This window comes from Ailuropoda melanoleuca, chromosome 5 (assembly GCF_002007445.2).
Source record: "Ailuropoda melanoleuca isolate Jingjing chromosome 5, ASM200744v2, whole genome shotgun sequence".
NCBI lineage: Eukaryota > Metazoa > Chordata > Mammalia > Carnivora > Ursidae > Ailuropoda > Ailuropoda melanoleuca.
The window spans coordinates 54,971,524-55,092,123 of NC_048222.1; the positions used below are offsets into that span (position 1 = coordinate 54,971,524).

Sequence of the window (120,600 nt, forward strand, 5' to 3'; positions counted from 1 at the left end):
GGGGGGGGGGGGGGGGGGGGGAGCGCCTCACACCCAGCCCTTCTCGGAGGCAGGACTAAGAAGTATAATCTGCAAGGGTACTGGCTGGGAAGAGAGGAGGTCTGGGTCTTTACCTCTGTCACTCATTAGCTGGGAGACCTTGGGTACATAGTTTAACCTCTAGGATACACCAACATTTGTCACTCTGTCGGCAAAAATATAGTGCCTTTTAGTGAGAGGAAAGTGTTGTGCACATAATGTGACGTTGCGAGAGCATTAGCATATATTCCTCTTTGCCCTTCCCTGAGCCTGGCAGGGTAGGGTTGGATCTGGAAGGTTTTTAAAAAAAGCTAAGTCTTCCTCAGCTGAGTCTGGGCTGCACATCAGGTCAGATTTACGGGGCGAACAGAGGCTTAGTGCACCTAGGCACAAAGGAAACTATTTTTCTTAGTGTCGGGAGAAACTAAGATTTGCTTTGTCTCGGAGGCTACAACTAGGTTTATCAAGCCTGGTCATAGTCACTAACCTGTAGCCTGGCACTTGGCCTGTTGGACACCAGGGTACCTGAAGTTCAGAGACCTACAAAGGTCAGGCAGGTAATGATGAGGGAATAATAATCAGGGGTGCCGGCCCTCTTCGAAAGGATTAACAGACTGTGGCCACAAGGGAATGTGAGTCCAGTGTGGCTAGATCTTCTGAGTTTTTCTCCAGAGAGGCCTGAAACCTGGACTTTTCAAGATTGAGGTATTCAAAATTTTAAATGCTGGCAGCGAAAGCAAATTTAAAGCACAGTGTAAACCAAAATGAGACAGGTTAGCAGGGTGAGTGGGTTAAAGATGGAAACTTCAGTTAAGGCAGGGAAATAGGACAGAAGGCAGTCTTGTGCCCTGCTTCCTGTGAAGAGCCACCTCCTCCAGGCTGCCTGGCTCCTGCCTCAGCTTCTCCCTTTCCGTCACTCCTCCCTCCTGCCTGTGGAGATTTCTTCTCTCTGTGGAAGGTGGAGGGGAGAAGCCTCGCTCCTATAAGCTGCGCTTTCCCCAGAGCCATTAGTGTGGCCAGTCCTTGCCTACCCCAACAGGGCCTGGATTTTGAAACTCGAAAACCAGGAAAATGTTTTTTCCCCTCCATGTTCTGCTTCCCTGAAGCAATGAAAAATCCTCACCCGACTTAATAAGGAGGGGGCATACAGAGTGATCAGGTAACACTAGCTAGCCTGCCCCCACCCCAGCGGCTAGACCGAAGGGAGGAACATCCTGCACACAATCTCAAGAGGCCCAAATGGGGATGGTGTGCTTGGGAAGTTAGGACTAGTTTGGTACAGCTGGGTGCAGTGTAGGGCACGTGGCAGGGGAGGAGACTGGAAAGGCAGATGAAATCGGACTCAATATTTAAAAAAAAGTTTTTCATTGGCTCAGGTGTCTGATTACTTATGCTACTTCTGTAGAGTTATTCTGTAAAGTTAGTGACTAATCCTTCATCCCGTTGGATGTAATTTATCATCTGTGCACTTTGAAATGACATAAAGGGCTTCTGAAACCATGATGTGGAAACCATGCCTGTCATAATTTGGGCGGTCTTGACCTCTGCAATGTGCCCCAAGCTGCTACGGGTTGCACTGAGGGCATTAGGTAATGCCAGACTTGACTGAGCTGTGTGCCACAGCTGTCACTAAACTTTGCTATTTCTGGAACTGCTACTGTTTTCTGCCTGCCCTCCTCCCACTCCAGCTCCCATTCCCCCGTTCCTCGGGCTCCACCAACTCCTCCTCTTCCCCAGCGATCTTTCCAGCTCTGTTTCTGCACCACACTCAGCCTGACCCCTTGAGGACCCTGTTTTCCCATCTGTCCACTCAAGTAGAGGATGTGTTTTCAATCATCAGTCTCCCAGTGTCACTGTTGGGAGGTGGGGTTGGAGTCTTCCGGAGTGCTGCCTCTGGACCCTTATTCCCTTTTTCCTTCTAAAGAGCTGAAACCTGCTTGAGGTTCACAGCGTCTACCCACTCATCCTGTCTCCCCTAGTCATGGAAGCCTCGTCTTCCTCTCTATGCCATCATCCAAAGCAGCTAAATGTCCTTGTGGCTGCTAGAAGTAAGAACACCCTGGCTGCAGTGGCGCGTGACACTCGCACCTTCTGTGACTGTCTGCAGCTAAATGTCCTTGTGGCTGCTAGAAGTAAGAACACCCTGGCTGCAGTGGCGCGTGACACTTGCACCTTCTGTGACTGTCTGCCTCCACCTTAGCCACTCCCACGGGCACAGCTGGGATCTTGGCGTCATCCCAATCTGCACCTCCTCTGAAATCTCATTTTCTTGCCACCTCTTCCAGCTCGTTTGCTCAAGTGCCCTCACTGAGAGATCTCCATACCAGTGGTCCCTCCACTTTCTCTGTCCGTGACCCCTCTTTCTGTCTTTACTTCCTTTATACGCACCTTACAGGCAATAGTTCTTCCCAGAATGCCCTAAACAGATTACTGAACGCATCATGCTCCTTCCAAAAGTCCTTGCCCAGCAAAGACCTGAAGAACTATTCATGCTTGTGCTGAGCAGATGAGCCTTACTGAAGAAAATTACCTGCCTGCACATTTTGGCATGGCTCTCACTTCATGTTCTCCAGCCTTGTTTGGGCCCTCGGCACTGGCCAGCAGTATTGCTGTGCTTTTCTAGAAACTCTCAAGCCACATTCACAATCATGATTTCATTTCCTCTTCTCAGAGCTTCATGCTTCCAACCCGTTTATTCCCAGAGAAGAGGCCTGGCAGAGAACACCCTGGCCAGTTGTGTTTGCACCTGTGCTCTCTTCGTGCCTGTATGACAGCAGAGCGTGGGTCTCTCCTCCAGCCCCTCCACAGGTGTCCTGATATCGTCCCCTCCTGCCTAAGAGAAGGTTCTACTCCATCCTGATCTTCAGGCCCTTCTCCCGCCCAAATCTTCAACCTCTGCCTCACACCTGGATTTCACTTAAATATATGCTAAATCCTCTATTACAAATAAAGCCCAAGCAAATAAAACTTCTCTTAACTGAATATATCCCCCGAGCTCTCACCTAATCTGTCTACTCTGCATCCATAGCCAAGCTTTTTAAGAGTCATGCACGGGTATTGCCTCCACTCTGTCTCCTCTTCTCCTTTCCAGCCTGGCTTCCTACCTCACCACTTGGCAGAAAGTGCTCTTGCTGGGGTCCCAATAGCTTCTTTGCTTTATCAATATAAACTTTCTGTCTTCATCTGACTTGACCTCCCAGCAGCATCCAATACAAGTTGACCATATTCTCCTTCTTGAAACACTCTCTCCTCTTGTCTTTGGTGATAAAATGCTATTTCCAGGGCGCCTGGGTGGCTCAGTAGTTAAGCGTCTGCCTTAGGCTCAGGGCGTGATCCCGGCGTTCTGGGATCGAGTCCCACATCAGGCTCCTCTGCTGGGAGCCTGCTTCTTCCTCTCCCACTCCCCCTGCTTGTGTTGCCTCTCTCGCTGGCTGTCTCTCTGTGTCAAATAAATAAAATCTTTTAAAAAAATGCTATTTCTTCCTTATGCCTTCCAACTATTCTCTTTTAGGATCGTTTGCCTGTTCCTGAATTCCTGAATTCTTCGGGAGCTTCTCTCATTCACAGCACAGTGTCCCTAGGCAATTTCAGCTTCTCCCAAGGCCTTGAATACCATCTCTAACCTGGTTTAATCTTTCCTGAGTCCTCACCTTTTCTATCACAGAACTGTAATTAAGTACTTACTTGAGTGATTATCTATAGTTTGTTTGTTTCCCTTACTAGAACTGTAAGCTCCCTAAGGGTGGGCAATGTCTTCTTTGTTCACCACTGGTATAATCCACTCAGGGCCAGCTCAGTGACTGAGTTTCCCTGCTGGCTGCTACTTGATGGGTGCCCCCCCTCCCCCGCTCTGCCTGCCAAAAGAGGAAGCAAACATCTGCCTTCCTGGGATTGTCTAATAGTTAGAACTTGTCACCGCAGTCTGTTCTCCAGATTCAGTGTACAACTATCTTTTCTTTACTGTAGAACAGGAAGTCCGTATGTGTTCTTTTGCCAAACGTGGGGATATTTTGTATTAATAAAAGTAAACCTGGCACCCAGGAGTGGGGGAGGTCTTCAAGTTTTTAAGCAGAGCAGTGACACGGTGAGCTCTGCATTTTGTACAGCTGTCAGCAGGAAGGAGGAAGAATTGGTGGAAGGAGAGAAGAGGGGCAGGGGCATTTGTGTGACTCTGTTTCAAGGGAGGGCTGGCCAGAGCCTTAGCTCACAAGAGACATTGAGAATAGAGAGGAAAGGGAGAGGCGAGACTTGCAGAGATAAAATAGCAATTGAATACGGAAGTGGGGTGGCAGTGAGAGATCAGAATCAGGGGACTCTAGAATTCCGCCCATCACCCACTTCAGTGGGCCCTCACAGCCATGCTGTTCGCTCTCCCTGGTAGGACCTGCCCTGCACTTCCCTCCTTGGAATCCTATTGTTCCATCGTGATCTCTATGAAGCGCTCCTTGGTTACTCCAGGGAGCATGACTCCCTCTCATTACCACAGCACTTTGTTCAAATGGTCAATGTTATTGTTGGTTGTATATAACACAAGTGCTCTTGTGGTTGACTGTATCAAGGCATTGCGCATCTGCGATGAACTAGCTTGTTCAAACTGGAACACTTGCCAAAAAAAAAAAATTTAGAGAAGCATATTTACTATCTTTATTTCCTTGATCTATAATTAACCAAAAATATCTCTTTTCTTATATCAGACAAAGTTTTGGAAGGGTATGTTAATAATGCTAATTACTCATTTCTTTGACAAGATTTATATAAAGGTCTTGGCTGATCCTGGCCCTCTCCTTACTTTGGTTTCATAGTCAACAGCTTCTTAATTCCAGAATAGCCTAAGACACAATCTCTGAGCTTCTAAATGAGGCTTGTATCCTGAAGACCCATGGTAATTGCTCTCCAGCTCAGCTGGTTCAAATTAACCTCTTTGTGAGCCATCTGTGTGTGCTTTAGCAATGTAGCAAAGGGGCCAGACATCCCTAGTCACACTGGATGCATATTATAATGCAAATGGTTTAACTCATATATGCTTTGGGTTGATTTACAGACTTCCTCATAGTTAAAGCTTCTCCTAAAATTTCCCAACATTCACCAAGGCTTCAGCAGCCCTTTAGGACCAATGCCTTCCATGAAAATGCTCAAAATACACCTGAGTTCGTGTCCTACACCATTGCCAAGAGCACTCTGCCATCTAGTTCCAGCAGAATCCTAATGATTCCATAAGACCAGAAAGACTGCCTCCTCGAGAGACAGTTCCCGATTCCCATCTCCTTCCTCTGATCAGAGTCAATCCCTTTGCTGCTCCACCGTCATAATTTGCATACTCCTTTCCTGTGGAGTTGATCACAGAAAACCTTGCTATTTTTATTTGTATTCATGTCTTTCTCTCTAGCTGTATCAAAAGCTCCTTAACGGCACAGACGGTATTCTTTTAGTGTCCTCCCTACCTGCCCCCCCACACCCACCCATACTGAAACCTTAATACCATGCCTTGCACTTAATTGGAGTTCAGGATTCTAGAAAAGTCAACAAATGAGTCATAAACATAATTTGGGTCATTTTTCCCGCAAAATCCATCACCTGTCTTTGCCCACATTGAAAGTCCTCAGCCTCTTCTCTGCCCACTCCCACTGGCTTCCTATAGTTTCTCCCCATCTGTCTGGCATTTCCCTCTACCTCTAGAGAGCTTTCCAATCTGCTCCCTCTTTTGACTCATTTTTAAAACTTTAATAGGGCTAGTTTCAGGGTTTAGCAGTCTTCCATTTGGAAAACCGTCCTACCACTCCTGGTTTCTCCAGCCCTAAGAACACTGCCCCCCATCTCCCTACCCACGGCAACTCTGCAAGAAAGCCTTATGAAGTCTCCCTTGGCAAAGGAGCTGGTTTTCTTAGAACCAAAAGAAGCTGTATGCCGTGTCCAATTTACCCCTAAAATCTCCCTTGAAACTGAAGAACACAATGTGGTCTTACTCTGGGTAATTTCCTTATACCATCTTTTCTTGCCCGTGGCCAAAATGTTTCCAGCTATCTCCAGTTACTTCTCAACTTAAGCATCTGCCAGAATTTGATCCTTGTGCAACACATTCACCATTATTTTTGATGCAATTTCTTCCCTTTCTTTCTCTTTCTTTCTTTCTTTCTTTCTTTCTTTCTTTCTTTCTTTCTTTCTTTCTTTCTTTCTTTCTTTCTTTTTCTTTCTTCGTGATTACTTGATTATTTGATGGATGTCACAGGGGATAGTAACACTAAGTCTTAACTTTACCTAGCACTATTCTCTGAGTGCTTTTACTACTGACTCACTGTCTCCTCTAGTGATCACATCATCCTCTGGACGATGAGAGGGCAGGGATTACAGATGTACAATCTGGGGCTAGGAGAGAAATTTTGTGATTTTCCCAAACTGCCGCAGCTTGTAAATCATGGTAGGGGTTGAGGGTGGGGGGTTACTTAAACCCACAGCTTCCTAAGACTTTCTCACTTTCTCAAGCTTTTGTCAAATTTGTCGTCAGCAGCATTTGCTGCAGCCCACTTTGGTTCCTTGTACTTTCAGTCATCTACTTAAGCTGGATGACCCCCCCCCAGTTTTTTGGATTTGAACTCTTCTAATTGGATAAATCAGATTTACATTTTAAAAGAAAACCATTCTTATAGTCCTCTTGGTTTTTGTAAATTTTTGTAACAGTTTCAACAGGCCCTACCTTAGAATTCTAGGCAGCCAACACATAGATACATACTGAGCACCTCTTTCTTAGAACTCCTGCTGGACATAAAGAGGATGGCGTAGGGTGGGACGGGGCGGGGGGATGGGGTGGGGAAGAAGTGCGGGGGCCAGGAGGAGCTAGAATCCAGTCCAAGCTCCACTGCAGGGGAGCCTTTTCCAAAGTTTTTGTCCCAGATGTGGATCTTTCTAAGTCATACAAGTGTGTTGTATAGGCTGATGGGGGTCCTGCTGGGAGGTGACTGGGGAGAGAGGCATGATAGTTTACAATCTAACCTGAGAGTCAAGCCACATGCTTAAAAGCACCTGGGTTACACAGGAATAAAGACATGTTAGAAATGTCATGGAAGAAGTCCACCAACTGCTGACCCTGGTCGTGGGCAATAAAGGAGAACACAGGTGAGAGAGGTGACTGGGAGATCTGAAAAGCTTTGTGGGGTAGAGGCAGTGATTTAGAAAGCACACAATCCTAGGTAAAAGGAGGAGAACATCATCCCATCCCTTGGCAGGGCTCTAGAGTCCTACCTAGTGCCTGCTTAAGGAGCCTGTGGTCCTTTGGAAATAGGTAGGATAGGTAATGTTAGCTACCAGTATAGAGCAGAGGAGAGAGAAGAAAGCAAGAAGCAGTAGAGAGAATCAAAGTATGCTTCTGAGCCACGCTGCTTGGATCTGAGTCCCTTTCTACCACTCAGTAGTTCGGTGACCTTGGGCAAGCTGCTGCTAGTTTCTAGGCTTCATATTAGTGCCTATCTTCCAGAGTTGGTATAGGATTAAGTGAGAATACTACCTAAGTGCTACCAACAGCCTGGCGCACAGTAAGTGCTCAATAAGTGTTAGCTATTGTGATTACGTTTACTGACAGATACACATATGCAGGCACAAAATACCTGTTGTGATCCACAAGCAGGATTAGGACGCACAGATTGAGAGTTATCGTCTAAAAGATACCACGAAAGGGAAAGCAGGCTTGATCTTCGTGTTGCTGCTGTTTTTATATGGTTTAGCACACTGGGATAGTATTTGGAAGAAAATATTGCAGTGAAAATGGTGCTGTTTAAGACTGACTTCAGTGCCCTGGGCTCAAGCACCGGAGCACAGTGTCTAAGAAGCCAGGGCCTGTTTGGATTTCCTCACACTCTGGCATGGAGGCAAAGCTCCTGTTGGCCACCAACCCAAGAGCCAACATTCCTTTGAGCTCTGCACCCTTCGCAGAGGTGTTTGTGGTTCAGACCCCGGAGGTCGTGGGAGACCAGTTCATTGGCAAAGGAAATTTCCAGAGTGGCTCTCCTCATCCTCACAGAACCACCACCTGCTCTGCCCTTCCGGGGATGGAAGACCACAAAGAAGCCTGCTATTCCGTCCAGCCCTGAATTCTACACTGCGTGAAACCTGGACTATTGGGCAAGTTACTTCATCTCTCTAAGCCACATATGTAAACTGGATATAAGAGTAAAATCTTTATGGGACTGGTTGTGAGGCTTAGATGTAGTAGGGTAAAGCTTGGTGTTCAATAAAAGGTAGCCATTATAATTACTAAAAGCTGCAGTCACTGTAGTGTGATGCTGTAAGCAGAAAGGGGGTGGCTGCTTCTGAAAGCACACTGGAGAATCACATATAATTAAGGTGATTATAAAATTTATTATCTAAACTGGAGCACTTTTGAGAGTAAAGGGAATACTAGTAATAATGGTGCAGGGACAATAGGCATAATTGGGACTGTTTTGGGCAAACCAGTCCATGAGTCTCTATCTACCGTCTACCCCTCGTCTCCAACGCCAAGCTATCTGACTATACATCTTTTCTCAAATCATAGTTCTTAGTTGAATATTTTTCTTCTTCTTGATATGTTTGTCTTTTTATGGGTACTTATTTTACCATTAAGCTTGTCTATCATTTATTGGAGAATGAATATGTGTTAGGCATTGTACTAGGTGCTTTAAGTAAACGAGCTATAAAATCCTCACCAACCGCTAGACAAGGTAGGTACTACCTCCCTTACAAAGCTATGGAATCCGAGGCTCAGGGAGGTTAAGTAACTTGCCCAACCAAGGTTACAGGTCTATTAAATGGTAATATTGTGGATTTACCACATAGGCCAAAGCCAGGCCTTTACTGGATCAGAATTTTTAGAGGTGAGCCCAGAATGATTTATGCAGGGCTGTCATGCCCACCCCTCAACTGCTTCACTTATGGGGTGAATGCCAAGGTGAATATCTTCCTCTCCTATAAGGGCCAATTTCCAAATCCTCAGGTCAGACAACTGGGCTAAATAACCGGTGGCTGCTGCCTTGATTTTCACAGAAATGGGAGCTTCATAAATATAGGTTATTGAACCTGCTCCTGGATTCTTTATAGATGAAATCTTGTGTAGTTTTCATTCATAAGACCTAAAGATTGTACAGCTAATCTGGCAGCAGATTTTATCTTTATTTTTTCCATTTTAAGATTCCTAGGGTGGGGGCAGGGGATGGAGAGCATTATCTCTAGGCCCAGTGCTTTTATTGATAAGCTGCACAGAAACACTTCTTTCATGCCTCCTTTGGATTCCGCCATGGTGATACAGATAAACTGCCTTACTCAGTAAGAGTCTGTTGGTGGAAAATATTAACTCTGAATGTCTGGTTCCAGGTGAGCAAAGTTAGGGCTCCCATAAATCGAGGGAATAATACTCAGGATTCGGCTGAACTATTTGGGCCACTTTATCATTTCTGGGGCGATAATTTTCAGGAGGATGGTTCCCACCATGTGAGGAAAGGACTGTTTCCTGTAGCATGGGCAGGGGTATGGAAAGCGCTCTTTGGCAAACACCTTACTTATCCATCATTACAGAGCCTGTCACCTTCAGGGTGCTTTTCCAGAAGTATTCTCCACCTACATCATGTCCCAGCAAGGGGGAATTTTCCTCTGTACCCCTTGGCTGATTTCTTAGGACCCCTATCAGCAGCTTCCATATAGAACTTGGGATCAATAGCAGGCAATTCACAACTTTTGTCTCAGCTAAACTTGAGCCTCAGGGACTGTTTCCATCCGTGGGGTTAAAGGCTTCCAAAGTTTCCTGAAGAGTGGAAACACCAGAAAGCCTCCCTCCCCATTCACTTGTAAGCATAACAAACTGAAAATGAAACTTCTTCTCAAAATACTCTGTTGAGTAAAGATTCCTTTGAGTTACTTTAACTGGGTTTTTATGGGAGACAGGGATCCCTCATTGTGCCCCAGGTCATTAGTGACTTTAATGAGAAATGGTGGAAATCTATTCAGGCGAGTGCACCTGCACATGGGGCCAGTCCTCCCTTCACTCCCCCGACGAGTCAGGAAACCATGAAAGAGCTTACAGCCCAGCTGTTCCAGAAATCCTCAGCACAAATAATGTCTGCCCCCAATTACTGGAATAGTGCCTGCATAATTTGGAAAGAAGTTTTCCTACTTTTGGTAAGAGCACTGTCTTCTAAAGCATCAGAGCCTTTGTACACACTGTTTCCTCTCCCTGGAATAAGTCATCCCTTTGTCATTCCTTCTTCTGGAAAATACTGTCTTTCAGATTGAGCTTGCGTGGGCACCTGACCACATGCTCCCTCCAATAAATCTTGTCTCAACTTTATGCTTACTAGTTCAAGGCCTGCCTTCACTACTAGGTCATGAGCTCTAGGGACGGGGCCTGTCAACCATGTTCCTCAGGTGCCCATCACCGGCATGGAACCTAGAACAGAAGGCCCTTGATGAAGGAGTGGACTCTTTGGGAGAATGTGTCTGGTTCACTGGCTGTGGCATTTCAGAGCCTTGCAGGGATCCCTGGAATGCTTACCTGAGGGTGTTTCTCTCTTTCAAGGGACACTAGATTATTCATTTCTGCTTTGCTCCTAGACTCCAAGAGAGTTAGATGGAGCCTCAGGCAAAATCATGCTTGCCATCTGTACTCTATCACAGTTTACGTAGATATGTCATTCAAGTTATCTCAAGGCTCTATTATCTCCATTTTACTGGGAAAGAAACTGAAGGCTCAGATGGGTTTAGTAACTTGCCTCAAGTCACACAGTATGGGGCTATAAAGTAAATTTTCCCCCACATATAATGTCATAAAAACTAACAAAGCTGATTATGTCTTAATTCCAAGTTCCAACTGGTCACAGATCATTCAAGGCCTTGTGCAAACTGCTACTATCACTTGTGAAGGATTCACCCATTGCCTTTTTCCAAGTTTGGCCTGCCTTCTAGAAATGTTGATTATTTTATTAGAATTTTCATGCCTGGACAAAATGCCCTGTGTTCTCTATTCCATCCACTTTTGGAGAGGCCATTTTTATGTGTTTGGATTTCTGCTTGCTGCTTTTACCTCCATGTCTAACCTTTATTTGCTCTTCTGGGTCTCCCAAGTATATCTCTCTTCATTCTTTATCCCCTGCTGCCTCTTCTGTTTACCATATGCAACTCTGGACCCTCCGTAGGTGAAGTCTAGAGCACCTCTGACATCCACAATGCTGTCTTATTGTCACAGGGTCTGGCCATAGAGCCACGGGACTGATGAGTTAACTGTTACATCAGACATTACAGGCCCAAAAAGATGACACTCTTATGCAGCTTACTCACTCATTTCAATGATAGAAGCCAAAAACATTGCCAGAGCCCCTTCTTTGGGTTCGCTTTCAGAAGTCTGTGGCACTTGACTTCTAATATCCTCAGTCGTCAACTGGTTCAAGATGGTGGATGAAGCACATGTGACAGCCTGACTTTGTGACCCCAAATCTCTGGAATTGATAGAAAAGATATTTTTAAAATCTACAACTGAACTCAAACAAGAAGGGAGGCCTCCTTGGGCCAGAAATTCTGAAAGTACAAAAACTGATGGGATCAACTTGATAGAGGAAACAAATAAAAATACACACAGAAAAGTATCCCTATGAAGGCAATACAAAACTGAATGGGGCGCATACGTGGAGAGAGTAGGTTTATGAGAGCAGGAGGAAACGAAGGGCAACAAGAAGATTGAGAAACTAGCTTCAGGAGTTCCTATAGATCTCCCATCCCCTTATCAAGCAGCAGCTGAGGTAGGGACTCTTTCTAAAGAAGCTATTGGCACAGAGGGTTGGAATTGGAGATGCAGAGTGCACCCAAGCCCAGAAGCCTAACTCTAGATATTCTGACTAGTGGCATGTTCCACCCCTTTCTCACTCTTCCTATAAACAAACTGGAATACAAACTGCACCAGAACATCCTGTCTCTTCTCTTCCTCTCCCAAAAGGTGGACAAACAGAGGCAGCTGGATGACTAGTGGGGAATTTCAGCCACAAAAATGAGCACATAATTAAGACTCTCCAAAATCTGATGAATGCCAACACCATGGGAGGAAGTCACAAACTGTAAACAGAAGAGTTTGCACCTGAGAAAACAGACTTACTGATCAATCAAAACAGGTCCCTATAATACATTGAATTAATAACAGCCTCAGAGACCTCAGCAGATACTGCCATCCATAAAGAAATTAATGTATAATGGCCAGTAATAGTTTGATTTTTGAAATGAAAATCTGAATGGATGGACTGAAAAGCCAAATAACAGTTGAAGAGCTGGGAGATGCAATCAAGGAATTATCTCAGAATATAGCACAAAGAAAAGAGATGGGAAATATGAAAAGAGCAGGTAAGAAACATGAAGAATGGATCCTTAAGACTCAATATTTGTCTAACTGGTGTTCTAGGAAGCAAAAATAGAATGGGGGAGAGACAACATCCAAAGAAATATTAGCCAAGAATTCCCCAGGATTGAAGGGGAACTGCCCGAATTCTCAGCAGTATAAAAAAGCCACATACAGATATCTCAATGGGCCAATTCTTCTCTCACCAATGATAGACTTAATTTGGGAAGCAGTAAAAGGTCCTTTGAAGCCAAGCATGGTGGAACAAATGGATGATCAAACCCAGCACTTGTTGACAATGAGACGTAAGTGAAATTAGTTGTGAATTTAAAATATTTTTGCAAAGCTCACAAATTAGCTCTGAGGGTGCCTGCCTCTAGTATTAGCACCCGCACAGGCAGTTTAGCTAGTAGAATTTTCTATTTCTTCAAACCTTCTTCTAGTCTCCAAGCATAGGAGTACATGAACAAACTAGAAGCCAGGGGGTCGACTAAGAGAATCATGCCTCTCCCGTATCCTCCCTCATCAACCCCACCCCTGCTTCGAGCTCGACCAGTAGATAGTAATGCCTCCAGACATGGATCCAGCTTCTTCAGTCTCATTATCCCCAACCACCTTACTCATTCCTGCATCCAAGCATGTAGAAAACCCTGTCCTCCTCTTACCGTTAAAACTCCAACCACATTTCAAGGCCCAGGGCAAGTCTCACTGTTCATGCGAAGCCTTCTATGGCCACATCTCTGTGGTAATATCTTTTTGTACTTGTCAACAGTGTCATGCTTATTCTACTAGACTGCAGGCTCCCATAGAGCTGAGAGAATGCCAAACATTTCTTTTGTGCCCTCCAAAAAACCACTCCAGGCACCTGTTACAATGAAAATATCCCTAGGAGGGAGAACAAGTTGAAAGATTAGCCCCTGGAGACCAATTATTTTGGTGAGATGATTTCTTATGACTGAGGAGAAGAAAGTGGGTGGATACAAAATGTGGGCAAATGATACAGAAAAGGAAGTCTGGGTGAGGAAGGGCAGTGGAGGCAAACATCAATTATTCTGCAACTCTGCAATTCTGTTCAGGCCACCTCAGCCTCTCTCCCTTAGCCCCCAATTACTCCGTGGCAAAAGGGTCATAGAATCACTGACCTCCAGACCACCCACCAATGGGGCTTACAGTGCCCAAGGGAGGTGTAGTGACCTGCCCCAAAGCACAGATTTCTTCGGTGACCCCCAGAGCACTACTCCAGTCCAGAGACTGCTCCTTGCAGCTATTCCCAGGACTATCCCTTATGGGGATGTTCTTGCTGGAGACTGAAGACAAATAACATTTTTTGAACTCGTACTATGTGGTAGATATGCTGATAAGCAACATGCTTTATCTCTTTCCTTTCTTATAGTTACCATATGAAGAAACACGATTTTTCCCATTCTTCTGATGAAGAAACTGAGGCAGAGCTGTAGCAGTGAACATACACAGTGATGGGAGTCCATCTAAACACAGGAAAGCTAATGGCATGGGGAGGGATGCAGGAGCAGCTTTGAGTTTCCCCTGTCAATTCTTTTCTCATTCTCTTAACCTGCAATGCCTTTCCTTCAATTTGATACCTTGAAAATAATGCTCCTCCTCCAAGGTCTGCTCATTAAACCATAGCCAACCTTCCCACGATAATCAGTTTCTCTTGTCTTCCCAAGGATGCCCCTGGTTAAACTTGTAATTTGACTTATATGAATAGTAATACAGGTGGGTCTGTCTTGTCCAAATTAGCTCCTTGAGGGCAAGGACCTCATTTTGTTCATTGCTATATTCCTAGAGCCTAGAACAGTGCCTAGGGTGTTGTAGATACTAAATTTGGGGAGTGAACACAGTAGTCTGCATGTGTGTATGTTTTCCCATGAGATGGGACCTTCCATGGCAGAAGTACAGAGATCCTATGAGTCTTGATGCCTACCAAGGGTTAAAGTATAGCCATAGACCGTGTCAGTGAGAGATGGGCCACAGATGAGATTTCAGGGTTATCAGACATTCTCCCATTAAATTTTTCTCACCAATTCCATTGGCTGCTTAATCTACCACCTTATCATCAAGGCTTCACCTGTAGATTTAGGGTCCAGGTGAAATGTAAAATTCCCAAAGGAAATTTCATTCACTTACAATTTGAAAATCACACTCTGCTGGTCAGTGAAGGTGGTGTTTGATGTGCAAAGAGCCTCTAGGATATTGGGAAACTGAGGTGGAAGTTTGAGAAAGGAACTGGCCCCAGAGATTGTTAATTTGTAGTCTGTGGATGGGTCTCAGGGGATCCAGAACCCAGAACTATACTCAAAAGCATTGCACGTTGATTCCTGGGTGTGTTTCCCAGAGTGCAGTTCCACAAGTACTTTCATTAGGTTCTCAGAATGGGCCTGGGGCTCTAAGGAAAATGAGAAGAGCTATAACACTCCAGCTTCCCTGACATCCCAGTTTTGCTCTGGACACCTGGGCCTATAGGCACCACTGGCTGGCCTAAGGCAATGGTACACAAGGAAAAAAAATAAAGGAAAATGAAGAGAAGGACAGGAGGGGAAGCTAAGATAAAGTGTAAGAATGCTGGGCATCAGACACAGAACTAAAAAAGGTCATATGGCCTAATCCCTGTGTTTTGGAGCTAAGGAAAGGAGGTCCAGAGGGGTTAAGTAATGTGAGCACTTGGGGTCAGCCAGTGTGGCTCCCTTGTCAGAGACTGACCCTGCTCTAGGCCATCTCTGTGGCCTCACAATTTGCTCACTTAACAACAGATAAGCTCACAAGGAAAGGCCAGCTGCTGTTATCTGACTGTTTGGGTGGTGGCTGTGGGTTACTGCATTGCTGAAACTTGGCATGTGCCATCACAGATATGATATGGAAAACATTCCCTTGGGGATGTGTGAGTACCTCATGCTTTGACAACTCCAGGCCCCAAAAGTTTAATCTGCTAACCATTCACGTCACTGACGTTTACTGAGCACTAACTAGGTGCAAGGCACTCATGTAGCCTCCATAGGAGCCACAGAGAGGAGAAAGATGTGACTGTTAGCTCTGGAGGAACTGATGCTGTGGTGATGACAAAAGACATCCCACTGCAGAGGCAGCTGGGTGTTCTATACAGGAGGCAGCTTTGTTATTGCCCTTACAAGAGCTTATCACATCCAAGTAGGTGAGCTAAAGCAAGGCCACTTGGGACCTCGGTGTAGTAAATCTTGGACACCAAGGCTGAGGTAGGGATCTGGATCTTGCCACAAGAAAGAGGTTCTCTTTCTGGGCCTCTCCAGCTGGTGGCATCAGGGCTACTCTAGGCAGTCCCACTTGGGGACCTGGTATAGTTGTTCCCAGAGTCCTGAAGTCCCACAACTCCATGTGCCACAGAGAGTTTGAGCCTGAGGAACACAAGCCAACATCACTGGTGCTGGCCTCTGGAGGTTTCACTTTAACCCTCGTCTCCATGTCCTAAGGTAGAGAGAGAATTGGCTTCCTCAGCCCAGGCTCAGGGAGGCTTGGGGAACAAACGAGCTCACAGGGCTGGTTAGCCATTGAGACTTGAAGTCAGGCCCCACCCCAAATCCTGCTCCTGTGATACTGTCACTTCTGCTTTTTCCCTCTTCAGGTTAAAAGCCAAGATTAGGCTGAAAAATTCCATTACATGTTCTCTCAGAAGCTAGACAACATGTTAGGTCTCATAAAACTGAATTGAAAAGTGAAGTGGGAGGAAACCTCTTAGAGAAATGGCTGCTGCTGTGAGAATGATACCCAGCCTGGACCCTTCTGCCCCCTCCATGAGACAGGTCCTAGTGAGAAAAGTATGGGTTGATGTAAGGCAACCCCTGTGCAAGAGGGTCTGTGGGCTCCATGGTGGGCCTCTGGTTCCACAATACCCACACCTTGTCTAGTGGCCTGAAAGGCTTTGAATGATCAAGATCTAGAAGGCTTTGCCTGGGGCTCTCTGCTGACTATGCTTTAAAACAATTTGTCTTGGGAGAGGATATCAGATCCAGCCATTGGGAAGACAACGGATTAAGTATTTGAGGGACAAGAGGGCACCCTCACAGGGGCAAAGATGAAAGCTAAGGTAACAGAGCAGCCAGGCCTACTGGTAGTTGGCCAATACGCTATTGCAAAGAAAGGAGCATTTCCACAAATGTGCACTGAAGTCACAGGACCTTAAAGATGAGGAAGAAAGCCCCAATTCTGCCTGATGCCCAAGAGCTTTGGATCTGCATGTTCATGGGAAATGTGGGTCTTGGCAGCTGTACATTTACTAGAGAGGGAAACTTGCCTTTCCTGCACTGTCAGTAGTCTTCCCTTTGTGGTTAGAATGCCAGTGGCTGAGGTCTTGCCAGTGGTCCCTAAGGAGGAGTCCAGGCCAACCACACAATGTTTATCCCTCCAGGTGTCCCTTGTTGGTTCCTATTATCTCTCCTGCTCCAGAACAAGAAATTCCCAGAGACTCACTTGGAAGTTTCCTGGGAAGAATGACTAGAACCTGCAGTGTCATGACCCCAGTAGGAGGGCATCATGGAAATCAGATCATAGAATATGCACTCGGGTGAACTTTTCCCACTTTTAAGGGACCACTGATAAGTGGATCTTTACTTCCCTGGACCTCATGTGGTTGGTTCATTTTTCAAGGGAGAAAATTGTATTATTGGAAGATCTCAGAGTTTTTTTCCAGCTGTGTTTCCTTGATGTAGCAGTTCATGGGTAGCTCTGCTTGTCAACCTAGAGACCTGTAGTTCTCACACCAGGCCCTGGTTTAACAGCACCTTCCTTGGAACTTGCCTTATGCCTCTCATGTCTGAATGTAGTACCTTCCTCAGACAAGGTCCTTAATAAATGTTTAATAAAACCATCCATGGCTCTTGAGTTATAGAGTGACTTGGCAGTCAAAAGCAAGAGTGTCCCGAACTTATGTCATGGAAAGGAGGAGGGGTGTATATATATATATATACCGGGTAAGAGAAGGCTCAGAGATGGGAGAGGAGGAAGCAAACCTTTCCTGGTAGGCCGATGGGGCAGAACCAGCCAAGCTGGGGAGATATGTGGGAGGCAAGAGGAAGAGCCCCAGGTAGGATGTCGTTGGGTCAGTGAGGAGTCAGAATGTTAGTGCAGAGAGCCAAGAAATAAGTCTGAATGAGGATGAATTTGGAAGCCTTGCAATCAACTAGAAGCAAGGAAAGGCTTAGCAAGGAATTGATGTCATGAAAACTGAACTGAAAAACAGCCCTGGCAACAGTGCGCAGGACAGACTGAAAGGAAAGGTCTGAGAAGAAGGGTCTTGGGAGGTTGCAATGGGGAGTAAAATCTGAACGAATGTGGGAACTGCAAACCCAGGCAACAGGCTTGCAGTGAGCATATACAAAGTCCAGGATACTGTTCTGGGAGTAGGATATAATCGTGAAGGAGAGAGACACAGATCTTTGGCCTTGGAGAACTCACCTTCTAGAAGGAGAGGTAACAAAAGGAGGGAGAGAACTTTAAAGAATGAATGCCTCATTTTATTCTGTAAGGGACTTACAGGGAGAACCAAGGTAGCTGGGTCACATTTCTCTGCAAGTGGGGACGTGAAGGAGGGACAGACCAGGTGTAGTGAAGAGAAGGAAAGGAAGGGCAGGATGGGCACCTGGCCCTCAGACCCAGGGTGGCTGGGTCCTCTGGACAGCTTCCCACATACTGCAAGGCAGGATTTGGTAAGATCTGGCCAGGCTGGGTGGCACTCCTGCAAGGCTTTCCTGCTTCCCCACCCTGCAGAGAGTCAAGGCTGTACCAGGACATCTGGGAGCCCCTCCTGGCATTGCAGGGCCTGGAGTGTATCCTGAACTCAGGGCACCAGGACACCCAGGATCTGCAGAGTCCCCAGCAGCCTTTGTCCTGCACTGGGGACTTTGGGTGTAGGACTGGCATTTCCTCATGCTGAGGTTGTGGGGCAGTAAGTGAAGGTGTTAGGAACCTGTGGTTCCACACAGCACAGGAACACAGATCTGGTTCCTCTTTGGTACCAGGACCCATGTGGGATGCCCACTGAGTGAAAAGTAGAGACTGCTCGGCAAACAAATGCCTGGAGCCCCAAAAATTTGCAATGACATTTGAAGGAACATGGCACTTGAGGGCCACGCATATGTGTATGTATGTTTGGGGGCGTGGGGGGTATTCCTGGCACAGAGGACATATAAGCATCCCTTATGAAGTTCTAGGACCTTCCTACATTCCTATACCACCACTCAAAGGCTTCTGTTCAACCAACCTATCTGTGCAGCACATTAGAATGTTCTAATGAACAGGAAAACCAACATGCAAGAAGGAAAGAATTTGAAAGGACTTTTCCAGCTGTGGTATTCGGAGGTCTGAAAAGCTTACTCCTTTAAAGGAAGTCATTCCTAATAGCTTAGAGATGAACATAAATAACTTAGGATTGAAAAGTTCCTGAATGTTATCATATGGTTTCACTCATTTATGGAACATAAGAAGTGGCAGGAAGATCAGGAGGAGAAGGAAGGGAAGAATGAAGGGGGGGGTAAACAGAAGGGGGAATGAACCATGAGAGACTATGGACTCTGGGAAACAAACTGAGGGCTTGGGGGGGGGCGGGGACTGTGATAGGCCGGTGATGGGTATTAAGGAGGGCACATATTGCATGGAGCACTGGGTGTTATACGCAAGTAATGAATCATGGAACTTTACATCAAAAACTAAGGATGTACTGTATGGTGACTAACATAGCATAATAAAAATTATTATAAAAAAAAAAGTTTCTGGGCCACCTGGATGGCTCAGTCAGTTAAGCGTCTGACTCTTGATCTCAGCTCAGTCTCAGGGTTGTGAGTTCAAGCCCCATGCTGGGCTCCACACTGAGTGTGAAGTCCACATTAAAAAAAACAGGAACACAAACAAACAAAAAGTTCCTGAATGTAGAGACCAAATAAATCCCATAATAGGCACCAAGATGGCATGATTGAGAGCATGGGGTCTGCACTGGGTGTTGTATTAAGTGATGAATCACTAGGTTCTATACCTGCAACTAATGTACGTTGTATGTTAACCTAACTGGAATTTAAATAAAAACTTGAAAAACCAAAAGAGCATGGGGTCCAGAGACAGACTACATGGACTCTAATCCCAGCTCTGCAGCAAACAAGCTGGGTGCCCTACTTACCACACTTCTGTTTCCTCATCAGTAAAATGGGGATCATCTTACTTAGCTCAGGGTGGTTGTGAGGGTGAATGAGTTAGAATTTGTAAAGGACTTGGAACAATGTCTGACACATAGGAAATGCTCTGTAAGAGTTAAAAAAAAATCTCACACTCTGGGCATGTTTAGGACATACTTTTGAGAAACATGAGGAACCAGGCTTCTAAGCCCTATTAAACATTTAGACATACAGGCAGTCTTCGCTTTACACAGTAGCACAAGACCATAACAATGACCATAAAAAGTGAAACTGTGTCAAAATCGAGAGACAAGTGCTCCCAGGTGGCTCAGTTGGCTAAGGCTAAGAGTCTGCCTTTGGCTCAGGTTGTGATCCCAGGGTCCTGGGCTCGAGCCTCAGGCTCCCTGCTCATTGAGGAGTCTGCTTCTCTCTCTCCCTCTGCACCCCAACCCGGCTTGTGCTCGCCTGCTCTCACTCTTTCTCAAATAAAATAAAACCTTAAAAAGAAAATTGAGAGGAAAAAATACAAGTGTTCCATGACCTTTAAAATTTATGTCGAAACATTAAAAACTCTTAGACTACAGGATTTAAGTGTATATGGAAACGAAAAAAAGAGTGAGATCCATATCATAATACACTGTAAACATCAGAAACACTGCAATTCTTAAAAGTGTTTTGTTTGTTTGTAAAAAAAAAATGAGAGTATTTGAATATCTCTTGCTGCCGTCTCCTCTTTGTATAACTTATGATAAGGATGGAGCATCTTTTCTATGCCTTGGTGAATCATCATACTCCGTTATCAATTTGCGTAAGCTTCCACCTTGTTATTCTTTGTGATTTCAATGCTGCGAAATATCTCTGAGAATTTCTTTTTTTTTTTAATTTTATTTTTTCTTAAAAAAATTTTTTTTCCTGAGAGTTTCTTTAATGTAAAGTTTTCTGCCTGGATCACTTCCTCTGCTGCATCTTCTCCTTTTTGTCTGAATCACCTTCTTCACTTACACTTTTTTAAAAGATTTTATTTATTTGAGAGAAAGCATGAGCAAGGGGGAGGAGCAGAGGGACAGAGAGAGAGGCAGGTTCCCCACTGAGCAGGGAGCCCAATGTGGGATTTGATCTCAGGACCCTGGGATCATGACCTGAGCCAAAGGCAGACACTTAACTGACTGAGCCACTGAGACTCTGCTTCACTTACACTTTTAACATTGGGTTCAGGTTTCGTCAGTAACAACAGAAACCTTGAGGGTCCTGGCTGTCATAAAGTCACAGGGAGCTTATTCACAATGATGTAAAAAATTCCACAATGGAAATTCAATACCTAAAATTCAACCTGTTCAGAGCAGCTACTCATTAACAAAGGAACTGGACGGTAACAGACACATTGCTGACTTTTCGGCCTCATCTTATATATATTTTAGAAAAACCAAACTGCCCAACATATATGCAGGCATTTTCAACGCCTTGCACTTAACTGTTTATAATTATTTAAATGGTGCAATAGAATGAATCAATAATATGAATCAAGCAACTGAATAAATTCAACTATATTACGAAATTTCTCTAATTGCCAGAAATGGGTTTTTAACTGGATATTTAAGATCTCATATAGATCAGGGGAGAAATGTAATCACATACTCTTTAAGAATCTGATGGAAGTTCTTTTCCCTTTCCTTTCAGGTGAGCAGATACAACACATTATGCAGCACTTCAGGGAGTTCACGGAGTATCCGAAATCCATTTAGAAGCTCTGGTTAGGGATCTAGAACTATTCCTAGATAAGATCCTGACAAAATCTGTTTCAGAGGCATTACAAGTCCTTCGAACTCAGGTCGCTTTCCAAGGGAGGGTAATCCTCGGAGCAGTCTTCCGGCACCAGGACCACACTGAATGGTCGCTCTTGCCTTGCTATGCAAGTTTATTCAGTCTAGGTCTCTTCAACAAACCACCGTCCCTGAAACTCTCCTCTGTAAGTATTGATCTTAGAAAACCTTACTGAAAAGACAGACTCAACACGACATTGTTGAGAAACACAGCAGAACCAGCAAATGAAACTGAAAACTGTCTTGCACAAGAGGTTAGCTGCTGTGGGCAAGGCATGAGTGGCACCTGAGCCTATCGCTGGCAGCATTCTACTCTTTCTGTCCTTTCTTTCCTTCTTCCTTCCCCATTCCTCCTCTTTCTCCTCTCCCTTGATTCTCCCTCTCTCATTCTTCTCTCCTACTACCTCTGACACTGGCCCCCATGCACACTGCTTCATCTAGCTTGTGGTACAAGAGATTTTAAGCCTTATTAATGCCAATAGAGAAAGATGGTCCTGAGTGAGTCACACTGAATTCAACACAGAACCCAGTAGGAGGCTTTGAGGATCCCTCAACAATGCCCAAGCAATTCTTCTTGCTAGAGAAGCTTACTCTTGGGGAGTAATTTTGAGCAAGGAAGGGGGTTAGGGATTACTTTTTCAAAAATTGATTTGGCGTCAAGAGAAAAAGATTGCCTGAGCAATGTCTGCTGATGAAGTCCAGAATGGCTCCACCTCTGGAATGAGCTTCATTTTCTTGTATTTTGGTAAGAAATTTGATTCTCAATTGGGAATTCAGCCACTCTACCCACTCAAGGGCAAGATGATAAGGTTCTATCAAACCAAGAGTCTAAACGAACGTGAGACTCTACCAAGGTCAGAAATGCTGCACTTCAAGCCAAAAGATCTCCTTTGGTCTGCTTGTTTTGACTTGTAACCACAAGTTTGTCTTGTCTAGGTGTCCAATCACATTATAAAACAAATGCTGACTTCTGCATTACAGCATCCTCTGAAGCAACGGGACTCCTGGATGTACCCTTCGGAGGATTTTCTAATTTTTTTTTTTTTGGCTCCTCTGATTTCCACAGGACTTTAAGTTGTTTCTCCTGAGATCAAGGAACAAAAGATGGTTTTGAAAATGCTGAACCCAATGCATTATAACATCACCAGCATGGTGCCCGAAGTCATGCCTGTGGCCACCATGCCGATCCTGCTGCTCACCGGCTTTCTTCTCTTGGTTTGGAATTATGAAGACACGTCCTCAATACCAGGTAAGTCAGTCATTTAGTTCTGTAAGGGGATGGCGTTCAGTCCACAAGGGTAAAGAAAATTTTGCAAAAGGGCAAAGAGCAAACATGGGGAAATGGCTGAAGCCCATGGCAGTGTTAGCAAATAAAAACTCAGGTGAAAAATTTTATGCCAATTATCTGCACGTTTCAAATGAAAGCATTTCAAAAAATATCTTAGATAATCCCTTCCAGTCTGTGCTTTGCTTTAGGAAAGTAGACCTGGCACAAGTATCCTTCAAAGTAAGTTTGAAAAAAAAAAAAAAGAAAAGAAAAAAGTAAGTTTGAGATGGGCTGAAGCAAGGTAAACCAGGCATTTTTTTTTATTACTATTCAAATTCATTCCAATGTTGCTCTGAAGGTAAAAATGTCTCTGGAATGCCTTCTTCTTTTTTTTTTTTAAGGTTTTATTTTTAAGTGATCTCTACATCCAATGTGGTGCTTGAGTTCACAATCCTGAGATCAAGAGTCACGTGCTCCACCGACTGAGCCAACCGGGCACACCCGGAATGCCTTCTATACTCCTCTCCTCCTCCCTCCTGCTTTGCATCATCCATGTGCTCTGCCCTCTTCCTTTCTTGAGCTTATTTCCTCTCTTCATCCCACTGTTCATTTTCTCTTATTCTTGGGGGTAGGTGTGATGGTGGTGCCACCATAAGGGCTGGCTGGGACCTGGGAAGTGGAAGAAAAATGGGGACCGCTATGGTTCCCTTGGAACATCAGACCCTGATAGAATCTTCAACAAGGTCTGTGGATTAATCAAAAGTAGAGTACCATATAATTATCCAGATAATTCCAATAGAAACCCCTACCACTACTCCACACTATCAGATTAATTCAGAATTATCAGAAATATCCAATGATTTCTTTTGTTTTTAGTGAAAATTCTTCATGGCAGGCATCTATCCACATTCCCATGAGATACCCAATAAGGCTTTACTTCAAGAGCACAGTCACCATGCACTTCCAAGTGCAGTGGGCCTCATCATAGAGTGATGTAGGGTAGGAATGTGAAGCTGGTGCAAAGTGCCCTGTGTCTAGATTCTTCAAAAAATTTCCAGAGACCTCTCTGTCCTGTCTATCTGATTCAGCCTGGTATTTTAGGTTGCTTTAATGTCCACATAAGCAGAGCGCTCGGTTAATGTTGTCCTCTACTCCCCGAGGGGTCTGAGGGAAGACCCTTCCATGGCCTTTAACTTGAGTTCCTTCCCACTACAGCCCCTTCCTCCCTGGATTTCTTCTCCCACAGTGGGCTCCCAGGTCAGGATCCATGAATGGTGGGTGAGGTGAAGAGTATTTTTTAATAAGTCCCCCCAGATGTTTATGTTGCAAGTGTTAGAAGAAGTCCCTTGGACCTTTGAAAAAGGAGATCAGCCTACGGGAGGGCAAGCACAAGAACTGGCAGCCCTGAAGCTTTGGATCAGGAGCCTAGATCACTCTGTCCACCACTCCTGCACTGGGGACATCATGCTATCATACACTAATAGTACTGTGGTTCTCAGCCATGTCTGGAGCAGGGCCTGCACGTTGATATTAAAAAAAAAAAAAAAAAATCTGGGGCGCCTGGGGGGTTCAGTCGGTTGAGGGTCTGACTCTTGATTTTGGCTCAGTTCATGATCCCAGGGCTGTGGAATTGAGCCCACCTAGCCCTCACTGGGCACCGTGCTAAGCTTGGAGCCTGCTTAGGATTCTCTCTCTCCCTCTGCACCGCCCCCCCACCCAAATAAAAAATAAAATAAAACAGAAAATAAAAAAATCTTCCCAGGTGATTTTTCATTAGCAGCCAGGACTGACAGCCATAGATATGAGCCAAATCCCTTCACTTAATGGAAGGGGAAACTGAGCCCCAGAGAGGTGAACTGCCTTACCCGAGCAAACCCTTATGACAAATATAGGAAACCGTGGAGTTCAAACCCTTCCTTTTACAGGTGAGGGGTTCAAACCCAGAGAAAGGAAATGCCTTGTCAGCACCTCAGCTTGAAGGGAAGTGGGAGTGGGGGGCAGGGGGGGCAACCAGGAATTCCTAAATCCCAGGTTGGTGATCATCTTGCTAGCCAGGTAGCTTCTCATTCCATGCTTTCCCTTTGAAAATGTGAGCTCTGGTCAGAACCCCCTTGTGGCACAGACTAATGTCCCATGGTGCCCAGTTGGGGCAGTTAAGGTGAGAAAATTGGCTTTGTTGGGGGGGTTCCTCCTGACCAATACTTCTGAACTCCTTTTGCCAGTTTCCTCAAATCACTGTTTCTCTGGGTTCTTGGTTTTACAGGTTTGGGGGAAGCTCAGGGTCAGGGAATGCCAAGGGGAGTTAAAAAGGTGTAATGATTTAAAAGTCCTTAAGTTAGTTACAATTTACGAAGCAGCTTCACATTCTTTTCTCTTGTGATCTTCGAGCACCCTGGCGAGGTAGATGTGTTTATGCCTATTTTGCAAATGAAGAAACGGAGCTTAAGGAGGGTTGATGGTGCACAGCTAGTAAGTGATGAAACTGGGACTCAGAGCTAAGTCTCTTAAGCCATCCTCAACCTTGCACATGTGTTCACTCCCCCAGAGCCTCTCTCTGCCCTGAGCACCACGTCCCCAGAGGGGGGCACTGGGAAAAGGACATGGCAGCACATTCCCCTTTCTCCCATTAAAAAAACGACTTCACAGAAAAGTGCACAAATAAATATGTCATCACAGTACAGGACAAGAAACAGGATGTTAGCAGCATCCCAGAAACTTCTCGTGTGCCTTTTCAATCATACCCCTCTCTCGCTTCCAGAGGTAAACATTCTTCTATTTTTGTGATAATCACTCCCTTGCTTTTTATAGTTTTGCCACCTAATTTCATATCCCTGAACAATACAGATTAATTTTGCCTGGTTTTAATTGTTTTAGCAATTGGGTCCTACAGTACTTCTTCTCTATTGCTTCTTTTGCTCGATGTTGTGTTTGTAAGCTTCATCCATGTGGTGACTCGCTGCTATAGCTCATACGGCATGCAGGAGCACGAACATTTCGTGGTTTAATTACTGACGCTACTGTTGGTGGACGTCTGGGTGTCTCCAGGTTGGGACTATTGTGAACAGTGCTGCTATGAGCCTTCCTGTGCACAGGTTTCTCTAGGGTGTACACCTAGCATGGAATGCAATGGCTTCTTGATTAGGCCAGTGGGTGAGAGGTCCCAGCTGTTGGCTTCCGGGAGGCTGTTTCTGCAAAAATGCAGTGTAGTATCCGTGGCTCCTCTTAGGGTGTGGAAGAGGCTCCCGTGACCACTGCAGTCCTAGATCAGCATTCCCAAATCTGAGAGGCAGAGAGCAGCTTAATGCAGATGCAACCAGAGTATTCCCAAATATCCTAGTTTCTCCCCTCCTAGGACATGCTTTTCTCAGCTGGAGGGTATAAGATATACATGAAAATGAAAGGATCACATTGTGTTATAATATTTCAATACTGTACTTTCTCCCCCCATGCTCTCCTTTCCTGCCCAGGACTCTGATGGGAACCTAGTTATGCTTATCACTCCATCTCCAGTCTCTGACTCATAGCTAGTGTCTAAACCTAGTAAGATCTCAGTAAGTGTTTGTTGGATGAATTAAGCTGACACATGATTGATCACTAGGGACCCCAGACTTGGATCCTCTTCCATTTAGAACACTCAGGTTTTCAACCTGAGCAAAGTTCATCACCATTTCCCTTTTTCAGTGGATAGAGATCTGCACTGACATATTTTAAACTTGAATGGTGGTTCCCCAATATTTAGACTTTCTACATGGCAGCAAACTGTTAGATAAAAAATGAAGAGTGAAGCCTTTCATTTGTATGTCTTCACTCCTCATAGGCCTAACATATTAAGTAAGGTAAACGTTTGTTGAATGAGTCTATTTCCAAATAGCTGGATGTCTGACCTCCCATGGACTAAATGTACATGAAACAACAATATTTTTCCATTTTATCAAAATGTAAATACAACCTGAAATACTCTAAATGAGGATGATATTTAAAACTTCATCCTTTATATTATACACACATATCTAATGACTTTAAAAAATTCACCAGGAAACATTTATTAGGCATCTACAACGTCTTAAGCTGTAAATACCCAACAAAGTAGTTTGTTATTACGTACATTTTAATTGATTAGAGATCTGTATAGCTGATGACCTTTTAAGGAAATACATATTGAAATTTGCTCGTTTTAATCTTTTAAAGAACTTAATGAAATTATTTAATATAAAGTCAGTCATCTACTTACAATACAATGTTAGCAGAACAATCAGAAGATTAAGAAGAATCCTTTGAAAATGTCTTGGTTCTATAGATATTACCAAAGACCTTCAAGTTAAAGATTTTATTTATTTGTCAGAGAGAGAGAGTGAGCACAAGCAGGGGAAGTGGCAGGCAGAGGGAGAAGAAGACTCCCCACCAAGTGAGGGGCCCGATGCTGAACTCGATCCCAGGATCTGGAATCATGACCTGAGCCGAAGGCAGACATTCAACGACTAAGCCACCAAGGTGTCCCAAAAGAACTTCATTTTAAAGGAAAAAACCTGACAGTCTTATTCCCATTAATCCAGCTATTACAAAGGACTAACCTTATTTGCCGAATTTGGGACTTAACATCCAATTTAAATGATTTAAGCAAAAGCTTAGATTATCTAGATTTATTTACACGGTGCTTGCCCCTGGAGTGAGAACACTGTTTCAAACAGTTGTGTATGTTGGCTTCCTATTTTACTACTGGAATGGAATTAAAGGAGAAAGGTTTGATGTAAAAAAGCTACTACGTCACAGGAAAACTCCTAAAACCATTCCAAGAAGTTTTTGTCTAACCTTTCCCCACCACCAGTAAAATCAAGCTACCAGGTTTGTCCTCTGGTCTAAGCAAGAGCAAATTCCTCCGTTTTTTTATCTAAGTAAGGATATGAGCGGTCACTGCTGTAGAGTAAAACCACATCACTGGATCCAAATTCTAGTCCAGACACTGATCGGACTCATTGCCTAATTCCTCAATGCTTAGCTGTATTTTTTTTTTTTTTTTTTTTTTTTTTNTTTTTTTTGCCTAATGAGATTTACCTTAGGATTCTTCTCTTAAACTGTGTCTTTTGAAGGAAAAAAAAATGATATTCTTTGTTTGGACATTATCTTTGTAGACCATGTCTCTCAGTTAAAAAGATTATACCAAAACTACAACCTGATTTAAATCTGCCCATTCCATCAGCTGGGGCACACAAACCAAAAGTTTTCAGACAAAACCAGGCAGCCAAACAGATCTGTCAGCTTGTCCCATGTCCTGGTTTCCATGCTTGTAACTAGATGGACTGAGTTGTTGTATTTAAAACTCACCGACACTGTTTAACATGGCAAGAAAATAGCAGACACAGACCCTGGTTTGTTCAGACTGAAATGATTGAGACCAAATGGAACTACTGTGGTATAGACACGGAACTACTGTTTTTTTCATGTTAAGCTTGTTCGGTTTTTTTTTCGTGATTCACAGGTATACATCCGGTATATCTATCTAAAAGACCTGTTAGATAGAAAAGAACACAAACAGCAATAAGATAAAGCAGTTGCTCTTTTTTGGTGTTTGCTAAAATGCTGACTGTGGTCTGATGACTCTCCTAGGTCCTGGCTATTGTATGGGGATTGGGCCCCTCATTTCCCACTGCAGGTTCCTGTGGATGGGCATTGGCAGTGCCTGCAACTACTACAACAAGATGTATGGAGAATTCATCAGAGTCTGGATATGTGGGGAGGAAACGCTCATTATTAGCAAGTGAGTCTGTTAATAATCGGAGACAGATTTTTTTTTTTTAAACCAAGGCTGTGTTTTTTTCTATCAAGTAACAAACAAACTCATTTTGAAATCTTGATGCTTTTGTTGCTAAGGCTGTGTTTTTACTACTCAAACGAAGGTGAGCAATTCCCAGGTAAAAATCTAACCCTGCAGACAAGTGGAGTAATTGGGTTTTGCCTAAACCCAGAGGTACACAGAAAAGGAAACTCTGGAAAGCTGGGAAACTATTTGAAATTTCTCTGAGCAGTGAATGGAAACTTAGAATCCAAAGGATTTGGGTTTGACAAAACATACTTTAGGGAGAGGCATTATCTTTCCTGCTTTCCTAAGATTTTGGTCTTATTTCTATAAGCAAACAGTTAAAACAAAACAAAACAAAATACCTGAGAGAAAGTAATCTGCACCAATTTGCTAATGTGCAGGCTCCTAGCCCCTCTAGAAGGGTAAACGGTAGAAAAAGATGCCATTCCTATGCTCCTATTCTATTTATGACTGTGGGCAGGTGTCTCAGCTGAGTGATCTTAAATAAACCAGGAGTATTGCCTGTTCGAAACAATGATTTGTTTGTTACATTTTCTGGATAAGGGACGCCAGGGTGGCTCAGTCATTGGGCGTCTGCCTTTGGCTCGGGGCGTGATCCCAGGGTCCTGGGATCGAGCCCCACATCAGGCTCCCTGCTCTGCTGGGAGCCTGCTTCTTCCTCTCCTACTCCTCCTGCTTGTGTTCCCTCCTTGCCTGCTGTCTCACTCTCTGTCAAATAAATAAATAAATAAATAAAATCTTTGTAAAAAAACCAAAACGGTAGAAAAAGATGCCATTCCTATGCTCCTATTCTATTTATGACTGTGGGCAGGTGTCTCAGCTGAGTGATCTTTAATAAACCAGGAGTATTGCCTGTTCAAAACAATGATTTGTTACATTTTCTGGATAAGTTTAGCAGATTGAATTCATCCAGGATTAATCAAACAGGCATCGACTATAGAGAACTAGCTTTGTGAAATACTAGTTTTCTTATTTATTGATCATAGAAAATGGAGAATTTCAAAGAGAGCACATTTCACTAGACTTTCAGCTGTCTTTACTGGATATTTAACAATGTTATATGCCAACACTGTGTCATTAATGAGTTTTTATATTACCTGACAGGGCTCTACCCACAAACAAAGACCAACGAGGATTTTACTGATGCGTTAGAATTTTTTGTCCAGATACATGGACTATTACCCAGAGGCAAATGAAGCATTTCTAGAAACTACACTGATTTCTTTCAAGCCAAGATTACACACATCATTTCATAAAATATCATGGTAATCTCAAAGCCCAATTCTTTGAACCAAATAACTGATAGAAGGGAGTGGGGGACCAATAATTACCCTTGGATTTTACTTCTCTTGGGCTACTCTGGTCAGCCAGATTTAGGTGAACTTGATAAGTACTCATTTTATTTTATTTTTTAAAGATTTTATTTATTTATTTGACACAGAGAGAGAGAGACAGCCAGTGAGAGAGGGAACACAAGGGGGGAGTGGGAGAGGAAGAAGCAGGCTCCCAGCAGAGGAGCCTGATGTGGGGCTCGATCCCAGGACTCCGGGATCACGCGCTGAGCCGAAGGCAGACGCTTAACGACTGAGCCACCCAGGTGGCCCGATAAGTACTCATTTTAAAAATCAATACTTTACTCACTCTGGCAATGGTCTACAGTCTCAAAATGTCCTGGGACTGATGACACAAGGGCTTGGGGGCTTGGGACATTCGCCCCTGTTCTTTTAACCACCCGCATAGCAGCATGGCGAGTTGCCTTCCAGCCCTCCCCAGCAGACAGGGGAAGTGACCCGCAGGATGGTTATCCAAAAGGATCTCCACCTACAGTTCAGGATCTAAAGCGGAGGTTCTCACCCTGGCTGCACATTAAAGTCACCCATGGAGCTTTTAAAAACCCCAATGCCCCAGCCACACCCCAGCTTTCAGAATCTCTGGGGGTGGGACCCAGGCATCAGGTGTGTGCAGAGCTCCCCAAATAATGCCAATATGCTGCAGAGCCTGAGACAGGAGAGCAGGTAAGCAGCTTCTGGCACCAGGGGGCTTTGCCTTGGGGTGAGGGGAGCAGCTAAGCAGGGTTGGAGTGCTTTTGTCTATCATTTTACCCTTCAGTCTCGCTCAAGTGATAGTAGTATAAGACAAGAACCCGAGTGAAGAATGGGACAAAGGACCCGAGGACCAGAACAGATACTACATACATGGATCCCCGAATCCAATCCTGGAAGCCCAAAGCCGTTTGTGAAGTAGGATCCTTGTGACAGTGCAGGGTGGCATCTGACCACTGTGCTGTCTGCATTAAGAAAGTGACCTCAGCGACCCGGACCAATTCAGGTGCTGATTCATGCTCAAGAGGAGCACACAACCCATCCTGCCCTTCCCCCAGCTCTCCCAGTTCTCTCCTTGTCCTGTCCTCACAGGCTTTTCACTGGTTGGAGTCTTTGTGTTCTCCTTAATTGCCTCCGAGCCTGCTCAATTTTGTTGTTAAGGGCTGAGCTCCCTGAGGGAATAGGACATGTTTGTCCCCATCTCTTTCCCTTGCCTGCTCTTCAGGTCCCTTCCAGAACTACCCGTGCCTCTTGAAAATACCCCATTGGACCTCAGAAAGCTTTTTATGTTTAGTTGAATAGTTTGCCAGGTTTTTTTCTTTTGAAAAGTTTGAGATCTGTAGTCATTACAACTGAGTAGAGATTATGGTCCAACTTTTCCTACCAGCATAGTCCCAAAGTTGGGGCAGCGGGAAAGGCGTTTGCAGAATTTCATGGGGAGATTCAGGCCCGAGTGCTGCCAGGATGTTGTCTGAGCAGCTCGGAGTTCTGGGGGAAAGTTCATCTTGTCCTTGGTAGATAAAGTATGCACAGTTCCCCATCAGGTGAGCTCTGAATTAAAGAGGGTCTACAGATGCTATGCATGACACTGTATGTTGTGTGTCTCTATTAGTTTTTGTAATGAATACCAAAAAAAAAAAAAAGAAAGAAAAGAATATGGGTAGCGTCCATAAAGGGGAGTTAGCAATTAACATGCTAATTAGGGTTATATTTGCAAACTTGTTAGTAATTAACATACTAATTAGGATTATATTTGTATATTTGTCTTAATCATGTGTACATTTATAGGGAATGCACTCATGTATTCTTTCAACATACATTTATTGAGAATTTACTATATACTAAGCACTGGATGATTCTATCATATAATCATTATTGGCTCTCCCTTCATTCATTAAAAAAACATTTATTGAGGACTTAACTATGTACCCTGGGTATCGTGAGCAAATCAGCCAAATATCCCTACCCTCATGGAGAAATATATTATTGTATTGTTAATATACCAACAATAGAGGAGTAAAACATATAGTACATGAGTAGGGTGACCAACTGTCTTGGTATTCCTGGGACTAGGGGGTTTCCCAGGATGTGGTACTTTTAATGCTAAAACTGGGACAGTCCCACCATGATGGTTGGTCACACTACCATCAGGTGGATATGAGCTATATAGGAAACTAAAGTGGGGAGGGCCAGTTGCAAGGATGGAAGTGCAACTATAAATAGGCAGTTGAGGCAGGCCTAGTTGAGAAGATAGTATTTGAATAAAGACCTAAAGGAAGTGAGGGAATGAGTCATGCAGAGATGTAGAGGAAAAGCATTCCAGACGAAAGGAAGAGCAAGTACAAAGGCACTGATGTGGGAGCCTGTCTGAAATGTTCAAGGAACACTAAAGATACCAGTGTGGCTACAGGAAGAATAGTGGAGATGACATTAGAGAGGTATTAGGATACCCAATCATGTTGGACTATGTCGGCCATTGTAACAACTCTGAATTTTACCCTGCATGAGATGAGAAGCCTTTGAAGAGTTTGAGGAGAAGAGTGACATATCTGACTCCTTCCTGTTTCAGCACATTCCCGGCTTCTCTACCCACACTCTACCCCATTCTACCTACGTTCTTTGAGAATAGGTGCTAAAGGGACAAGGGTGAGTGCACAGAGAGCAGTCAGGCAAGAGATGATGGCTTGTCCACGTGAGAGCAGTAGAGGTTGTAAGATGAGAGGTGAAATTCTAGGTATATATTGAACACAAAGCCAGTAAGGTGCTAAGAGATTTGATGTTGGGTGTAAGAATCAAGGTGATAGCATAGTTTTTGCCTTGCATACCTAGAAAAATGAAGGTATCATTACCTCAGATAAGTGGAGCAAGTTTGGGATGCGGAGAAATCAGGATTCCATTTGGGATATTTTGACTTGACATGCCTAGTAGACAGCTGAGTGGGATGTTGTGAAGGAAGGTCTGAGTCTTTAGACAACCGCACCACCACCACCACCATAGTCAGAAACTAGAAAAGGAGGCTGATAAGGACAGCCAAATAAGGGAGAACAAGAAGAGTGTGGCAGTCTGAAAGCCAGGTGATGAGTACATATCAGGGAGGATGGAATTGTCAACCATGCCAGACAGTGCCTGGTGAACGAGAGATTTGACTGTTGCATTTAGCAACAGGGAGGTCATGGGTGATCTCGAAAAGAGCAGTTTCAATAGAGTGGTGAAGGCAAAAGTCTGACTATAGTATAGAATAAGGGGAGAAAATTGTAGGCAGCAGGTGTAGAGAACTGTTCCAAAGGAGTTTGTCGTAAAGGCAGCAGAGAAATGGAACAAAGAAATAGAAAGGGATGTATGGTCCAAGGAGTCTTGGTTAAGTTAGGAGAAATTACAACATGTGTGTTGAGATGGCAGTGGAGAATTACAGAGCAAAATTGTTGATGGAAGAGAAAGTGGTGTGCCAGGTGAGAGGTAAAGGGGGTCCAGGTGACAAGTGGAATTGGTCTTGCACAGGGACTTGGAAGTTCATCCACAGTAAGTTTGGGTAGCTTGAATATATGAGCACGGATCCCAATAGTTGGAGCCTGCAGAGATTCTAGCTGCTTCTTTATCCTCAGTAAAATAGGGAATAAAGTCTTTAGCTGAGACTGAGGAAGTAGAATATTTAAAGAGAGAGAATGCTGGATATAATAGTCACCTAGAACAGTGAGAGTGAATGGACTTGGGGAAATGTAGAATTATCAGCTGCACTAAGGGCCCACTTGAATTTAACTGGGACCTGTGTGTGTGTGTGTGTGTGTGTGTGTGTGTGTGTACGAACATGTGCATGTGTGGTTTTTTTCCCCAGCCGCATTCAGCTGCCAGGGGCAAGCAGAGAGTAAGCTAAGAGTTGAATTTAGCCAGAGGTGAGGTTTTACCAGGCAACTGTGACAAAGCAAGGAGAGGGTCAAGGGAGTTGAGAATGCATGAAAGAGAATGATTTTAACGACTGACAATAAAATGTTTTTTTTCTAACTTTCTATTAAGAAAATGTTCAAAGGAACAGGAAAGTTGAAAGAGCAGTCCTCCCATTCCCTGCACCACATGACACTGACCTTTTGAAGAGACCAGGTCAGTTGTCTTATAGGATGTTCCACATTTCCGAATTTCTCTCATTACATTATGGTGTCACTTAACATATTCCTCTATTCTCTGTATTTCTTACAAACTGAAAATTACGTCTGAAGGCTCAGTTTTCATTCGGTTAAACTCACTTGTCATGATACTTCCTTGGTAGTACTAGGCATTTCATATTGCATCACATCAAGAAACAAAGAAAGGTTGTTCCACTATTAGGGATGTTAAATGTGATCATTGGGTTACAGGCAGATCTCTCTGTTATAAAGATTGTTTTTCTCTTGCAGTGACTCCGGTATTTAAGCTGGGTAAGTGAGGTAAGTGAGGATATCAGAGGGGCAAAGGACAGGGGAAAGGCAATGGGATCAATGGACCATAAGGCTCAGGCACAAAACAGGTCTATACAGGCAAGTGATTTTAAATGTTTGGTACCAATTATTCCATTAGTTTATCCTCCATATTTCTAGTACTCATCACTCTTGAACCTGGCCACAGATATGAGTCATTTTTTTTTGAAGATTGTATTTTTAAAAATTTTTTTATTCTTCTGAAGATTTTATTTTTAAGTAACCTCTACACACAACATGGGTCTTGAACTCACAACCCCAAGGTCAAGAGTCCCATGCTCCACCAACTGAGCCAGCCAGGTGCCCCAGTGTGAGTCCTTTAAATTCAGAACTGAAGGTGGCTTCCTCCTCACTACCTAAGAGCTTACTCTGGCTACTTTCCATTTTGAATAGACAATAGGTTTGCCATCTTTGGCAATGCCTTTTGACTTCAGTCATGTTTAAAGAAGAATAATGAAGGGGAATGGGGGATACTGGCTTCCAGTTATGGAATGAATAAGTCACAAGGATGAAAGGTACAGTATAAGGAATACAGTCAGTGTTATTATAATAGCACTGTATGGTGACAGATAGCCCTATACTTGTGGTGAGCACAGCATAATGTATAAACTGGTTGAACGACCATATTGTACACCTGAAACTAATGTAACACTGTGTCAACTATACTCAAGAAAGAAAGAAAGAGAGAGAGAAAGAAAGAGAAAGAAGAAAGAAAGAAAGAAAGAAAGAAAGAAAGAAAGAAAGAAAGAAAGAAAGAAAAGAATAAAGGGAAAGGAAAGGGAAAAAAAAGAAAAGAAAAAAGAATAACGACCCCAGTTACCATACAATTTACACTACCCACTATTCCTTCTGAGCTTGGGGACTCCCTTGGTCTCTCTTGAGTGGTAAGAAATCTTTACTGTCCCAGTTAGTATAACATTTCCCTTAACTGGTATTATAGGCTGGCCCACAAGGCTGGAGTTAAGTTCTCTACTGTGTTCCTGAATGCCCTGAGAGCTCGGGGCTGGAATCCCTGTTCTTTACCAACTTTCTAATTTTCACTTTCTCGATTTACTCTGGTTAGATAAAGCCAACCTACTTTTGATCAAAGACTTGGTTTTAAATTGCTCACCTGCCGCTGGTCACTCTTCTCCTGCAGGGTGTATCACTTCCGTCTTTGTCCCTTGCCAAGTCCAAGCCTCCGACTCAAAAATCGCTGAGATGTTGGCGCCCCCTAAAGAACACATTTATGTTTGAAGTTCGCTCTTTATTAACTAATACACATTTAGTTGGGTTTAAGTCTGGGGTCTTTTGTTCTCTTTTTAAAATTGATTAGTAATTCCTCAAAGTTAATGGGCAGGCTAATGTGGTTAATGCAGTATATAAAATCTCTAGGAGAACAGAAAAAAATAGTGTTTTGCTTTGCCTCTGAGCACTTAAAATTTTTAGATATGAATCTGTGAATAAAGAATGTACAAATTACTTTCTGCTGTCATTATAGACTAAGGCAGGGGAAGGTAAGAGAAGCTAAAGTGCTGAAGTCTATTAATAAGCTTTTCGGTCCTCTTACAGCATAATTTTTCTATACAGGACAAAATTTTAGCTATTTGTCAGTCAAATTAATTCCCTGGAATACAAACAAAAGCATCTGGATTTTTGTTTTTATTTTTGTTGCTAGGGAGAGAAAAGCTTGTCCAAAACTCAGGGATCATTTGATGAATATTATCTGGAATTGAGTCAAGAGAATAGCTGAATTAATGGAGAGTATTTTGATTTGAAAATAAGATTTTTTTTCTGAAAGAAATTAGTACATAATTTATTCATATAATAATTCTGTTTTCATTTCTTGACACTGCCATTATTTTAGTGTCTTTCTTTTAAAATTTAAATACGACTATGGAACCATCATAAATGTGAGGGTTTGGCTAATGTTTAGCCTGCAGCCTAATCTCAGCCAGAGCACAGCTCCTTTGGCCCGATGTCTTCTTTGGGAATGTGTTTTCACAGGCATTAACTGAACAACCTCGCTAAGGCAAAGTCATCCATTTAGGAACCAAGTATCAACTTTAAGAGGTGCGTATACTATAATGGCCACTCCCCATCTCTAACGGTTACATGTTCAGAAACGCCACATGGTGGGAGGATTTGCAGCTGAGAAACAAAATTTCAGTGGAGAAGTGGAGAGGAAGAACCAAAGTTGCAATGAACACGTGAAAACTTGTATAAATATTGAGTTCACCAAAATAAAAAAAATTACAGCATCTAAAATATAACATGGATGGTATTTTATGTATTTTGAATTTGCACATTTAAAGCACCATGCTGTTACTTTCTCTTTTTTTCCCCCTCTATCCCTCCCACACCAGAAAAATGCCTAGATTCTCACTGTTTTGCAGTATCAGAGAGATGTTTATAAATATATTTTGCTTTCTTGCAATAATGTGCCTAATTTCTTCCTAATCCTCTGCTCAAATGTTTAGTCCCTTTCTAATTTTATGATCTCTGCCTCTGAATTCTACTCTGGTCTCAGAGACATGGAGTAATTTATAATCCTCAGGTGAAACAAAAGCTTTGGGGGCTCTATTTTAACTTACCTGGCAGACCTGAGTAGTTTAGTTCTAAAGCCCCAAGGTCAAGGGTTATGTCACTTGAAGTTTGCCTACAATTCCCACCAGAGCGTATACAGGTAGACAACAATTATACACGGCTGGGCTCTGGCACTATTAACATGGCTAAAAGTCAAATTCCTGACAGTTTACCCTGCCTCCCCTTTCTTTAAACCTCCCCTGGCTGCATGCCGAAAACTTCTCCTCCTCCTCTGCTAACCACTCTGCCCCTCTTTTTAATTCCCAAACCCTGCTCCCTTTTTCTCCCTATCTCCAAGAAAAATGGCAATCCATTTGAATATACTTGAGTGGAAATTTTTCGAAGTTGCTAAAAATATATATGGAGAGAAGTAAATCTGCTGATGCTTACAGTTTACCAAGGGGAATTTGCATTTGGCCATGTTGTCCACATGTAAACTGGGACATCAGCCTTGTGATCTGAAGAGCCTGTTATCATGCACATCAGAGGAGTCTGGGTAATGTATGTACTTGGAACATGCTTTGTTAACATAGGGAGGCCAAGGACAATACATGAGACTTTGTGAGCACAGACTCTGTGGTCCTCTGTGTATTTTGTGTTCCTAGCATCTACTCAGCAGCACAGGGATGTTGGAGGGTCCCAAGCCTCCAAGGGTCCCCAGCCTTCTGTATAGAAGGTCTGGGCCTTGGAAGGAAGTAGCTGATGTGTGACCTCCCTTTCCTCACTCATTCAACCACGACCATGCACCCCTGTGGGTGAGGATTTTGGGGTCTGGCTGGCTGCTGCCCCTTCTGCACTGTTTTGTCTGCCTCTTATCCTCACTCTACTAACTTTCTTCCATATCCTTTAGATACTCTTATTTGATTTTTCCAAGTTGTGTTTATGTCTGGTCTACACCTACAATATGATATTGGCATTTATGAAAATAATAGACATATAAGCACTACATGTCCTGTTTATTATCTTCTCCATCTTTCAATAAACACTGTCCTGTCTGTCTTCATGTAGTGTTCATCTCTCTCAGCTTACGAAGGGTTAGCCACATAGCTTATAAGCACATGCCATCTTGGAGTTCCGGTTTTCTGACCCATGAGGTCCATGGCCTCAGTCGTCACTCAGCCCTCGTCCAGCTAACCTGCTTCCGTCTGGGCCCTGCATGAACGTATTTTCCAGCCAAAGCCCATGCCACAAGAAATGCAGTCACCTGTGGCATTTCTTAATTTTTCTCTTGGCAAGTGAAAAATGAATTCATTCCATCTACCCCATAATTCTCAACTTCATAAATTCCCTGCAGACTTCTTTTGCTGAGCACTGAGGCAGGAGTCCTCTCTCTCCCAGCTCTTTACAGCATTCAACTCAGCTCTCCTCCCCCACCCTCCCCGTGCTGCTTGCACCCACCCTCCAATAAAGCCACCTACCATTTATCCTGAAGAGAATAATTATCACTTTGTCCTTTATCCTTTTGATTATTATTTAAATTACCCATTTATCCTTCTAATGCCATAGGCTAACTTTTTTTTTTTAATGATTTTCTATTATATTATGTTAGTCACCATACAGTACATCCCCGGCTTCCAATGTAAAGCTCGATGATTCATTAGTTGCATATAACACCCAGGTGCACCATGCAATAAGTGCCCTCCTTACTACCCATCACCGGTCTACCCCATTCCTCCACCCCCCTCTCCCCTCTGAGGCCCCCAGTTTGTTTCTCATAGTCCATAGTCTCTCATGTTTCATTCCCCCTTCTGATTACCCCCCCTTTCTTTATCCCTTTCTTCCCCTACCGATCATAGTTCTTATGTTCCATAGATGAGAGAAATCATATGATAGTTGTCTTTCTCTGCTTGACTTATTTCACTTAGCATTATCTCCTCCAGTGCCGTCCATGTTGCAGCAAATGTTGAGAATTCGTTCTTCCTGAGAGCTGAGTAATATTCCATTGTATATATGGACCACAACTTCTTAATCCAGTCATCTGTTGAAGGGCATCTCGGCTCCTTCCACGATTTAGCTATTGTGGACATTGCTGCTATGAACATTGGGGTGCATATGGCCCTTCTCTTTACTACGTCTGTATCTTTGGGGTAAACACCCAGTAGTGCAATGGCTGGTTCATAGGGTAGCTCAATTTTTAACTTTTTAAGGGACCTCCACACTGTTTTCCAGAGTGGCTGTACCAACTTGCATTCCCTTTTAAGCAGTCTTAACATCTTCTCAACAAAGCAAGTCAGTCTCCCCCTACAGAAGAATTCTGTACCGCTGTCCTAAGAAGGTAATACTCCCCTCACATGTACAGGCTCCTAAAACTTCTTCGGCTAGAATTTTATAACATTTTGTAACTCTCAGTGCCTCATCAAGTCCAAATCACTCCCATGGAATGTGGGGGGCAGGAAGCAGCTACTAGAGGAGGAAATAGGTGGGGAGAGGAGAGATGGAGGAGCTTCCTCCTCCTCCCTAGTTCCTCCCAGGCCTTAAAAGCTGGGCATGGAGAGGGATGGAGGCAAAACAGTGAGTAGGAGCTGAGAAGTTCAAGGAAGCCCGTTGGCAGGGTCCCAGTGTTGCTACCTCAAGGGCTATCTAATGGCTCACCATGTCCTATATCCTGAGAGAACTCTGTGACCCTGGAGACCTTGATGAGTCAGGATGGAATGCAGGGCCTCAAGATAGCAGCTGTTACCACCACAGAGAGCCTTCCAGGCCCAGCCCAGCCAGCTAAGCCCAGAGCCAGGAATGCCCAGGAGATGCCCTCCAAACCCAGAAGGATATCCACTGGAGGGGCCAGGCCTGATGAGAGATTCTGAGGATTGGTGGTAAAAGGCAGAACTGCTGGTTCCAAATGGAAAAAGACTTGGGCAATTCCAGGAACTCAGGATTCTGAGACTCACTCCTGCAGGGGGTGGCAGCATCTGGACTGGGGCTGGAGGCTTTTGGGACCCTCTGGTGGTGTGAAGCGCTCAGCTTCTCAAAGCCTTGCAGCTCTGACCCCAGTAGTGGGCAGTATTTTGGAGACTTGGAGTTAGGGGGAAAAAACGAAATAAGGAATGTGTTCTGTGTGTGTGTGTGTGTGCGTGCGCGCGTGTGTGCGCGCACATGTGCTATCTTTGGTGATGCTCAAGCAGGGAGTCAGTAGGTAGGAATATTTCAACTGGAGAGGGATATTCTTATGCTAACAAATGCTTATTCAATATGAATCCTAGAACATCTTGCATTTATTTTTTCTAAGATTTATTTATTTTTTTAGAGAGAGGGAGAGAGAGGGAGAGTGGGGGGAGGGGTAGAGGGAGAGGGAGAGAATTTCCAGCAGACTCCCCACTGAGCATGGAGGCCGACCCTGGGCTTAATTTCAGGACCTCAAGATCGCGACCTGAGCCAAAACCAAGAGTTGGACGCTTAACCGACCGGCACCCCTCGAATGCCTTGCATTTCGATCAACATGCATTTGCTAAGAGAGCCACCTGGTAGTCAAAATCATCACCATGAATTCTCCTGACCCTTAAAAACTAATGCCAAGGTTTGCTGTCTCTGCAGGTCCTCCAGTATGTTCCACATAATGAAGCACAGTCACTACAGCTCCCGATTCGGCAGCAAACTTGGACTACAGTGCATTGGCATGCATGAAAACGGCATCATATTCAACAACAATCCAACACTCTGGAAAGCCGTTCGACCTTTCTTCACCAAAGGTAATCAGGCGCTGGCGACATTCTGCTCTTTTGTCTATAAATGAGCCCCCTTTCCTGGAATTCAGTCTGCTGCTTCACTTATTTTGAAATAACAAGATATGGTAGGCACTGTTCTAACTCCTTGATATTTTAATCCCACAGCAACCCCATGTGGTAAATGCTCTCATCACCTACATTTTACACATAAGAAAACTGAAGCTTAAATAAATAGGTTCAGTAACTTACCCAAGGTCCCCAAATTAGTAAATGGTGGCCCAGAAGACAATGTCACTGCCTACATTTTTAACCACCACAAACTCCATTCTTCCTGTTGGTGCACAAAGCAATTCCGTGGATGTGAAGAAGAGAGAGAGCTCTGTACTTAGGATCAAGAATTTAGTGTGTCGGTCACATGTTTGATTTAAACATAGTCAAACAATGTGTTTGCTGAATCATTGACTGACATCCCAGATGTTTTAACAGAAAGCAATTTGCAAATAAAATTAGAGAATTTTAGAACTAGGAAGAACTGTATACGTCATCTCATCCAGTCTCTGAATTTTATAGTTGGGGAAATGCAGTCCTAGAGAGGTTGTGATTTTTGCTGAGGCAACATAGCAAACAATAGATGAGCAGAGAGCTGGTCCCAAGGCTCCTTATCTAGTGATTTCCCCCTTTGCTGTATTTTGCTGGAAATGAAGCGGCTGGGGAATACACATGACCAGTCTTTGACATCAACATCAAGGAAGATAATTATGTCCTGGAAACATTGTCAGTGATAGAATCTGAAGCTAGATGGGTCTTAGGTCTGACTGTGCAATATTCTTCCTTCTAGCCAGCCTCTGTAGTGAACCTGGATGCCTCCCATGTGGCTACTGAGACTGGGAGAAGCTATGCCTGTCCCAGCTGAGCACTGATTCCCTCTACAGAATTGCCCATCACCAAGACTGGGTACAACTCTATTGGAGACTCCACTTTTGTGGACTCTATTTGTCTCCTATTGCTGTTGTAACAAATTGCCATAAACTTAGTGACTTCAAACAATACATCAATTATCTTATAGTTCTACAGGTCCAAAATTTGACATGGGTCTCAACAGGCTAACATCAAGGTGTTGGCTGGGCCATCTTTCTTTCTGGGGTCTCCAGAGGAGAATCTGTTTGTTTTTTCCAGCCTCAGAGGCCACCTGCATCCCTTGGCCTATAGCCCCTTCCTCTGTCTTCGAAGCTAGCAACAGTCACTTTCTAACTCTGACATCAGCTGGGAAATATTCTTTGTTTTCAAGGACTCAGGTAATTAGGTTGGGGCCAACCAGATAATCCACAGTAATCTTCCCATCTCAAGGTCCTTAATTTGAATCATATGTGCCAAATCCTTTTTACCATGTAAGGTAACATATTAATAGGTTCCAGGGACTAGGACCTGGACAGCTTTAGGGGACTATTATTCTGCCTACCACTCGTGTTGGGGCAGATCAATCTTCTCATGCCTTAGAAAACTGCAGAAAGGGTATAGGACTCAGGATTATAGGTTTGGGTTCAAGTCTTAGTTCTGCCACTTTACTAGCTATATGAACTAGGACAAGTCACTCAGCCTCTCTGAGCTTTGGTATTCCTTCTCCACAAAAGGTGATAAAGACAACCGAACATTAATTCTAGGGTTATTATGAAGACTACATGAAATAATGCTGTAAGATCCTATAGAAATGTGTTTTTTTGTTTGTTTTTGTTGAAGTATAGTTGACATACAGTATTACATTAGTTTTAGGTGTACAACTTAGTGATTCAACAATTATACATGTTATGAAATGCTCCCCACAATAAGCGTAGTCACCATCTGTCACAACACAAAGATGTGACAATATTATTGACTATATTTCTTATGCTGTACATTATATCCCCATGACTTATTTATTTTATAACTGGAAGTTTGTACCTCTTAATCCCCTTCACCTGTTTCACCCGTCCCACCACCCTCTCCCTTCTAGCAACCACCAGTTTGTTTTTTGGATTTATGAGTCTATTTCTTTTCATTTGTTTGTTCATTGGTTTTGTTCTTTAGATTCCACATATAAGTGAAGTCATGTGCTATTCATTCATCTTTTTCTGTCTGACTTATTTCACTTAACATAATACCCTCTAGGTCCATCCACGTTGTTGCAAATGAAATGTAAGTTTTATTTTACTTTGCTGTTTGGCCCAGGCACATTAGGAACATGTGAACTGGTATTTAGGAGCAGTTAACTCTCCCATAATCAAAAGAATTTTTAAATTTTTAGATTAATAGAATTTTCTAAACTCATTCATTTGTTTAACCAACTACTGTGTTCTCCTCATTGAGCTAGGTACCCAGAATGCAATGATAGTCAAGACATGGTCCCTGCCCTCAAGGAATTTATAATAGGGGGAGGGGCAGAGTGGCAGATCAATACGTCACCAAATATCATCCTAGGTGATGTTATGCAAGAGGTGTGTACAGAGTGCTACAAGGCACAGAAAAAATGGGCCATCTAAAGTATCCTGAGGGGTCATGGGAGGCTTTTTGAGGAGTGGATGCTTATGATAAGTTTTGAAAGAAGGTAAAACTACCTACATTAAGAAAGTTGGACAAAGATGCATTCCACAGAAGGAAAGAACAGGATACTCCAAGACAGAGAAGGGTAGTCAACACTGTATGTCCAGGGAACTAACTGCAAGTAGGCCCTTGTGCCTGCCATGGATACATGTAGGCATGAGGCCAAGGGGAAAGCACTGAACTGAGTTTATCTCAAAAGCTACAGTAAATCATTCAAGATTTTAAGCAAAATGACATGAACATATTTGTGTTTTAGAAAAATTCCTCTGGTAGAAGAATGAATGATTCATTGACAGAAGGCATGACTGTGAGCAGTGAGAACAGTTAGGACTGCAGTGATACAGGGTGGGTGGAAGGGAAGTCATCAGTGTAAGAGATGTTAAAAGATTGGAATCTGGGGCGCCTGGGTGGTGCAGTCAGTTAAGTGTCTGACTTTTGGTTTAGGCTCAGGTCATGATCTCAGGTCATTATATCGAGCCCCGAGTCAAGCTCAGCTCTCAGCACAGAATCTGCTTAACATTCTCTTTCCCTCTGTCCTTCCCTCCCCCCACTAACTCTCTCTCTAAAATAAATAAATAAATCTTTTTTTAAAAAAGAGTAAAACCTATGGCACTTGAAATCAATAAAAAAAATCTTTGTCACTTTTTTAAGATAAGCCCTATATATAGAAGATCAGATTTTCTAATAAAAACATTACAAATCTACTCAGATTAAATACCAAAAAAAGAGGTCTAAAAAAAAATAGAGAGGTCTAATTGCTTATTAAAAGTTCCCTGTTGTGTCTGATATTTTTAGTAATCAATGAGAGTCCCAAGCATTTCCCTTTTTTTTTTTTAAGATTTATTTATTTGAGATACAGAAAACATGAGTGAGAGGCAGAGGCAGAGGGAGAAGTAGACTCCCTGCTGAGCAAGGAGCCTGATGTAGGGCTCCATCCCAGGACCCTGGCCATCATGCCCTGAGCTGAAGGCAGACACTTAACCAACCGAGTGAGCCAGCCAGGTGCTCCCCCAGCATTTCTTGAATTTCCTTTTAGAGTTATGTTCCTCATTAGTTTTCCTGATATAGCAGAAATGTTGGGGTACTTTTTGGTATCTAAAGTACTAATATTAATGAAGGCATTGATTCCCTGGGCGTATCTATGGAGAAATAGTGAAGTACAGCCTAGGCAATGGCCCATCCCGGAGAAAGGAAGGCAGAGGGGCAAGAAATAGCCTGTGTTTCCTAAAACTGCCAAGAGAATTGTCCATAGTGAAGAAATTACGCTGATTTCTTGCTCACTTTTTTTTTTAACCTGGATAAGATTCAGTACTTTTTCACACATTTTAAAAATTAAAATTATATCTACATCATACCACTGCCTATAAGCGATGATATTAAATTTTGCTTATATGTTTGAAATGTGGCTTCCAGCTCTTGGACATAGAGGCAAGTCATACATCTGTCTGGGACAAAACCACCAGGGATATTCGAAGCCAACCCTTTTGCACAAAGGGCTGAGTTATTAAGGAATCATTTGGTCCCACCTGTGAATGTGATAGTCACCCAGGAAACAACAGCCTGGTCTTTCATATGGGCCAGGTATTTCCTAAAGTCAGAAATTATGCTACCAACCGAACCTTCCTTTTTATATATAAGTAGAAATCTTAAGAATCCAGAAGCGCTCACCAGGCTTCCTTTCTTATTTGCAAAGTCTGCCTTTAGGGGTTTCTGTTGTGCAACTGTTTTCTTTGTTGTTGTTGTTGTTTTTAAAGAAAGAATTATGGCTACAAATTTCCCCATGATTTTTCATTCTATTTCAAGAACTCTGACTTTAACAGTAAGTCTGAATAACAAAAGACATAAATTGGAGAGATGACTCTTAAAAAAAGCTTTAAAAAATAGAACAAAGAAAGGAGAGCCTTAAGAGTTAAACTCTGGATAGATCGCCTACCACCACAACCCACTAGCTGCCCAGATGATCTAGAGCAAAGCCAGTTCACTCTACCCGTCTTTACTCATTTATTCACCCATCCTTCCATTCGTTCATTCTTCTATTTGACAAATACGATTTGAAGGCCACCATGTACTGTGGACTTGAAGGACAGTGCTAATAGGAGGTTGTCACTGCCCTTCAAGAATTCCCAGCCAGTGGGGAAGACTGGCATGCAAACAAAAAATTGTTTAGTTGTCACAACCTTGGTTAATTAAGACAAATCTAGAAGTAGTTTGAAGAGAAGCCAAAATCAAGAGAAGAACACTTTTGGTAATTTGTTAAGACTAGCATTTTCAACCACATAAACCACAATTAAACAGGAAGCACTTTAGATCAATAGTTAAGGTCCAGTCTGAGTAGTTCGATAGCAATACCTTGCCACCTGCTGAAACATAAAATAAATAAATATCTCCCTGGCCAAATCCAAACCTTCTTTAGAGAAATATATATACAATAAATACCACTGATGTGTGATTCATGACTACAAGTACTAAATGTTTCATTTGCAGTCTCACAAATGATTTGCCACACATGAAGAAGAGTTTAATTTTGAATTTGCTTAAAATAAGATTTTTATTCATTTATTCATTCATTCATTCACTTTTTCCGTAAAGGTGATGCATGTTTGTAGAAAATTAGAAGAATGCAGAAAAGTATAAAAAAGAACATGAAAACTTCTGCCAAGTTACTGAATAAAAAATCGTGTACAGTTAAACTCCAACCAGAAAAGGCCAAAATAACCTGATTGTGCGTGCCCCTGAGTTCATGTGACTTACTCTCTGATGTGTTCCCCTCAGCTTTGTCTGGTCCTGGCCTTGTGCGCATGGTGACAGTTTGTGTTGGATCCATCATAACACATCTGGACAGGCTGGAGGAGGTCAGCAACGAACTGGGTTACATCGACGTGCTGACCCTTATGCGGCGCATCATGCTGGACACCTCGAACATTCTCTTCCTGGGGATCCCCTTGGACGGTACTAGAGAGCTGACGTTCTGCCCTTTATTGAACAGGGGATGAAGGGGATAACGGACTCAAGGGAAGATAATGCTGTTTTTGTACATTGCTCTTGTTCAAACATCTCTAAGTATTCTTATGGGTTTTTTTTTTCCTAGTGTGTTTGCCTTGTTTATTTATAAGATAGGAGTTTCTGTAAGTAGGAGCCATCTCCTCTTTTATAACTCTCCTCATTGCTCTGGGAAATATGATTCTACCCACAGTCAAAACTTGACAAACGTGATCAATTAATTTGGACATGAATATACCCTACCCCCAATCAAAATGATATATTTAACCAATTCCAACCGTTCTTGTGGGCGCATGCACACACACACACACACGCACACAGATATACATACATACATATATACATAAATATACATATACACTCCTCCCTCAAAGCTACTAAGCACGAAAACTTTGTCCATACGATGATAATGGTGCTGGTGCTGCTACTGCTGGAAATGATGAAAATAGCTACCATTAATTTAGTATCTACTATTTAAAAAGTTGCTTTACATATAGTTTGTCATTTAGCATTATAACAACTCTGGCAAAAATGTCCCACACAAAAAGCTACTCCCTTCACTATACTACAGAAACAAATATTACAACACATACATGCAACTCTATCACCATCAAAAAATAAACATTAATCAGTTGGGTTAATTCCATGCTGCTTTTGTCCAGCTTAATGTAATTTTCCCTGAATTCTAGCATGTTCACTGACTCATGCATTCATTCAAAAAATATTTGCTTATTGCCTATTTTATGCGAGGCACTGTTCTAGGTTCTGGGGATCGAGCAGTGAACAAGACAGATAAAGTCCTTGCCTTCAAAGAGGTCACATCCCAGTGGCAATATAAACAGCAAACAAGTAAATATCTAATAATACATCAGGCAATACTAAGTGCCCTGAAGAATAAATGAAGCAGGTCAAGGGGATAGAAAGTGAAGAAGAAGGTGCCACAGGGGGGAGTGGGTGTGGCTATCCCAGACAATGTTGTCAGGAAAGGCCTGTGCAGGGAGGACACCTGGACATCAGCCTAAATGAAGTGAGACCAGGAGCAACATCCAGGTCTGAGGGAAGAACATTTCAGGCATGAGAACAGGGCCTCATTTTAACACTGGCCCAAAGCAGACGAGCTGTAATACTGCTGCCTCATTGGCCACATTTGGAAGAATGGATAAGCTATAAGCCCTCCTTTCTCCTCTCCAGCTCTGCTTACCTCCTGTTCCCTGCTCTTTACTTACTTCCTACAAGAGTCATAGAAACCTCATCTGACTGCCCTTTGGATGGGAGCCCCATTCAACTCTGCGTATTTTAAGTCACACCCCTTGCCCCATCCCCTTCAGACAGGAACTCTTAATCCCAGCTGGCCTGTCCTACATGCAGCTCTCCGAAGGTCAGGCAAGTCCATATTTTATGAGTCCCTGCTTCATGGTTCCCCGCTGGCCTCGGTTCTTAGGAAGGATGAAGTAAATGGAATTGTAATCTCTCTGTTAATTTAGGGATACAGGCTGTGATGCTAAGAACCTGTAAAACCCCAGGCAGAGTTATGTAGATCCCCCTTCTCCACACCCGGTCCTGGTTAAACTCTCGATTTGCCTGAGGGAGTCAGTGCAACTAGAGGAAAGAACATTGCTCTGAGGTCAGATAGAGCTGGGCTCCAGCCCAAGGGCCTGCCTGCCACAAAGGCTGTATGGTGGTGTTAGGCAAGCTTCCCAGTTTCTATGAACTGCAGTTTCTTCATCTGAAAAAGTGATGACACTCTATCAGCCCCCTAGCAAGATTGTAAGGATTAAATGAGGTCTCTTTTGTAAAGCGCTTTGCATGGTGACTAGTATTTAGCAGTTGAAAAGAAATGCCTATTCCCTCTCTTTTTGTACAATGTGAAAAAAACAGAGGTTTTCTTTCCCCAAACATGCAATTTAATTAAAGGACATTCATTAGGAGCTGACTATGCATGAGGCTCAGGACAAGGCATTAGGGATACTAAGATGAATTCTATACTCTGGACCAAAATGTAACCAGGAAAGTGGCATGGCTTTCTGCCCTCCCAGGCGCCAGAATTGAGGCCGATAACAGCCATAATTACTGGTGTCCCTCTTATTTCCCATCGTCCAAAAAAACAGGACTGAGTTGGACACTCAGTCAAAGAGGGGCATGTGAGATTCTAGGCTGTGTCTTTAACACAAACTTGAAAAGCGGTAAATCTCTGGTTAACTTGGTTGATTTAGATGTCAAGCAGAATAAATTAACGTTGATTTGTCTAGTGGCATTCATATGGCTAAAACACCCACTGAAGCCCAGGCTGGTAAGAAACTCTATACAGGGGCTCTTCTCAGAGTACCCTTCTTGGGCTCACATTTTGGCTCAACTACTCTGCTCTTTTGTTTGTTTTGTTTTTCCAGAAAGTGCCATCGTGGTTAAAATCCAGGGTTATTTTGATGCATGGCAAGCTCTCCTTCTCAAACCAGACATCTTCTTTAAGATTTCTTGGCTATACAAAAAGTATGAAAAGTCTGTGTAAGTAACACAAGTTTGGAAAACTTATCAGTGAGATTGGATTGACTTTGGGTTGTGTCTTTGCTGTTGTTGGCCTCTTCGGCTAGCTTTCTGCTCTTCAGAACCCACAGGGGAGCTATGGATTAAGACACTGATGAAACATTGTACAGCAATTTGGCTGCACGTGGTGGCCAGAATGAAGAGTAAGGGAGGCCTTCGGCCCGGGCAGCTTTTCAGCAAGGGGGCCAAGTGGGTGGTCTGCGAGCCCCATGTCTGGAATTAGGACACTGCAGTGTAGTTTGAGTTGAAGAGAAGGGTTGGTTAAACCTATCATTATTATCTGTAAAAATTCTCTTTTCATATCTGGAAAATGGAAACACAAAATCATTTTATAGTTGTGTTGCTTCTGAATGAATTTAACATAATTCAACTTGTAGGAATTAACAGCAGTCTCAAAAGAATTTTTTCACGATGAATATAATGGACTTCAATAAAATGTGTGATTTCCTTTTTTTTAGTCATATATATTAGTCTTTGGGGGATCCTGAAACTGTCATTAAATGGCTTTGCTTTGGTTATAGGTGAGTCTAGACAAAAATTGGACAAATGCCCAACGGCCTATAGGCTAAAAAAAAGGTTTCTAGAATGTAAGTAGTCAGCCACTAAACACTGCCCCCCAACCACCAGTGAAAAGCCCATGGGATTTAGAAGCAGACAGACCTGGTTTGTATCTTGTCTCTACTGCTTAGTAACTAAATGTCCTTGAGAAGTTATTTAAAGTAAAATATAATCTACCTTCAAGAATAAAAGTATAGATTAATGAGATCCTATACGTAGGGCAATTAACACAGAGGATGGCACATAGAAGGCACTAAAGATATTAGTTTCCTCCTTCCCTCTGTTCATATCTTCTTCCAGATGTCCCTGATGATCTTAAATTCTCCATCTCTAAAAGTTTCCAAACTTGTCTGAAGACCTAACTTTATCTTGTTTGTGTATTTTGAAATTTAATAATGTTAGTCTTCACAAGGAAGCCAACTTGATGTTGCTTATATATTCTCATGTGGTTGGTGAGTATTAGGTAGGTGATTTGGACACTTGGGTCTTTATACATTTCATTGAGTTTCCACCAGAGCTTACTGTGGCTTGAATTGATGAGATAAAGGATTCATCTCTTCCCTATGTTCAAATTTGGCAGTGGTCTGAAGGGGCTCATTTTATAGTTTCTGGTCATTTGTTTAGCTTTGGTTTTGGCCAGCAAGCCCATTAAAATTTATTGCATGAAACTATATAATGGTTTCTCTTAGGTTTCTACAGAAATTAGCTCTGTAACATTCCCCCTCTATATAATATTTGCCAATGGTTAGTACATTAATCTATATCTCCTATGTCCTAGAGCAGTAAAGACCTAGAGAAATCTTTGAATTTCCTCTCCCATCCATGCCCATTGCAATAATGCCATTCTTTTTAAATTGAGGTATAATTGACATAAAACAGTATATTACTTTCAGGTATACAAACAACATCATGACTCAGTATTTGTATATATTGTGAAATGATCACCATTATATCTAGTTACAAAACTTTTTTCTTGTTATGAAAACTTTTTTCTCTTAGCAACTTTTAAATCTGCAATATGGTATTGTTAACTATAGTCGCCGTGTTGTACATCATGTCTCCACGATTTATTTTATAACTAGAAGTTTGTACCTTTCGACTCCCTTCAGCCATTTTGCCTACACTTACCCGCCCCCCCCCACCTCTGGCAGCCACCAATCTGTTCTCTATGAGCTAGAGTTTTTTTTGTTTTGTTTTAAGATTCCACATATAAATGAGATCATATACTAATTGTCTTTCTCTGTCACACCAATACTTTTTAGAAATATACTGATGGAAAGGATTCTGGGACATCTATTCCCATCACTATTTATTCAATTTTATACTTCTGCCTATCTTAATAACCAATATTACAGCAGTATTGTTTTCTACTTTTTATTCTGGCAAGTTTAAGGCTTTTTAGCCACAGAATACCTTAAACAGGTGTTTGTGGCCTGGACTGATAACTGAGACAACCTTGTTTGGGTGCAAAATATGCTCAGAGTTCCAAACCACAGACTCACAGATATATTCTTACAATACATGTTTGTAAGTCAGAGATTTCCTATTCCCTGAAAACTGTCACTGAACTCAATTCTCCCAGTTTTTAAGGGTGTATAAATTCAGATGCATATATTTACATAGGACCAGCTTCTAATCTGAGTAAGAAGGATCCCAACGGGCATTCACAGACCCCCCAATTCTGCCCAGGGAAGAAGATGTTCAGAAGTGGTTGCAGTTCCATCAAGGAATTCTTCATGAATTTATAGTCTTAGGGCATTTAGGGGCCATTGCTCAGGTAGGAATGCTATGAGCATTCACAGCCCACCAACTGAGTGAATATCTGTCCCTTGTATGTAAGAGTTTCAACAAATATTTGCTGAATAAATGGACTGGTAGATGAATGAATGAATGTGAATATATCCTTCGTGTATTTCTGGAGGTATGTATGTATCTATAGGCACACTTACAGAGATACGCAAAAGATGGCATCCTCATTTTGAATGACACAATTACTCTACTAGCCTGAGGAATACCTCTTCAAATGTTTAACACCTTCCTTGAGATGCCCAAAAGAAACTTTAAAAAGTGGGATGAATCTTAAAGAATCTTCCCTTAATTTTCCTGCCCAGCTGGAGTAAACACAGAGGCTATTTATGTCAATATCATCAACAGGGCGTAGAAGTGACCATGTCAACAAAAATTTGAAAGAAAGATTTATTATACATTTAATGTAATGCAGAACACTATTCCCTGAGATTGGGGAACAATACACTTACACGTGAATGCGTACACTTTAAGACAAAGGCAAGAATAGCAGAATCTAGATCTTAAGATGGACTTATTGTCTGTTAAGTCTGAGCCCTTCACTTTAAAAGAGATTTAAGAGACGTAAAGTAGGTTATGTAGAGAACAATCTGAACTAGAACCTGACTCTCTTTCCAAGGTGCTTTTCCCTCTACCACACTGTCAAAATGCATATACTTTACTCGTGCGGTTAGTCAGTCAATAAGTATCCACTTCATGTTTACTATGTGGCAGAAACTGCAAGGTATGAGAATAAATATCAAGAGGATTACTTGATCCCTTGTGTTCAGTTTCTAGAATAGGAAATCTCAAACTCAATTTTTTCCAGAGTTGAGCAAACAGAAATGGGCTGGGTGGTTATGAGTCAACAGGAAGTGAAGGTGCCTGGAGCAAACATACCCCAATAAATACCTTCACTGGTTTTTGGTTTTGTTTTTCAATTTAGACACTGTACCAGACATTTCAAAAATCAGAAAACACAGTTGGATTTACCATTTTGGTACCAGCTTTTAACCCTTAACTAGAGGTTACAGTTTTGCTTCCAGTACCTTCATTTTGCTACCAGTACCTAGAAATCTTAGCTAAATTTGGTTCCTTAACATGAAGTGTAATGAATACATAATTTAAGGATTTTGGGGAAGAATTAAGTTTAAATTCAGTTATTTGTGAGTGCTGAAGACTTCAATTAAAGCAGATAATTTTACTTAAATGGGGCTAATGAATTTGTTTTTCTAGATGTCTTAACTGACTACAGATAGATTATATTTTCACTTAGAAAAAAAATTTTTTTTAGCAAGGATTTGAAAGATGCCATGGAAATTCTGATAGAAGAGAAAAGACACAGGATTTCCACAGCAGAGAAACTGGAAGACCATATGGATTTTGCCACCGAGTTAATTTTTGCCGAGGTACTGACCTGGGTTAACCATAATTCCCATGCGATATGTGTACTTGACTGTGTCAGGTTGTGTAAAGATCCCCTCTTGTAATTGTTGCATACTTCTGCTTTTAAGTATCTGCACTGGTACTTCTGTAATGGCACCCCAAAGAGCCCACTTATTAGACATTCTGGTAAGACTGACCTTTTAAGATTGAAACTACTGTGTCTGCACAATACAAAATCGAAAATGGGGGAGCCCAGAGACAGTAAATACATATAAAATTGGTTAAATTTTTCCCCTTTCAGCTGAAGACTATTATGAAAAATGTCCAAAGTCGATTACAGAGGTGTAATATTTATGACTTCATTTCATTGATGTTTTTGATCCCGACTCTCCCTTTCCCTCCTTTTTGGAAGCTTTGATTCACTTTTCCAATTTTTCGCCCTTCTCCCAATTGTTCAGAAACGTGGTGACCTGACAAAAGAGAATGTGAACCAGTGCATATTGGAAATGCTGATCGCAGCACCAGACACCATGTCTGTCTCTGTGTTCTTTATGCTATTTCTCATTGCAAAGCACCCTAAGGTTGAAGAGGCAATAATGAAGGAGATCCAGACTGTTATTGGTAAGAACTGATCAACTAATAATAGAACTTAGAAAACAATTCCTTCTGAATGTCAGCTTTTTATGTCCTAAGAATCTGATTTCAAACAAAATCTTTATTATAATCCACCCAGAGAACAATAAAGGTAGTCATTTTGCCACACTTGGTTATGCCAGATAGGTTGCAAAGTTAGTTCTGTTCTGTGGGGGTTTTTTTCATTATAAAAACAATGCATGCTTACTGAAGGAAATTAAATAACACAAAGATGTATAAAGCCAAAAGTGACATGCCCTGACCCCTTCCACTCTCCTCACCAGCCTCATTTGCATTTCCCAGGGGGAACCACTGTTAATACTTTGCCATTTATTCTTTAAGGTCTTTCTTAATGTGCACATAAATGTTCTGCCTACCTTATGGGGCCAAATGCTTTTGTGGGTCCACCCAGGGAACCGGCTATCATCTACAGCAGTGTTTCTGGGTTTCAAGCAGTCTGTCCACAAATGAACTTCCAGTCAGTGGCAGAAGGACAAGGGGAGGATGACAGCAAAGGCAGGAGAGCGATCAGTTTCCCTCTCCCCCCAAATCCAGTGATGCTGGACCCTTTTTCCCCCTGCCCTCTCCTCCTCCACCAGGTCCCTGCTCAGCTCTTCCTGACACAATGTTTTCCCTGCTCTGGCTTTGCCTAAGCATCATTCTGCCCACTGCTGCTGATGCTGCTGCCCCCTTCCATACAAACACTGTCACATTAGGAAGAAATCAGAATTGCTTTCTGGGGAAAAAAACCAGAATTCCTTATTTGGAATGTCCTTCACACGGATAATTTTTTTTTTTTTTAAGGGAGAGAGACAGTGAACACCAGTATCATGTGCATGGGGTGGGTGGGTTGGTGGGAAGGGGCAGAGGGAGAGGGAGAGAGAAACAGAGCTGCTCAGGACCCTGGGCTGATTTTGATTCTGCAAAAGTGGTAACCCATTCGAGAATGCTCCAATGAAGGGCTTGATCTCACAGCCCTGAGATCACGACCTGAGCTGAAATCAAGTCAGAAGCTTAACTGACTAAGCCACCCAGGGGCCCCCACATAGATAATCTTTTCAGGAGCACATTTCTGACATGTGAAGAGACATCAGTAATGATACAGACTTTTCTCTCTTGACCTTATACAATCCCTGTGAAATGGCTTATTTGGTTGTAGAGAGGCACCATCTTTTTAAAGCCATTGGAGTGCTACTTGAAATAGTTGACAGGAAGGGGAAATTTCATAAAAGGGTTAAATATGTGAGAGAATGGTTCCACAGATGAGTTGCTGTAGGTGGGAAATTGCCTGGGAAAATAGATCACAGGAAGCCAGAATGACATTCAAGCCTCAAATTCTAGAATGGTTTCTCATGTACCCCCTGTCAGGTTCTGAGTTCTGGGTCAGGTGCAGGGGCACATCAGTGAATAAGCCAGAGCTATTCCTAGACTTGTGGGCTCACAGGCTGGCAGGAGAAAGAGAACTTAACAAGCAAGCCCAGTGGAGTGAAGAGAGAGCCATAGAATGATGGAGTTCAGGCAACAAGGGGAAAATTGCTCTTGAAACCATGAGCCTTTAATACAATTTCCTTGAGAGGTGAAAAGTGTTTGTGCCCCATGATGTCCCCCTGACACTTCAACAAACCTCTGCAAAGATGGAAAATAGCTGAACCAGTTGTACATGTGTTCATGCTCCCTCTAGATACACACACATAGTAATTACTTCCTAGGGAATGCCTCTGGTTACCTTCTTTGTCATCTTCCCTTCCACCATCCCACCCCAGGTAAATGCACCACACTAGACCCTTGAGTGTACAAAGAGCAGCATGCAAGCGGCAGGGCTGTTAGAGTTCTCTGACCAAATGAGACCTTTTCTGAATGGTGCAGTTGTACAGGAGACAGAGATCCCTCAGGACCCTGGGCTGATTTTGATTCTGCAAAAGTGGTCACCCATTCGAGGATGCTCTGAAGCTTTGCCAATTCTGGGAGTAATCCAAGCCTCTCTGACCAGTCAATCCCCAGCACCCCTGGAGTTTAGCTGAGGCACCTATTTTGCTGTGGTAAGGAAAGAGGTTCTTGCCACTCTACCGCAAAAGGTTGTTCTTGATGAGATGGAAGGAGGGACTATCAGTGATGTGTTCCAGGCAGATGACTGCAGAGGTAACCAGAGGAGAAAATTTCATTGAAAGGGATTTAATTCACCATCTCACTTTGACTAGAGAAGGAGTGGATGTCCCCTAGAATTTAGAGGAAGAGACAAAATTCAAAGACCTCAGAGGCCAGGCAGATAAAGTTTGAAGCAGACTGTGTAGGTCTACAAAAAACGGCAGGTGGATACGCTCTAAAGGGCTCATTGGCTACTCAAGTTCACCCCATCATTGCCATGTAGGGATGTAGGTGCAGGGTCACCAGGTTTTCTGATTTTTTTTTTTTTAGAAATCCAGGCTTTTCCACAAAATCTCCCAGGTTTTATAGTAATTGGCTTCAAATCTGAATTTTTACAAAACATGCTGTGAACCAAATGACATATTTGGCCCAGGTTGTTGGTTTGCATTAGAATTCTAGAAAGAAAAAAAAAGTTGTTTTATCCAGGAGTTGACTGTTCTGTGGAAACTATGGGAGTTTTAATGCCCATCACGTATTGAAACTGTCATTACCTCCTTGTCCTATTTATCTGTTCCCACAGGTGAAAGAGATATAAGGATTGATGATATGCAAAAATTAAAAGTGGTGGAAAACTTTATCTACGAGAGCATGCGGTACCAGCCTGTTGTGAACTTGGTCATGCGCAAAGCCTTACAGGATGATGTCATCGATGGCTACCCAGTGAAAAAGGGGACTAACATTATCCTGAATATTGGAAGAATGCATAGACTCGAGTTTTTCCCCAAGCCCAATGAATTTACTCTTGAAAACTTTGCAAAGAATGTAAGAGCCCTTCCTTAAAACCAAGCGTGCCACTCTTAAAAATGTCAACTGTTAAATCCTCTCTGGTTCTGTGTTTTCACCATGTACATTTCATTCTATTTACTTGTTCCCCTCTATTACCTCACCAGAAACACATGTTTCCCCTAGCTTAGAACATGACTACCATATTCATCGTCAAGCCAAGGATGCTGGGCCTCCAGCTCTGAGAAGTATCCACATGGTGGCCACACAATGGGTCAAAATGTGAAAAATCCAGGCCCTTAATTTGGCTACAGTGAGGCAAATGTTGTTTAACCCAACCAACCTGCTTTTCCATTTCAACTTGTCACTTTGTAATCACGTAGATTCAGCTCTAGCAACCATCTCCGCAAAGGAAAATCCAGTTGTGCCTCAGATGGAAATCAAACAAGACCAAAAGATTTAGTTTCACAGTCTGCCTTTGGTTCACCAAACAGCCCCATGAACACCAGTTCCATTCTAAATAGAATTCAGTAATTAGAAGAGCTCCAGCTTTTTCTATCATTGAAATATACTGTAGATTCTGTTTCCATTATGTCAAATTTTAGGCAGCGATGTTTACATTTTCCAGATATTTCCCTCACTGTCCTCTTTTTCCATTGCATATGATGTAGAAACATGATCTTAATTAATCCAGTTCTCTAATTCATTCTGTTTCTATGTGAGCAACCCATGCTATGACAGCTGGTCAACAAAAATTATTGAACACCTACAATGTGCCAGGTACTATGTAAGTACAAATGGTAACAAGACAGTCAGATGTGGTCCCCATTAATTTTCTGCATAACTAAAAATATTTGTATGCTTGGCACTAATAGGTCAGGAGTCAACATCTTTGCACAAAAACAATCTTTGCCTTGGTGACATGCAGAAGAGTAGCAAAGCTGTGGCCATCCCACAGACCTAGTTAAGTATGCTAACATTGGCTGGAACAAGATGATGTGCATTGATTTACCCCAGCAAATTTATGTGAAAAGCCAAAGTGAGGACTGTCCAAGCTGGGCATATATCACAGGGAGTGAATCACATTGGATGAAGGAAAGAACTTATTTGTGTTACAGTCACTCATCTCAGTGAGGGAACAGTATGGTTTGGACCCTGTAACAACGTTCTGACCGTTCAGTGGTTTCAGGGTGAATCAAACAGAGACTGCATGACTCTGGCTAACTGTCTGATCATTTTCATAGGTTCCTTACAGGTATTTTCAGCCATTTGGTTTTGGGCCCCGTAGCTGTGCAGGAAAGTACATCGCCATGGTGATGATGAAAGTCGTCCTGGTTACACTTCTGAGACGATTCCACGTGCAGACATTGCAAGGAAATTGTGTTGAAAGTTTACAGAAAAAATATGGCTTGTCCTTACACCCAGATGAGACTAGCAACTTGCTGGAAATGGTTTTTACCCCAAGAGATTCAGAAAAGTGCCTCAAACACTAAAGAAGGTTGGTCCGTACCTACTCTGGAGATTTCTCATCAGTAGTTCACATGGAAGCCGTCCGTCTTTACCAGGTAGTGTCATCCTCACAGTGAACATTTGGTGGCCGGTGCCATTTTATAGGCATACCTTGTATGGACTGTCAGCAAGTCAGGAGACATTGGTCATCTGTTTTTGTCCAAACCAGAGAACCAGACTTCCAGAGAAAATAGAGACCAAGAGTTTGCAGGGAAAATGGTCAATCCCACAAAACATGCTTTGGAAAAGACAGGCCATCAGCAAAACTTATGTCCTCCTTCCCACAAAATCTCCACTGCCCTGCCCCAAGAGCATTTTAATGTCTGGGGCAGAAGCATTCAAGTCCATTAGAAAGGCCAGCCTGATGTCTGGGTACTTAGGGCCAAACATACCTGCTAATGTGAATAAAAGTGTTTTGATTTAGTTTTCAGTGGTAGGCTCCACAACATTCATATTCTTTGGAGAAGTGCTTACAAATTCAACATATGACTTTTCCTATGAATTATTCAATTAACTCCTGATTATCCACAGGAGACGTGCCTGTGGCCAAAGTTAAACAGAGGACCATTCTTTCCCAGTCTCTCAATGTATGCCTCAGCCATCACCTCCACTACAACAGATACAGATTCGGGAATATAAAGTAACTTAGTAATAGCCTGAGTAAAATATAATCAGGACTGAGTAAAATATAATCTGGTGTAGGAAAAAAAAATCACACAATGCATTTCAAATTCAAATAAAAATTCTTCATGTTTGCACATTGCTTAGCTCCACTAGTGCTAACCAAGTGATAACTTTAAATAATGGAATCTATTAACTCTTACAATGGCCCCAATAATTTGAGGGAGGAGAACTCCTCAACATCTACATCTAATTCCACAACCCAGTGGGTTCAAACCCATTCCATCCTCTTTCTCCCTCAACAGATTCCCCCCTCCTTCTTTCTGTGATCCCGAAGTCAACAGCAACAGATCAGTAGAGAATGTGGTCAGGGTAGAGGCCCTGCAATCATCTTTTATCCTACCTCGGATTTAATAGTTACCTTAGAGATTGAACAGCTATCGAGTTTATTGAATCATTATACATAGCCATGGATAAAATGCACACCTTGTAAATTAGTTCTTTAAAGAGAATCAAGTATGGGGCGCCTGGGTGGCTCAGTCAGTTAAGCGTCTGACTCCCGGTTTCAGCTCAGGTCATGATCTCAGGGTCGTGAGATCAAGCGCCATGTCGGGCTCCGTGCTGGGTGTGGAGCCTGCTTAAGATTCTCTCTCCCTCTCCCTCTGCCCCTCCCACACCCCCCTCTCATGCACTCTCTCTCTAAAATAAATAAATAAATAAATAATAAAAAATTTTTAAAAATGAAGAGAATCAAGTAGATGAGTTAATTTTCCAAACACCACTCCACTTGTGTTATACAGCCAATGATTGTATCTACTGAATGCCGTTTAAAAATTAAAAACTTAAACTCATTTATAAGTAAGTAAATGTTTGCAGTTGGGTCAACTTCCATCTCAACATTTGAATATTCTTTTCATCCTATTATTTGATAATAGGACAACAGCTGAATATAAAATGAGAGTGTAAGCACCTTGAGAGCAGGAGATCTTTTCTTTCTTTTCTATATTTACTTTGGAGGAAGGAGAGCACTGAACAGACACTCTTGCTCATAGATAATCTAATTGGCCCCAGAATCCAAGTAAAGGGGAGGCAGGTATTCTCAGAATTCAAGGATAGGTATTAGTAAAGAAAGAAATATTTGAATTTGGAACTATATGGATCATCTATATGGTCTAAACATACACAGAAATATGCCTGTGTACCTGGATATATCCATAGTCAGGTCTCGACAATCATCCAAATAATTCAGACCCCAGAAAGAAAGACCAGGATTTTAGATTAAATGTATCCAAGTTAATTCACTTGATGACTATAAACACACACTTTACTTTGCCTCTGGCTGGAAAACAGACTTCAGATCAGTATACTTCGCCCATCCAGTTCCCTTGGAACATCTACTGTATTTTGTATGCATATATGTAGTCAAGACCTATGTCTACACAAAGTCAGATGGAAGCTAATGTAGTTATATAGAGACATTGTAGATATAAAAATATGCTGGAGAAAATCTAGGGATGGGGTGGGGGGCAGGGAAAGGATAGGAAGAGGGGAAGTGCTGGTTTGAATGATCCAAGCAAACTCCCAGAATCAAATTATCTGGGCAGTCATTCAACTTTTCACTCTGCTTGAACAAACCCCATATGTTTGTACAGGTTTTGCCTAAGGACTTTGGAATATTATTGACTTTTCATTAGGCTGATCAACATATATTTGAAAATCCTGTTTTCTCTTCAGAATTTTGCCTCATTGTTATGTACTTAATTATCACCTTGAATGTGCTGTGGATTCAGTTTTTATCAGTTTTCAAAGAAATTGTCAGTGAAATGCATGCATTATAAGGGCTCTATTATTCTGAAATCGTGAGGACAACTGTGCCCTCCTATCTTCAGACGTACTGGACATCCCCCTCTGCCTTCATCAACATAACTTTTTCCTCTTCCAAGGAGAAAATAATCCCATACAGAACATCCCACCTATTAAGAAATGTCAGTTGGAAGTTGTCACTTTTATTTCTAAATAGCTTCTTTGGCTACTCATGGAGCTAATATTCCCATAAGTGTGTGGCACTGGACTACTTGAAAGAATACTAGCTGAACCCTCCTCAATCTCCTGTATCAGCTGGGCTCTGTGACCGAACCTTTCACCCATACTTGCAGAAGGATTTGCTCAATTACATTCTGTCAAAGTAATGAATGACATGGAATTGTGGTACTTGAGTTGGACTTAGCACAAGAAAAGCAAAGTCAAAGGCTGAACTCTCCTGGGCTTAACAGATAGGGCTTGCCCGAGTGAACTCCCTCATTTCTTTTCTGCAGTTTTTTGCAGATGTTGGCCTATGTCTAGAGAGCCAATGTTGGCCTATGTCTAGAGAGCCAATGGCCATACTCTGTTTCCACCAGGTCAACCAAACAAACAGAATGCATTCACACAAGTCAACCTGGTCACCAAGCCCAGCCCATTAGGTATACTCTGCCTTTCCTCTTCTATCAAGAAAGCATTTTAAAGCATAAAACAAATGGGAATCATTATTAGAATATAATTATAAAAATTATTATAAGAATAACCTTGAATCCACTCGTATTATAACCAAATGCAAACGTTTCACAAACTTCAGTATTTTAATTTACAGTAGTCCCACTTTATCCATGGTTTCACTCTGTGCAGATTCAGTGACCCATGGTCAACAGCAGTCACAGAGAGAATGATCCTTCAGACATACTATCAGGAGGTCAGCAGTAGCCTAACACTATGTCACAGTGCTTGCATCGCTCGTCTCAATTCTGCTCACCATGTAGGCACTTAATCATCTCACATCATCGCAAGAAGGGTTAGTACAGTACAATAAGATCTTTTGAGAAAGAGTGAGACCATGTTCACATAACTTTTATTATAGTCTATTGTTACAATTGTTCTATTTTATTACTAGCTATCGTTGTTAATCTCTTACTGTGCTTAATTTATAAATTAAACTTTACCATAGGGATGTCTGTACAGGAAGAAAACAGTACGTATAGGGTTTGGTACTATCTGTGGTTTCAGGCATCCACTGTGGGTCTTGGAATGTATCCCCCATGGATGAGGTGGACTAACTGTGTTAGTAAAATATTTCTTGCGATGAAGATCTGAGATTACAAGACCTGGAGGTTGAGCCTGTGGCCCAGGTGGTTTTTTAAGTTCCTTTCAGCTCTATGATTCCATAAATAAGGAGGCAGTGAAGCCTTAAATCTGGGCTCAGCCTTTTCTTAAATGTATAGTTGGGACAAGCTGTTCAATCTCTCTATACCTCAGTTTTCTTGTCAATCCAATGGGGACAATAATTACTTCAGAAGATTGCTGTGAGGATTATAAGGGATGATTCATGTGAAAGTTAGGACAGTGTCTGGTACAGGGAAACCTCTTAATAAGCATAGGCATAATAATAATGATGCTCAGTAGTTAGGTTGACTCATGACACCCTCAAACCTTTTCACATGCAGTAGAGAGGGCAGAAGGTGTGCCAGATGCTTCTATATCCATTTTCTCATTTTTAGCTTCATGACAACTCTCACATTAGTATGATTGCTGCAGGAAGCTCATTGTATCCATAAGAACAGGGACTCAGGGAGTTTGGAAGACTTTCCCTCAAGTCCACCTCTCCTTCCAAAGCCCTTGGCCCCTTCATCAAGCTGCCCCTTTGTAAAAGGACTCACTCTTGGAAGGCTGAGGAGGTCAGCCCCGGTTTCCCAGCTCTCCCACCTTGTGATGCTAGGTTTTTGTTTGTCCAGAGGATTTCCCAAAAGAATGATAGGTATCAGCAAGCTGGGCTTGTGGAGGGAAAGGAGGGAAAAGGAGAGAGTGCCTTCGAGAACCCCTAAAAATGATAGCACCTACTTCACCCACACAGAAAGCTGGTTCTACCTATACAGTGGTGTCTAGGTTGTTAGGGGTCCCGACTCAGAATGTCTAGAGGAGCCAGACAGGTAACGTAAATCAGACGATCAGGCCAGCTGTTAAGTAGAGCTTATGTGAAAAAAAGGAGTATTCTCATCTAAAGGCATTCAAGTTCAATGTTCTTAAAACACAGTGCCAGCCAGACCAGTCATCCTTGGGCTGGACTGGGCCCATGGCTTAAGGTCTCTAATATCAATCCCTTTCACATCCATCTTTTTTTTTTTTTTTTTTTTTGGTGCCCCCTTCCCATCCAACCACCCTGTGAGGAAGGCAAAAAGTCTCTGTTTCACTGATGAGGAAACTGAAGCACAGGGAGGCCAAGTGGTTTGTCCAATGTCACACAGTTAGGATCACATCTAGTGTTCCCCCCAGGGATCCCAGCTCCAGGTCTGACTTCACTTAGCCCAACCCTTCATAGCTGGCTGTCTTCTAAAGATGACTGTGGTGTCCTTTCACCAATCTGAACTTCGGTAGACCATCTGTAAATGCAGAATACACCAGAGGACTTCTACAGTCATTTTCAATGCTTTCATCTTAGCTTGTTATTTTGCTTCATAAACATAACACCATTTCCCCCTTTATATCTAGGTTCTAATAAATTGAGTGCATAAGGCAATTTCTCTTGCAGTTCAGACATGAAATGTGGCTGCTGAAGGGATGATCTGGGCATTCACCGCACATCACCTGCAGAATACAAGCTCCCAAACACTAATATGTCTGTATGTAGCCCTACCTTACTGCTGCAGAGGCATGAAACATGTTCAAGGACCATATTTCACTCACAAATAATCACTTTATGCCCTATTTGAACTTGCAGGCAAACCAACACATTTACTGAAGCAAATCATTTTTTCTGAGTGGCCTTGGTTTCATACTCAAACTAATGGGTCACTAAGGTCAACGGTACTTCCTTTCCCTCCTGAAATTAATGCTCTCTCTGGCATGCTTACCACCCCTTCCAAATACAGCTTGCTGCTTTTACTGCTCGTATAGCTCCAGAAACAATCAAAAACACGCAAAGAGAAATGAACTCTTTGCCCGTGATAATGTAGGAGTGCCTGACACATCTTTGCATGTGGTCCTTGAAGCAAGTGTGAAGAGGAAAGAAATGTTATAAATCATTAAGATGTCACAAGTAATAGCTCTCCATCTTCAAGTGTTTGCCATGTCCAGCTTATCTCATTTAAACCTCACAACAATCATGGAAGAGATTATTCCCCATTTTGCAGATGATAAAACTGATTCTCAAAGAGTAACTTGCCCACACTCTCTTACCTAGAAATTTGAACCATCTGACTTATCCCAAAATCTATGATTTTTTTTCCTGTATGTTACACTGACTAAAAGTGGGATTTGGTCCTTTGTAAAATCAAATATAAATATGAACATAAATATAATGCCTATATGTTTTCATTAGTATAGGTATTAAAATTGGGGGATGGAGTGGCAGAAAATCATGTCCTTAGAATACTGATGAATCTTTGCCCCTATCTGAGCTCTGACCAGCCAGATCACCATGGGAATAAGTCCAAAAACAGTGACTTGGGACTTTGTCCTGTCTCTCAAACCAACAGCCAATGATGGGTCAAACCAGTTATATTCATATATGAAGGACTCAAAGTGAATGGATCAGTATATTTTCTCTAGCCGTCCATGTTTTAGTCATCTTAGTATCTGGCACACAGCATGAACTCAATACTTTGTTGGTGGATAGAACATTGGTGGAAGAGCATTTGAGCCACTAAGAGAATCAAGTTCTACCAGATTCACAAAAATAATTGGTATCCTATGTACACCTTCTAAAATGGGCCACTGAACCAGCCTGAGACAGTGAATGAACTGGCTACACATTCAAAACAAGAAACACAGGGCCTGGGTGGCTCAGTCAGTTAAGCCTCTGCCTTCTGCTCAGGTCATGATCCCAGGGTCTTGGGATCGAGCCCCACATTGGGCTCCCGGCTCAGAGGAGAGCCTGCTCCTCCCTCTCCTTTTGCCCCTCCTCCCTGCTTGTGTTCTCTCTCTCTCTCTCTCCTATAAATAAATAAATAAATAAATAAATAAATAAATAAATAAATGTTTAAAAAAAATAATTGAGGGGCGCCTGGGCGGCACAGTGGTTAAGCGTCTGCCTTCAGCTCAGGGCGTGATCCCGGCTTTCTGGGATCGAGCCCCACATCAGGCTCCTCTGCTATGAGCCTGCTTCTTCCTCTCCCACTCCCCCTGCTTGTGTTCCCTCTCTCGCTGGCTGTCTCTATCTCTGTCGAATAAAAAAAAAATCTTAAAAAAAATAATTGAAACAATAAAAACATGACCAAACAGGGGGAGCTATATACTTCTTGGTCAGGGCTACTGGGGAGGGAGTTCCTGCTCATAAGGGAGTTGGACTAGATGAACCTTGACACCCCTCTTGCAACTTGAGATTCCACAAGTCTATAGGTTGGTAAGGAGTCGAACGTTTTCTAATGGAAGCCAAAAAGCTGGTCCCATGGAACACACAGCTTCAAAGAGGCCATCTCTCAGAAGAACCTCTCTTAGCTCCATAATCAGTCCAAATTCATAAGGATCGTGAATATATGGTATTTTTGTGCTTAATGATCGCATGTGATGACCACTGATTATCAGGAGAGGTTACACTGCATATTTACAAGTCTAACTCATTTCCAAATAAATCCAAAAAGCACATTTCCTCATGTTTCAACACAATTATTCCCTGTTCTCCTTCTTAGGTCTCATTCTAGTCTCTAATTCAGTAGCCAGCATCCTGGCTTCTCATAGATCTTTTGCAGGACCTTCCACACGAGTCCTCCTCCTAGCCCCTTCACTGTCCTGCCGCCTGTCTCAGGTCCAGAGCTGAGGACTGTGCTCAGGGAAACCCTGCCCTGCCTCCTGGCCGAGGACTACTGTTCTCTTTCAGTGAATATGTGTGTATTTGCTTTTCGTCCTTCTCTTTCTTCTTCCTCTGCAGATCCTCCTTCCACACTCCCTTGTGCTCCCTGAACTTCTGTTATCTCTTTCCTTTCTCTTACAATCCCCAGTCACCTTCCCGAATTGCTCTGGACACAGGTCACAGGTTCAGCGGCTTCATGGACCCTTCATGATAGCCCTTCTTCACTGAGCCAGTTTCCTAGGAAGGCCATAACTACCCAAAGCTGGGAGGCTTAAGACATCAGAAATAGATTCTCTCATAGTTCTGAAGGCCAGAGGCTGAAATTAAGGAGTCGGCTGGGCCATGCTCCTTTGGATGCTCTAAGAGAGACTCCTTCTGTGCTTCACCAGTTTGTTCTTGGCCCCCTTGGTTTGTGGCCTCATCACTCCAATCTTTGTCTCTGTGGTCACATTGCCCTGTCCTCTTCAGTCTGTCTCAAGTCTCCCTCTGCCTCTCTCCTAAGGACACATCGTGTGATTAGAGCACACCAGGTAATCCAGGATGATCTCATCTCAAGTTCCTTAATTATACCTGCAAAGACCCTTTTTTTCCAAATAAGGTCACATTCACAAGTTCCAGGGATTTGGATGTGGACAAATGTTTTGGGGGGGGGGTCATCATTCAATCCATCTAGTCCCTCAGGACATGACTGGCAGTTCATACTTTCTAGAGAAGTGTTTCCTAAACTTGAATTTACATCTGAGTGACCTGGGGATTTTGTTACACTGCGGATCCTGACTTTATTGGCCAGGGCAGGGCCTGAGATTCTGCATTTCTCCCAGGTCCCTCTGATGCCTAGATAAGTAGACCAAGATGAGCAAAGTGTGTAGGAGCGTGGGCCACGGAGCAGCAGCAATGGCACCTGGGAGCCTTTTAGGATGAAGACCCTCAGGCCCCACTCAAACCTGCTGAGTCCGGATCTGCATTATAGCTCGATCCCCAAGCTGCAACACGGGGGACCTGGTTGCATGTTGAAGTTTGAGAAGCACCAACCACACAAGGTTTTTCTCCTCCTACATTACACCCAAGCCCCCTCCTGCCACTCTGTACCTGAGCCTGTGGAGTTTTCAGCCCTGGCAGGGCAGGTCTTCGGGAGTTCCCTGCCTGGCTGTAGCTCCCCTGAGCCCCTGGGGGGAAGCTCCTGGACGGAAATTAACCCTGCCCTCCCTTGCACTTAATTCCATTGCACAAACTGCCCCACCCTAAGCCCCAAGCCAGGCAGCCATTTGTCCCAAGACTATGACCGTGTGCTATACGATTCCTACAAGCCACTGCAGTTGTATTGTGGTGCCCACAGAAACTACCAAACAGGCTCCTGCCCTGCCCAGAGAGGTCACTAAAAAACTCTCCCAGGGACCTTTGTTCCTGATATAGGGATCGGTTAAATGTGCTTTCTCCAGTTTTCCAATGCCCACAGCCAACTCCTAATTCCAAGGAGTCAAACTGCAAATATGTCACATACAACAAAATCTTCTATTAGGCATCTGCCATCATCATTTGTGTGGTTTCTTTGCTCAAGGAGTTTTCCCTGAAAAAGATTCACTCAATGCCTTCGCAGGAGATGCCCAGTCAGGCAAAGGCTGAACTCCATCAAACTCGAATCAAATCCCAGCTCTGCGATTTACAAGCTGCTTGTCCTGGGACCAACTGCCTAACTTCCCAGAGCGTAGTTTGACTTGTTGGTAAAGGTGGGTGTAACGCATGCCCCACAGGATCCTTTGATTAGATGCACCCTGTGTAGTAGTAGAATTGTGCCTGTAAGGGTCAGCAAAGATGCTCAGAGAGTGTCAGCTCCTTCCTTCACTTTTCCTGTGGTTTTCCCCTTTCCGCACCCCTTAGGAAATGAACGGGTCAACTGCGTCTTTCCTTTCTCTTCCTCCTTCTCCCTCTTCCTGGCTCAGTGGTCTTTCAAATAGTTCATTTTATTTTTTTTAAGATTTATTTATTATTTTAGAGAAAGAGAGAGAGATTGTGGGGGGGTAGGGGCAGAGGGAGAGGGAAAGAATCTCAAGAAGACTCCCCCATCCTACCCCCAGAGCGCCGAGCCATGGCAGGGCTCAATCTCTCAACCCTGAGATCCTGACCTGAGCCAAAATCAAAAGTCAGAAACTTAACTGACTGAGCCATCCAGGCGCCCCTCAAATAGTTCACTTTGAATAAAAGACTGGTCCTGATCGTAAGAGGTCTATCTACATTTGTCTCCACATCAAAATAAAACTATGCCAACTTAAAAAAAAAATCTCTGAAATTGATGTTATAAACCTCCAGAGTGAAGTTTTTCGCTAATGTTTATCACCTCTATCTTGCAACAAAAACAATTTATTCTTGCCCTATTCTTAATTTCTTTCTTCAACAAACATGGCATGTTCTAAGTGCCTGTTCTAAGTGCCTGTTCCTTTGCAGCTTATATGCTGAAACAGAAAATAAATAAGTTGACAGACAATAAGCAAGATCATTTCAGATGATGGTAAGAAGAGCGAAGGAAATAAACTGAGTTATGAGATATGATGGGGGAAGGGGCTCTATTTTAGCGTTAAGATGGTCAGGCGAGGCCTCTCTGAGATACTGACGTTAAGACCAGATTGACAAAGAATAACTGGTCAAGATCTGGAAAAGAAAGCTCTAGATAGAAGGAATAGCTAGTGAGAAGGTCCTTGGGTGGGATGAAGGTTGGAGTATTTGAGGGTTTACAGGCAGTGTGGCTGAAGTGTTGTAATCAGAGGGAGCATGAAACAGGGTTGATGAGGTAGGCAGATGCTATGCCCCCCCCCACCACCCAAACTCATGTAGTGAAGCCCTAACTTCACTGTGATTGTATTTGGAGATAGAACCTTTACAGAAGTAATTAAGTTAAATGAAGCCATCGGTTTGGGGCTCCAACACATTGGGATTAGTGAGAGCCTTGTAAGCACATGCAGACACAGTGAGAAGACAGCCGTCCACAAGCCAGGAAGAATGTCTTCACCAGGGACTAACTTGGCGAGACCTTGATCTGGGACTGCTAGCCTCCAAAACTGGGAGAAAATTCATTTCTGTTGCTTAAGCCACCCAGTATTTTCTCATGGCAGATTTTACAGACTAAGACAGCAGACAAAGCTGGACCACAAGGGCCACAGTCAGAAGCTGGGTTTGAGCAGGGGTATGCTGGGTCCGGCTCATTTCAGCTCACAAAGGTCAATGCTGAGCTGTCAGGAGTTTTGTGAGTCAGTAAACACCAAGTTGGTAGCTTGAGATTGGCCTCAGTGGGAGTATTTACACCATGGAAATTGGAAAATTCTATAAATCAAGGCTCTTCTCCCTCATCCCAGACCACCCTGCCCTTTTAACCTTTTGCTCTCAGGACTGATTGCCTGAACTTTTGATCAGCAAACCAGCTCTCCTCTTCGCTCAAAATGACCATCAGTATTACGCTTCACAGTTGAGACTCTGCCCCCAAATAAATCAAACCCTCAAAGACTCTCAGAGCTAAAGGGCCTATAAGACCATCTGGCTGAGCCCTTGCCCCACCCCCACTCTGCTCAGTGTAGAAACTGAGGCCCAGAGCTTCGTGGCTTGCTCATGGATGCAGAGATAGATGGCAGGGGAAGAGCACAGATGGCCACTGGCTCCTCGTCCAGTATTGTTTCTACTACATGGAAAGGCTGAGCACTAGTGAACAGAGAAGATCATCCTTCCATTCTTACTTCAAAGGAGGCCAGTAGCAAATGATAGCGGCAGGACATTTTTACAAACTGTTAATCACTAAACAATCATAACTTAAGACTATTATGACTTATGTCTACTGTGGAGTCCGCTAACGTTGAACTTTGGCTGCCCTGCTCTTCTTGGTGTGGTTTGCCTCCGTGGCTGATCGACCACCTGTGACTTGGTCTACATGAGCAGAGAAGGGACATTTCCAAGAGAACTGGTGCATCCACTTATCTCCAAATAAGATCATCTTAATTTTTTTGAAGTCCAATGCTGCTTCAGCTCATAAATTCCATTCTTCACAATCTGTCAGGATATTTTTTATTTTCTAGGTTGCTATTCATGTTTTCACATGACACACATCCTGCTTGGCACCCTCTGCAGCCTTTAGGAGCATGTTCCCTGTAAGGCCACTTGGGTTAGGAGCACTTAACAAGAGCAGATCGAGAAACAGTCTCACACGGCGCCTGGGTGACTCAGTCAGTTAAACATCCACCTTCCGCTCAGGTCATGATCCCAGGTTCCTGGGATTGAGCCCCACATTGGGCTCCCTGCTCAGCAGAAAGCCTGCTTCTCCCTCTCTCTCTGCCCCTCCTCCCCTGCTTGTGCTCCCTCGCTCTGTCTCAAATAAATAAACAAAATCTTATTTAAAAAAAAGAAAGAAAAAAGAAATGAAACAGCTCTCAGGGAACAATCTGCTTTTTACTCTGCTTTAGGAAGATGGACACTCAGTGCTGATACCTTCTCAAAGATTCTTGTTATTTATGACATGAATTCAGATAATTTCAAAGGGGCCATAAGGGCAATCAAAGGGGCCATAAGAAGCTTCCCTCTTTTAATCACAAATAAAAAGAAAAAAGAAAAAAGAAAAGAAAGGAAAGGAAAGGAAAGGAAAGGAAAAAAAGAAAAGAAAAGAAAAGAAAAGAAAAGAAAAGAAAAAAGAAGAGAAAAGAAAAGAAAAGAAAAGGAGAGAAAAAAGAAGAAAGTTAACCTACCACCTCTTTCAAAAGATCTTACAATTATAGATTATGGAAATACAAGTGACTTAAGTTCATTAGGATGAAACACTTGCATCTTTTCTTAGGAATGAATCATATCTCAGGATTTCAGGAGAAATTCATTATATGATTTTTACCGTTTTCATAGATTCATGGGATCTCATTGTTGGGGGAGACGCAATCTACCATCTATAAACCCTGAAGGCCAAGAGGTGACGATCTCTGCCTAAGGCCTCACAGCTCCTGGGCAGCAAGACGAGGAAGCAGCTCAGTCTCCCGATTTTCAGTCCAGTGCATGCTTACAAAACTCTGTTCCTTCAAGAAGGCTCAGGTTACCCTCTGCCTAGCGTGGAGGGCTGTTCATCACCCCTGTAGTGGTACTGCCACCGAAGAATGAGGTCTAAATTCCATTCAGCCTTCGAAGCCACCTCCCAGTGCAGGGACGTGCCTGCCCTCTGCCCCCAGCCTGGCTCTGGCCATGCCTTCCTGAAGCATAAAGAAAGACTGCTCCTTAGCTTGGCTGTGAACAGTGGCATAGAGATGGCAAGAAACATTTCTTTTCCCATTGATGAATGCAGCTGAGGGCTTCATCACTTCATTCCACCAAGGTCTGGATGTGGGCCAGCCTCGGTCTACTTGGCCCATATTCAAGTAGCTTTTCTTTTCACCATGAACTATGGTTCTATTCATTATGGGGGAAATTGGAGGAAATGAATTGGCACATGAAGTTTTCAAGTCATCCTGCGTTTCTAAGTGACTGGCATCAAGCTTGTAGTAAAAACATAGTCATGAGATGCACAGATGGGGGAGACACGAACTGAAAATCTACTTTTTTTTTCTTTTTCCTTTTTAAAAAAATTGCTATCATCATAAAATACACATAACATAAAATTTACCATCTGAATCATCTTTAAGTGTACAGCTCAGTGGTATTAAGTATATTCATGTTGTTATGCAACCATCACCACATCCATCTCCAGGACTCTTTCATCTTGCAAAACTGAAACTCTGTATCCATTTTACAATAACTTCCCATTCCCTTTGCTCCACAGTGCCTGGTAACCATCATTCTACTTTCTGTTTCTATGCATTGGACTATTCTAGGTACCTGAGATAAATGGCATCCTACAGTATTTGTCCTATTGTGGCTGGCTTCTTTCACCTCGCATGAGGTCCTCAAGGTTCATCCATGTTGTAGCATGTGTCAGAGTTTCCTTTCCTTTTAAGGCTGAATAATACTTCACTGCACAGATATATCGCATCTTGTTTATCCATTCATCTGTTGATGGGCATTGGTACCCGGTCTGCAGAGGTCCAGTAAAACAAACACAAACATCAGCTTTCTGGTTTACCTATCTGACTGAACGTTTGCCTCAGGGCAGCAGATGTGGAATGACCATGGTTGAGAAATTAGCTCAGTGACGCTGGAGGATAGGGGATGAAGAACCTAGAAGACGCTACATACAGGGAAGCAGATGGAAGGACCAAAGTAGGTTGTGTGATGGGGGAGAGGAGCGATGACAGAAAACAGCGCCGACTAACACACATTAATCCCGGGGCCCTTGGAAGCAGTGTATACCTCAGACTTGGCAGGCGAGCTAGGACTTCTAGATCTCTGGGCCATCTGCAAGACACAAACATGTGGAAGCTACGCCCTAAACTACAGTGCTGCCCAAGCATAAAACAATAAAAATGACATTATTTGAAAACACAGTTATCCTCAGAGGTCTCGAATAGATTTTGAAAAATTATATGTTTTTCTAATTATTTGTTCTACACAATTTTGCACGGGTTCTCTTATCTATACCTGAATGGACATACCCTGAGGGTGACCCTAAAATTCTATTGTTATCTTATGTTTCTAGAAGATTCCATTTGAATTATTTCCCTAAATCTCAAGTTATTAGACACTATAAAGAAAAAGTTTATTAATGTATGTCAATACCCAGGGTATTGTCCTCTGAACACAACTCTAAAAAAGTCATTCCAAAAGTGTTCTGAGCAGTGACAGCATCATTAGAACAACAGTATGATCCCCAAACTGAATATAGGAGTTCCGAATGTCTATTGAGAAAGTCTCATTTCTGTAAATTATATCTCCCTCAGGGGCTTAGTACTGTCTATTTTCTTAAATATTTTCAGGGTATTTCCTAACAAGAAGATAATTTTGAAACCAGATTACTAGTGTAACTAATTTTTATTTTTCAATCAAAGTTTCATTAGCTTAGTAGCTGAAATCAAAATAGAAACACATTAAATTCAGTTACTAAGATTCAAAGCTGAAAATAACCAGAAAACCAGAAAGGATAGGCACAGAGTTGGCCACTGTCCAGTCCTGCCCTGTCCCAGGAGAGCCAGCTCCTGCCTCTTCCCATTTCTGGACGTGTTTTTCTCAATACCACAGCAAGGATTTGGAGTTTTACGCTAAGTGTGGTAGAGTTGTATTAAAATGTAGTACAGGGTCTTATTCCTCTACTTCTTGGTATCTGGGATTGTAAATATGTTCAAGTTTCAAGTAGGAAAGCAATACTTCTGCTGATGCTGAGAAACGACAACAGGAATCAGAGCACATGGCCATTGGCACACACAAAGGTCTCTGTGAGGGGACTGTCTTTGGGTAAATGTGGTGGTGACAAATTACGTGCTATGAGTTTTCCTTTTGGCTCCTTGTGGAAGCTGTCCATTTGTTGAAAAGTACTGTCTCTATTGTAATTACGAAGGTTGATTTCACCTCCAGAGAATCCAAAAACCAGAATTCACAAACTGGGGCTTATGGTGAGATAAACACAGATATAGAAAGCCAGCATTTAGAAATTTTATAGCAACATGACGCAGCCACGTCATTCAAGTACATGATCAGAGGACTCATCTCACTGACGAGAGTAGGGACTTGTTTAGGCATTTTTTCGTTTCTTTTTTTAGTATTTTATTTTATTGTATTTTTTTAGCTGTCAGTCCATGATGGGCTGAAAATCAAGAAAAATAATTTGTCCTTCACCACAGAAGCTCTGCTTTAGACTCTCTCTGGGGTTGCATAAATGTGTATATCATGTGTGCTCCAAAGTAAATAACAAAAATCCTTCAGAAACTCTTATTTCTCCAGATACTACCAGGGTTGAACATGAGGTCATGTTCATAGAATAGCCACATCCGCTGGTTCTAACTCCCAGACCTGCCCCACGGGAACTCCAGCCTCCACATTTCTCTTACGGCTCTCTGGCCTCCTAAGGTAGCCACCACTGGACCACAACAACTTTACTAGTCTCTCTAGATTTCCTTGGCCCCAGATTTTCCCAGAATTTCAACCATCTGCTCAAATGGAAAGTGCCAGCAGTCACTATCGCTTCATCTCTTGATATCCCTGACCCTTTTAGATGCCCCCCACCATGCCTGGCATAGCTGAAGCCTCAGCAGCCATGCATCCAGGTCCCATCCAACCTGACCCAGGGGGCTCTGGCCCCTTTCACTGCTTCTGGATCCTGTTTTTATTCTTCGCTATACCTCTATGCTGGGTATTACTATCCCCACCTTACAGTCAAGGAAACTGGGGTTTAGGGAAGGTAAGAGTGTCCAAATATACAACACACAGGTACAGGCTGGTCAATACAGGACAAGCCAGTACCAGCTTTGACTAGGATCTGTACCAGGAGCTCGAGTAAGCGACATCTAGCCATATGTAAGAAATCCGGGTGCAGAACTGTTCCAGAAGGAGAAGACTAGAAAGAAGGGGTGACAGGGCTTGTCTTGTCTGACACTGCCTTCTTCTGGAGTGAATAACCAGGTTGGAACTCTCATATTTCTGATGGGGTAAGTCCTGAGCTTGGTGTGGACCTGTCCCTGGGCAGCCCAGCCACATGCTGGCTAAGTGACTGTGGACCTTGTGGATCTCTGGGCTCAATTTCCTCATATATATGTGCGTGACAGAAATGCCTTTCTCATAGAGTTGTTCTGTGACTCACAGAATGCTTTGTAAATTATCACGTTGTGCAAAGGTTTGTTTTAACCTCAGATTCCATCTTTAACGCCCAGCAAAATCCCATATAAGCTCTTGGTTTCAGCTGCTTCTCTCTTTCTACCTTCTGAGTTTTGTCTTGCCAGTGGATGGGACACAAGCTGGCCCAGATGCCAAGAAGTACAGTCCAGTTTACTTTCTGAACCGCGAGATTCCCATTTTCAGTTAGTGTGAGCATAGAGACCTCATACAAGGTGCCAAGGCCTGGCTTAGGGTGGGAAGGAATGTGGGGCATCTAGGGAGAAGCAAGTTAGCCGGCCACAGAGGGATGCAAGTCAGCAGGCTCAAGAGGGGGAACATGGTTTGAGGGAGGAGTTTAGGGTGAGGAGGTGATGTCCAAGGAGACTCAACTGAGGGAGCTCTTTAAAAGACAATTTAGGGGCGCCTGGGTGGCTCAGTCATTAAGCATCTGCCTTCGGCTCAGGGCGTGATCCTGGCGCTCTGGGATCAAGCCCTGCATCAGGCTCCTCTGCTGGGATCCTGCTTCTTCCTCTCCCACTCCCCCTGCTGTGTTCCCTCTCTCGCTGGCTGTCTCTCTCTCTGTCAAATAAATAAATAAAATCTTAAAATAAATAAATAAATAAATAAATAAATAAACTTAGTTTAAAGGTTGGGGTTTAGGACCGAAGGCCCCTTCGAGTCATATAAAATAATGCCTCATTTTGCAAATGAGGAACAGCTCCAGAGAGGACACCTGCTACTTGGGTGGGTGGGCCCTCCTGCGACTAACTCAGGCCTCCTGACTCTTGTTCTAACACTTTTAAAACTGACCTTTAGCTCCACCACGCCACCTCTACCCTGCATCAAGAGACCAGGCCAACTAGACTTGCCAGGACAGCAACCAATTTTAAACAGCCTATCCTAAGACACTTCCATTTGTCAGAACACAGATGCCAGTTTGAGGTTTGGGAAGTACACCCCCTACTTTGCAAACCTGCGGCCGGAGGGCCACGCAGAAGGCCCAGGGCCTCACTCTCATTGAAGACCTCCCTCAGCAGGCTGGGGGAATGCCCTATGATCCTCACATCTGCCAGCAGGGGTCAGACATGGAAAAGGTTTGTCAGCTTTGAAGTATGGCAGCTTCCCACAGAGGGGAGGGCGGCCTGCCTTGGTTTCTAGCAGGGTCTCTCACCAAATCGGGCTCCCAGCCAGGGACCAGCAGTAAAAAGCCAGTATGATTGGTTTTACTGTCTAGTAAAATTAAAATATTCATAAATGTTCGTTTGTTCTATCATTTCAGATTCCTTAGGGCTTACGCTGCCTGGCTCCAGACAGGGCACTTGATTTTAAATCATCACCAGACCATAGAAGAGCTGTGACCTTGGGGAGTCACTCTGGACATTTGGCTTCCACATCTGAAAAGGAAGGGTGGAAAAAAAAAAAAAGAAATTTGGGGGGGAAAGGAAATGAAGGGAACCACAGTGCCCACCTATTGAGGTCGTTCACTTGCACAGATTAGAATTTGCCGGCCTGCGCGTAGTAAAGACTCAGGTGTATTAGCCAGCACTTAATGGTGATTTTATTTTATTAGCTTATGTCTTAAATACTTTTGAGCACATACTATGCATGAAGCCCTAAGCCAGGTGTTTAGGAGACAGAATAATGAATAAGACACTTCTTCAAATGATAACAATTATTACCTTTTATCTATTGTTATCTTTTTTCTATTATCTTAACTCTAATCTCTGCTTTCTTTTATTCTTGTTATGAGGAAGCTCAGTACCAAACCTGACAGCTGTTTTGCCCACAGTGGCCAGCAGATTTGCGTTTTTCTTTTTGGTTGTTTCCCGTATTCTATTTATATTCTTACTTTACTAAGTCACCATATAAATCTTTGACCTGACCTGCTCCATCCAGGGGTGTGGGCTTGCTGCTTTGCTGACAGGAAGGCACTGGTCAGAGACCGCTTTGGGGAAAGGAGGGCGCCAACCCGGGGCGCGGGGGGGGGGGGGGGGGGGGGGGAACCTTATTTACAGGTAAGGAAGTGGCTAATGAGGCCTGAGGGAAAGGGGAGGAAGCAGAAACAGCAATAGTCAAAACACCTCTGAGAAAGACAGGGTCTGGGCTCCTCTGTACGAAGAAAGAAAAGTGGGTGAAAATACACCCTGCCCAGGGCCACCTCCCAATGTGTCAGAGAACAAGGAGAAGAGAGGGCCACTGGAGATGTGTGTGCACTAAAAAGCACAGGTTAGGGAGGAGTTCCTTTGTGTGCCTTTTAGGGGTAAGAGCGAGAGAAGACAAGTAGCAATAGACTTCTCATCCAGAAATAAAGTGTGGGGAGTAGAAATCACTGTCCCTGCAGAAACAGTTAGGCACCTGAAGGGAGGAATTCCTGGGGTCAGCTTGTCCCACGGCTGAGTCTCCAGGTTCCCCTGTGAATGTGAGCTGGCTTCAGGATCACTGATGTTCCAGGAGCCCCCACCCACCTGCCCAACCCTCCCCACCTCCCATGAACCAGGATGTATATAAGAAGCTAGTCGCCACATATGTTAAAAATACAACAGGGCTGACGTCGGCCTTGCTCGGCACATGCTGAAGAGGCCTGCAGACGGGCCGGCACACTTGACCTGAAGGAAGAAAAGGAACAAAAGCCAAATTGCTGATTGTGGCAAAGGAGAAGCAGACTGACCCATCTGTTAAGGAAATGTCGGGACCAACCAACTCACACCACTACTTTTATAAACTAAGCAGACCCCACAAAAATGTGTATCTCTGTGGGCCAAAACGTAAGTGCTGAAGCCATAAACTGGAAGCTATCAAAATGTCTGTCAATTATAGAATGGATAAAATGAGTTGTATTTTCATAGATCAATGAGAATGAGTAAACCACAATTACTTACAACAAAATGGATCAACCTCATCAGCAGAATGTTGAACCGAAGAAACCAGATGCAAAGATCTTTGCATAAAGATCCCAGACAGGGCAGTGACGGGAAGGGGACATGAGTTTGTTTCTGGGAGCTGGCCATGTCCTTACATGCTTACACGCATAGGAGTTCCCTCGGAAAATTCATGGAGCTGTGCATTTTTCTATATTAGATTTCAATAAAATATCAAAACAAACAACAACACAAGCAGATTCTGGGGTCTTGACAGAGCAGTTCCCAAGGAGAGCATTGGGCCCAGTGGCAACCCACCTTGGTGCCGAACAGGAATAGAAGTGATGAGGGAACAGAAGGCAAGCTGAGGACAAAGCAGAAACTGAAACCCTGCACACACACCCCCCACCATGGGATGTATGTGACATTCCTCAGGCACTCCTGGCTGCCCTACAGGGCAAAGAAATAGTTAACCTATAGATACCACAATCCTGCAAGATTTAAGTCTCCCTCGGTTTACAAATGTTTTAGCAGTTTGTAAGAACAAAGCATTTCTATCAATAACCTAGCTTACAGAAGGGAATGTAGATAGGATTAAATGTCCTTATAATCTGCAACCTCCAGGAAGTTCCCAACCGTCTTAATGTTAATGCCTTGCTAGAGCGAAAAACCACCTTAACTTGACAATGGCAAGGTCTCTGGTATCTTGTGAGTATTTAACATATGAAAGTATTTTCTCAACCTCCCTTTTTCCTTACCTTCCCCCAACCCCCTGGTATATAATCAGCCACCCCTCACAACCCGGGGCAGCAGCTCTTTCTGCCCACGGGTCCTGTCCCCGTGCTTTCATAAACCACCAATTTTGCACCAAAGATGCCTCAAGAATTCTTTCTTGATCGTCGGCTCCGGACTCCACCCCACTGAACCTCACGTATATTCCCCACTGAACCTCACGTATATTCCCCGACCTCATCAGAAGGTGACCAGGGAGTGGGAAGTGGCCACCAACCCAGTAGCTGGCTTCTTAGGGTCATCAGCCAACTCACCCAGAGACCACGGCTTGGTTGCACTAGAGAGGTAAAGCAGGGCCATGGCACCTGCCATTCCAGGAGTGCTGCCTGAGTGAGCCAGCAGAGCCAAACTGCCTGGGTTTGAATGCCAGCTCCGCTGCACGACCCAGTAGTATGACCTTAGGTCAGTGCTTTAAATACCCAGTGCCTCAGTTGCATATCTATACCCTAGAGGTGATGGTAAGATGAGTACATTAAATTTGGAACCGTGCCAAGCACTTTAACCCTCACACCTACATGTGAGGGAGACTCCAGGATTAAGTGATTTCAATGGGGCCACATGCCTAGTAAATGCAAAATGGGATTGGAACCGAAAAGTCTGCCTGGTTCCAAAGCCCACAGTATAAGGCTTCCCAAAAAAGAGGGAAAACTCTTTCCCAGAAACCAAATAGGGAAGATGACCCAAGGAAAATCATTCAAATTCAAGGAAAAATGTAAGTCTTTGGAATAAGCAAAGGAGATTACTGGATAGCCTTTCAAGGGAATGCTGGAACCTTTGCAAATTATAATAGCTCTGATGCTATTGAGTTATTTTACAACTCTGAAAATTGCATACAGGGGATAGCAGTGCAAAGAATTCTTGTCTAAAGACATGGAAATAAACTCTGCAACCTCCCCACAAAACATAATGAAGCAAGTTTCAAGTCCATATACAAAGTTACTTCAACATTCCTTAATCCCTTACAAATCAAGCGTTCTTTTGACTTCTCCTTTGAACCAGTTACAACATTTAACCAGTTCCCTCATTCAGTTAGTGACTTAAATAAAATCTCTTGACATGTGGTCACTTCATGTTTGCCTGAGAATCACGATTTTCCTTTTTTTTTTTTTTTTAAATTCTCTAACACGTGGGAAACAGGTTCATATTTGTGGCCCCAGGATTTCCTGAGGAAGATCCATCCACTCTTTGCCCTACTGAAATCTGCCAGCAGGAGGCCAGGTGACCATCACGGGGCAGGTGTGAGGCCAGGGCCCCAGGTCTGGCCCCCTGCTCTGCTTCCTGGCCAGGGTTGGCAAGGAGAGCGGAAGGCTGGCTGTACCTTGGAATGAACTCTGGCCAAAATAAAAGCAATTAACAGTGAGAGGGGATGGATTCCGGCAAAGCCAGGGCACCCTCTCAAGCTGCCTAATGAGCCAGGGGGCTGCAAAAAAGAAAAAAAGAAGGGTCTGACTGGGAGACATAAACATTGAATCCTGATGAAATCAGGGTTTAAGTCTTTCTCTGCCCGTTTCCTAGATCCGTAACCTTGACAAATTATTTAAATTGCCTAAGTTTCATTACTTCCTGCTTAAAATGTGGATACCACAGTATCTACCGTTTTTTGTGGAGAGAGGGATTGTGCAAACAAAACAAGGTGATATATATTGAACCCTTAGCACCATCTCTGCCCTTAGCATGGGACCAACGGCAACTATTTTCAATGTCATTGTCCAGTAGGAAACTCTGCAGCTCCTGGTGGAAGATGCAGTGAGGAAATGCTCACAGCTTTTGGGTTTTTTGATCAATGGAACACTGTTTATTACAATTATTTTGCCTTGACATGAAAGAGGCATTGTAACCCACGCTAGGTGAAATATAACCCAATCTAAAAGTAAGTCAAGTTCTTATTAATTGAGCAAAGCAAGAAGTAAATACTCTACAGTTCTTAACCACATGAATGAAGGTGAATACAGGATTTCCAAGAGAAAAAGTAGCTAGGGGTGGGAATACTACTGGCTGGCATTTATTGAATATTTACTCACTACCAGGCATACCTCAGGCTTAGCATTTTCACTCTTTGTGACAACCTCATGGAGTGGGAAGTGTTACCTCCCCCTTCCTGGTTGGGAAGTGAAGTGGAACTGGGTTTTAAACCCGACCAAGACAATCAGCCCTACCATGTACAGAGCACAATAGAAGGCCTGATCCTAGACCTTAGGACGTGAGGATGTGTATCTAAATGAAGGCTCTCAGGTGCTGGCAAGACCTCCAGGTGGCGGTCTCCAGCACCAGAAGACAGATGCTAAGGAGAGGTCAGATATTTTATCCATTCAACAAACATTTACTGAGGGCGGTTCCATGTCAGGCACTGTTCTAGGCTGAATATAACTGCCCTCATTGAGCTGAAATTCCAGTGAAAGTGATTAGATGCTAAACATAAGCAAAATACATAGTATGTTAGATAGAAATAAGCTCTGTAGAGAAAACTCAAAAAGAGAAAAAGAATTTGGAGAGCCAGGGGTGGGGTGGTGGGTTCAGCTTTTCTTAGTGTGCTCAGGGAAAGCCTCAACTGGGGTGCATTTGTGTAAAACCTGAAGCTGGATAAGGTAGTAAGCCATCGCAGCTAACTCGAGGAAGGGCATTCAGAATGGAAGGTGAGAGGGTACTCGGCCTGTCTGGGGACAACAGGAGGCCATTGTGGCTGGACCAGAGTGGATGAGGACAAGCATGTCAGAGATGAAGCTGGAGACTGGCCAGAGGGACGGATCAGGTAGGGCCTTCTACGCTGAGGGGGATGGGTCAGGTTCTGAGCAGACCAATGACATGACCTGAATTCTCTCTTGTAAGACCCACTCTGCCTGCTTCGTGGGCAATGAAATGTAATGGGGCAGGGGAGAAGCAGGGAGATCACTTAGGAGCCAACTGCAGCAATTCAAAAACATGAAGATAGGTTGGAACAGGCTGGTAAGTGGACATGGTAAAATGTACTCAGGTTCTGGACACATTTTGGGGGTAAAGACAAAGGAATTTGGGACTTTCAGAAACCTCTGGCACTACCCTTTAAGGAACAGCCCAATATGAGTCCCAATCCCAATAAACTTCTTGGAAAGCCCTCTCTTGGTGCCTCCAGGATAAAAGAACACATCACCCATGGAAAGAAGCTTCCCTGGCCTTTGCCAGGTGTCAGGGCACTGTGCCAGCTTTCTTCTGCCCCCTGGGGTTCTGGGCCTCTCCAAAATGTGGAGAACAGCAGGTAATGGGCCTCCAAAGCCCTTCTGCTTCCCTCGGATTTCTCTCAGGATCAAGGCAAATGCCACTAGGAGTGCTGTTTCAGTCCTTGTTGCTGTATAAAAAACCACCCCACAACTTACTGATACAAAACAATATTATGCTCGTGGATTCTGTGGATCAGTAACTCAGATAGGACAACACAACAATGGCTGATCTCTATCCCATTATGTCTGGAGCTTTGACTGAGAAAATTCAGTAGCTGGGGGAGCTGGAATCATCTGCAAGTGTCCTCACATTCTGCCTGCTTGTTGGTTGGGACCTCAGCTGACTGTCGGCTAGAACATCTACACATGGCCTCTCCCTGTGCTGTGTCTGTGTGGCACGGTCGGGGCCTCCATACCGTGGCGGCGGCTTACAATGGTGTGTATGTGCGTGCATGAGATCTAGACCCACAGCGGCCACTTTGTAAGGAAGGGAGATACCCCAAAATGAGGTCAACACACTGAAGATGTCAAAGCAGAGATGGAAAGAACCTGAACCACTGAATTGATCTGGAATACTCCACTCAAACTTTTTGTTCAGTGAAATAAGATTGATTTTCTGTATTGCTTAAACCACTCTGAATTGAAGTTCTCTGCTGCTGCTAAAGGCAGCATCACTGATGTGGGTCTTCTAATCTGCCACTCTTCTTGTAGACTGCACACTCCTGGGAAGGGAGCAGGGGCTGCAGTCATTGCCAATGACAACTGGAGTCCTGCATCCAGCAAATAGCTGCTGCCTGCCAGCCCAGCTGGGGCCTGGCGCCCTGCGCCCATGAGTCTCTGGGCCACATGGTTGGCACCCTCATCTGTAAAGGCAAGGAACCCATTCTTTGCAATTATCAAGAACTTACACCTGGGAGGAGGTAGGGGAATACAGAGTCGTTCTGATGTGGGTGACTTCATAGAGACAAACACAAAACACCCTAAAAACCCTTTACATGTGCTCTGCCACTGAGTCCAAGGGAGTTACTTGCCTTAAGCCATATGTGTGATGAGAACAGGTGTTGTGTAAGTTCTCCAGACACATCCCTTGGACCTTCCAGTGCATTCCAGCCAACTCCAAACTGCCAGTCTTATACCTCTGTGCCCTGGGCTCTTTTTCAGAACTGTGGAAAGCCTCTCGGCTCACACAAAAGGAAGTTCTGTTAGTGCCCGGAATTAACACCCCAGGGAACAGTCCTCAACCTATGCTCTGGAAATTGGTGTACAAATGCACCAGCCCTCTCGCCCTGGGCCCAAGCATTCCGAAGTGTGTGTCTGACACTGCTTTCCACAGGACTGAGGTCTGTGGCAGCTGGTGTGGCAATGCACCCTGTGTTGACTGAATCACTTTCCTACTGGAGTTCTCAGTCCCTCCCAAACAATTACCTGAGCCTAAATCTTTGTCTCAGCATCTGCTTCCAGGGGATCTCAAACTAAGGCAGCAATCACAGGGGAATCCTCAGGGAATGTGGGGAAGGAGGTGGACCGGGAAGTCCCTGAGGGATGAAGTAACCATCGAGCCACAGTCTCCTCTCTATTGGGAAGTGCTGGAGACATAAAACCAAGGCTTTTGAGAATTGTCAACTGGGAGATGAGCCTCTTAAGTTTTCGAGGCCCGCTGGTTGATCATGAGTGCCCCATTGGTAAGGCCTAGTATAACTATAGGTGTCAGGACACTGTTAAAGTGGTTCTGATTAGCTTCCAATCCTGGCAGCACTCCTGGGTGGCATTTTACACTGACAATCCGCTCATCCACTCGGCTCCCATCTCTCTGCAGCTGAGGGAACCTCTGAGCAGTGATCAGCATGGAGAATGGATCCTCTTTTGTTCTTATCCATTCAATGTGTTTATTTTCAAGATTGCGTTTGTGGAAAGCATTTAAACAGCGCCATTTAGAAGAAAACAAAAGTCACCAGATGGAAAAATAGAATAAAAAACATTCACACACAAAAAATCTCCCAAGCAATATAGGCAGGGCAGCGGGAGTTATTGTCCTGCTGTTGTGGGTAATGCAGCTGTGTTGGAAAATCTATCTGCTTTTGACAACCTAGAATTTTCAAGAGAGAATGGAACACAGGTCAATAGAATTCCATGCTGCAATTCCCTTCTTGAGAAAGTTTCACAAACCGTTCTTCTCCCTCCCTCTAGTAAAAACAGAAGAGCAGTTACTAGGATTACCATACATATAGAATTATAAAGTACAGGCGACTCTTTCTTGAAATATGCCTTGCAGTCAGTTCATATCTTATTTGGACAAGCCTTATACTCAGGACCCTGAGCAACACCTCTAGCCACAGGCTGGCTGCAAAGCCAGACCGATAGGAAAGCAAGAGAGATGGTGGCTGTTTCTGAGGATAAGGCTCACATTACCTCCTGCCTCTTCGAGAAATCCCCCTCTCACCCCACCACCAAACACAACATAATTTTGCCTACACTAGGGGTTGAAAAACTGCACCAAATGTGTCAAGGGTGGCAGAAAGGCCAACTTTCATTAACAAGTAGGCCCTGATCATTACTTCTTCCTTGCATTTCTTTGTCCCAGTGGCAAACACAGGGAGAGGAAAGATGGAGGTGTGAAAAGATGCTCTAGTTAGGACTGGTGTTCTGGGTCCTGTGAAGAGTCTTAACATTAATTTTCCCTGGACTGATCTTAACTAGACCCTCACCCTCTCATGCACAGCCATGCTGAATGCAATGTGTCTGGGGCATGCCTCCGTCTGCCCAGGAGAAGAATCCAGGCACAGACAGCAGCAGTGGGACACCATGGAGCATGGAGGTTCCAGCAATGGGAGGGGAATATATTGGCTTGGTAGTTAGACAGTCCAGCCCCACCATTTATCAACTGTGTGACACTCAGTAATTTATTTAACCTCTCTGACTCTCGATTTCTCTATCTGTAAATAGTGGCTCCTACCTGATAGTTAACTTAAAGATTAAAAGAATAAAAAACACTAGTGACTAACGCATCACAAGCTCTCTATAAACGGCAGCTCCTATTACAACTGTGGGAATCTGGCTGCGGTTTCTAACACTGTGAGCAAGTACAGGCTAATAACAGCTGTTTCCACAATTGTCATTTTTAGGGGCAGTTAACGTGATTCCTACTGTGGGTCTTCAAGCAGCGATGATTATTGGAGAACCCGACTGGGATTTCACATTAAGAAACCCATCACATCACGGAAAGAATGGCATGGTGGGCCCCGGATGGATGGTTAGGACAGCTGCAGAGTGTGTGGAAAGCTAACAGAAGGTCCAGCTGCCATCAAGACGGCCTCCTCAGAACAGCTCATTTGGCCCGACAAGGACACAGGAGACGAAGGAAAACGCAGCCTCAGAGAAATAGAACTCTGTGAGCCTTGGAGCAGAACAGGCGCACACAGGTTTCATTAAGCACGAAGTCATGAGAAAGAGATTTTATAGAGGCCCAGGCTCTCTGAAGAGAAAAGAAGTTGAAGACCATAGGCAAAGCCGTCTGCTTCATATGTGTGTGCTGCCAGGCCAGGTCTCCCTGAGCTCAGCCATGTGGCGTGGGCCCTGGAGATGGATCCCAAGCCCTCCTCCATCACAACTTTTGTTTCTAAAACATGAATCTGAAGCTTACTGGAGAATACCAAGCACTTACCTCTCCACCCTTTCCAGACACACAGAATGGCCACGCATGGCTGGGAAATACCAACGGGGAGAAAATTCTAGAAACGGGGTAGATTCTTTGAGGAAAAGAGGTGAAATAGAGATGTTGGTGGGGCTGTACATGATGTGTGAAGAGACGAAGAGCAGAATACCCTGGTGTGACATAGTGATTTATAAGAAACATATATATTCGTCATCCTGTTTCTGGCACAGAGCTCCTAAGACCCCTGAAGTTTCCTAAATGATAAGAGGAATATAGCTGTCTCGATATTTATAACAACCCCCTTTCAACCACATCTTAGTTTATGTTAATGAGGTGACTTTTGGAAAGCACCCGAGTTTGGGGCTGGTTGTGAGGAGAACCAATCATGTGATTAGAAGGTTGGAACTCTCAGTCCTACCCCCGACCTCAGGTGAGGGGCAAAGTGCTGAAGATTGAGTTCAATAGCCAATGCCCAATGATTTAGTCAGTCATGCCTATGTAATGAAGCCTCCATAAAACCCCAAAAGGACAAGGTTCATAGAGCTGCCAGGTTGGTGAACACATGGAGATTTGGGGAAAATGGCACTCCTGAAGAGGGCATAGAGCTATGCCCTTACCCTATACCTTACCCTATGCCTCTCTTTCATCTGGCTGTTCCTGAATTACATCCTTTTATAATAAACCAGTAATCCAGTAAATAAAATGTTTCTTGATAGCCAGTTGGTCAGAAGCACAGGTGACAGCCTGGACTTGGTGGGGCCGGGAGCACTTTGTAGGACTGAGTCCTTAACCTGTGGGATCTGGCGTTATCTCCAGGTGGATCGTGTCAGAATGGAATTAAATTGTAGGACACCCAGCTGGTGTAACACAATTACTAGGTGTCAGAATTCTGCTTGGGGAACTTTTCATAACACAGTGAGTGGCGCTGACGTCTGAAGACTATCAGATTGGGGGGAGCGTGAAAAAAAATTGGAAAAATCTCCCCCACCCAAGTATATTTTGATGTACATCCCTGAGGAGCTGAGAGGCACCCAGAGAAGAGCCTAGGCTACCACAGAGAACGACAAGAGGTGGGAAAGATGCCGCCATGAACATCTGGAGGCCAGGAACCATTTCCAATCCACATACAGTTCATTTATCTTAGTCAAATAAAATTGTTTTAAATTAATTTTGCATTCATTTCTCCCAGAGATATAACTTCTCTTCTCTCCCACCCCGACAACTTTTCCTCCATCCCGCAGGCACACAACACACACAGCAAATCCCACATCTTGTTACATAACGCAGCGCTGGCTCCTGCCCAGAAGCCACTGTCAGACAAGAGCAAGGCTGCATCCCGCATCTGTTAACCGCAGCTATCAGGAGCACATCATCATGGAGAGTTTTCAGTACACGTCACAAGCCTCTGCCTTTGTTCCATGAATCTACGGCACAGGGGTGCCTGGTCGGCTCAGTCAGTTAAGCATCTGCCTTCAGCTCAGGTCATGATCCCAGGGTCCTGGGATGGAGCCCTGCATCAGGCTACCTGCTCAGTGGGGAGTCTGCTTCTCCCTCTCCCTCTACTGCTCCCCCTGCTTGTGCCCTCTCTCTGTCTCTGTCAAATAAATAAATAAAATCTTGAATCTGTGGCACAATCAGGTCTGACTAGCACATTGCCCTTAAAAAAAGCACAAGAGAAAATCTTTCTAAATCTATTCTATCCTGGGAGAATAAACTATCTTAAGTCTACTTAACACATTCGTTCCACTCCAGCCAAGCAAACCACACCCTATACAGACTGCTTATGACAGCGTCCTTGTTACTGCCACATACCCCAACCTGAGTGAACTGCCCAGTCCGTGGATATGCCATGGTGGAAAGAACGCTTGTTCTGGAGCAGGAAAGGACCAGGTTCAAGCCTCGGCTCACATTTACCTGCCTGTGGGTCCCCTTTCCTTGTTTGGAGAAGAAGGATAATGGTACCCACTGCATGGGGATGTCATGAGGTTTAAATGATATAAGTTTTGTCCCCCAGGTTCTATGTTTAGCAGCCAAGCCATGGAAGGTTCTGAAAGGTGATCTCCTTGCCAAGTCACAACCAAACCATAGTCAGCTAACTGAACTTAGGGAGATGAATCAGTATACTGGGCTCCAAGTATGGGGAGGAGAGTAGCAGGAGGGGACCCATGATGTCATGGGTCGATTAAATTAGCTTTAGACACGATGTGTGTACAGGGGAGCAGTCCAAGGCAATGTGACCTGGTGAATAAAGACAATAAAAAGAAATTATAACAGGGACATTAGTGCCAATGTGTAAGCAAAAAAAAAAAAAAAAGAGAGAAGAAACAAAAAGACCTGGGGTTTTCAGATAGTGATCTAATAAAAAGACTAACAAAGGATATTGGACAAGTACCCAAAATACATCTTGACAAAGTATTAACTGAAGGGTTTGTTGAGAGTTTAGGATGTATGCCCAGATCCTCCCCTCTGGAATTCTCTGCTAGGAGAACCATCTACAGAAGAGAAAATTCTAAGTGTGAAATAAAATGTAGCTGTCTATTCCTTCCCCCACACCATTTCCCCAAACCTACAAGGCGAGGACTGCAACACTGACTCAGAGCATCCTTACACGGGCTCACAGGGGCTAGGAGCTAGAGGGGAGCTCAGACACCCTGCCTCTTGAAGGGAGAAGCCTTGCCTGTGTGCACTTTCCATACAGAAGTGGGACATGCAAGAACTCTGGAAACCAAAAATTTTGTGACAGAACTTGACCTGAACTGAGTGACTTAAACAACAGACATTTTCTCAGAGTTCTGGAGACTGGGAAACCCCGGAACAAGGTACCAGTAGATTTGGTTCTTGGTGAGGGCCTTCTTACTGGCTTGCAGATGACTGTCCTCACATGGTGGAGAGAGGAACCTCTGGGGTCTCTTCCTCCTCCTAGAAGGGCACCAGTCCCATTGTGGAGCTCCACCCTCATCACCTTGTAGAAACCTAATCACTTCCTGAAGGCCCTAGCTCCAAATACCAGATGGGCTTCAACATAAGAATTTGGGGGGGACATAGAAATTCGGTCCACAGCACCATTTGACCCTAAAGGTTTTAAATTAGGAGTTGTGGCCATGTGCCACACTCAGAGAATATGAATGTTAACATTTTGGTACCTAATCTAATTTTTAAAATTCCCCTGTTATTGGATATAGGAAGATATTTTCAATTTTCCCTATTAAAAAACAAATTTGGGGTGCCTAGGTGGTTCAGTCAGTTAAGCTTCTGATTCTTGATTTCAGCTCAGATCATGATCTTGGGGTCATGAGATTGAGCCCCACATCAGGCTCTGTGCTCAGTGGAGTCTCCTTGAGATTCTCTCCCTCTGCCCCTCCCCCTGCTCTGTCTCCCCCCCTAAAAAATAAATAAAATATTTTTTAAAATTCTGGGGGTGCCTGTGTGGCACAGTCAGTTAAGGGCCTGACTCTTGGTTTCAGCTCAGGTTGTGATCTCAGGCATGCTGGGTTCCACGCTCAGGAGAGTCTGAGATTCTCTCTCCCTCTGCCCCTTCCTGTGCTCTCCCTCTCTCAAATAAATAACTAAATCTTTTTAAAAAAACACAAATTCTGGGGCGCCTGGGTGGCTCAGTCGTTAAGTGTCTGCCTTCAGCTCAGGGCGTGATCCTGGCGTTCTGGGATCGAGCCCCGCATCAGGCTCCTCTACTGGGAGCCTGCTTCTTCCTCTCCCACTCCGCCTGCTTGTGTTCCCTCTCTCGCTGGCTGTCTCTCTGTCAAACAAATAAATAAAATCTTAAAAAAAAAAAACCACCCAAATTCTGCAATGATTATTTCCTTATGATAAATTCCTAAAAGTAGACTATAATAAAGGGGAATGCATGTTTTAAGGCTCTTGAAACATGTTGCCACATTACTTTCCAGCATTGTTTTGGCCAGTATTTAAGAAAAGCTATCAGCTCACTGAATCTTACTGTTATAGCATTATTTTTTAATTTATAGGAAAACAGCACATGTAGTGCTGTACATCAATTATAATTTAATAAAAAAAAAAAAAGAAAACCAGCACATGTGTATGATAAAGTACTCGCTGAGTACAGAAATGTATACACCCTTGTTGCCAAATTTCAATCCCTTCCTCCCTTTGGGGGAAGGGAGAGAAGGAGGAATAGAGATTGAGGGAGGTTAACCATGTTCCACATATTTTCTTTAAACCTCTCTTAGCCTTTGCCCGCTGCTTCCACTAACACTCTCTAATCCTGTCCCTTCAGAGGCCAGGTGAGGATAATGACTCTCACTGTATTCTAAACCTGACCTTCTCTCAGCTATTTAATTCTTGGATTTTGCTAAATCTTCACCGTTCTAAGGCAGTTAAAAATTCCCTCTCTGTCACCTATTTTCTTATTTTAGCAGAATTTGACCTCCCCTGGGTATCAGTCCTGGTGTAGAAAGTAGGGGGAAAAAAAAAACATTAAAATTTGTAAACCCCATTAGATCTCTGACTACCAATGTAATCTACTAGATCTTACCAATTATCTAGCTGGGGCCATTTGAGAAGATGACTGTTGCAAGGCTAGTCTCCTCTGGCTTTAGCAAAGACTCTATATGCATTCTAGACTAGATTTCTTGGCCTGGGTGGGGTACAGGGGAGAGACAGGTCCTATGTTGGTGTCCCATGAGTACTACATGATTGGTGTGACAGCCATGGGTGGGAGTAGGGGTGTTCTGAGTAGACCAGGATAAGAGTTATCCATCATAAGAGCCATTAGTTCTGCCCACCAGAGTCCACACCCTCTGGTAAATCTACCCTCCTGAACCCTCAGCAGATTATCATGGAGAGAAGAGGGGAAAAAATAACCCCAAGTGGATTCATTATAATCCTGCTAGGTAGGTTAGATCCGTTCATTCTGGATGACACATTCCCAGTACCTACTCTGGGGTCATAGAGATAAATCCAACCCAGACACTGTCCAGGAAAGGACCTGTGATGGGTTTCCTTTTAAAGCTCTTCTCCTTTAAATCATAATTGCCATAGTACAAAGCCATGTTCTGTAACAAGAAATAGACTCCAGGTAATGGAACTGTTTCTGTACATTACAGCCCTTGCAAGGAGAACCCATCAGGTTGTGCAAACTTCCCTGAGATGCTTAAACAACCAGCACCAGAGGAGCAAATAAACAAGGAGGGGAAGGGAAGGGGCTTTGGAGCCCTTGCCACTTCCTGTATCGCATCCTTCTCTGGCCCCTGAGCCTGAGAGTCCCCATGCTATGCTGTAGTGTTGCTCCTAGGCCTGTCTGCCCCAGAGAGCCACCATCCACATAGCTCTATTCATTCCCTCTCTCCAGCAAAACCCCAGGTCTGAGAATTTGCTGCACCCCATCTCCCTAGACTTCTCAGGTTCAAACCTCATTCCTTAGCCCTTATATCTATCTGGTCTCTAAGACTATTACCTCCCACTGCCTGAGACTCTCTTCCTCATTTACCAGAGATGTCAGTAAGACTGTTGGCTCCATTACACTCTTCAGACTTGTAACACATAAAAAAGTCATCAAATCGTATTTCCATTTCCTGATTTTCCATAGACTTCATGTGTCTGCCAATATGTTTTCAAGTATTATGTTTTTCAGGGATATATCTGTCATACAATTGGGATTTGCAAAGTAAGATTCCATTGTTAACACACTGATTTTCTTAAGTGTTTTCATTTTTATCCTCAATTTGTAGCCAAATTATCATTTGAAAACAATTTCTTAGGTATCTTAACATAAAGACTCTTAGGCCTCCATCCTACAAGTCCAGAATAAGCTGCATCATCAAATGATACAGTATTTTAATGGACACCAAAGTAGCCTATCTTTAGATTTAACTATAAACGTTTCTATCTTATTAAAATCTATAATAAAAAGAGAACATAAGACTCAGCATACAGGCACATCTTTGAAATACTTTCTAGATTTTTTCCTTACAAATTATTTTGTATCCTTGTGCTATAACTCCAGTCAAAGTTGTTCCATAGCCTGAGAAACATCTGCACCGGACAGGTCTATTATTAAACACATCAACATTTACGTTGAGACTTTCCTTTGGGCAAACATCTTGCAGATTGCTACTGAGGGATATTGCTTGAGCTGTGATGCCCCTAACCCTTAATTAAGAACAAGGAATGCAAAAGTTGGATAAGGATGTTGGCACTGGAATGTGGACCCGGGCAAAGGGTCCGGAAATAACATGGAGGCTGCCTTGATATAAACTGAAATTCTCTGACCATAGAACCAGGAAGGAGAAGGTCAAGACATTGCTGATACTGCATCCAGGAGCAGAGGGTGGGTTCGGGCACTTGGACATTCCAACCCAGGCGCTGGCCATCCTGACAGATTCCTAAGACATGGCAGTACAAAAGGACCTCCTTCAGGCCCCCATCCTACAACAGTTTCTGTGGGGAAGGCCAGAGAGGCGCTGTTCCCATCAAGGCTCAGCTGAAGACATGTCCCTCTCTATGGGAAGCCAGAGGAGACATATGACCCATCCCGAAAGTTCTGCAGTCCACTATGCTCTCCCCCACAACTGAATACAGACTTTGCCTGTCCCTGGCTGGATCTGGCTCCCTGAGCTGTTTCATGGTGCCGTTTGACGCAAATGAATAAGTTGCTTTAGGGCTAAGGAACACATTGGGCTCACTGGGAGGCCCAGCAGCTCCTAATGGAATCAGCATGAGCCATAACACAGACTCATTCGCTTTAACTCCTGACTGTTACCAACTGTGGAGACCTTAGGCAAGTTGCTTAACCTCTCTGAGGCCCCCATTTCTTTACCTGTAAAATGCATATAATACCATATGGGCATACTGAATGCAGGCACAAAGAAAAGTATTATGAAAACACCCAGTGCAATTATCAGTCTGGCAATATGTTGATGCTAGCCTTGAACAGTTTGTATTACTTTCTAAAAATAAAAAAAGGCTGCTAAGAAAATTTTATGAGAATTCATCTTTCCACTTGTGTAATTTTCATAAAAACTCTGGAAGTGTTAGCATGTAAACAATGCCAGATACTCATTTTCTTTATAAATATCTATAATTGAAATCAGCTTTACAAAACAGAACAAACCCAAGTAAATTATATGCACGTGATTAATTACAAAATTTTTGTCTCATTAACAAAAGCTTATGTAAATCTGAATTAAGAATGTAAAGAGCATCCTCAAACTTTTTGATCCATTTCTTCAAGCTTGATTGCAAAAATCTTAAGAACCATGCAACTACCCCCACTCCCTGAACTAAATCCAACTCAAGAGAGAGGAGTGGAGAATGAGCCTAAACCCAAGTCTTGAGGATATCCACGCTTAAAAAGTGGGGGAAGGGTGCTCAAAGTCATTGGTAATCAAAGAAATAAAAATTAAAACTCCTAGAATGGCTGAAGTTAAAAAGAGTAGAAACACCAAATTTTGATGAGGATGTGAAGCAACCAGAACTCTCATACATTGCTGGTGGTGGTGTATGATGGCACAACTTTGGGAAGGTTAGTTCCTTACACAGTTGAACATGCACCTCCTGCACTTTTATACTTAGGTGTTTACCCAAGAGAAAGGAAAATGCATATCCACTAGGAGACTTGCACAAGAATATTCATACAGCTTTATTCATAATGGTTAAAAACAAAAGACAACCCAAATTCCCACTCCCAGGAAAATGGATAAACGAACTGAGGTATATTTAAAAGATGGAATGCTACAGAGTAATAAATAGTAACAAACTACTGGTAATGTCATAGGCATTATGTTAAGCAAAAGAAGCCAGTCATGAAAGAATAGATACTGTATAAATTTATTTATGTGAAGTTCTACAAAAGGTGAAACTACCTATAGTGAAAAAAATCAGAAAAAAATGGTTGGCTCTGGAAGGACTGACTACGAAGGAACATGAGAGAACTTTCTGGGGTGATGGAAATGTTCTATGCTGTCATAGGAGTGTGGGGGGGGTGTGAGTGTTCGTTTGTCAAAATATATCAAATTGTACATTTATGATTTGTGTGTTTCACTCTGTATAAATTTTACCTTAAAAATAACTGAAAACAAATGCTGAACTCTAATTAGTAGGCTTGCTTTTTTCAGTAGCATGAGTTAGCACTTTTGAAACTGCTTTCTGTGTATCCTAGTCTTGAGCAAACGAGAAAATGTATTTAGGGGGATCAGAGCCAGGTTTCTACTGTCAGAGAAGAGTTACAAATATGGGAAAGGGGGAAGATTAGATGTTCTCTAAGGTTATGGGTTAGAATTGGAGGTATCGGTATGAACTCATGCTTTCAGTACATATATAAATAAATGTATGTCCTAGCTCTGTCCACTGAGAGCCCCTAAAGGCAAAGACACCCCGACAGCAGTGAGCACATCTAGCACTCACATCTTAGGTTCTAAATAATTCCCTGATTCTCCACTAAAATGAACCAGGGCTCCCTGGAGAAAAGTCTTGTGTGCCAGGACTGGAGCATGAAAAGTACAAGATGAACCTGGAACATCTTATTACACCATAAACAAAGGAGATACTAAATCAGTAGTGGGGAAATCTAGAACTACCCAGGATCAGCTTGAAAGAACTTCTACTGGCCAAATCTGGGGAAATTTGGGCATCACACACCATATTCCACTAAATAAAATAAAAATCTGTGAGATCATACTGTTATAAATACACGCATACATATACAAGTAGAGGGAAAGAGAAAGCTCTTTCTTATAGAAAAATGCTACCCAATAAATATAGAAGGAGTGGCGGAATTAGAAAATCATCAATGGATGCAAAAATGAGTTTGACAAGAGGGAAAGTTTGATAAGGAGCAGAATATTTACATCTTCTCAAAGGTATTTCCCTATGAACAAAGGGGAAGTGGTAACTTTATTACTTACCAAGGGAAAATAGTATCTTCGTGGTGGAGAAATTTGGCAGACACTATTTTCCCAGTTACTATGGCTACATAACAAATCACCCCCAAACTCAGCACTATTAAACCATCATGTATTATGCTCATGGATTTTGAGGGTTAGGAATCTGGACGTGGAATATCAGGGACAGGTTGTCTCCTCTCCATGCTTTTGGGGGCCTCAGCTGGGAAACTTGAAGGCTCATGGCTGGAATCATCTAAAGCCTCCTTTACTCATCCCTGCAGCTGATGTTCCATCACTGGGAGCCTCGAATCCTCTCCATGTGGATAGTTTGGGCTTCCTCACAGGAGGGTGGCTGCCCCAACTCACTGCTGTGAAGTTACTTCTTCTCACTTTGTAATTAATAAGTAACTTATTAGGATGTAGTTTGAGGCTTTATAAATACCCTATCTCTCAATCATGCTTTCTTTTGTCCATGACTTTTAGCATCCACTGATGACCTTTTTTTTTTTTTTTTTTGCCTGCGACAATTACTATTGTGGTATTGTTGCAAATTCTTTTTTAAAATGCCAGTTGATTTCACAGACATCTCAATTTCTTCAAAAAGTCCAAAGTCCAAACAGAGTACTTCTCGGAAGTATGGACTCCATTTGTTTGGCTCGCCAGCCTTCACCTTTGAAAGAGCCTCATTTCCTATCTTGATCATCCCTGCTAATCTGATAGGTTAGGGGAAAAAAGTAACTCATCATACCTTCAACTGCATTTCTATTATCATAGACTGAAGTTGAGCATCTTTTCACGTTTGAATCATTTGTATTTCCTTTTTTGATACCTGTTCTTATTATTTGTACACTTCCTATTTACTTACAGTTTTTTATATACTGTGAAATAATTGTGAGAAAAAATATTATAGAAGACAGCCCTCAATGGTTATATAAGTTGTAGGCATTTTCCCCAGTTTTGCGTTTACCCTTTTTCTTCTAATTTTTTTGACTATTCTTTTTTTGTGCCTCACTTTTTATTATTTCTATGTAGTAGAATTTACCAATTTTGTGTGTGTGTTTCTTAGAAGAGCCTTCCCCATTCTAGTATTATTAGTTAAATCTCTCATATTTGTATGTACTACTTTATAATTTAATTTTTTATGTTTGTATATTTGATCAATCTGGAATTTAATTTGGTGTAAGAAGTGAGTTAGAGATACAACTTTTTTTCTCATATAGTGATCTAGCTGTCTCAACACCATTAAATTTCCTTTTCCTTACCAAATCACCTTTTATCATAGGCTAAATTACCTTGTTTATTTCATTTGCCTTTCTAATTCATATTATCAATCTAGTTATGTGTTTTTACCATGTTGTTTCAATTATTGTAGATTTATAATGTTTTAACATCTGGTAGGACTAGTATCTCTTCATTACTGCTTATTTTCCCCACAATTTTTTCTCTCCAAGAATATGCTTTTTTATTTTTCATGTGAACATTAGATTCAGCTTGTATGCATTTCCTGATTTTTATCAAGAAAGTAATATATTTCTCAATTAGGGAGACTTGACATCTTATGGTCCTGAGTCTTCACAAGTATGGAAGTTCACACATAGCAGAACTTGTTTAAGCTTTGTGTCCCCCTTTTTTGTGTGGCTTAAAATAGCATTTTAAAAGTGTTTTTCATATAAATCTATTCGTATGGTTAAATTTATTTGGGGGGATATTTATCTGTTTTGTTATGACTGCAAATGGATTCTCTTCTCCCATCATGTCTTCTGATTGCTGCTTACAAATAGTTGAGGGGCGCCTGTGTGGCACAGCAGTTAAGCGTCTGCCTTCGGCCCAGGGCGTGATCCCGGCATTGTGGGATCGAGCCCCACATCAGGCTCCTCCGCTATGAGCCTGCTTCTTCCTCTCCCACTCCCCCTGCTTGTGATCCCTCTCTCGCTGGCTGTCTCTATCTCTGTCGAATAAATAAATAAAATCTTAAAAAAAAAATAGTTGAATGTTTACTAATAGATAATAGTTCGTAAGTTCTCTGAGCTTATATAACTTCATGGGAGGAAGAGGATTGTATTTCTTTCTGTATCAATCACCAACCCACAATGGTAGCCAATGAAACTAGGGCTATATACCAAAGCAACTTCAGGAGGTTCTCTCTTTTTATCTTGATAGAATGAAATAGAACATTCAGCACACTGACTTTTGGACTACCTATTTATCATATATTTATAATTTATATATATTGAATGTGTGCATGGATGGATACTCCTTCAATAAATAAATCCTTAAAAAAAAAAAAAAAAGACTGCTCAGCTTACCTTAACACTATCAGCCCCAGTTAATACAAGTGAAGAGATAACGAGGAAGGGACTGAGGAGTGAAATACAGAAGATTTTGCAGTGTTTCTCATAAATCATAACCACACATCCACTTAGGGTATGGGCTTCGCAGTCACCACATGGACCTTACAGGAAAAAAAAAAAAATTAATGTGAGTATGCATCATTCCCAGAATGTTTCATCATCTAATTCAGAGGTTACAAATTTATGTGCCAAAAAAGGCCGGGCAGGTGACATAAATGAGTGCAGCAGACCTGGAGGATAATGAAATAGGGAAGGGTGGGGACTGAGGCAAACCGCCTACCTCCTGCCCCACCAAAGGGGCAGCTGCCTCCCAGCACCGCGCAAAGGCTTCCAGGTGGTAGTTAAGATCCATGTTGTGGCTCAGTCATTAAGCATCTGCCTTTGGCTCAGGTCATGATCCCAGGGTTCTGGGATCCACCCCTGCATCAGGCTCCCTGCTCAGTGGGAAGCCTGCTTCTCCCTCTCTCACTCCCACTGCTTGTGTTCCCTCTCTCACTGTGTCTCTCTCTGTCAAATAAATAAAATCTTTAAAAATAAAAAAAAAATTAAAGATTTTTAAAAATTAAAAAAAAAGTTCCATGTTGCTGTATGTGTCTTCCAATCTTTGAGAGAAGCCAGAATTCCATATGTAACATATGAAAGTTCCCAATTGTTAAATGCTGCCTCAAATTTTTAAAAACAAAAAACAGTGCAGGCCAGACATAACCCAGGCCCTCAGGCCAACCAGCATGAGTTCCTTCCTGCTCTGACCCTTCCTCCTGTACCTCAATGATGAGTGGCAGACACAGCAGTGAAAAAGGCCAGCTCTGGACTCTAGACTGGGTGTTACCACCCCAGTTTGATGAGAAGATGATTAACGCCTGCTTTGCCCCAGAGACAGAAGTGGAAATTTACTTCTGAATTTTAACATTAATTATGGTGATAACCAGCTCTAGGAAAACGCTGGTTTCCTAATGGCCTTCTCTGAGTGAAGCAGCCATTGGCCACATCATCTGAGCAGACTGCATGCAGGGCACAGCACTGGCTTCCCCCAGAATGGCTGCTGAGCCCACGTTCTAGACTCCAGAGTAGCAAAGGAGCGTATTCCACAATCCAGTTCCACAGTTGTCAACTTTATTGAAATAATCCTCCAAAGCTAGTATGCTTTTTAAAATTAACTGAATGGTTGCTTTTCAAGAGCCACGTATTTTAAAAAGACATCTATTGATCTGCAACATTGTTACAGTTATGTGCAATTTTGGAGTGTCTCATGTCCTCTTCTCGTCCAATCTCGAAACACCCCAAGAAGGAGATTTTATGAAAACCCTCATTTTAGGTGAGAAAGCTGAGATCAGACAGTTGTTTTTTTTTAAAGATTTTATTTATTTATTTGACAGAGATAGAGACAGCCAGCGAGCGAAGGAACACAAGCAAGGGGAGTGGGAGAGGAAGAAGCAGGCTTCCAGTGAAGAAGCCTGATGTGGGGCTCGATCCCATAATGCTGGGATCACGCCCTGAGCCGAAGGCAGACGCCCAACGACTGAGCCACCCAGGCACCCCGAGATCAGACAGTTTTGATGGCTTGCCCAAGCTCCGCAGAGTAAGTGCCTCTCTTCATGCTGCTTAAAAAACCTTCTCTGTCCATCTTCAAAGGGTTAATCAGGTAACCCATAGAGCAAGGCTTTGGCCCTGCTTTTTGTAAAAACTTATGTAGGAGGAAAGAGACAAATAGTGCAGTTTCTTTCAAACCTCAGGAAAAAGCAGAAATAACTCCACAAAATCATAGGAGAGAAGCTGAGACCCGCGGGACTCTGAAAAGCCCCTACTAGAACCCCTTGAGTTATGAATTCATAAAGGAAGTCAGGCTGGATACAGCCTGGTTAGAGAAAAAAGATCATTAGATTTGTTTGAATATTTTTTCCTCAATGGTTTTTAGATATGTCTTTAGATATATCTTTAGCAAAATTTCCACCATTTCATTTAATGAAGTTTTGCTTTGTTTTTTTACAAAGAGTAATCTGTTTTCCTAGAGCTGGAATGTGAGGCTCATTTTGCATCTCAAAAAGCCGACCCTCTGGAGGGAGGCAAGTGAGTCTCTGTCGCCACCTGGTGGACACTTCTAAATGGGACGCCTCAGAGAAGACTAGGAGTTGTTGTGCAAAGCCCCCGCCCAAACATTGCACTGGTGACTCCATGTGACAGCCACTGAGAGGCCAGAGCAGTCTTGGCAGACTGACCCACAATTGTCATTTCTGATTAGAAACACATCATACTGAAAAGATCCCAAAAAACTGCTTGTAGTATTTGGAGTGAAGCATCACAAATGGAGCAACACACCCTCACCTGATCTGTCTCACATTCTTCAGCTTTCTGGTATTATTTTCACATCTTCTCTTAACAACAGTGCTGCTTTGGGGCTTAAATATTTGTATCCAGAATATGAACCATTTGAGCTGACTATACTCCATGTCCAAACTTGATTCTTCTGGCCTTCAAACCTTGTTTTCACCTGAATATTGTGCTCCTTCTCCAGCTATGACAGCTTATCATTCAGGTCTCCTATTCCTGCCTTCAAAATATTGTTTTAATTAATTTCTTTCCTACTTCCACACCCCAATCACGGCCTTTATCCCCGAATTCTGGATTCCTTTATTTATTGAGTGCATTGGACTGGGCAGTGACGGCTGGTACATGCAACACTGAGCCTGGGCATGAGGTAGAGAGATGTGGGCACTTCTACCTTGGACCCGGGAAAAGACACCTTTGCAGAAGTTTTCAAGTAAAAACTGAGTAGTTCAGGTTGAGAAGGATGAGTAGCTTCCTTGCTGGGCTTCCTGACATCAACTCTTTCCAGTTTGGCTCGCCACACCTCACCTTCAGCCTGACTTCTCTCTTGCATTCCTGAGCCAAAAGTCTTCCGAGTTCCCTTCTTCACCCATCAGCTCATCCACAGAGTCTGTGTGGCTCTGCACTCAGAGGCATAGGTGGGGTGAGTTCCAGTCCTGCCCTTGAGGATCTCAGCAGGAGGAAGACAGACTAGCAGATGCACAAATGTGGAGAGAGCTGCCTGGGGCTGGGATAATAGGCACTCTGGGCCCAGAGAGGGTGTGAGCAATTCCACTGGGTAGTGGGGAGAGCTGGCAGGGGAGGTTTCTAAAGAAAGGTTACATTCACACTGCTCCCTGAAGAATCCAGTCTATGAACTTGAGGTGGGGGAAGGTGAGGCAGACAGCATCCCGGGCAGAGGGAGCTGAAGGAGGAAAGGCACAGAGGAAGAGATGAGTGTCAGGGCCAGGGACGGCGGTCCTTCTGCATGGCCAGAGAGGAAGTACATGGCTAGCCTGACAATGACCCAGATTCTAAATATATCACTGGATGTGATGGCCATATGTTCATCCCTACCATGTGGATTTATCATCCCTGAGGTCTCCTAAGGCAATAAAACTAATAATAAGATTTCAGATGAATGAAATCCCAGGCAGCTACTTCTAACTCTCATTTCACATGCCACTGCACTGATATGGCTGGGGCTGTATGTGGAATAGCAGTCATCGTTAATCAGGCTTTGGGAGCAAGGCTCATAGTCACAAGTCACGGTGAGGACCAAACTGGTGCAAGTAGTAGGAATGACATATCAATTGTTCATTGATGGCTGCAGGAGTGCTGGCAGCTGATGGCTCAGAGATTTCCTCCATGACTCTCTCTCAGCTGAAGAGAGCTGCCTCATCCAAAGTCATGACCTCTTCCAAATGACGGAGGTGGGGAACAAAGCCGGGGCCCCTTAGCCTGATACACAACAGCTTGGAAGGATCATCCCAGCTCTGAGACCTTTGTCACATCTGCATCACAACCCAACTTCCTCATTGAAATCCTTCACTCCACCATATAGTTGATCCCCAGAGCACTCCCCAGCACACAAATCTCTGTCTCAGAGTCTACTTGTCTCAGAGTAACAGATAGCTCAGGGAAACTGGTTCCCATTCAAACAAGATCTGATGGCCTCAGCATAGTTTAAGAAAGACCTTGTCACTCATGGGAAAGCTGATCAGCCGTGGAAGCCCTGTAGAGGTCGTCACTGGCAGAGCTCATCCACTCTGCTGGGAGAAGAAGCCTCTCCGAGCCTCACAAGCTCTGTTTCCCCTGGCAGGACTCTTCCCTCCTGGGGAGACGGGTGTGTAGGGCTATTAGAATCTGGTGCCATTAAATGAAACCCACATTCTATAACTAACTCCACTTTCTCCCTGCTCATGGTCATCAAGAGACATTTTGGTTCTCATTTGCCTTTCTGTGTGCCTCATTACAGAGAGAAAATGCCTGAATGTGCAGTCCATCTGGCAGTTACAATTTCTTATTTTCAATCAGCACATTGATATTCAGGCTTGGAGTCTTGCAAACCTGTTAGCCCGAGTGGACTGGTCGGTGCTGAGACAGCGAGGAGGACATATGTCCAAGCCTGCAAGGCAGAGATCAGAACTTGGATCATGGTCAATTCACCATGATAACGCCTTTCTGGGGGTCTCATGGTAGACAGTCCACTGCTTCTTATGATATCTCTGCCTCGACTTTCAAATGTCTACAGCCTTAACCCAGAAACAGTTCTGCTTCCCCCAGTGCAGCCACTTCTCAGTCTAAACTCTCTAGGAAGAGCAGACCTCTTTTCTCCCCCTGCGGTCAGGGGAGATGACTGGAAGTCTGGAAGAGCTTTTTCACAAGCAAAGGAAACTAAAGGGATTGATAGCCCTATTCCCCCAGGGGTAATCCATGGCTAAGGTCCTATCATGAGGAGATATTGTCAGATATTGTCCATATACTTAAAAGCAACGATTTCTACAAATAATCCCTTTGGAATAAAGGAGATGGTTTTGCTAGTAACCGCTTTCTGACTTCACTTTAAAACCTCAACAGTAAAGTGACTGATATTCTAAGTAAAGAGCCCATCAAAATCCTGCCTGCCCAGCCTGCTTGATGCCGCTGAGGAACATCCACTCCACTTCCAGCCCCTGAGAGTAGAGGCCTGGTGCCAGGCTATTACCCTCCGGGCCCCATCTGTGCAAAATGGAATTCTAGATACACATTTCCTGTCTTTCGCAAACTAGGTGTTTCTTTGGGGGCAAGAGTAGGTATTTTCCAAATCTCTGCTTTTGCAAATTGACTTCAAAATGGAATTTAGGGACTTGCTCTCATCTCTACACCACATTTATGTCCTCCCTTATCCCTCTCCTCAAGCCCTACATTATATCCCTGCTTCCCTTCTGAAGTGTGGGTCCCCAGAGGTCTACCAAAGGAGAACACATGTAACCTTTGGTTACTTGGTCAGTTGAGGTGACAAATTCCTTCAGGATAGGTCTATGTGCCACCTGGTGCCAGCAACACCTGTCTCGGGGTGGCAGGCTAGGAAAGGGCTCCAATTATCTCCCCTATGCCCATTTCCTGTTCCTTAGAAAAAGGAGGCAGAGGGAACAAAGTGAGCAGAGCCCATGTCTAATTGCTAAACCAGTGTCCCTCCCGCTGGGACATTCTGCTAAGTTGCTTTCACTCAGGCACGAGTCAATCACATATTTAGTCAACCACTTAGTCAACAGATGTTCACGAAGGCCCTACCATTGGCAAGCCGAGAGCTGAGTTCACTGAAAGGTTCTGGAATAAGTGTTGGTGCTGGGTGGGTGGAGCCCTAGGCATACACAGGAGGACGTGCTGGCAAGCCCCAAAGATGCGCCCAGTGTCTGCAGGAAGCCATTGTTTTGTTTTGTTTTGTTTTTTAATATTTTATTTATTTATTAACAGAGAGAGAGCCAGCCAGCGAGAGAGGGAACACAGGCAGGGGGAGTGGGAGAGGAAGAAGCAGGCTCCCAGCAGAGGAGCCCGATGTGGGGCTCGATCCCAGGACTCTGGGATCACGCCCTGAGCCAAAGGCAGACACTTAACGACTGAGCCACCCAGGCGCCCCAAGGAAGCCGTTGTTGAACAGAAGAGGACTCAGACAGGCTGGGCGAAGGGGTCAAGGGCAAACGTCCCCACCTCACAGCTTGGCCAAGGGCTGGCATTCACTCAGCCTCTAGTCCCTAAGAGCAGAGGACTGGCATGGCCAGCCAGGCTTGTGGACATCATCTGCAGGGCCTGATGCAAAATTGAAATGTGAGGCCCTTTGCTCAAAAATATCATGACTTTCAAGACAGTGACAGCAGAGTATTAAACCAGGCATGGGACCTTCTAAGTACAGGACCTTGTGTGACTGCATAGGTCACATGGCCATGAAGCTGGCCCTGCTGCTAACTCAACTTTACCTAATTCCTTTCAGAGAGCCAAGGAATGCCAGACCTCGAACAACCTAATCCAGGCCCCTCCTAAACAAACAAGGAAGCTAAGGTGCAGACAGACGAAGTAACTTGTCCACAGTCTCACAGCTGGTCAGGGCAGCCAAGTCTCCTTAGAAAACAGTTCTGCCCTGCTTTTGCCAATTAGAATTACATCATATATATTTGTCTCTGCTATTTGCTTGTTTACTTCCCACTGTGAAGTGGGATATGTATAAAATGAAGAGAAGAAAACATGTCTCCTTTAAACATAAAATAAGACCAAACCCTCCAGCCACCGCTGCCAGGTGCTCTTTCTAGGGAAGCAGCCCAGGTCCACCTGGGAAGCCCATCCAGTGTCCAGCTGCTCGTGCAAGGCCCACAGCACTGCAGGCTGTGAATAGCATCTTTCTAAAGTCTCCTGGCCCTCCTTGATGAGGGCAAGGGACAGCAGAGCGCACAAATCAGGTCTCATAGTACCAAGGAGGAAGAGGTCCAGTAAGCTTCTTTGTCCTTGAAACTTCTGTGAGGCTGGGATGTCATGTCACTGCCAGAAGAACCTCAGAGTTGAGCATAACAACCCTCCCACTTTACAGAGGAGAGACTTGAGGCCCAGAGACAGGATGTAGAGAGTTGGGACAACTAAGGTGTCCTGGTAGAGAGTTCCCCCAAATAACTGTCTTGGCTCAGAAACTGTATGTGACCATAGTCCTGGCAGTACTTTCTTCTCTACATATGGAGAAGGGTAGAAAAGAAGGATGTGATGGAAGGAGCTTCTAGGCCAGATAGAGCTGGCCAGTTCTGCAAACTTTGCTGCATCATAGAAACCTCTGAGCCACAGTTTCCCCATCTAAAAAATGAGGACAGTGATGTTTACCTCAAGGGTGTAATGAAATGAGGTGAGATGCCCAAGGTGCCCAGGAGAGTCCTGCCATTATAGCAAGTGCTCAACAAATGTATCCTACCCACCCTCCTTCCCTTCCTTCCCCTGAATCAGGAGTTCCAGCTGGGACAACACTCAGATTTGGACCCCTCTCATGTGTGGTGTTAGGTGAAGTGTCTGAGCATCTAGTTTATCCCCCAGTATACACGGCACTGAAGAGCTCTATGAGAAAATTCTTTGACTATATACGCAATTGGGGTTCTAACTCATAGGGCAAACTGGGGATCAGTGGAAAGGGAAGGAAAATAGCAGAAGGATGATCTTTTTGGAGCAGTAGAAGCCTGGAGTCACATCAGATAACTCCCAAATGCCCAGAAATCCTTAGGGGAAGAAGGAACCATGACAGAGTTGGTACGACCCTGTGGGCTAGCTGGGGAAGGCTAATAAGGTGGTGAAATCCAGGCATTCCCATGCATGGGCCTTCATGGATTTCTCAGGCTGCTGAGGCCTGCGATTGCCCCCCAACACGCTGCCATGAGAAAGCCTGTAGAGGCCCCTCTGAGTGGGGGACACAGAGGAGAGGCAGTCCATCATCACTGTCACCAAAGCTGTTCCTTCCCAGCCCTGACACCAGACAGGCTCCCCCAGGGGTAGCTGATGCCTCCCCAGCCCTGTCCCCTCCCCTGCTCGTGGTGCCTTTCAGTGACAAGGTACACCTGTCAGTGATTCCCATGCACAGGCTCTCCCCTTCCAAGTCAGCAAGGAACCCTCACAGAGCAGTTTCCCCAAACGTCCACCCTCCTACCCCTCCCCCCAGCCATTTCCAGCCCTGCCTCAACCTTCACCTTGTCCTGGACACACAGACGGCATTTTCCCGTAATGGTGACCAAGGGCCTTGTGATTTGAGAGAACATACACTCCCAGAGATCCCGAATGGTGGGCATGTATAATCCTTGACCCTTTAGGGGATCGGGGAACGCTCCCCTTCAGTGGTGGCTGGACTCTCAGGAGGTCTGATCAGAGGTGGAAGAGAAGTTCAAAACAGGATGTGAGAGTCTTGTCCAGTTGCTCATGCAGTTGACCTTCTTCACTCGACTCCATCCAGTTTTGATTTTCTTCTCTAACTCCGCTGAGTTACATTGCTCCGGAAATCCTGTGTTTTCCATTGCCCGCAGGAAACATCCACAGGTCTTAGCATGCTCTTCAAGCTCTGCATGGGCAATGTGGCCTCACTGCCCATCCAGATCACCTCTCCCTGCGCCCTCCTCCACATGCACCTCACCCCTCCTGCACCCACTCCTGCCAACTCCCAGAGATGTCCTCTCCACTCTCAGTGCCTCTCCTTTGTGAAGCTCTTCCCTGTCCCATCCTCGGAAACCCATTACATGGGTGCAGTCCTTCAACGCTAGCCTGGGTCTTTTTCCCATAGCTGGCCTCTCATGGGGGCTGTAACAGAGGCCTGTGAGCCCCTCGAAGTGAGGAACATGGCCCAGGTAATCTCTGCACACTCCCCGGGCCTGATACAGAGCTGGGTGGGTGTTGTTGGACAGAGGAAATGGAATAATCAGGTAATTGTCTAATTATTCAGGACACGTACAGGCCTTGGTCCACTACATTTCAGAGCCAGAAGATGCACATATTCCTATGCTCAAGGCAGCATTTTGGAAGTAACCAGAAGCCAGCGGTGTCCCTTCCCACCCCCCTCGCACCACCGCACCAGCCAGCATATGCACGCTGCAGAGCCCACTGAGTTCCACGAGAAATTAATCGCACACAACATTTCACTACCTTTGCGGTTTTTTGGATGGCTATGGGGTCACAAGGAGAGGTCAAGCACAGAGCGCACAGCACTTCCCTGGGAAAAGCTGCCCTTGCAGACCCACCACCTGCAGCTCTTCTGCAGGCCTCAGCCAACCCAGCGCCCACCCTCAGGACCCCTTTGCTTCCTCCTCATTTCCCAGGCACTTGAAGCTTCCCACAGCTTCCTGGTCCCGAGCAACCTCTCCTCTGCAGAAGCTCCGACTTCTGTCCCTGTGAATCTAAACCATCACTCTCTCTGCAGTGCCAAGGACTCTCATTACAGACATACCCATCAGAGTCCCAACAGAGGGTGCAGAGAGTGACTGAAACCATGCACAACAGGGGTGAGCACTGAGTCCTAGAGAATAAGGACTCCTGGGGAGAGAAGAAGAGAGTGGTAAGGCTTTGACTTAGCCATACTGTTTTATTTCTCCAAAGTGAGAGGCAGGGAGTTCTAAATCTGATGTGGCAAATAGGAAGGGTCTCTATGGTTGGTGATAATATTACGTGTGTGTGTGTGTGTATTTTGTATTTTAAACAAAATTTTAAAGAACAAAAGCACTTGGGGATATAAGTACTACACACCTCAGGAACGTAAGCCAACAGTAGCACTCCACTGAGCCCCCTGCTTATTCTTAGAGGTGGTGATCATTCCGGCCTCAGCCTGCTCCCCAAATCAGCCCTTGGGAGGGCCTCTCTCCCTGCTCTTCCCTGGCCTTGGGATCCCTATTCCTGCTCCCCTCCAGGCTGCAGCTCATGTACTCCTTGCCTCCTGAAACCCATTCTCCTTCCAAGACCACAGCTGGCCCAGCTAGCCCCCAACTTCTTCTGCCATCAGCACACCCTTGCCTCCTGCAGAGTGGCCCTCGGGCGGCTTATCACTGCCAGGCCACAAGAGCCTGTAGTGACAATCACCACAGGAACACCTACAGAAGCTGAAAATGTTCTTTCAAATCTCCCAGGAAGAACCAGCCTGAGGCCCCCTGGAGCAGCACACTGTGCTGTTCACCTGTGCTTCTGGTCTGGGGATGCTGCCTGGCCGGCCTCTATAACTCGTGGGCTGGTACACAGGGATCTCAATCTCACTTGGGAAAGTGGGACTGCAAGGATGAGGAGGAAGGAGAGGAGGAGCCGTGGTGGGCACCAGCTTCACAAAGGCCAGGCAGAATCACCTCTCACGGGGACCTCCTGGACCTTGTTATCTGCCTCATGGTGAAGGAAGCCCCTCTTGAACGCAGCAGGTCCCAAACCAGAGGTGCCCGTCAGCTTTCTCCTCTGGGCCCTGCTCTTCCAGACCCCCTCCTTTCTCCTGATTCAGCTTCCTCTCCTTTCTGATTTCGGGATAACATTCCTTCCCCATTTTGCTGGCACCAAAAGGCGGCTTGGCCACATAATACACATAATAGTGGGAAGGGCTTTTTTAAAAAAATAATGTTTAAATCTTTTTAATGAAGAATAATTGATGTAAAGAAAAGTGTGTATATCACATGCATCCAGCCCAGTGAGTTTTTCCAAAGTGAACACACATGTGAAACAAACTCACAGGTCAAGAAGCATGAGTGGGGGCGCCTGGGTGGCACAGCGGTTAAGCGTCTGCCTTCGGCTCAGGGCGTGATCCCGGCGTTATGGGATCGAGCCCCACATCAGGCTCCTCTGCTATGAGCCTGTTTCTTCCTCTCCCTCTCCCCCTGCTTGTGTTCCCTCTCTCGCTGGCTGTCTCTATCTCTGCCGAATAAATAATAAAAATCTTTAAAAAAAAATAAAAAATAAAAAAGTAGATCTCTATCTTTATGAATTTTAAAAGGTTGGAGGGTGGAACCCNATAGCCTCTTCCAGGCACTGTCGCCCCATCCTAGTGGGGGTCCCTATCCTGACTTTTTTTTTTAAGAATTTATTTATTTATTTATTTGACAGAGAGAGAGAGACAGCCAGCAAGAGAGGGAACACAAGCAGGCGGAGTGGGAGAGGAAGAAGCAGGCTCCCAGCAGAGGAGCCCGATGTGGGGCTTGATCCCAGGACTCTGGGATCACGCCCTGAGCTGAAGGACTGAGCCACCCAGGTGCCCCCCCTACCCTGACTTCTAACAGCACAGACCAGTTGTGCCTGTTTTGTACTTTACTAAGTGGAATCACACAGTATGAACTCTTTTGTGTCTTGATTCTTTTTTTTAAATATATTTTTTAAAGATTTTATTTATTTATTTGATAGAGAGAGAGAGAGAACACAAGCAGGAGGAGTAGCAGGCAGAGGGAGAAGAAGAAGCAGACTCCCCACTGAGCAGGGAGCCTGATGTGGGGCTTGATCCCAGGACCCCAGGATCATGACCTGAGCTGAAGGCAGACACGCTTAACTGACTGAGCCACCCAGGAGCCCCATGTCTGGCTTCGTTTGCTCGTCATTATGCTTCTGAGTCTCACCCACACTGTTTCTCGCGGTTGTGTTCTGTATTCCCATTGTTGTATAGTACTCCATCGTGAGACTGGGGCACATTCTATTTATCTACCCTCCTGCTGACAGGCATTTAGGTAGTTTCAGTTTGGACTATTATGAATCATGCTACTAGACAAGAAGGAATTTTTATAGTGTTGTTATTATGGTTAAAAAACACACATAATATAAATTTACCCCCTTAACAATTTTTAAGTGTACAGATATCTGTATGCATATTGTTGTACAAAAGATCCCTAGAACTCTTTCATCTTGCATGACTGAAACTCTGTATTTAGTCCACAACAATGCTCATTTCCTCCTTCCCCCAGCCCCTGGCAACCACCACTTTATACTTTCTGTTTTCAAGAGTTTGACTACTTTAGACACCTCATATAAGTGGAATCAGGCAGTATTTGTCTTTTTGGTGATTGGCTGATTTTCACTTAGCATAATGTCTTCTAGGTTCATCCACACCATAACATATGACATGATTTCCTTCTTCAGGCTTAATAATCCTCCAGTGTGTGTGTGTGTGTGTGTGTGTGTGTGTGTGTGTGTGTATTCACACCACATTTTCTTTATCCATTCACCCACTGTTGGACATTTAGGTTGCTTCCACATCTTGACTATTGTGAATAATGCTGCAATTAACATAGATGTGCTAGTATCTGAGATTCTGTTTTCAATTCTTTTTTTTTTAAGATTTTATTTATTTATTTAAGAGAGAGAGAGAGAGCAGGGGGAGGAGCAGAGGGGGAGGGAGAAAGAATCTCAAGCAAACTCCTCACTGAGTGCAGAGTCTGACATAGGGCTCCATCTCCCGACCCTGAGATCATGACCTGAGTTGAAATCAAGAGTCAGATGCTTAACTGACTGAGCCACCCAGGTGTCCCTCAATTCTTCTGGATATATGCATAAAAGCAGGATTGGTGGATCATATGATAGTTCTATTTTTATTTTTTTGATAAATCTTCACAATGTTTTTCACAGCAGCATTCCCACCAACAGCACACAAGGGTTCCAGCTTCTCCACATCTTCACCAACACTTGTTCTTTTCTGTTCTTTTGATACTGGTCATCCTCATGGGTGTGAGGTGATGTCTTACCGTGGTTTTGAATTGCATGTCCCTGATGATTAGTGATGCTGAGCTTCTTTTCATGTTTGTTGGCCATTCATGTATCTTTTTTGAAGAAATGTCTATTCAAGTCTTTTGCCCATTTTTTGTTTTTTATTGTTGTTGCTGTTCAGTTGGAGGAATTCCTTTTGTATTTTGGATATTAACAGCTTATCAGGTATATGGTTTGCAAATATTTTTTCCCATTCTATAAGCTGCGTTTTTGCTTTGTTGATTGTTTCCTTTGCCATGTGGAAGCTTTAAAATTTGATGTCATCAAAAAAATAATAAAAATAAAAATAAAATTTTGATGTCATCGCACTTGTCTATTTTTGCTTTGGTTACCTGTGCTTTTTTTTTTCTATATATATCTCCAAGAAATCATTGCCAACTTCATGAAGCTTTCCCTGTGTTTTCTTCTAGAAGTTTTAGTCTCAGGTCTTACATTTAGGTCTTCAATCCACTTTGAGTTAACTTCTGTATATGATATAAAATGAGAGTCCATTTTCATTCTTTTGTGTGTGGTTATCCAGTTTTCCCATCACCATTTTTTGAAGAGACTATCCTTTCCCCATTACATAGTCATGGCACCCTTTTAAAGATCATTTGGTCATATCTGCAACAGTTTATTTCTGGGCTCACTGTTCTGGGCTATTTCTGTTCCATTGGTCTCAGTGTTAGTCTTTCTGCCAATACCATATTGTTTTGATTAACATAGTTTTGTAACATATTTTGAATTGGAAAGTGTGAGGCCTCCAGCTTTGTTCTTTCCAAAGACTGAGTTTTTTGACTATTCAGGGTCATTGAAATGCCCTATGAAATTTAGGATAGTTTTTCTCTTGCTACAAAAAAATGTTTTTGACAGTAATTGCACTGAATCTGTAGATTGTTTTAGGTAAATATGAGCATTTTTAATACTAGTAAGTCTTCCAATCCATGAACACAGGATGTCTTTCCATTTATTTCTCTTCTTCCAATTAATTTCTTAACTTTTTTCATTTCTTCAGCAACATTTTGTAGTTTTTAATGTACAAGTCTATTGCCTACTTGGTTAAGTTTATTACTAAGTATTTTATCCTTTTTGATATAAATGGAATTGTTTTCTTAATTTCCTTTCAAACTGTTCATTGTTAGTGTATAGAAATGTAACTGATTTTTGAGTGTTGATTTTGTAACTTGCAACTTCGCTGAATTCACTTATTCTAACAGGTTTGTTTTCTGCTGTTTTTTGTTTTTGTTTTTGTTCTTTTTTTTTTGTATGTGGAATCTTTAGGGGTTTTTACATGTAAGATCATATCATCTGTGAACAGAGATTATTTTACTTCTTCCTTTCCAATTTGGCTGCACTTTTTTTCTTGCCTAATTGCTCTAACTAGGACTAGGGAGATTGTTTTAAAGACTCTGCCTGTGTCCCTATAAGGCTGTCTTCCTCCCTTCCTTAAACTCCCAGTATGTTGAACTTGCTCTTTTGGGTTAATTGATTTGCCCAAGTCGCAGCTAATACTTGGTTAAGGCAGGAATTAGATCGAGACATATATGACTATAGAAGTCACAGGCTCTTCTCACTTTCTCTCTTGAGCTAAGAGATCTGTCATTATTAAAATGACATGATTAAATTGAACAGGTAACACCCATTTATACACCAATGTAGATTCCTTTAAAAAGGGGAGCTCCTAGATCTGGTCAGTACTGCCATGATTGGAAGAATAGAGAGGAAGCTAGAATTGGGGCCAGGAGGGACTGGGTCTCTGGGGAACAAAGAAACTGGCAGAAGTCTCTAGGCAAGGGGTGGAATAAAGGGGAATAGAGCTGATGGGGGCTATGTAGACTCTGATTGAGGTGGCTACCTGTTTCCCAAACTCCCACTCGTGGGGTATCACTAGCATGATTTTTGTTATATTTTAGTACCACCTGCACTGTTGTTGACTCTGTTTTTCTAAGAATTAATATACTTTAAAAGGAAACTTTATATCTCTACTTTAAATCCCTACCAGAATCATTTCCCACAAATAGAATGTAGCTGTAGAAAATAAATACAGTGAAAACAATGGCACTTGTTAAATCCTAAGTAGTTGTCTACTAAAGGATGCCAGCCTGGGGCCTATTTTTTAGTTAAAGAGTAAGATTAGCATGAGTTAGGGAGGGGTGGAAAACTTTACCACCACGCTAAATTTCTCCTTGATACAATTAGAAAGATTAGGAAGCAATTAAAAAGGAAATAGCTGTGTCAACCTTGATTCCAAGTTGTTTTATGTTGGGTTGAGGTGCTACCTAAAATGACCTCCCCCATCTCCAGTGGAACATGTCCTGGAGTAAAGAAATTCTTAGGTAGAGCATCAGGTTTTGTCTTGTTTTGAGGAAAGAGCCCAAAGCTCCACCCGAGAAAAGCCATGAGAAATGGGGGTTGTGGCTGAGAAGGGAATCAGGAACATTTCTAGGAAGGTAACAGCATGGAAAGCCATTAGATGCTGCAGGGAGTGGAGCTTGAGAAACGCAAATATCTCTCATTCCCATGATTAGCTTTCTTAGGAGGATCTGTGGGGGAAGCAAGAGCCATTTAAAGGTTAGAGACAAGAACACGAGCTAGCTGATTCTGCTAAGAATTCTTGGCTTCAGTTCTCTCTTCCCTCTTTGCTCTTCTTCCCTCTTCCTTTTTTCCTCCCATCTCTCTCTCTCTCTCTCTCAATTGCTTCCCTGATTATAGCCTACCTACCAAAGTGCATGAAGTTGTTAGATACGAATCACCTGAACGGTACAGTCAAAGAAGATGGTTAATGGTTAATCTTGGGAAAAATAGAACCTAGAAGCCGGAAATAAATAGAGTGAAATCTTGCCTCCCTAAAATAAAAACGCTTCTTTCTTTATAGCAAAAAGCATGATTAGAATCATAACAACATTTGACAACAAAAATCAACTGTAAAATATGTACAGTGTAGGTAACAACCCAGAGGCTAATATCCCTATTATATAAAAAGAGCTCCCACAGGTCAACATGAAGATAAATAAACAGCTCAACAGAAAGGTGAACCAAAGAAATGGATAAGGCACTTTCAGAGGAAGAAATGCAAATGGCTAATACATGTAATGAAAAAATGATCAGCCTCCCTAGTTATCAGAGAAATCCAAATGAAAATAAGATGCTATGTTGGGAATACATAAAGACCTGATAATATCAAGCAGAAGAAGGGTTTAAAGAAAAAAGCTCTTTCATACATTGTGCTCTGTTTTAACATCTTTAGAAGATAATCCGATAAAGTCTATCCACATTTCAAATATACGTATACCCTTTAACTCAGAGATTCGCATTTAGGAATCTATCCTACTTCAAGGATATTTGTGCAAACATAGTTGCTATAACGTTATTCATAATAGTACACAGTTTATAAGCATCCTTAATGTCTACCAAATGGTTATACAGAGTACAGAATATCTGTGCTACGAAATACAATGCATTCTACCAAAAGAATAGGATAGAACTGTATGTCATATGGATACTGTTGAGTGAAAACAGCAAGTTGCAGAAAATGGTATATAAATTCATATGTAAACCCAAAATAAGATCAAAGTATTATTTTAAAGAATTGTGAACTAAACGTATTTTATCTAATAATCAGTGCTTAAGTGGTTGATATACATCAACTGATTTATTTTTGCATAGTCACAACTGTTCCAGCAGTTGTAGCTCCTGTTGAAACATTAATTGCACATCCTCTTTTGAATCTGCCTTCAAATGGCCCGTTGTGTTAAATTTGATGATTTTGATGGCGTCAAATACTCTCCTTCTACATGTATTTCAATCTGGAAAATAACTCGCATTCCCACCATGACAAGAGTTCATACACACTATTTGTTATACTTTTATCTCGAAAAATTGCCAAGTGATAAGTGATATCTAAGCTGTATCCAGCTCCAAAGGTAAACTTGTCAAAGAACAGTAACCACTTCTGCCAAAACAAATGAAGCTCCCAGTGCCCTGGAGTGTCGTAACTATTGAAGACTGGATGCTCATGAGGGAGGGTCCTCATAATAAGCCTGGCCTCCAGACTCTCTCCATCCCACACACCTGTCAGTGCTGGTCCCATTCTCCACTCTATCCTACCTCACCTCAAACACATAGGAAAAGATGGAGGGAAGCATTCTAATATGGTGTTAGGGCTTGTACTTGTGGATTGAGAATGGAGGGAGAGTGGGTTGACAGGGACTTTAAGTTCATGTACAAACTTTTATATCATTTAAATATTTTCAATAAATATCTACCAACTCAATTTTAAAACATTTTCATGGATAGAACAACAACACCCAAAAAGGATGACTTAACAGCTAAAGAGGTGTAGGAGGAAAACTGCAACATGACAAATAAAGAAAAGGAAGCTGCTGGAGATTAATAGATCTTAAGCAGCAAGCAGTTAGCAAAAAGCATATTGAAAGATGCTATCTCTTCTAAATACCAATAATGGATGATGCACTTAAAAAGAACAGTGAGCAAGTAAAAGCAAGTCATTTTCTAAATGCTTTTGACGGTAGTTTCTACCATCATTCTCTACAGTCACTCCTTGTTGCTTTTACATGGTATTTATCACAATTTGCAATTATTTTAATTATTTGTCCATTTGCTTTTTATTTGCCTCTCTCCCGCATAGAATATGAGTCCACAGGAATGGGGCCCATATCTGTCAATCACAGTCTCTGGCAACTAATAAGTACTCAATTAATTTGTTGCATGAATGGATGGATGAATCTTTGTGTAAGGAAATAACAGTTTCAGAACAATACAATTTGAGACAAAAATAGAGTAGAAAACTCCTTAGAGATCAAAAAGCCTACACGACATAAGAAGAGAAATTTGGCAGATTGTAGAGAAGGTTTCCCACCAATTCCTTAGTGAAGAGAAATTATGAATTAGTACCTTAGCTTTACTACCTTCATCAATACCTAAAGCCTAATAATATATACACACACACACATATATATGTATATATATTCAAGTTAAATTCAGTATAAACAATATAGGTTTTTCCATACATAATGTGAATTTGGTATGTGGAAAGAGTATGGGTTTGGGGCCAGACCAATCTGGGTGTGAATTCCTGCCCCAACACTATGAAGGAACATGTGTGATCCTGATTCAAACAAACAGTGAGCAAATATTTATGAGGTAACTGGGGAGATTAGAACACTGATGGAAAATGGATGATGTTAGGGAGCCGCTCACTTGGACAGGAGGTGCTAACAGTATTGTCTTATATTTTAAAAGGGTCCTTGTTTACAGAGACATGCATTGTGGATGAAATGGTGTGATGTCTGGGATTCACTTTAGAATAATTGGGGTGGAGCTAGCTAGGAGGATGTGTAAAACCAGACAGATGGATTGATGGCTGTTGAAGCTGGATGTTGGTTGCACAGGACTTCACCATTCTATTCCCTCTACTTTTCTATAAATTTGAAAATTTTTCATAATCAGAGGTTAAAAAACAAACTGGAATGAGTACAGGTTATAATAATACACTAGTTAGACACATGGATCAATGGAATAGGATAGAGACCCCAGAAATAAACCCATATTTATATGTGCAATTAATCTTTAACAAAGGAGGCAAGAATATACAATGGGGAAAAGACAGTCTTTTCAATAAATGGTGCTGGGAAAAAAAGGTCAGCTACATGCAAAAGAATGAAACTGGAATTGGACCACTTTCTTACACCATACATAAAAATAAATTAAAAATGGATTAAAGACCTAAATGTGAGGCCTGAAACCATAAAAATTCTAGAAGAGAGCACAGGCAGTAATGTCTCTGACAACAGCCGTGGCAACATTTCTCTAGATACATCTCCTAAGGCAAGAAAAACAAAGCAAAAATAAACTCTTGGGACTGTATCAAAGTAAAAAAGCTTTTGCACAGCAAAGGAAACCATCAACAAAACAAAAAGACAACCTACTGAATGGGAGAACATATTTGCAAATTATATATCTGATAAGGGGTTAATATCCAAAATATATAAAGTACTCATACAACTCAACACCAAAAAACCAAACAATCCAATTGAAAAATGGGCTGAGGATCTGAATAGACATTTTTCCAAAGAAGATATACAGATGGCCAACAGACACACAATGATCACTAATCGATTATCAGGGAAATGCAAGTCAAAACCAAAATAAGATATCATCTCATGCCTATTAGAATAGCTAAAATCAAGAAGACAAGAAATACCAGTTTTGGCGAGGATGAAGAGAAAAAGGAACCATCGTGCACTGTTGGTGGGAATGTATATTGTTTCAGCCACTGTGGAAAACAGTATGGAGGTTCCTCAAAAAATTAAAAGTAGAAATACCATATGATCTAATAATTCTACTATTGAGTATTTACTCAGGGAAAACAAAAACACTAACTCAAAAAGATATATGCACCCCAATATTTATTACAGCTTTATATACAATAGCCAAGACATGGAAGCAACCTAAATGTTCATTAATAGGTGGCTGGGTAAGGGAATGGAAGTACATATTACTCAGCCATAAGAAAAGATGAGATCATGCCATTTGAGACAACATGGATGGACCTAAAGGGTATTATGCTAAGTGAAATAAGTCAGACAGAGAAAGACAAATACCACAGGATTCCACTTACAAATGGAATCTAAAAAAAATGAATAAACAAACAAAAAGCAGAATCAGAACTATAAACAGAGAGAGCAAACTAATGGTTGCCAGAGGGGAGGGGCATGGGAGGCTGGGCAACATGGCTAAAGGAGAGTGGGAGATCCAGGCCTCCAGTTATGGAATGAGTAAGTCACGGGAATAAAAAACAGAGCATAAGGAATACAGCCAAAGATACTGTAACAGTGATATAGTAAGACAGATGGTTGCTATACTTGTGGTGAACATAGCATAATGTGTAAACTTGTCAAATCACTAAGTTGAACACCTAAAACTAATGTAACATTGTGTGTCAACTATATTTAAAAAAAAAAACAAACCAAGAATAACACACTCTGGGTAAATTTGAAACCTCTGCACCTCAGTTTCCTTACCCATAATATTAGGATAATAATAACTATGTTATTCGTTGCTATGAGGTTGAAACAATGTAATACAGATATCAAACCTAACAGGGACTGGTACATAGGGCTCATTAATATTAGCAATTGTTGACACTAGTATTATTAGGGAGGAAGAGAGCATAGATAAATGTGGATGCATATGTACCAAATGTTAACAATCCAGGTGGAGGGATCACAGGTGATTTTAATGTTCTTTTTTTGTTTAATTATATTTTATGATATTTTTACCCATGAATATGGATTATTTACATAATAAAAATTAAGCCGAATGCTGCCTCAAATCCTTTTATGTGTGAAATGTAATTACCTATCGAACATTTAATGAATATGAAATTGAAGAGTCATTAATTGAAAGCTAGCAAGGACCAAGGAAAGAACAAGTCACTGGAAGGGAGGTGGGCCAGGTCCAGGGGAGTGGACAAACTGAGAAGAGTCAATGAGCCCTTCAGAGGGGAAAGAGGCCTCTGAAATCTCCCAAGGACAGGCCGCCCTACACAGCAGAACTTTCTGCTTCCTCATTCTTTCCCTCCACTACGGTCCTGGCCTGGCCTTTTTATTCTCAGTGCATTTTCTCCTTGAAGAAAGAAGCCCCTCAAAGAGCCTCAGTTGTCACCCTCCCAAGGACAGCTCCCACACCCACAGCTCCAGTCCCCACGGTTGCCCAAGCTGTCCTCCAGCTGCCTGCAGACCAATTTCAACTTACCATGCTTGTTTCCACCTTAAATTTCAACACATCTACAGTGGCCTGAATCCTTTCCCACCCCCACAATGACACTTAATGACCGCCTTTCCAGTTCCACCAGGCCTTCAGTTTCCAGAGTGAAAACCTCCCTCTCCTGCTCTCACAATTGATTCTATTTGACAAGAGCGATACAGTAGGATATTATGTACCAGGCACTGGGGTTAGAAAGATGAAAGAAGGTATGTGGGCTCCATTCTCAGGAATCAAGTGCTTCTGCCAGTATCCCCGCCTAGAGTGTCATTTGGTCATTTTTTCCCTCAATGAACTCCTATTCACCCTTCAATAACCAGTCAGATATTACTTCTTTTGTGACATCTTTTCCAACTTCTTCCTCTGAGGCACCTGTTGCCTTGTATTATGATTAATTGCTGTGGAAGAGGCTGCCAATTGTCCCCCAACATTTAGTATCTGCTTTTCTCTCACAGCAATAGACTCCCTAAATATTAGCATAAGAATTGACCTCACAGAATAAAGATTACATTCCCTTGCCTCCCCTGCAGTTGTAGCCAATGACTGAATTCCAGTTCAATGGGCTGTGAAAGAAAGTGAGGTAGACAACCTCCAGGGAGAAAATCTGAAGACAGGTGTTATACAGTCTTCTTACCCACTTCTTCCAACCATCTGACTGGAGCAAAGATGTAGTAAAAGCCATATCGGTTCAGGCAGGTCAGGTCAACAACTGAGGAGCAGAGTCGCCATACCAAACTGGGATCCCTACCACCAGCCTGTTAAATAAAAGAGAAATAAACCATTTTATTTAAGCCACTGTTATTCTGTGTCTCTGCAACAGGCAGCTAAATGTATTTCTTAAATAATATACATGCCTGATCCCCCCTCGCCCCCTGCTAAGGTTGTATAATTCTTGAAGGTATTACATGCATGTAATTGGAATCTCCAAACAAGAAGGAGGAAAGCATGAAGCAGATGGTATGTTTGAAGACATAACAAATGATAACTTTCTAAAGCTGATGAAAAATCTCAAGCCATATATTTAAGAAGACATATGAACTCCAAGCACAGTAAATACCAAGAAAACCACACCTACATAAATCATAATAAAGCTTCTGAAAACGAAGACAAAGACTATCTTGAAAGCAGTCAGATGAAAAGACACATTTACTTGCCCAATGCTTGGCACAGAGAAGGTCCTGCAAAAATATGTGTTTAATGAGTGAATGAGAGCTTGGGTGAGTGTCTGACAGAATAAGATCCCCTTGTTGCCCAACATGCTGTGGTAGAAACAACACCGGGATGGGTATCAAGAAATCAGAGTTCTAATTCCAGCTCTCCCTTAATTAGCAGTACAAAACCAGACAACCACTTCCCCTCCAGACCTCTGCTTCCTTGCTACAAAGTTAGGGAGCCAGATTTCTGTTCCTTATAAAGGCGGGGTAACTTGTTGCAGACCAACCCTCCCTCCCACTGAGAAAAAGCTAGACAAGATACAAAAGGAAAGAGAGAAAGAAAGAGAGAGAGAGAGAAAGAAAAAAGAAAAGAAAGGAAAAAGAAAGGAGGGAGCAAGGGAAGAATGGGGGAAGGGGGAAGGGGGGGAGGAGGGGAAGGGAGGAAGGAAGGAAGGAAGGAAGGAAGGAAGGAAGGAAGGAAGGAAGGAAGGAAGGAAGGAAGGAGAGGGGTGGGTTGGAGAGAGAACTTGGCAGGCAGGCTTGAGGAGACAGAATCTCAGAGAGAAAGAAACCAACCAAAGTGGTTGAGTTGGACACTGCCATCACTTTGCCCCACAATGTTCTTGCTGCTTCATAGTTAGTTCAGGGTGAATAGATAAGGAGCCAAGCAGAAAGAGGAACCTAGGAGTTTAGCAAGCTAACCTTAGCTCTCAGCAGTTGCACAGGGCTGAGGAGACAAAAACTGGAGCGTGTCTAAAATAGGTGCCTTGCCCTGGAAACTATAAAAGTTCTAATTTAAAATAAAATCTAGTAAATCATGGATGTGTGTTGTAATCTCAGAGGTAACCACTGAAAGAATGAATAATAACAAGCTAATAGAGGAGGAATTGGAATGATAAAAATATTTGATTTATCCATAATCTGTGCAGACAGAATGCTATTTGAGGTTACCAGGGAGAAGGGGAGAGGTAAATGAGGAGTGACTGCTTAGTGGGTATGTAGCTTCCTCTGGTGGTGATGAGAATGTTTTGGAACTACAGAGAGATGTTGATTACACAACACTGTGAATGTATTAATTGCTGTTTATTTTAAAATGGCAAATTCTATGTTATATGAATTTCACTTCAATAAAAATTTTAAAATACAAAAATGTTTAAAATACTTGATTTATCCAAAAGAAGACAAGAAAATAGAGAAAAGGGAATACAGCACAGATGGGATAAAAGAAAATAGGAAAACACGTATTGTATGGTGCACTGGGTATTGTACACAAGTAATGAATCATGGAACTTTACATCAAAAACTAGGGATGTACTGTATGGAGACTAACATAATTTAATAAAAAATATTATTATTAAAAAAAGAAAATAGGAAAACAAGATGGTAAAATTAAACTCACCTATCAATAATTATATGAAATGCAAATGGTCCTAAAAGGTCAATCAAAAGACAGAAGTTATCATAAAACCCAACTATATACTGCTTATAAAAGACATACTTTAAATATCAGGAGACAAGAAGGTCAAGGGAGAGAAGGAAAAAGATATATCATATAGGGGCTCCTGGGTGGCTCGGTCGTTAAGGGTCTGCCTCCAGCTCAGGTCATGATCCCAGGGTCCTGGGACAGAGCCCCGCCACGGGCTCCCTGATCCGCAGGAAGCCTGCTTCTCCCTCTCCCACTCCCTCTGCTGGTGTTCCCTCTCTCACTGTGTCTATCTCTGTCCAACAAATAAATAAAATCTTAAAAAAATATATATATAAACATAAACCTAAGGAAAATGGTAGAACTGATGTCAGGAAAAGTAGACTTTGAGGCAAGAAACATTACTAGAGATAAAGAGGAATGACTAATAATGATAATGATTCAGTCAACCAGGGGCGCCTGGATGGCTCAGTTAGTTAAGCATCTGTCTGACTTCGGCTCAGGTCATGATCCCAGCATTCTGGGATCTAGCCCTGCACTGGGCTCCTTGCTCGGCGGGGAGTCTGCTTCTCCCTCTGCCTGCCACTCCCCCTGCTTGTGTGAGCACGCACACACTCTGTCAAATAAATAAATAAAATCTTAAAAAAAAAAAAAAAGATTCAGTCCACCAGAACTCCATAGCAATTCTAAATTCAATTGTACCTCACAACACAACTTCAAAAATATGAAGCAAAACTTGGCAGAATTTAAAAATAAGTATGCACTCCAGAGTCATGATGGAAGATTTAATATGCTTCTCAGTAACTAATAGAACAAGCAGGAAAAAAAAATAACAAAAATATCCAAGATCTGAATACTACAATATACAAACTTGATCTAATTAACTCACAAAGATTGTTGGCACCCAACCGCTGTCGGACCCACACGTTTCTCTAAGTTTACCAAACTTCTACATTTATCAAAATTGATCATTCACGGGGCCATAAAGCAAGCCTTGACACAATCCAAAGAACTGAAATCCTACAGAGTATGTTCTCTGACCACAGTAGAATGAAGCTAAAACCAATAATAAAAAGATAACAAGAAAGTCCCCAACTGTTTGAAAATTAAGTGACATGCGTCTAAAATGAGGAAGCTAGAGCAGATGCTCTCAGGGGTCCCTTCAAGGTCTGAGGATCTCTGAGTCTGGGCACCTCATTTGCTGAGTTTCTGCTTCATGCTGAGCAGGGGAGCCCCGATGGCAATTTTCCTCATATCTTCAGGGGCTAATGGGATTGTCAGCTTTTGTCTCATTCCTTCTAAGAGAGAGAGAGAAATTCCCTGGGCAGCGGGGGCCAACTCCTACTTGCTCTCTTTCCTCCCTCTGCCTCCTAGGGTTCTGCAGACAACATTCACGCAACCAGTAACCATTTTTCCTAGTGTGGGCACGTGTCACATCACCAGGGAAGCTTCCACAGACCTTCCAGATTCCCATGATGTTCGACCAGCCCAATGACAGCAGCCGCTTCATTTCTGAGGCTGTTCACAGGAGGGGTGGTAGCAGCTACCTGGGCAGTGGTGCCTGGACTTTGTACAGACAACTCAGAATCCAAAGGGACCAAGAGACCAACAGCTTAGGGGCATTATTGTTTTCTGAACTCTCTGAGCTGGGCCACTCATGCCCACCTTGTATGGGCTCCTGAAGATGGCTGAAAGCAAGTCATATAAAACTGGCATCCTCTGATTGGAGGAGTCAGTAGGGCTGGTGTAGACTAGATCCTAAACTGATAAGAGCTCTTCTCGGTCACCTGTCCAGCCTTGCCATGTGCTCATTTACTGGGGAAGATGGAACACTCTTTTACATTAGGGTAAACATGACTGATTGAACAGTCATCTACACCTCATTCATTCAACATACATCTATTAGGCTCCTACTACATGCCAGGTACTCTGCCAAACACTAGAGCTGCAAAAAAGAATCATACAAATTTATAACTAAGAGAATTAAGCTTTAAAATGTTAGAGAAAGTCTTTTCAGAGGTATTCACTGGGACTATTCCAATGGATGAGTCTGAAGTCCAACATGTTTCTGAAATTGGAGCCTGGGCTTTGGCAATCCTGGAGGTTAGAGGGGGTCAGTTCTTATAGCTCCATAGTAAAAATCAAGAAGTGGCCTTTCCCCAACACTGCCCTTAGTGCTAGGGCCCTTCCATCCTAAATTACAGGATGCAGACATTTCTGGAGACCCCTCAAAGCAGACATATGGATATGGGGCACATGCACTTAGCAACAACAGACCAAGCCACTATGACCCACAAACTCATGTGATTGGCATTATAACAGAGCCTCCTGGTGCCAGGGGCTGTGCTGAGGCCTGGTGAGGGCTCACATGTCATTCTCAGCGTTGTACTTGTATTTTCACAGATGGACAACATAAGTAGTGGGAGAATGTGGGAGGAAACTGGTGCTTGGAGCAATGGCTATGGGGACTGATGTGGGGAGAGGGTACGATGGAGTCCAGATGGCTGGGTAGGCAGCAAGGGACCTCAGCTGGGTCTACTGGGCCAGCCCGGGGCTTCCCTGCAGGTAGCTATGATGTCTGGTGCACTTCACCCAGCTGCCCCTCAGTAGCCTTCTTTTTTTTTTTTTTTTTTTT

The 120,600-nt window shown here is 43.1% G+C and overlaps 1 protein-coding gene and 1 long non-coding RNA gene across 2 annotated transcripts; both read left to right on the top strand.

The window, feature by feature from the left end:
- Nucleotides 1–10,713: 10,713 nt before the first annotated feature.
- On the top strand, nucleotides 10,714–14,014 carry LOC109489809. Its single transcript, XR_002142940.2, has 2 exons — nucleotides 10,714–12,663; nucleotides 13,752–14,014. It is a non-coding gene; the product is annotated as an uncharacterized LOC109489809 (long non-coding RNA).
- Nucleotides 14,015–21,342: 7,328 nt separating this feature from the next.
- Nucleotides 21,343–60,596, top strand: LOC100464417 (aromatase). Its single transcript, XM_002920421.4, has 11 exons — nucleotides 21,343–21,478; nucleotides 22,399–22,581; nucleotides 28,204–28,354; nucleotides 40,284–40,438; nucleotides 45,764–45,940; nucleotides 48,379–48,493; nucleotides 52,170–52,284; nucleotides 52,720–52,882; nucleotides 55,560–55,801; nucleotides 57,007–57,327; nucleotides 60,557–60,596. Exons 2-10 carry the CDS (start codon nucleotides 22,437–22,439, stop codon nucleotides 57,253–57,255), a joined length of 1,512 nt encoding a protein of 503 aa, XP_002920467.1. The 5' UTR covers nucleotides 21,343–21,478; nucleotides 22,399–22,436; the 3' UTR covers nucleotides 57,256–57,327; nucleotides 60,557–60,596.
- Nucleotides 60,597–120,600: the final 60,004 nt, after the last annotated feature.

Bases quoted from the DNA above. Each gene is read 5' to 3' on its own strand.
- LOC100464417 (XM_002920421.4), top strand. From the start codon at position 22,437: ATGGTTTTGAAAATGCTGAACCCAATGCATTATAACATCACCAGCATG. The intron at 28,355-40,283 runs GTGAGTCTGTTA...CTGTCTCTGCAG, and splicing joins GAAACGCTCATTATTAGCAA to GTCCTCCAGTATGTTCCACA. The intron at 48,494-52,169 runs GTAAGTAACACA...AATTTTTTTTAG, and splicing joins AAAAAGTATGAAAAGTCTGT to CAAGGATTTGAAAGATGCCA.